The sequence below is a fragment of the Cetorhinus maximus genome, chromosome 28, assembly GCF_964194155.1.
Source record: "Cetorhinus maximus chromosome 28, sCetMax3.hap1.1, whole genome shotgun sequence".
Lineage (NCBI taxonomy): Eukaryota > Metazoa > Chordata > Chondrichthyes > Lamniformes > Cetorhinidae > Cetorhinus > Cetorhinus maximus.
This window is the reverse complement of record NC_135906.1, coordinates 19502009-19616979: the sequence shown is the minus strand read 5'-3', so window position 1 is coordinate 19616979 and position 114971 is coordinate 19502009. Positions and strand designations below refer to the sequence as shown.

General features: G+C 46.1%; 5 protein-coding genes across 10 annotated transcripts in view; 4 read left to right on the top strand and 1 right to left on the bottom strand.

Moving 5' to 3' along the window:
• Positions 1–358: 358 nt before the first annotated feature.
• On the top strand, positions 359–12510 carry clpp (caseinolytic mitochondrial matrix peptidase proteolytic subunit). Its single transcript, XM_078531350.1, is given in 8 exon segments — positions 359–416; positions 419–453; positions 6872–6973; positions 7718–7793; positions 7871–7963; positions 9068–9255; positions 10773–10878; positions 12240–12510. Coding segments are annotated over 8 exon segments (804 nt in total). The 5' UTR covers positions 359–373; the 3' UTR covers positions 12401–12510.
• Positions 12511–14524: 2014 nt separating this feature from the next.
• Positions 14525–32717, top strand: LOC144668768 (afadin- and alpha-actinin-binding protein-like). Its single transcript, XM_078531098.1, has 13 exons — positions 14525–14563; positions 16475–16516; positions 18664–18879; positions 19703–19813; positions 21544–21679; positions 23696–23771; positions 25559–25733; positions 27004–27118; positions 28707–28843; positions 29541–29702; positions 29829–29946; positions 31183–31366; positions 31970–32717. Exons 1-13 carry the CDS (start codon positions 14525–14527, stop codon positions 32145–32147), a joined length of 1689 nt encoding a protein of 562 aa, XP_078387224.1. The 3' UTR covers positions 32148–32717.
• Positions 32718–34139: 1422 nt separating this feature from the next.
• On the top strand, positions 34140–72690 carry man2b1 (mannosidase, alpha, class 2B, member 1). Of its 4 annotated transcripts, none has more exons than XM_078531339.1 (24): positions 34140–34278; positions 41543–41645; positions 42209–42382; positions 43474–43667; positions 44748–44880; positions 45840–45985; positions 47747–47851; positions 49743–49825; positions 50584–50704; positions 51369–51447; positions 54375–54484; positions 56905–57012; positions 57232–57348; positions 58072–58281; positions 61552–61649; positions 63100–63217; positions 64472–64590; positions 64892–64993; positions 65796–65883; positions 66337–66417; positions 67168–67404; positions 68077–68226; positions 68962–69064; positions 71568–72690. In XM_078531339.1, exons 1-24 carry the CDS (start codon positions 34171–34173, stop codon positions 71675–71677), a joined length of 2997 nt encoding a protein of 998 aa, XP_078387465.1. In that variant the 5' UTR covers positions 34140–34170; the 3' UTR covers positions 71678–72690. The 4 variants fall into 4 exon arrangements, with proteins under 4 accessions (XP_078387465.1, XP_078387464.1, XP_078387467.1 ...); XM_078531338.1 differs by having other exon boundaries at positions 47747–47863; XM_078531341.1 differs by lacking the exon at positions 47747–47851.
• A 321-nt stretch (positions 72691–73011) lies between these two features.
• Positions 73012–95743, bottom strand: trmt1 (tRNA methyltransferase 1). Of its 3 annotated transcripts, none has more exons than XM_078531343.1 (17): positions 95691–95743; positions 93720–94119; positions 91524–91579; positions 91301–91434; positions 89396–89583; positions 88335–88450; positions 87709–87821; positions 87474–87622; positions 86280–86363; positions 85113–85182; positions 81333–81467; positions 79864–79949; positions 78668–78776; positions 78412–78488; positions 75040–75159; positions 74183–74297; positions 73012–73475 (listed from the first exon to the last, which is right to left on the bottom strand). In XM_078531343.1, exons 2-17 carry the CDS (start codon positions 94085–94087, stop codon positions 73401–73403), a joined length of 1995 nt encoding a protein of 664 aa, XP_078387469.1. In that variant the 5' UTR covers positions 94088–94119; positions 95691–95743; the 3' UTR covers positions 73012–73400. The 3 variants fall into 3 exon arrangements, with proteins under 3 accessions (XP_078387469.1, XP_078387470.1, XP_078387471.1); XM_078531344.1 differs by lacking the exon at positions 95691–95743 and adding an exon at positions 94582–94696; XM_078531345.1 differs by lacking the exon at positions 86280–86363.
• A 9322-nt stretch (positions 95744–105065) lies between these two features.
• LOC144669002 (nucleus accumbens-associated protein 1-like) overlaps positions 105066–114971 on the top strand; it is an 11017-nt gene continuing 1111 nt past the window's right edge. The window contains exons 1-4 of the mRNA XM_078531548.1: positions 105066–105916; positions 111821–111997; positions 112149–112254; positions 113051–113148. Of these exons, the coding sequence (XP_078387674.1) occupies positions 105085–105916; positions 111821–111997; positions 112149–112254; positions 113051–113148 (1213 nt within the window). The 5' untranslated portion in view covers positions 105066–105084. The remainder of the gene's footprint in view (positions 105917–111820; positions 111998–112148; positions 112255–113050; positions 113149–114971) is intronic.

Genomic DNA, 114971 nt, shown 5'->3' with positions numbered 1-114971 from the left:
TAATGAGCCAGAATTTTTTCACACCTGCTAGTTCATGAAAGCCTGTTATTAGGTGATTGATAATTACACTTGGAAAATAAACAAATAAAAATAAAAACACACTCTGGACTTGAGGTTGTCTGAATTAGCTCAGTGTCTCCTGCACTCAATGGAAACTCTGCGCTAATTTATGGTTGGCCAAAATACCCACTTTACAGCCGTGGAGGAAAAAACATGACAGTTTGAGCTATTTAATCGTTACCAAGAGGACGGTGAAGGTTGCAGAATTCCCAAGGTGTTTTTGTCTCTCTCTCCCCCACAACAACCCCGCAGTCGCAATGCTCACCTTTGGGGAGGCTGATGTTGCCGCGGCTTCGCACTAGGCCACGTTGCCATGGTGAAGCCGCTTCCGGTTTATGGGGACATCCGGGTCGAAGGTCAGCAGGAGACAAGATGCTGCTCCAGAAGCTGAGGGTAAGTGAGAGTAAAGGGAGAGGGGGCAGGGGAGAGGGGGCAAGGGAGGGGGAACTGATTACACCAAATGCAAACCTTTCAAAAAAGCCCAAAGCTTAAAATAAACCTGCTTTATTAATAGGGGCATAGAGTACAAGAGCAAGGAGGTTACATTGAACTTGTATAAGACACTAGTTTGCCCTCAGTTGGTGTATTGAGTAGGAAGGATGTGAAGGTATTGGAGAGAGTGTGGAAAATATTCACGAGAATGGTTCCATGGATGAGGAATTTCAGCTGTGAGGATAGATTGGAGAAGTTGGGACTGTTTTCCTTAGAGAAAAGAAGGCTGAGAGGAAATTTGATAGAGGTATTCGAAATCACGAGGGGCCTGGACAGAGTAGATAAGGAGAAATTGTTGCCACTCGTGAAAGGATCGAGGACGAGAGGGCACAGATGTATAAGTAATTGGTATAAGAAGAAAAAGCGATATGAGGAATAAATCTTTCACACAGTGAGTGGTTAGGGTCTGGAATGCGCTGCCTCAGATTGTGGTGGAGGCAGGTTCAATTGAAGCATTCAAAAGGGAATTAGACTGTTATCTGAAAAGGAAGAATGTCCAGGGTTACGGGGAGAAGGTGGGAGAATGGTTCCAGGTGAGTTGTTCATTCAGAGAGCTGGTGCAGACACAATGGGCCAATTGGCGGCCACCTGCACTGTAACAATTCTGTGATTCTGTAAAACCAGGGTTGTTAAGCCTCTTGATACTTGCTTCTCTGGTCTGCTGCATCCCTGTGTTACCTGGGCTTGTCTCATTATGCCCAACGATCATTCCCAGCCCCCTCAACAATCAACAGAACATCCAGTGTAATATATTATAATATAAAATATATACAAAGGCTGCAAAGAGATAGGTGACGGGCAATAGGGTTCCAGATGGAGTATAATGTGGGGAAGTGTGAGGTTCTTCACTTTGGTCATGAGAATAGAAAAGCTGAATGTTTTTTGAAAGGCGAGAAACTTTACATGTTTATGTTCAGAGAGACTGGGCGCACTTGTACAAAGAACGCAGAATGTTAGCATGCAGGTACAGCAAGCAATTAGGAAGGCGAATGATATGTTGGACTTTATTGCAAGGGGATTGGTGTACAGGGCTAAAGAAGTCTTGCTACAGTTGTATGCAGTGGAGGATTTAGAGCTAGTGGGGCCCTGTGTGCAGCTTCATTTTCAGGGCCCCCTGTCCTTTCCCCTTTACCATCCTCTTATACCTTGACATTCCACACTTACAGGCATTGCTCCGTTTCATTTATTAAAAAGATCTTAGTTTCACCTTGCTGCTATAACAAAGGGAAATTATGGAATCCTCCTAGATCGGATTTTAACAAGTTCATGTGGCTTTTCCATTCTGGTTTAAGAGATGAGGTTAGGTGCTGATGTTTAATAATTTTATTACAGTTTAATTTAAACCACAATTCCCCCTGCCTCCTTTGTGCCTGCAATTTGCTAGAAATACATCCGTTTTTACCATAAGAAATGTTCTATTGAATCTGGTTTCCTCCATATTCAGATTTATGATGTCCGATGTTAATAACATTGCGATCATATGACAATATTGTATTATTACTGTTGAAGTGACAATATAAAACTATCAAGTGTTAACACTTACAAGTAGCTGTTATGATATGGTTCCTAATCGTTATCAGCACCCAGTTGAGGCTTATATTACACACATGCTGTTACCTTTTAAAATATACTTTTAATACAATACCTGAATTCCTATCCAAAATTTATTTCAATTTTTGAAACAATCTTAAGTATTCAGTGCGAGCTCCCGCCCCCACAATTCGTAACTGCACAAAAACACCACGTGGTAAAGAAGTACACAGTCGGGTACATAACATTGGCGAGTATTTAAGTAGTAAAGTTGTTAGACCGTACATCTTGCTCTGTAAATTATTAATTCTTTGAGTATGATCAGCAATGACATTATAATCTAACCACCTCTCCCACGATCTATTTGCACAATGTCCTGAGCCAGTTTAGTCTTACAAATAATTAACACGATTTATTTATTCAAGTGGCCTCCCAGTGTAAATTGGTCCTTGCGCCTTTCACTTTTCTAATTTATTGCAAATCAAACAACTAATGCCTGTGTAGGCTGTAGTGGTGAGGGGATTCGGACGAGTGGCTACCACGTTCAACAGTGTGTGCAGTCTTGTGGAAAGTTCAGCCGAGGTGATTTGGGATTACAGGCTTTTGATCACATTTGTGAGCGGCATGTGTCTTTCCAGTAGCATCCACAACCACCCTCTGGGGTAGATCATTCCAGAGATTCACAACCCTCTGAGTGAAGAAATTTCTCCTCATCTCAGTCCTCAACGAACAGCCCCTTATTCTGAGATTGTGCACCTGTGTTTTTGATTCCCCACCCAGGGGAGCATCTCTCTCTGCCTACCCTGTCAGAATTTTGTTTGTTTCAATGAGATCTCCTCTCATTCTTTTCAAGTGCAGAGGAAAAGGACCCAATTTACTCAGCATCTCATCATAGGACAACCGTATCAACCCAGGGATCAATCTAGTAAACTGCCTCCAAAGCAAATATGTAAATGCATATGTAAATATGGAGATTAAAACTGCACACGGTATTCTAGCTGAGCTGCAGTGTGACCAATATTGCCTCAGTTCAAACTGCACAAAACCAGCTTTAGTTTCCCTCTCTCTCATCCCCTCTCCAACACCCCACTCCTCTACTGCAGCAATCCTACATTTTACACATGATATTTACCACCTCCCCTCACCCCCCTCCCCCTCACAACCCTGAAAAACAGGTCATTTCTAATGCTGTAAAATCTTCTAAAATGGCAACTCCGTTTGATGGTGCTAATCAATAGTACTATCACGTTTACAGATACCCCAACATTCCTGTGTCATACCTGTATGGCATGGAGGGATGTCTGCATGTGTAATTTATTTGGTTTGTACGTATCTGGTAAATAATAGATGCACCTTTTATATGGAGAATTTGCAGACTTGCAAAGGTTCGAGATTTAGTTTAAGTGTGCATTTCACTTAAGAGAAAATACCTAGGAAAGATTTGGCAGTAAGAAATATGAATAAATGGCATGTGCTGGAATATGTGTTCCCACATACATGGGTCTGTCCATAGTGTGTTCCCACGTACATGGGTCTGTCCATAGTGTGTTCCCACGTACATGGATCTGTCCATAGTGCGTTCCCACGTACATGGGTCTGTCCATAGTGTATTCCCACGTACATGGGTCTGTCCATAGTGTGTTCCCACGTACATGGGTCTGTCCATAGTGTGTTCCCACGTACATGGGTCTGTCCATAGTGTGTTCCCACGTACATGGGTCTGTCCATAGTGTGTTCCCACGTACATGGGTCTGTCCATAGTGTGTTCCCACGTACATGGGTCTGTCCATAGTGTGTTCCCACGTACATGGGTCTGTCCATAGTGTGTTCCCACGTACATGGGTCTGTCCATAGTGTGTTCCCACGTACATGGGTCTGTCCATAGTGTGTTCCCACGTACATGGGTCTGTCCATAGTGTGTTCCCACGTACATGGGTCTGTCCATAGTGTGTTCCCACGTACATGGGTCTGTCCATAGTGTGTTCCCACGTACATGGGTCTGTCCATAGTGTGTTCCCACGTACATGGGTCTGTCCATAGTGTGTTCCCACATACATGGGTCTGTCCATAGTGTGTTCCCACATACATGGGTCTGTCCATAGTGTGTTCCCACATACATGGGTCTGTCCATAGTGTGTTCCCACATACATGGGTCTGTCCATAGTGTAGACATCTGTATCCCACTCTACGTTTAGATTGACTTAATAGGGATATTAATTTAATGTGTATTTGTACCTTCACCAACATCAGTCATGACAAGAGAAGAATTATTGTACTATCTTTAAACAAGTGTGAAAGTAAGGCACCAAATAATGCAGATACTGCCGTAGACACGGATACCTGTTCTTTCGTTTCTAAATTATATCATGCCTGACACTCATACAAGCAATATCGTTCCAGACGCGAATATTGCATTGGAATCCTTTAAATAATTGATTGTTAATCTCCAGTCCACAGACAGGGCTTAAGGAAGTGAAGTGGAAAGGGTTAGCCATTTCAGCGTCCAGCAGCATCTTTATTGATTACATATTTACAGACTCACAAAACAACATCAGGGTTGAGGGTTCAATTAAATAGCAGCATCAGTCCTGCGTGTGATATGTCCTGCTGGTGTTATCTGGACAAACTGTGAGGGCGCGTCAACATATCACTGAGTGGAACAAAAACAAAAGTAGCTGGGAAAACTCAGCAGGTCTGACAGCATCTGTGGAGAGGAACACAGAGTTAATGTTTCCAGTCTGATGGAGAATCATACAGACTCGAAACGTTAACTCTGTCTTCCTCTCCACAGATGCTGTCAGACCTGCTGAGTTTTTCCAGTTATTTTTGTTTTTATTTTTGTTTCAGATTTCCAGCATCTGCAGTATTTTGCTTTTATATCACTGAGTGGCTCATTTTCAGGGCCCCTGTCATTTGCCACTGCATGGTTTGTTTCACAGTAAATTCGCCACTAATTGTTTTGGGTTTTGCCAATTCCACAGCTGGAATACCGTGTGCAGTTTTAGTCTCCTTATTTACATACTGGCATTGGAGGCAGTACAGAGAAGGTTCACTAGATTGATCCCTGGGTTGATATGGTTGTCCTATGATGAGATGCTGAGTAAATTGGGTCTTTTTTCTCTGCACTTGGGAAGAATGAGAGGGGATCTCATTGAAACAAACAAAATTCTGACAGGGTAGGTACAGAGAGATGCTCCCCTGGGTGGGGAATCAGAAACACAGGTGCACAATCTCAGAATAAGGGGCTGTTCGTTGAGGACTGAGATGAGGAGAAATTTCTTCACTCAGAGGGTTGTGAATCTTTGGAATGATCGAACCCAGGGGGTTGTTGTGGATGCTCCATCGTTGAATATATTCAAGACTAAGATGGATAGATTTCTGGGGGATATGAAGAGTGGACAGGAAAGTGGAGTTGCAGTGGAAGATCAGCCATGATCGTGATGAATGGCGGAGCAGGTGTGAGGGACTGCATGGTCAACTCCTGCTCCTATCTCTTCATGCTTTTCTCAGCATGTTTACTAACTGTGCCACTGTTTCCTGTGGAGTGGCTGGCGGTAAGTTGGATCCTCTCTGTTACGTTGAGAATGCTGTCACTTGTGTGCAGAGGTTTGGACTGTCACTCGCTTTGTGCAGTGAATTTCCTCCACTATAGGACACATTTAAAACAATGTTAAATTTAAAACAGTTACATAGAAAGTGCTAATATTTCAGAAGGCCTGTTTCAGCATCAAGCACTCCCAGGTCAGATATAGCCAGGCAAAAAGAGGGCCAAGTTCCTTCCCCTCCGTATAGCTCACGACCACCACCTCCTGTTTCACCCATGGGATGTTTCCATTTACCTCTCCGTTCAATGGCCTTTCTCAGAAGGATTGCCAGTTTATGCCAAATTAGGCACAGCTCTGGATGACAGGCCTAAGCCCAGTGGGAACGGGATTGAAGCTGCTCAAATTCATGTCAGATCATTGGACCTTCATCTGCCAGTCTGGACTGGATTTGAAGCCAGTTCCCAAGTGTCAGAGGCAAAAGGCCAGTGTCTAGCCCACTGTGCTATTCAATTCTTCATTATAAAGCGAGAAATTGCATTTGTATAGCACCTTCCATGACCTCAGAACATCCCAAATTGTTTTACAACCAATGTAATACTTGTGAAGTGTTGTAATGTAGGAAACGTTAAACATTACTGTTAAATGTTAAACATTACTGTTAAATGTAACTGTTGTAATAGGTGTAGTTACTGTTGTAATGTAAGAAACATTAAATATTCCAACAGGATGGTATCAGTTAAGGATTTACAAATGAACTATATACATGTTTAGATACAAAGTTCATGAATTAGACACTGCCTGGTGTGGCACTAATCTATAGAGACCAGGAAGATCACAGTTTGAGTTTAACTAGGGCAGAGGGTGGGATGTTGAAATTGGAGCCCCTGGTTTGTGAGTGTAAGGCCAACATGACGGTGGGGCAGAGTGGGGAATGGGACTAGTTGGGTAACTCTATCAAAGAGCAGGTACAATTACAGGAGGCCGAATGGCCTCATTCTGTGCTGTAAGATTTGATGATTGCTCTTGGCTGTGATCTTTGCAGTGATATTGATCATTAGTGGTTCAGGCACAAAGCAAACTCCAGGTATGGTATGGTGACTGTGTCATAACTCAGGGTGAGAAGAAGGAATAAACATGTTGCGCAAAGTTCAGTGGTTCTGAATCAGTAAGTGCTCATGTTCAACACCTTTTTAATATGTATTTCAATATTTATCACCATTTCTTTCTATCTACTTATTATTTAGACAATAGCCCGTCATTCCGGACAGCTGATAACAGGATGCAGGAAGATTCATCAGACATCAAACTGTAGCCACCCGTTAATTCCCATAGTCATTGAACAGACAGTAAGTGCTTCAATGGGACAGTGGTTTCTTGTTATTCACATAAAACATAGTCTCCAGTGCTGGAATCAGTGGTAACACATCCTGGGCTTCCCTCCCACTTCCCTCTTTCCCTCCCTCCCTCCTTCCCTCCCTCTCTCATTCCCCCCACCTTCCCTCTCTGCCACCTTCCGTCTCTACCTCACCTCCCCTTCCCTCTCCCCGTCCTCCCCTCACCTTCCCCCCCTCTCCCCACCTTCCCCCCCTTTACCCCTCCCAACCTCCCCTCCCGCCTTCCCCCTCTCCCTCCCTCCCTCCCGCCTTCCCCCTCTCCCTCCCTCCCGCCTTCCCCCTCTCCCTCCCTCCCTCCCTCCCGCCTTCCCCCTCTCCCTCCCTCCCTCCCGCCTTCCCCCTCTCCCTCCCGCCTTCCCCCTCTCCCTCCCGCCTTCCCCCTCTCCCTCCCGCCTTCCCCCTCTCTCCCTCCCGCCTTCCCCCTCTCCCTCCCGCCTTCCCCCTCTCCCTCCCGCCTTCCCCCTCTCCCTCCCGCCTTCCCCCTCTCCCTCCCTCCCACCCGCCTTCCCCCTCTCCCACCCTCCATTTCTCCCGCCTTCCCCCTCTCCCACCCTCCATTTCTCCCGCCTTCCCCCTCTCCCACCCTCCATTTCTCCCACCCTCTCCCTCTCCCTCCTTCCCCCTCTCCCTCCCTCAAATCCAATAAAATGTCCAGCCTGTGAACATTCAGTTTTTATTGTTGTCTTTCCTGTTTAGGGTCGTGGAGAGAGAGCCTACGATATCTATTCCAGATTGTTAAGGGAAAGAATTATTTGTGTTATGGGACCTGTAAGTATATGTTTCTTTTCAAAATTTTTTTCCTCTGATGGTCTTGGTTGAGTTTAATAATTCTGTGTTTTTCTCAGATAGATGATACCGTCGCCAGTCTGGTGATTGCTCAGCTCTTGTTCCTTCAGTCAGAGAGCAACAAGAAGCCAATCCACATGTACATCAACAGCCCAGGTGAGCTGGCTTTTGTGTGCCCCTGTCTCTGTGTCAGGTTCTGGTGCTCCTGAAATATGACCGGGGTGGGGGTGCTTTCAAGACTCCTGGGGGCAGTTTTGCTGGGATCTCAGTCCTGTCACTGCCTGCCTTCTTTTACATTCCCAACTCGTGTCACCAGCCAGGGAGAAGTGGAGCCAGTGATTCTAACCGTATTTCACAGGTCTGTGATAGGTCCACTGCCGCTGAATGAGTTTGCAGCTTTATATTTCTCGACAGTTGCCGGAGCTGCTCCCTGAGCTTCGAAATAACGTGCGGGATAATCACTTGCGCTTGGAGCCAGGTTTGGCGTCAGCTGTGGCTGAGTGTCTAGCGCTCGCCTGTCTGAATCAGAAGGTTGAAGTTTCGCTCCAGAGACTTGAACACAATGTCCAGGCTGGGAGAATGCTGAATGGAGGAAGTGCCGTCTTTTGGATGAGACATTAAACCCCGTCTGCTTTCTCAGGTGGATGTAAAAGCTCCCACGGTGCAATTTCAAGGAAGAGCTGAGTTATCCCTGGTGTCCTGACCAATATTTATCCTTCAGCCAACGTCACCAAAATGGGTTATCTGCTCATTATCACACTGCCGTTTGTGGGGTCTCGCTGTGTGAAAATTTTCCTGCATTGCAATAGTGACTGCACTTCAAAAGGGTTTTGTTGGCTGTAAAGTGTTGGGACGTCCTGCAGTTGTGAAAGGTGCTATATAAATGCAAGTCTTTCTCCTTATCGTGAGGTGTTGTAGTCCCTGCTAATGCATTTGGCTTTATTGAGAAAGGAGTAGGTGAGGGGCCCAAGGGCAATAGGATTGCAAGCCAGGGAGTAATATCAGGAGGTTCTGGAGCAAATCAGGAAGGGAGGCTGAGAAAGGGAAAGAGTTCCCCAGTCTGGAGGAAAGCGGAAAGGAGCAAGCTTGATGTCAATGCATTGAAGATACAGGAAAAGTGGAGTGTGTTGAATAGTCGGAGTGGGTGGGACACAAGCCTGTACTTGTCCCCACTGTGTCACTGCCCCACCTCCTTCAGTTGTTGTCTGTGAACTGTTCAGTGATTGTGTTTCCTTTTTGCCCCCCCCCATCCCCATGTAGGTGGTGTGGTGACTGCTGGCCTGGCTATTTACGACACCATGCAGTACATCCTGAACCCCATCTCCACCTGGTGCGTAGGGCAGGCTGCCAGCATGGGTTCCTTACTTCTGGCTGCGGGCTGCCCGGGCATGAGGCACTCCCTGCCCAACGCACGCATCATGATTCACCAACCCTCGGGAGGGGCATCTGTAAGTACTGAGAGCCGCAGCCTATTCCCAGCTCTGTGTTGTGTGATCTTCAATTCATATTACACCCGTTTCTTTGGAAGTACCATTCTTAGATGAAAGAAATAAGTTGTTTTGGTTTTAATGCGTCTGAAAGATTCCAGCTCCATCTGTGTTTATGCCCAGGAGCGAGGTTTAAACCCACAGTGTTTGGATTCAGTGGTAAGTGATGCCAATAGAGGAACAGGAGGAGGCCTTTCAGCCCTTTGATCCTGTTCCACCATTCAATTAGATCATGGCTGACCTGCATCTTAACTCCATTTAGCTGCCTTGTTTCCATTTACCTTAACCAACAATTGACATTTTCAAGTGGCCCCAGCGTCAGTAGCGTTTTGGGAGAGACCGTTTAAGATTTCCCTTGAATCTTTTTACTCCAGACTAATCCAGGACAAATGGACATTTGGTGAAGTATCAAAGGCTGGAAATTGTGGCATGCTCCCCACTGCACCTTATCCCCCCACCCTGTCGTCAACCCCAGACTGGGTTTCACTCCCTGGAGTGTATCATCTTAGCCCAGCACTCAGTGGTGAGCAGGGCTGCCTGTGCCTATGCTGGTAGCTCCATCCTCTCAGCCCAAAAGGTTTGGGCTCCATTACTGGGCTCTGGATTTATAATCCAGGCTTACATTTCAGTGCAGTACTGAGGGAGTGCCACATTGCCTGAGAAGCAGTCGTTCGGATGGGATTTAAAAAATCCCATGGCACTCTTTTTAAAGGAGGACAGGGCATACTCCGGTGTTCTGGCCAACGTTCCTTCATTGTCGCTAAAAAAACAGATCAACTGTTTATTTCAAAGCAAAATACTGCAGACGCTGAGAATCTGAAATTAAAACAGCAAGTGCTGGAAAAGCGGCTGTGGAGAGAGAAAAACAGAGTTAACGTTTCAAGTCCTGAAAAAGTGTCATTTTGGACTTCAAATGTTAATTCTGTTTCTCTCCCTGCAGATGCTGCCAGACCAGCTGAGTTTTTCCAGCACTTTTCTGTTTTTATTTCAAATGTTTATCTATTGGATTGCAGTTTGTGGAATCTTGCTGTGTACAAAATGGCTGCCAGAGTTTGCCTTCACCTTTGTTGCATTTCGGAGGAATTCATTGTGTGATGTGTTGCCAAATCACCAGAGCCCCCTCCATTCTTGACTAAAGTCTTTTGTGCATCATTCCCCTCACCTCTGCCCAGTCTCTGGTGTCTGTCTCACGTTCTAGATTTTGCTCTACCCGTCCACCTTGCTCTTCAGAGATCAGACCCTCCTTAAAGACCATTTATTGGTAGCTTATCATCCCATCCTAATATGGCACTGTGTTCGTCTTTTAATTTAAGCTTCGATGAAGCACTTTGGGATGTTACGTGAATGGAAGTTGTTTTATTGTGGCAATATTCCAAACAATACAAGTGTTTTTCTTCTCTCTCCTCTCTCCCCTTTCCCTCCCCACACTCTCTCGCTCTTTCCCCCCCCCTTCTCTGGTTCTGATGCCTCCTTCACAGGGCCAAGCCACTGACATCGCTATACAGGCAGAGGAGATTCTCAAAATCAAAAGACAGATCAATAATATTTATGCCAAACACACTAAGCAGGTGCTGTCAGTGATCGGTAAGTGCTCGATGCAGGTGTAATTTCACCTATTGGTTGGCGTTGCGTGATCAGTAATTACTGAAATATGACAATTCTGTTGCCTCTCCCGCCACTCCAGCGATATAGTTCCAGGTCAGGATGCTGTGTGACTTGGAGGGCAACTTGCAGGTTGTGTACCTGTGCGTCTGCTGCCCTTATCGTTTGAGGTGATAGAGGTCGTGGGTTTGGAAAGTGCTTTCCATAGCGAGTTGCTGAAGTGCTTCTTGTTTATGGTCCACACAGCTGCCACTGTGCGCCATTGGTGGAGGGAATGCATATTTCAGCTGGGTGCTGGGGTGCCAATCAAGTGGGATTCTTAATGGCACCTTTATGGTGTTGAGCTGTTTGAATGTTGGGGTAACGCTGTAGGCCTGAGTACATTGTGTTAGAGAGATGGAAAAATCTGCCAGGGTTTCTACTGTTAGCCATGTCTGCTGGAAGTTACATGTGGGCATTGGGTGAGGGGAAGATTTGGCTCAGCTGTGATGCCCTCATTGTTTGGGTAGCCCATCCACATTCACCATCTATTTTTCAAGGATGGTCACTTGGACAAAGGGCTTGTAGTTACCATGGAAATGTACAGTGCAGCGATCCAACACCATCAGGCAAGGAAATAATAACCTCTTATTTGCCATATTTAAACGGATTGTGTTGAGAGATCGTTCTGAGTCTTCATGTTTTCCTGCTCTCTTCACTCCTCAAGGAGTGAGTAAGGTTCAAAGTACAGTTACCACTGCCGATAGTTGGTGCTTTTGGTATCCAGGCAATTTGCTTCTTGGGCCCACAGCAGTGACAGGAGGGTCTCGGTGTCGGAGTGGGGAGGGAAATGGAATGACTGCAGGAAGCAGGGCTCCAGCTGCCTCACACATCTGTAACAGCTGATTGTAGCTGTCCCAAGTTTCCATTAGCCATTTGTGCTGTTTTAATAACCAGTGGAGATTTGGGGCAGCTTCATTCAGTCTGCTGAGTGGTTTAATGTCAGATCAGGATCAAGTTGTGATACAGTGCCATTGATTTCAGTTGGTGTCTCTGTGGTTAGAACATTGACCTGTTTCTGTCACAAAGTGAGATGTAAATTAGACACTGCCATTAAAAAAAGCTGTCTTTTAAAAGGTTGGCAAGCGCCAAACTGCCCGAAATAGCCAACGCTATTAATACAGTTTAAATGGCACCTTTGTAATTGCTGGCATGATGGTGGTAAACATTGAGCACTATATATCTGACTGAGGAGACTGTCTGTGAACGGTGAGAACAGTGTGTGTGTTGGGAACTGCGCACCACCGAATTTCGGAAGTCTCAGGTTGCTTGTCAAATCCCATCACGGCTGTGGTGTTTTACAGAAGGAGCAATGGAGCGGGATCGGTACATGAGCCCAGTGGAAGCTCAGGAGTTCGGAATAATTGACAAGGTCCTCGTTCACCCTCCACAGGATGGGGAAGATGAGCCACAACTCGTTCATAAAGACAACACAACAAAGCCATCGGGCTCCCCTGAGCCCTGAACTGTATGGTCCGTCTGATTAATCATTAGTCCAATCTCTATACATTGTGTAGTTTTAGCCTCATCCATTTACGCAATAAAATATTTGTATTAAACATTTATAACTAACAACTTGTCTAGTCTCATGCTGCTTTACTTTCAGTTAAGATGTTAAACAGAGGCTCTGTCAGCCTTGTCAGGTGGCTGAGGAAGTTCACAGCTACTGTCTGAGAAGAGTTCCTCCAGTGTCCTGGCCAATATTTGTCCCTCAAACAAAATCACAAAAACAGATTATCTGGTCATTACCACATTACTGTTTGTGGGAGCTTGCTGTGTGCAAATTGGCTGCCGCATTTCCTACATTACAACAGTGACCACACTTTGAATAAGCACTTCATTGGTTGTAACATGCTTTGGTACATCATGAAAGGTGCTATAGAAATGCAAGGCTTTCTTTGGTTACATTTTTTTTACCTTTCAGAATATCCTGTCCCACTGTCTACTTAGCAGGAGGGCTACACTAAGTCTTGCAGGCCAGGGTTCATGTCTACTGTCAGAATTCTGTCATCACTGTAAGGAAACTATAATTGTGCTCAGTGCCCTTACACTAGGGAGTGTGGAATGAACAACAACCTGTATCTGTATAGGACCTTTTACACAGAAGCACCCATCAAATGAGATTTAACACCAAGTGCCATATAAGGAGATACAATTTGGGTCAGGTGGCCAAAAGATTACTTAGAGAAACAATAACAGAAAATGCTGGAAAACATTCACACTCTTTCTCTCTCCACAAATGCTGCCTGGCCTTCTGGGTGTTTCCAGAATTTTCTGTTTTTGTTTCAGATTTCAGCACCCACAATGATCTGCTTTTTGATTGCTCAGAGAAGTAGGTTTTCAAGAATGTCTCAAAGTGGGTAGAGTGGTGGAGGAGAGGTTTATTCCAGAGCTTAGGGCCGAGGCAGCTTAAGGCATAGCCACCAATGGTGGAGCGATTGAAATCGGGGATGTGCAAGATGTCAGGATTGGGGGTATGCAGAGATGTCAGCGATCTTATCCACTGATTCTCCCTCTCCACCCAGCCCCACCCTTCTGGATGTGAATGTACTAACCCTGAAGACAGGTATTGACCTGACTCTGTCAGCCTGGTTGCAAAGTCTGCTGAGATTCAGGGCCTGGGAGTACATGTAAGGGACAGCCTGAAGTACTGGAGCATGGTGTTCAGTTCTGGGCACTGCACCTCAGGAAGGATATATTGGCCCAGGGAGGGTGCAGCACAGAGTTATTGGAATTATGCCAGAGCTAAAAGGGTTAAGTTATGAGGCCAGGTTGCCAAACATCGAACTTTATTTTTAGGCTGCAGCAGCAGTTACATGCTTTCATCAAGCTCCGCAACGAGAAGAAGAACTCCCACTCTAAGTTTCCCCGCTCTTGGGGCTGATTCGTTCACACTGACACGTGCTACTATACAACACAATAAGTCTTAAAGCGACAGTCACTACATTCCATAAAGGTACAATTACCTTGTGTATAGAAGATTAATGGGTGATCTAATTGAGGTGTTTAAGATTCATGGAGTGGACAAGGGTGGGAAAGTTTGAAATGAAGGTGAATCAAAGTTAGATTGGGTACGGGAAGAGAAGGAAAGAAAAAATGCATTGAGAGGAAAACAGACGCAAGGGAAAAGGAATAATTTTAAAAAAACAATACCCCTTACTCAATGCTTCACTGGCTTATTCCTCCTAATTCGTATGTTCATATGGCTGCTAAATTGCTTTGAGATGCCTTGAAAGGTGCTACATAAATGGAATTTTTTTCTATTTCTTACTTAACAGTGTGTGAGGTAAAAACTTGCATGCAGTGAGGGACATAGGTCCAACCCCTGTCTGTGATTTTGGAGGGATTTTTGTATTGCATGCTATGGCTCCCTGTGGTCAGTGGACCTCCTGCCACAGGGGGCAGTGTGAGCGGCCGTCAGAGTAGGGGGGAGAAGAACGATAACTCCCAGAATGCCAATGGAAGTGTGCGCGTGCGCACCAGAGACTCTTCCCGATTGGTCGGATAGTCACCTGGAGCGGTTTGCTGATTGGAGGGATCGCAAAGAGCGTGGCCCAATGGTTGCCTGCGATGAGAGGGCGTGGTTGTTATGGAGGGAGATTTAAAGCCGAGGCTGGGCGGCCGCCCGGTGAGTAGCTGGGGAGGTGGTGACTCCGGGTGAGCTCCTGTAGCGTCTGCTCGGCCCGTCTCGGGACTGAGTGAATGTCGGGCCGGGTTCTGGGTAACTCAGGCTGAATGTCCCTGAGCCAACAGAGGTCCCGACCTCCCCTTCGCCCCCCCCGCGGGGCTGTCCGTCCTCCTCTTCACCCCAACCCCCCCCCCCCCCCGGCTGTCCCTCCCCCACCCCCCCCCCCCCCCCCGGCTGTCCCTCCTCCCCCCCCCCCCCCGACTGTCCCTCCCCCCCCCCCCCGACTGTCCCTTCATCCCCCTCCCTCAGCTGTCCCTTCACCCCCCGGGCTGTCCCGTCCTCCTCTCCCCACACTCCCTCCCTCCTTCTCCCAGGCTGGCCTCCCTACCCCTCTTATTAGTAATGTGTTAAAATGAGTGAACAGGACAATAGGACCATTTTGCTGCAATTGGTTCCTAGATTGGATAAGTGTAGAGGAATAGGGAGATCTTTTGCACATCTGCAGATCCCTGAAAGTAGCAGGACAGATAGATAAGGTTGTTAAGGAATTCCTTTATTGACTGAGGCATAAATTATAAAGAGCACGGGGGGTTATGTTAGAATCGTATACAATATTAACACAAAAGCAAAATACTGTGGATGCTGGAATTCTGATGAAAGGTCATCGACCTGGAACGTTAACTCTGTTTCTCTCTCCACAGTTGCTGTCTGACCTGCTGAGTGTTTCCAGCATTTTCAGTTTTTATATCGTATAAAATGCTATTTCAGCCACAGCTAGAGTACTGTGTGCGGTTTTGGCTACTGCATTACTGGAAGGATGTGGTCACATTAGAGTACAGAGGAGGTTCATAAGGATGTTGCCAGGACTGGAGAATTTGGAGGATGAGGAAAGATTGAATAGGCTGTTTAGTTTGGAACAAAGGAGGCTAAGAGGAGATTTAATTTGAGGGCCCTGGATAGGAAGGACCTTTTTTCTGTTGGAGATCACTAGGGGGCATGGACTTAAAGTAATTGGTGAAAGAATTCAAGGGGAGTTTAGGTGTGGTTTTTTTTACCCAGAGGGTGATGGGGGCCTGGAACACAATGCCTGAAAGGGTGGTAGAGGCAGAAACCTTCATCATATTTTAAAAAAATAATTGGATATATATTTGAGGTCCTGTAACTCACAGGACTACAGACCAAGAGCTGGAAGGTGGGATTAGAGTGGATAGTTCTTTTTCGACTGGCATGATGGGCTGAATGGCCTCCTGTGCTTTAACTGTGTCTATATTTCTATTACCATTGTTTTACCAATGAGAGGTAAAGCACTTGTTCAGTGCTGGCTCTTTTTTTTTTTGAATGGGGTAGAAGGTGGCAGAGTGAAAGAGCAGACATAGCAGTAATGAGATGGGAAGCTGTGGAAGGCTAAAGGTTTAGGTGCCAAAGGTGGTGTGATCATTATTTTGCTTCCCAGAGGTGTGGTGAGAAGTTTGGGACTTTATACCTCTCCTGATACCTGGGCAACCACTGCAGTTGCAGTCTGTTCCAGATGTGGCATTTGAATTTGAGACTGAGAAGAGGTGGGCAGATAATTTGAGGCTGGTATTTCCTCCTATGCTCACCTCATGCTAATGGCAAGTTTAAGTAAAGTGTATGTTGATAGCCTATACAGCACAGAGACCAGTTTAGCCAAATGATCTATTCATGCTTTCGTTTGTGCTCCACATTCCAGGGTCAATCACCTTGAGGGTGGTATATGTGAGAGGTGAAATACAATGCTTGATTTGTGAAGGATGTTTTTTTTTCCAATGTAAATGTCCTAGGCATTTTCTTGTCTCTTTGCTTTTATTATCTTCCTCCAGCCCACACATTTCCCCCACCTAGCCCTCACCATAATTATTATCTAATAACTTATTTTCTTCCTCTGGACAGTTGGATTCCCAATTGGAGAGATGGGTGACTGGAAGACCCCAGGTGAGCATTTGTACAATCCATAAAGCGTCTTTCATGACCTCAGGATGCCCCAAAGTGCTTTACAACCAATGAAGCACTTTTGAAGTGTAATCAGTGTTGTGATGTAGGAAATGTGGCATCCAGTTGGCACACAGCAAGCTCCCACAAATGATCATTGATCTTCAGTCATGAGTGAGCTTGCACTTTCATTCTTAAAGCAATGGTGGCCCCAGCATAGATACTAGCAACATTTCCCTGGTCGATAGAGGTGGAAGACTGGGTAAAGATCAGCCAGCTTGAGCACAGGACAGCAAGATTTGTCCCGAGCAAAGCCACCAGGGCTTCAGAATGAGGGATTGAATTTTGCATCCTGTCTCAGTTAATTACCTGTTGGTGAACTCTGCATCGCCAAATCTGCAGTCCTGCCTCCTTTTGTTTTACTTCAGTTTTATTGTAAGTTCAGTGAAGGGGCAGGGCTCTGTGGGCGGGATAGCTGAAGCTGCTTGGTCCTCCTGCTTGAAGACCCTTGCCCTAACTGACTGTTGGTATTGACCTCTTAAATCAATTTCTCCACAGATGCAAAGAGTTTCATTTTGAGGCGTATTTCTCAGTCTGCTTCACCATTCTCCCCCGCCAGCACCATAACTCTGCACTACTCCCCAACGCTACCACTTCCAAACCTTTTCAGCCAAAATGCTTTCTGCTGGAGTGACAATGTAGAGGAGTGTATCTTGCATTTAAACAAGGTAGGCTAAAGTGAAACACTGCTTTAGTTTCGATGACTGACTGTGTAAATACAAGTGATATGGTGTCTGGACCCATGATGCCACTGTTTACAGCCATAGCAAGAAGCCGCTGGTCTGATCCTGGATGCCACAGACTCGAAGCAAAACATGGACCCAGAAATTAAATGCATCCCTGTGTCTTTCAATCTTTTTCTCTTCCCTCTATTAATCCTGTCCCCCAGATCTGACATCATTGCCAGTTCTGTACAGAATGTCATGTGGATTCTCCTGGCCAAGAATCAGTTGGTGCCGATCAGATGGTGAAATATGATCAGTTAGCTGCAGCTCATGCTTTGTGTGAATGGAACTTATTGCATCAGTCCCACTTTGATAACCTTATTGGTCAGTGAGCCAATAAAATTGTACACTTCCTCAACAGGGAACTCGAAGGTTCCCAGATCAGTCCAACTGAAGGCATCTTATACTGGGAGTGACTGCACTCCCTTTATGTCACTAAAAGTTTGTGTGCGCTATATTGTGCTGTCCATTATGTATTAATGAAACATAGAAACTGTTTCTCAGCATGTTGCACCTACAGTGTGGGCAGTGCAATGCAGAGAACATAAGTTCAATAAAAACTGAAAAATTTACTCATTGTAAATGGTCTTTGGTTGGGAGCAGGGGAGGGGTAATATTGCTGAAGCTGGGACTTGTAGCTCTCTGTCACTCTTGGCTTCTCCCCTCACTCCCTCTCCCGTTTCAATGTCTTTCTATTCACACTGCTAATTCAGACCTGTGGTTACCATTGCTAAAGGGTGAGAGTCCGAGTTTTCAGTTTGCAGTTAATCCTCACAAGCAGCCATGATGTATGCACCATCTCCCTGCTCCACGTCCGAACATGTGGACTATTCTGACACCGCTTTCATATTTAATGTTATCAAAGGCTAAAGTACGCTCTCTACCATCACTAGTTTCCACTGAAAATGCTAATGATGAAAGTACCTCCACAGTAAATCAGCACTTACTGCTTCTACAGTGTGTATGTCATTTACCAGCATGAGCCTTGTACTAAGTGGCCTAGTTTAATTTATAATCTCATAATGTATAAGCACTTTATGGTGTGGACTGGAACACTGGTTGGGGTGAATGACCGGTTTCTGTGCTTGTATATTCTATGTAACTATAAGCTTGCCTATTGGGAGTATAAACAGTCCCAACATGGTTTAAGTCCAGGCTGACACTCAATATTTGTTAGCTTTGAGTGAGGCTGCCCGTTATGCTTATATTGGTAATTTTACACAGTCTCCTTTCTGCCAGCTGTCAATCTGTTCTGGATCTACATGTTGTTCAAGAAGTGCCCAAGTGTACAGGGTTTTAAACCATTCTCTAACATAAGAAGCTAATGCTAATCAAATAGGGTTGACTGTTTATCAAATATTCCAGGAGCTGAACACATTGGGGCTTCCTCCTTTGTTTGACGGTGATATTTCTGAGGAGAATCCAGCTTCAAGCTGTAACCTGGTAGCTCTAATAAACTGTGTACACAGCCTGCTGCAGCTATATGGGAAGAAGGTGGTTAAAGTGGATGGACTAGAAACAGAGCGCTTAAAATCCTTCAGTGAGCAGGATTGTTCGAAAAGTAGTCAGTTGAAACTGCAGGTGAGTTATACTGAAACAGGCTTGTATGAAGATAAATATTTTGGTAAATTTAATGCTGGGTGTTATTAAATGAGGATGTTGATGGGTAGTTGTAACCTGAATATGACCATTTCCACCCTCTCCTCAGAACAACAGGGGTTCATCAGCTCCTTGCTTCTACTGTGCTGATCTATCCAAGGGGAGATGGTTTTGTTCAGTTTGTGTTATGGGGATCTTGCTAAACTGTCTCTCCCACTATATTGAATGGATAATTTTCACAGACCGAGCAGAAGCCTCCATATTAAATCCTCTTTAGAATGAGAATCCAAACTGCTGGCCTGTTCATTTATCGTAGGGCGTGGCAGTTTGATGTAGTACATCAAGCTCATGCTGGGGTCAATCAGCTGGTGACAGTACACTCGGACGTGGACATATAGGAGGATATTCAACATATCCTACACAGACAAAAGTGCTAGAAATGGTTAGAGAAAAGAGGAACTTAGTACATGACATCAAAGAGAAAAGAATACAAAATTTTGGTCACGCCATTTTGAACAGATGGTAGACCGAGATTATTAATGACAGAAAACACAAAGAGGAAGAAGCAGAGTAGAAAATGGATGATTAATATGATAGACTGGATTGTGTCAGGGTGGGGTGGGAATGGGGTGCGATGGGCGAGACAGGTGGAGATCCATGCCAGTCAATCTTCTGGGAAGAGGATGATGCCAGTGAGTGAACAAGTCCTTTCTCACCCCCACCCCAATAATCTGGAAGCAGTTTGTTTGAAGGGAGGGAGGATTAAAGTAGACTTACGGTTCCATTGTTTCTGCTTTCCAAACAGGAACAGGTAGCGGCATTGGAACTAGAAGTTGCTGCTTCACAAGCAAAGGAGCAGCAAGGACAGAAGAGCATCCAGAATTTGAGTAATCAGCTAAAGAATCATAAAGAGGAGGTAAGATCCATTTTCAAGATGTTGATCTAGATCTGTGATCTAACCCACACTCTAATCCCTAATTCCTGTTGCTCACTGAGTTCAGTCTTTGTTCTCCTGATCAGAGGTGAGAATAAAGATGGAATTTTTGGTGTTTGACTTGTTGGCAGAGGTGCAGTGTGACAGCTGCATTTTCTAAGTGTGGCTGGGAGAGATAACCAGTGTGTAGTTGCTGTGCTGGAATGAGTGTCACCACGTTGTCTGCAGAAACCTCTTTCCTTCAGTATAACAGTCATAAGAACATAAGAAGTTGGAGCAGGAGTAGGCCATTCGGTCCCTCAAGCCTATCCCACCATTCAATAAGATCATGGCTGATCTGCCTCAGGCCTCGATTCCAATTTTGTGCCAGCTCCGCATTGCCCTCAACTCCCCGATATTTCAAAAATCTATCTACCTCCTCTTTAAATACTTTCAGTGATCTAGCCTCCACAACTCTCTCTTGGGTTGAGAATTCCAGACATTCGCTACCCTTTGAGTGAAGAAATTCCTTTGCATCTCAGTTTTAAATGAGTGTCCCCTTATTCTGTAACTATGTCCCCTAGTTCAAGATTCCCCCACTAGTGAAACATCATCTCAACATCTACCCTGTCAAGCCCCCTCAGAATCTTGCACTTTTCAAAAAGATCACCCCTCATTCTTCTAAACCTTAATGAATAAAGGCCTAACCTGTTAGTCATCCTTGATAAGTCAACCCCTTCATCCCAGGAATCAGCCTAGTGAATCTCTTTTGAACTGCCTCCAATGCCAGTATATCCTTTCTTAAATACGGTGACCAAAACCGTACACAGTACTCCAGTACACCAACACCGTGTACAGTTGTAACAAGACTTCCCTATTTTTAAACTCCAACCTCCTAGTAATACAGGCCAAAACTCCATTTGCTGCCTTAATTACTTGCTGCACCTGCATGCTAATTTTGTGTTTCATGCACAAGAACACCCAGATCCCTCTGTGCTGCACTTTTTTTGGAGTCTTTCTCCATTTAAATAGTAGCCTGCCTTTTGATTCTCCCAACCAAAGTGCATGACATCACACTTTCCTACATTAAATTCCAACTGCCAAGTTTTTGCCCACTCACTCAACATATCTATATTCTCTTGCAGATTCTTTATGTTCTCATCACAGCATGCCCTCCCACCTATGAGTAAATACACAGAGTAACAGCAGCAAGACCTTGGGTCTGTGCTGATAGCTGAGCTCACCTGTGGTGGGGAGAAGGAAGGAGAGAGAAGGCTGTATGGGTGCAACAGTGTCTCTGTGCCTGAAACATAGCAGTGATACACTCAGCTAGGGTGCCAGTCTTGGCCACTGTCCAGTGATCTGATGGGGCATTTGGATATTGGTGAGGACAGGAACAGGCTTATTCATTAGGCCTCTCTTTACTCCTGTTTCCTCCTCTTTCACCACCCTGCCCCCATCTCATGTTAAATGTTAATCAGGCACTTGGGCTGAGGCATGAGAAGTTGACCATCACCCTTAAACTTTCAGCTAATTGTATTGTGTTTACCTATAATGTAGTAAATCAAACAGCAAACTAAAAGCTCGGCCAAAGAGGCAAGTTTTAAGGAGCTTCTTAATAGGAAAGTGACGGAGGGGATTAGAGAGGGAATTCTGGAGGCCGGGGCCTTAGCACCGCCTGAAGTGACTAACGTGGTATTCTGGGTTAGTGACTGCTGCCATCTCTCATCCAGGTGGCAAAGTTACAGAGTATTGTTGCAAGTCGGGCAGCTCAATATCTCCATGACCTGAAGAGGAAGGAGCAGGAACTGAGCAAACTGAAGGAGAAGATGCATCACCACCTGACAGACAAAAAAGACAAAAGAATCAGTAACTATTTCACTTTTTGTGAGGGAGTGGGTGGAGAATTCCAATCAAGGATAGTCCACCTCTTGAACAGTTCCTTATCCTGAGCATCTGCCTGGATAACGTGCATCATAAGCTATCAGGAGGAAAACTCTCCACTGGTTAGAGTCATACCTAGCACAAAGGAAGATGGTTGTGGTTGTTGGAGGTCAGTCATCTCAGTTCCAGGGCATCACTGCAGGAGTTCCTTAGGGTAGTGTCCACAGCCCAACCATCTTCAGCTGCTTCATCAATGAATTTCCTTATATCACAAGTTCAGAAGTGGGGATGTTCGTTGATGATTGCACAATGTTCAGCACCATTTGTGACAACTCAGATACTGAAACAGTCCATGTACAGATGCAACAAGACCTGAACAATATCCAGGCTTGGGCTGACAAGTGGCAAGTAACATTCGTGCCAAACAAGTGCCAGGCAATGACCATCTCCAACAAGAGAGAATCTAACCATCGCCCCTTGACATTCAATGGCATAACCATCACTGAATCCCCCACTATCAACATCCTGGGGGTTACCATTGACCAGAAACTGAACTGGACTAGCCATATAAATACTGTGGCTACAAGAGCAGGTCAGAGGCTAGGAATCCTGTGGCGAGTAACTCACCTTGTGACTCCCCAAATCCTGTCCACCATCTACAAGGCACAAGTCAGGAGTGTGATGGAATACTACCCACTTGCCTGGATGAGTGCAGCTCCAACAACCAAGAAGCTTGACACCATCCAGGACAAAGCAGCCCCGCTTGATTGGCACCCCATCCACAAACATTCACTCCCACCACCGACATACAGTAGCAGCAGTGTGTACCATCTACAAGATGCACTATAGGAACTCACCAAGGCTCCTTCGACAGCGCCTTCCAAACCCATGACCACTACCATCTAGAAGGACAAGGGCAGCCTTCACTCACCATCCTGACTTGGAAATATATCGCCGTTCCTTCACTGTCGCTGAGTCAAAATCCTGGAACTCCCTCCCTAACAGCACTATGGGTGTAACCTACACCACATGGACTGCAGCGGTTCAAGAAGGCAGCTCACCATCACCTTCTCAAGGGCAACTAGAGATGGGCAATAAATGCTGGCCCAGCCAGCAAAGCCCACATCCCAAGAATGATTTTTTTATAAAAAGGCAGGACTTGGGGAAACCCACCAACTAGTCCAGGCAGTCCAATACCCTGCATGCTGGAAATCTGAGGTAAAATCAGAAAATGCCAGGAAAATTTAGCAGATCAGTAGAGAGCGTGGAGCAAGAAGGAATTCTGGTTGATTCAGGTTTTCTTTTAATGAGTATTAACCCTATACTTCAGCTATTTAAAAGGTGTTGCCGATTTCAGTTGAGTCTTTGCAGTTTCAATCAGCTGTTCATGCCTTGTTATTTTGTCATCACCTTTTAATAACTTAGAAATAATTACTAAATGAGATTTGCCTACTTTTTTAAAACACTAGCCAACATGTTTTGGATTTTTACTATCCACTGATTTTTATTATGGGGAAACCATGTTAACCCAATAAGGCTGCTATAGGCAGTGGAACTGTACTTGTTCCTCCCCAGACTGCAGGTTAGACCAGTGTGGACAGCAACACAAAACTACACATGGACAAGGATAGACCAGGAAGCCTGTCCAAAACAGTGGTGCCTTGTGTATCATAATGCCTGATGTGCACACAACCCCACCCCTCCCCCGCCATACAATCCCCTGGGAGGGGAGGGGGGGAAATTCTTCTGCCATCTGCCCCCACCCCCGCACACCTCCATTGGGTTTAATAGTGTTTCAAATACAGGCCCAGCAGGTTTCCGCAACCTCAAATCATCAGGAGGGCTGAGGGGAAGAGCTACTGGGGATGAAGGAGGGGGATTAAGCAATACTGGTTTCTAGGGGGCTTCACTTCCTGTTCAGGATTGAGAGAAGCTGCCAATTGGAAGCCCAGAAATAATAAATGTAATAAACTAAAATCCCCCTTACTCATTGCTTTTAAGCTATAGATATCCTGAATCACATTGGACGATCTGATGGAAAACGCCCCTTGTGGAGAACGGGCAAGACTGAATCGAGGTAGGATTTGCTGTCTCTATAGTCTGTACTTAAAACTGAATTAAATCCTGCATTCTTAACTGAACATCTTGAATAGCTGGCAGCAATTTCTATGCTGTATTGTGAGGCACTCTGCTTGAACAGAATCCCACTGTGTTTCTGCTGTGCTCATGTTAGCATTTGGGAATGGAGCTATGGGAAAGAAAAGGGAGTTTGTATTATCAAGGACTCCAGTTTCTGAAATCTAATTAAACAAAACGCTTAAAAGTTTAAGATTAACAAACACACTTACAGTGGGGATTGGCAGATTTGCATCCAGGACGAGTTAATTGTTTGACATGTTGATGATATGTATAGTGGACTGCTTGGGAGGTAGTGGACATGGCTTGAGTCATTCAGTTTCTGAGGGAGCTGGATACATTTGTTCAAAGCAGCCAGAATAACCTTGTTGCTGACTCTCTATCTCTGCCATGACCTACTTGTAAACCAGTCAGGTTTCAACTGTCCTGCTGCATGTAAAGTGATAAGTCAGATTCCTGGCACATAAGCATTGCATTTTATTCAAATGGTTACTTTTTCTTCCCTATCACACTTTGCTATATTCTACAAGGTTTGGCAGCTGTCCACTCCATACTTCTGCCAATGCCCTCCTCCCTCCCCCCTGGTCAGTTTCTGAGGCCGGACGTTCTGTTTTAGCTTGGTCATTTTTTCAATCCCCCATCATCTCCCAGGAGGCTTGGCATTATCCTTAAATAAAAACAAAATACTGCAGATGCTGGAAATCTGAAGCTAACACAGAAAATGATGGAAAAACTCAGCAGGTCTGACAGCATCTGTGGAGAGAGACACAGAGCTGACCTTTTGAGTCTGTATGATCCTTCTTCCTGCTCTGAAGAAAGGTCATACAGACTTGAAAGGTCAGCTCTGTTTCTCTCTCCACAGGTGCTGCTGTCAGACCTGCTGAGTTGTTCCATCATTTTCTGTGTTTGTTTGGCATTCTCCTTGTTTGGTGCAACCCCTGTCTGTACTTGAACTGAACAGTTTTCAAACCTTTGTCCTCTTGCTCTAAGTTACATTCCTCCAGGTACCATGTCCTATGAGGGTGTTGGCAACCATGGACTTCCATTGGATTGGTCCATGATTATGCTGGGTAAAGTACTGCAGTGGTTTGCCATTGCCTTCTGCTGTATGGTTGACCAGGAAACTCTCCCACTCTTTCCGCCTGCCATCAGGCTTATTGGAAGGATTCACAGGCTGATAAACAACCTGTTTAGCCACATTATGAACACACCTTCCTTGGCCATCAAGTCCTGAAGTGAGTCTTGAACCTGGAGCTTCTGGCCCAGAGGTAGGGGCACTATCACTGCACCACAAGACCACCCTAAACTATACTACCCCCGCCCTCCTACATTTGCTGCATTATGTAGTAGAATCATATTGGCCATTCTTTCATGAATGTAGAAAGCTGTGAATCACCCCCTGAAGCCTATGGAATTGGTGAGGTCTGAACTTTCCCTCCAATAATCACTAACTCTGACTAACTGCTGTTGCCAGTTTTGACCCTGAGTGAGCTTTGCTCTCATTATTTTGAGGAGCTGTATTTGTCTTCTGCGTGAGTTGAAGGTGTTTCCTGCTGCAGGGTTTATAACCCTGAACTCGGGCTACAAACATGCATTTGGACATGTTGATGCCAGCTCCTCTGTCTTGGTTGAAGATGGCATGGCTGAGGTGGAAGGGTAGGCAAGAAAAGTTGCTTGTCTGGATGTTTTATTTGCTTTTAAACACATGGTGCCTGCCCTATACTGCAGGAGGGAAGAGGAAATGTACAAAGTGCTCACAACTAACTATGAGGCTCAAATCAAGGAGTTGGTGTTGGAAAATGCAGAGCTAACGAGGGTTTTGAATCGAATGAAGAGTGAGATAAATGGGTTTCTCAGTCCACACAAGAAACTCTGCAGATCCAATTCTCTTCAGTCACTTTCTGTGAGTATGTGGCTTTGTGCTGAAAGTAACAGTGATGTTATAATGGATGAGTTTTACTAACTGATTCTAACAGATCCAGCTGAACAAAGTACAATCCCATCTGGAGCGTTTCAGAACAGGGTATATGAAGCATTGTGTAACAATTACACTGAAATCCTTAATCTGCAATAAATCATCATTTGATTTTAGTTTTTAGCTATCAAGAGAGAATCCAAAGTGGGTATCCACCATACTTGCACTCGTCACTTGTCCCTGTACTGTACAGCTGACCAGGGGATGTTTGCTGTCTAACTGGTTGGCATGTGCTGTTGAAGCCAACAATAAAAATGGCCTCCTGTCATACTGTAAATGGAAACCTGCGGAAAATCTAGGGCTGACACTCCAATACAGTACTGAGGGAGGGATGCACGTGTTTTAGATGCCATCTTGGAATATTAAACTGAGGCCCTGACTGGCTTGGGTGGATGTAATAGATTGTAGGGCACTATTTTTAAAAGTTGGGGAGTTCCTCTGGTTTCCTGGTCAATATCCCTCAACCAGCCACACCTAAATAGAACAACTGGTCAGTTATTGAGTTTACTGTTGATGGGATGTTGTTGTGGGGAACATGGCTGCTGTGGATCTATAGTGATTAGGCTTCAAAAGTAGTTTGTTGCCTGTGAAGTGCATTGGATGTCCTGAAGGTGGACACTATATGAATTCAAAAACAAAATACAATGGATGCTGGAAGTTTGAAATAAAAACAGTAAATGCTGGAAATACACAGCAGCTCAGGTGGCCTGGAGAGGGCAACGGAGTTAATGTATCAGGTTGTGATGTGTGTCTCTCCCTCCCCCATTGCTGCCAGATCATCTAGTTCTTAAAATCACGTAACTATTGTTAACATTTGAAACTGTTGAAGGCAGTTTGCAATGTTACTGGGATGTAGATTCTGTTTTGTCCACTTGCAGTGCACTGCTCACTCAGCACATGAACTAAATTATACAGGTCAGTCACCACACACTATTGGCCAGTTTTTTTTTTTTTGTTCCCAATGATTTGGTCCAGTTAGAAGCAGCTAGAGGGAGGCTGAATGAACCTAGAACAGGTCTGACCCAGATAGATTTGTGAGCTGTCCATCAGAGAGAAGAGTGGCTGGTAAAACTGTACAAATTCTTTACATTAGGTGGTTTTATAAGCTGAATGTCTAGGAGTCAATGCTGAAATCTGAAGTAATGTTGTTATAACTGGCTTAACAAACTTTCTGAAAGTGCTTGGATCCTTGAAATAGGAGGAAGAAATCAGCATTAATGAGTCCCAGGATACAGCCAGAGGGCATCTTACCGACATTGTTCAAAAGCAGTGGAACTCCTTAAAGGATCACATGGCAAAACTAGCAGTCATAGGTAAAGTGAATGGCACCTTATCTTATTACAGCAGCTGCACTAGAAATTATCTGATATGGGAATTTAAAAAAAAAAGTCTTTTAAGAATTCATATTGTGTAACAGGTCCCATTGCATACAAACAACATTAGCAAAGGAGTCCCTTACCTCATGAACCTAGGTACATCACGAAATGATTTTGCAGGTTAGTGCGAGCAGCTGTTTCCAGGTGCAGTGTGATGCCTCATTATAAACTTTAAAGTGGATTGTGTTTGTAATTATTTTGGATTTTACTCACTAATCAGTGAGCAGTGCTGTCAGTGCCATTCTAACTAGAAGCTATGGGGAAGGATATTGAATTCATCCTGGCTCACTCATCCAAGAAAGTTGCTAGTGTCTCTGCATCCTCCCGCATCACAGCAACCACTTAAATGGTTCCAGGATTTTGCCAAATTACCATACACAGAAACCATTTCCACATATATCAGTCAGCCTCCTAGAATCATTATAGCCATTCGGCCCATTGAGTCCATGCCAGCTCTCTGTAGAGCAATCCATTCAATCCGATTCCCCTGCTCTCATCTCCATAGCCCTGGAAACTTTTTATTTAAGCACCCATCCAAAGGTCTGTGAGAATAACCTCCTGGCATCAGTCTTCCTTGTGGCTAGATAATGTAAGCTGAACCAGAGCATCCTATAGCTGCCAAGTGAAAGCACAATCTTGGTGGGGTGACTGCCATTTATATTACCTGCACCCCTCCCCATAATATTGGGAGCTGTCTGTGGATGGACACATTGCAGCCATTCCCTTTGCACAACATGACTCTCACTGGCTGTTTTCTATCTGGTATCACATTGTAGTGGTTATGTTATTGACTAGTAATCCAGAGGCCTAGACTAAACGTGTAGTGTTCAAATCCCACAGATGTATATGAATTTGAATCCAGATTTTTTTTTTTTAAAAGCTGGTCTCCATTAAAGTGACTGTGAAATTGCAATTAAAAAAGGTTTTCCTGTGTCCTTTCAGTGAGGGAAACCTGCCATCCTTACATGGCCCCAGTGACTCCAGGCCCACACACCTGACATGGTTGACTCTAAACTTCCCTCTAGAAGGGCCACTCAATAGAATCAAACTTCTACAAATAGGCTCACTACCACCTTCTCCAGGGCAGTTTAGGATGGGTAATGAATGCTGGCCATAAGATCATAAGAATTCTGAGCAGGAGGAGGCTACTTAGCCTCTCGAGCCGCTTTGCCATTCAAGAAGGTCATGGCTGATCTGATTGTGGTCTTAACTCCCCTTTCCTGTATGTCCCCCATACCCCTTGACTCCTTTTTATAGATCAAAAATCTATTTAACTCAGCCTTGAATATATTCAGTGACCCAGCCTCCACTGCTCTCTGTATTCTGAAGACTAACAACCTTCAGGAGAAGTTGCTGCTTATCTCTGCCTTAAATGGGAGACCCCTTATTTTTAAACTGTGCCCTCTATGGCCCAAGAATGAATAAAACAAACGACTGATCTATCTTGTGCGTCTTATAGATAATTCTTGAGTATAACAAGCAGGCCAAATAAATCCACTGTCCCTATGCATTGATTTCCCCTCAGCTGTAAGGAAGTCTCCAATTGTTGGGAAGGACGAGCAAGTTGTCAGTATAACTGACCATGATAAGGAAATAGCCAAGCTGAAGCTGGAACTTGAACAGAGTAAGGAAATCATGAGTGCACAGCAGCAGCTCCTTGAGGTATGAGGTCCTGGGCAAAGCAATGATTGAATGAACATGATTAACTACTTCAGCAGAAACTTCTCCTTTTTTGTTTCTTTTGATTTGCACCATGTTCTCCCAGGAGTTATTTTGTCACACTTTCACTGATGCGCTGTAAACTGATGTGTATCTTTCTCCACCGTTCTCCTCCCTCTTCCTCTATTCTTTCTATGTACCAGCAGATATCCAGTGGTATTGCTCATAGTAGCCACCTCCTTCTACCCCAGTTTTCAACCTCCAGTGGTTGAGACAGACTTGAGCTCCAAGAGGTTCTATAGAATTATTTAGCTCCCAGGTTAGAGTTCAATGAGCAGCCTTGGTTGTCATTGAAACTTTTTTTTTTAAAGTACTGTGTGCAGGACCACTCCTGTCTTTGGGGAGTGGCGGGGAGGCGGTGGGCTTAATGCCTTGAGATATGTCTGTTAGCCTCTAACACTAAGAGCAAGACCGGCCTGCGTCAATGTTTGTCCTGCCCAAAATAAAGGGAGACTCTGGATTGAGGGGTGAGAAGTGGCAAATCTTCTGTGCGTTTACACGAATGGGGACAGACCTGACCTTGACCAGATCGCTGACATCCTGGAACAAATATTAAGAGATGGAACGCTTTCGTACATGTGTGAAATAGGGCAGTTTGTGTCATCTTTAAAAGCTGCCTTCTGCTGCTTTTATATTCCAGGACTATTTGGCCACTCCGAAAGATGATTTTGCCTGTGGTTCTGATTTGCTGGAGGAGGAAGAATGGTTTTATAAAGAGCGACAGCTGTTTGAGGAGCAGAAAAAGAACTTTGAGACAGAGAGGCAGAAGTTCACCGAGGCGGCAATTCGACTGGGTCAGGAGGTGAGAAGAGAAACTGCTGGTGGACTGGGTGTTTAAATTAGCATAAGGCTGTTTAAGATTATGGAGCCAAGAATCCCCTGAATACCACCTGTTGCAAATTACTTCTCTTATGTTTTGTTGGTTTAGCGGAGATTGTTTGAGGAGGAACGTGCACGACACCTGAAGGAGCAGTTCTTGAACCTGACTCCATTTCAGGGTCAGAGGACAAAACCCAAGTGGAAAGTGAGGACTCCCTTTGCTCCTAGTAAGTGTTGCCCCTTTTTTTCAAAATTTTGCTGAGTGAAGATTGCTGAGGGATCAGTGGTTTGCAATGAGTTCTGTTTTCATTTTGTGGGGTTTTTACTGTGTTTTGGAATGGCATTCTACAATTCCAAATGTGTTTATTAAAAGCAGTGACCTTGGGCAGAATGTTCCTGTTATTCAGTGTAACTGTACAGAGCAGCCTCCCAAAGAATTGGACAGAAAAGTGTATAAAGAACAAAGGATTTTAGAAATATAGTAACAGTAATAGACTATTCAGCCTCTTGGGTTCCACCATGCAATTAGACTATGGCTGCTTTTACCTTAGCTCCACCTGGCTGCTTTGGTTCCATAACCTTTAATACCCTTGCCTAACACAAACTTATTCATCTGTTTTGGAATTTTCAATTGTTGAGGCAGAGTGTCGGATTTTTAGGGAGAGACTTACAGATTTTCCTTTTTGAAGAAGTGTTTCCTCTGTTACGCAGTCCTCCCATCTCAGAAACAAACAATACAAGTTTCGGACACTTTTTAAAAAACCCATGCCTCCACCTTTTCAGCTGCTCTTGTCTTGAATCTTGCACTTTTGTGTTCTGGCTGGGGAAAGTCTCCCCCTGTCCCAGTTGCAATCACCTTCGTAAAGGTGAAGTTCCTTAAAGGGGCCATTCCCTTGTGTGAGGGCCACTATCAGCATCCCACCCTCAATCGCCCAGGTGCACCCCGCATGTTGGTTCTGTGTTGTTAGGACTCAGACGTTGGTGGCCAACTTCATCACCGTTGCTGAGCAGGACTGAGCATGCTTTCCTCCAAACAGTAACATTGGAGGGGCTGCTGTCTCGGGCCACCATGTTTAACAGTATTTGCATTGAGTATATCACCTGGGCCTGTTTCTTTTGCCATCAAGGCCTTGGCTATTGAACAGCACATGTGCTAGAGAGAGAGCTTTTGAGTGAAGGTAAAAATGTTGGGCATAAATTATTGTAAAAGACTTTAATGGTCTTGGCACTTCCCCAACATCTGAAAGCATTTCACCCTCACCTTTATTTAAAGAACAGTTGCACATATATCGCAGGAAAGTGAACATGCCACACTCTAATCCTAATTTCCAATAAATTAGGATTGGAGGAAGTTGTGCAGGAAACGTGGGTTAATGATCTCTTTGGGTGCTTTCTTATTCCGAGTGGTCCCTGGAGTTCCCCTGTAAGGGTTTAACTAATTAAACTTTGCTTTACTTTTCTAGGCCAAGATCAGGAGAACATGTCTCCGTGCCTAACCAATCGAAAAATGGGCATGTTGTCCGTGCGTTCTCGCCATGCTCTGATGCACACTCCAAATCCACCATCCAAATGCACAAACCTCCGAAGACACTCTTTGCCTGCAACCCATGAATTGTATGGGGTATTGGGGATGATTCCAGAAGAGAGGTGAATACCAGTGTTGTTAATTGTCTGAACCTGTCCAGAAGGGTCCCTTGTAAAGGAGACCTTTTTTTAACTGAAGGGTTTATCAAATGTCATCGGTGTGAGGTGGGAGAGAATGTGATGGGGTTCAGGGTGTGAAAATGCAGTACATACTCACTCTTGTCTCTCCGTTACGCCCCAACAATGAATTTGATTTGTTTCATAAAGATGTTTGCTCTCTCTGCATCAGTCATTTTTAATAACAAACCTCTCACCTATGGGAGTGGGCCACATTCATCTCCCCTCATATGTTTAGGTTGGTATGTTTGGGGGCAGCTCTTGTTGTGTTAATCAATTGAAAATTGGACTAGCTAAGATGGCTGATTTATTACTGCTGACTGTGCACACCAGGATTCTCTAGTCCAGAATGTGCACTTATCATCCCAGCCAACCCAAAATTCTAAATCTGAAATGTTGCCCTTTTTATCTGGGGTGGGGGGGAGGGGGGAAGAATTATTTCACCCAAAATTACGGATGATTTCTGTAGATGGGATGCGGCCAGGGTGACCGGTGTATTTTGTTTTTGCTACATCTGGTATAGAATTTTGAGTCTTCCGTTTCCTACAGTTTCAGGCCTGCCCCTACTGTGCGACTCAAAAGATCTTGCAGCACCAGAGAGAGCCCATCCAACCAGCGAGATTCAGCAACCCAAACCAGGAATGGCCTTGGATGGATCCACACTGCTCTGTTTGTGAACGACCCCGATGACTCTCTGTGCAGTGGACGCTTATGCACTCCAATCTAATGGCCGTGTCACTTCCACAGCATTCTGTGGAATGACCAGGCCTTTTTATAAAGTGAGTCGTTTGTTCTGCATTGACTCAGGAAATCATGTGTTTCTTACAGCTCTAGTTTAAGTTTAAGGAAAATTTAAAACTGGTTTGTTTCGTTTCCTAATCACTGTTCTTGCCTCTGTGCTGAAAGTGGGTGAGATTTCTATTTTAGTTATTGTAGCCAAATGCATATAATTTTCTTCAAATTTTATTACTTTGCCACGAATTACATATTGCTGCTACATTTTAGAGGGAAAAAATCCCCAGAGACTTGAATGTTGCCTACTTTGGTCCCAGAAGAGAGAAGGTGAAAGGCTGGGGGGAGGTTGGTGGTATTTTGTTCCAGTCCTTTTGATAAATTGCTCAGTGTAATGCCACAAATGGACTTTTTGAGATAATTCCTGGGTGTATGTAATTTTAATAGATATTCTGGAATGTGTATTGTTGGGGATTTGCATACAGTTGTAAGTCTTGATGCTTGACATTCTGTGGATGTTCACATGTATGTGTTTAATAAACTTTTTTTCTGGTGTTCACTCCTTCAGAATGGTCTTTTTATTATTTGCTTATCCAGGGTGTGCAGTTGTGGGGTGCAAAGTGGAAGTGCTGCCCATGCTAACATAACCAGATAGTAGGTGCTTTTGCTCTGTCCCCCTGGGAACTTGAAACCAGGGACCCCTGTTTCCTTTTAGGACACTAAATAACTTGGACTTGGCCCAGAGCCACTTCAGTGAAAGAACCTGACAGTTTGATGGGGAGGTGATTGGGGGTTGAGTTCTGCTGAATAGGTGTGTAGGTTCTAATCCTGGAAATTTACAGCTGCTGCCTACTCGGCACACCACAGCCCTTTTAACAGCAAACATGAACACCCAGCAGTTATTTCTTGATTACCTTCCCTTCAAGGTGACACACTGGAGTAAAGTTTAAAACTTCATCCGTAATGATGGTGAAGATGGTGTAAGTAATGGACGCTAGGGAAATCTCTCTCTCTCTATTGTACGTTGTATTTGGAGATGCTGAGTGTAAACTACACCAGATTTCGCCAATAAAATGCATGCTACCATTCTTTATTTCAAGTTAAATGTTATATCTCAATAGGTCAGCCATGGCTCAGTGGGTAGCACCCTCGCCTCTGAGGCAGGTTGTGGGTTCGAAACCCGAACACGTTTGCTGCATTGAGGGAATGTTACGCTGTTGGAGGTGCTGTCTTTCTCAGCTGAATTTAAATAATTCCGTGGCACTATTTGAAGGGGAGCAGGGCAATTCTCGTGGTCCTGGTGATCAACATTCACGAAAACAGATTATCTGTTTATTGCTATGTTGTGGTTTATGGGAGCTTGCTGAGGGCAAATTGGCTACGTGACTATACTTCATTTGGCTGTTGTAAAACGCACTATAGAAAGTGTATTTCTTTCAATTATGGATCAGGACAACAATGTATAATGCAGCAATCTGGATTGTCAAGTTCTATCAAAAAATAAGTATTTTCTATTTTTTTTTTTACCCTTGTAGGTTAAATTACTGGCTGCAATCACTGTCGTCCTGTGAGAAATGTCACTCAAAGGTTGTGGGTGAGACCTGGACTAGCCGTGTGTTCTCAATCCAAGGTTAGAATGTGGAACTCGTTACTACAGGGAGCAGTTGAGGCGAATAGCTTGATGCATTTAAGAGGAAGCTGGATGAACAAACGTTTGAGAAAGGAATAGAGGGACTGATGGGGTGAGAGATGGCGTGTATGAAGTAAGCCAGATAGAAACTGCAGTTTCTATATATATATATATATATATATATGTGGGATGAGCAGGAAAATTTAATGGTGACTTTAATGGAACTGCTTTGTGACCTTTTCGACTCATTGTGATGTAAGTCGGAGTTGCAAAAGTTACCAGTGTTTGGGGTCTGAGTTCCTCCCCACGTTTCCTGCAGATTTCAGTCACCTGACCCGCAGTGTATCTAACTGGGATCACGTGGCAGCTAGTCACATGATCCGAGGTGATGGCTGTGAGACTTGGTGTGGAGTGTTTAAAGCTGTTGCTCTCTCTTTGCCCCTTTATTCTCAGTCCCTGGGCAAATGGGGAGCCGGCAGGGAGGTGTGGATACCAGGTGAGTATCCCCTCTAACTGAGACCTGGTCAATATCGTGATTGCTCCAATGTGTTCACCGGTAGCGACATGCGAACGGATCGTAAAATGAGAGGGATCGGAGATAGCGGTAGTAAATGTAAATGTTGGGCGCAGGAGTCTAAAAATGGAGAGGAAGGAGAGTCATTTCTGAGGAAATCTCTTTCCCGAAACTGTTAAATGTTTTTTTTCACAAATAACAACAACTGATTCAGAGAAGAGAGCTTGTGAGGTGACCCACTGCATTTAAGTTCCTCTATCGAGGTCCTAGTCTCTGCCCTGCTAGAGTCTGAGCCAATATCTGTGTAAAAGCCACTGTAAAATGACCCCTTGCACATCCTACAGGATCTGCTGGGCATTTTTTTCCCATTTAAAACGTATACTGTTTCTAGTTTTCTATTAGTTTAATTGCAGTTCTTTTCCTACAGATATCCTAAAGCAGTTTATTCTTCCTTCCGACAGGCTGAGTGTATGCTTGTGCTTTCTAGTCATGGATTATTCCTAAAGCGATTTTTAAAGTCTCTTTGCGTTTAAAAAAAAATCAATGTTGCTGACGTTCAGAATGTTTTTGTAGTGAGATGAGCTGCAGCCCTCTTAAAATACAATTCCTGAAAGATGCATCAATGTAGCACCATAGAAAAATTACAGCACAGAGGCCATTCAGGCTATGTCCCATGCTGGCTGAAAAAGCAAGATCATATTACAAACAGAATAATTGAACCTTGAAGGCATTATATTAAAGTCATCCTTGTGTCTGAACACAAAGAAGCAACCACTTTTTTTTTTGGGATAATTTTTTTTGGTTGTTCTGAGTTTGGACACCAGGGCGCTCACACTCATTCAGATCCTACAGGTGCTGTGTAGAGGAGTTAGCGGTGATTTCTCAAATGATGCTGGGATTATTATTTCTGAAAGCCCTTAGAGAGGTGGCCCTAATTGGGACATCTGGAACATTTGTTCCATTTTAAACGGTGATGTGATTTTTGCCTCAGGCAAGTCTCAACACTGACCCACGTGTGTGGGGTGGGTTTCTGAGGGCACTGGAAGCGAGACCAGGAATCGTTTAAGAAACACCAGGATTCGCTGATCAGGGATTTGTTGAGGATCAGTAACCTGGGATTGGTGAAATGGTTTTACGAATTTCAAAACTGAGGTGTATTGTGAAGCACTAGTTGTTTTTTTGCCGAAAACACTGGAAACCCAACACTGCCTAACTAACTGCCTTCCCCTTCCCACCCTACCAACCAAGTTGAGCAAGCTTCTAACGTATGAAGCACAGCAGCCAATTTGTACACAGCAAGCTCCCGTAAACAGCAATATGATAATGACCAGATAATGTTTTTTTTTAGTAATATTGGTTGAGGCATAAATATTAGCCAGGATATCAACTTCTTACCTCTGTCCCCACTTCCTACACAAACCATCCTTAATGCTGCTTTGTACCTGATTATAGATTTTGTCCTCTGATTTGTGCCACTTGGTAGTTTTGCTTTCCTGAATTCATTTCACTTCGGTTTCCAGCTAGCAGAGGTGAGCTTATTCCTGTCTGCATAGGTCACTGAATCTCCTTTGGAGGTGGAATCTACTGCCTACCCAGCTCCTCACCAGCCACCTCATTCATAAATAGCTGCCGTAATGCTCGAGACTGACCAGCACAGCTCCCAACCCTGACCTGTAGTTTACATAAGAACTAGGAGCAGGCAATTCAGCCCCTCGAGCCTGCCCCGCCATTCAATACGATCATGGCTGATCTCATTTCAGCCTCAACTCCAATTTCCCGCCCTCTCCTTGTAACCTTTCAACCCATTACTAATTAAAAATCTGTCTATCTCCTCAAATTTATTCAGCGTCCTGGCATCCACTGCACTCTGAGGTAGTGAATTCCACAGATTCACAACCCTTTGAGAAAAGTAATTCCTCCTCATCTCTGATTTAAATCTACCACCCCTTAGCCTAAAACTATGGCCTCTCGTTCTAGAATGCCCCACAAGAGGAAACATCCGCTCCACGTCTACTTTGTCTATCCCCTTTAGCATCTTATATATTTCAATTAGATCTCCTCTCATCCTTCTAAACTCTAGCAAGCATGGGCCTAAACTGCTCAATCTCTCCTCATAAGACAAGCCCCACATCTCTGGAATCAATCTAGTGAACCTCCTCTGAACCGCCTCCAATGCAACTACATCCTTCCTCAAGGGGACCAAAACTGTGCACAGTGCTCCAGGTGCGGTCTCACCAATGCCTTGTACAGTTGCAACAACACGTCCCTATTTTTATACTCTCTTCCTTTAGCAATGAATGCCAAAATTCCATTTGCCTTCATTATTACCTGCTGTACCTGCATACTAGCTTTCAGCGATTCATGCATGAGGACACCCAGATCCCTTTGCATGGAAGCATTCTGAAGTTTCCCTCCATTTAAATAATAAGTCGCCTTTTTTTTCTTCCGACTAAAATGGATAACCTCACACTTAAACTCTCTGCCAAATTTTGGCCCATTCACCTAACCTGTCCATATCCATTTGTAAATTTCTTATTTCTTCATTGCAACTTACTTTCCCACCTATTCTGGTGTCATCTGCAAATTTAGCTATAGTACCTTCTATCCCTGAATCCAAGTCATTAATATAGATTGTAAATAGTTGGGGTCCAATGATCGAACCCTGTGGCACCCCACTAGTTACAGCTTGCCATCCAGAAAAAGACCCATTTATCCCGACTCTCTGCTTTCTGTTGGTTAGCCAATCCTCTATCCAAGCTAATATATTATCCGTGTGATCTTATCTTGTGTATTAATCTTTTGTGCGGCACCTTATCAAAGGCCTTCTGGAAGTCCAGATATACTACGTCTACAGGATCCCCATTATCCACTTTGCTTGTCACATCTTCAAAGGACTCTAGCAAATTAGTCAAACACGATTTACTCTTCATAAAACCATGCGGACTCTAATGGATTGCATTTTGACTTTCCAAATGCCCCATTCCTACTTCCTTAATAATGGATTCTAACAATTTCCCACTGACAGACGTTAAACTAACTGGTCTATAGTTTCCTACTTTCTGCCTGCACCACCGCCCCCCACCTTTTTTTGAATAAGGGTGTTATATTAGCATTTTTGCAATCCACTGGAACCTTTCCAGAATCCAGGGAATTTTGGAATATTTTAATCAATGCATCTGCTATTCCGCTGCCACTTCCTTTAAGACCCTGGGATGTAGGCCATTAGGCTCTGGGAACTTGTCACCCTTTAATCCCAATAGTTTGCTCAGTACTTTTTCTTTAGTGATGATGATTGTTCTAAGTTCCTTCATTTTCTACACCTTCTGCACTACCTGTCCCTATTGGGGTGGTACTAGTGTCCTCCACTGTGAAAACTGAGGCAAAATATTGATAAAGCGTCTCTGCTGTTTCTGTGTTCCCCACTATTAACTCCCCAGTCTCAACCTCCAAGGGACCAACATTCACTTTAGCTACTGTCTTTCCTTTTATATACTTGTAGAAGCTTTTGCTATCAGTTTTTACATTTTGTGCTAGTTTTCTTTTATAATTTACCTTTGCTCTTTTTATCTTTTTTTAGTAGCCCTTTGTTGATCTTTAAAAGTTTCCCAATCTTCCAGCCTGCCACTGACCTTTGCAATTTGGTTTGCCTTAGTTTTTGCCTTTATGTTATCTTTAACTTCCTTGCTTAGCCATGGATGCTTTTTCCCCCTCTTAGCATCTTTCTGCCTCTTTAGGATATATTTTACTTGGGAGGAATTGAATATCTCCTTAAATATCTGCCACTGTTCATCAACTGTCCTACCTTGTAGTCTTCCTGCCCAGTCCACTAGAGCCAAATCTGCCCTCATGCCTATGTAGTTACCTTTGTTTAACTCCAGAACACTAGTGTGGAATTCAAGTTTCTCGCTCTCAAACTGAACTTGAAATTCTAGCATGCTATGATCACTCTTCCCTAGAGGATCCTTTACCATGAGATCATTAATTAATCCCATCTCATTACACAAAACCAAATCCAGAATAGCCTGCTCCCTGGTTGGTTCCACAACATATTGCTCCAAGAAACAATCTCTAATACACTTTACGAACTCTTCCCTGATGCTACCCTTGCCAATTTGATTAGTCCAGTCTACATGCATATTAAAATCACCCATGATTATTGCCTTTCTTACATGCACCCAGTACTTCCTGGTTTATACTGTGCCCTACTGCTGAACTACTGTTTGGGGACCTATAGATTACTCCCACCAGGGACTTCTTTCCCTTGCTATTTCTTATTTCTACCCAGACTGACTCTACGTCTTGCTCTCCTGTGCCTATATCATTCTGGAGCACTGATCTCTTCCTTTACTAACAAAGCTACACCACCTCCTTTTCCTTTCTGCCTATCCTTCCGAAACACTGAGTACCCTTGGATATTCAACTCCCAAACCTGTTCTCCCTGTAACCATGTCTCAGTAATCACCACCAAATCATACGCGCATTCAGATACAAAGCCTTTAAGTTTGCCCTATTGTCAATTTTCCCTTCTCTTATATGATTCTTATATTCAATGATTCAATATGGTGTTCACCCACTCTGTCCCTTCCTTTCACTTTTTGGTAACAATCAGCCTCGTCACTAACCTGCACTCTTGCCCTCTCCTTAAACTTTGATTTTTTATATTTCCATGCAACTGAACACCGCCCCCCCACTATTACATTAAGCACAAAAAGATTTAAACATTCTGCATGCATGTAACTAGTAGGAGGTACTTTTTGCTGAATCATTTAGGATTGACAGGAGTTAGATACATAAGGTTTGAAAGTAGTCTTGTCTCTCTCTACAACATCTGTAAAACCATGTATGATTAGAACCGGAGAATCTAAGAATGTAGGTTGTTTAATCTTGGATTGTGAAACATACATAGAAACTAGAAGCAGGAGTAGGCCATTCGGCCCTTCGAGCCTGCTCCGCCATTCATTATGATCATGGCTGATCATCCAACTCAATAGCCAACTCCCACTTTCTCCCCATATCCTTTGATCCGTTTCGCCCCAAGAGCTATATCCAACTCCTCCTTGAAAACATACAACGTTTTGGCCTCAAACCTTGAGAAAACACTTATTTCATTCCCTATCTGCCTTCTCAATGTTATTTAAGGAAGAGCCGGGAGCTCTTGATATCCTGACTAATATTTATTCCTCAACCAACATGGCTAAAAAGTGGTCATCGGTCATTATCACATTGCTGTTTGTGGGAGCTTGCTGTGCATAAACTGACTATACTTGGGGTGGGAGGGGTGAAATTCATTAGCTCTCAAGAGCTCTGGAACACCCTGAAGTTGTGGAAGATGCTAAAGAAATATCAATCCTTTTCCGCAGGGAAGTGATCTAGATTAGCAGTGAAAACAGACAATTTTTTTTTTAAGTAGATTTGCTTTTAGTTCTTCTTTCCTGTGTCCTTGTTAGAGACAAGGCAGCTCAAGTCTGCTGATTGGGTAAGATCTCTCCAGTAATAGGAGCCATGATTCTGCTAGTCGTGTGGCCTTCAGAGTGTTGCGAGGGAATGGTAGCCTTGATACTTCCTCTTGCATGTCTGATGTGGCTCCTAGATACAAAGTGTTGCCTTGATGACTCAGTGAATAGATGTGACCGGCAGCAATACAGACCAGAGAGGCCCCAAGTATCTGCTGAGAGTGGTGCTAGTGCAGGCATTGTTTGGTGTTCCTAGTGAATGAGACCATTAGCTATCTATTGAACCCAAAATGCAGATATTGCAAATAACTGACTCCTTACATAATGCCTGATAGTGTCTGGATTCTCGTGCCAAATGCCACAAGGTTGCTACACTTCTGCATTTTACAGCAGTGACTATCATTCAAAAACAAGTTTCGTGAGCTGTAAAGCATTTTGTAACATCCTGAAGCTGCGAAAGGCATTTTAGAAATTCAAGCGTTCCCTTTTTTTCCTTCACATAAATTTTACGCCGATTTACACATTCGGACCGATGAAAGGAAAAATAAATTAAAATAAAACAGATAGGTGGTCAACAGCTATGCCTGCAGCACTTGAGAAGGGATCACAAACATGAATCTCTCTGTCAGGACCTGTTAACCGCTGATTCTAATCAACCACTTCTTCCAGCAATTGGCTGCTCTCTGCACCTCCTGCTTTATTTGTCCTGTGTGTTCAGCCCAGACAGCGTTTGCCACCTGTTTTCCCCCTTTTGTCAGCTCCCGTTTAAGATTCAAGGATCTTTGAACTTGCTGCTGACAAAACGCAAGATTTTAAACCATGAAATAAATGGAAACACCTTGATTTTTTAAATTTGTTTTCAGTTTGTGTTGCATCGATAGATATGAACAATGGGGGTAATATTGAACAGTATAAGGGGAGTTTTCGAGTTTAACCGGAGCGGTGCCCGTTGGAAGGGTGTAGTAGTTTTACTCTGATTTTACCCCGGTTCGATTATTGTCCTCACACCATCCACACATGCACTTCGCAATAGGAGAGCGTAAGATAGTGATCAGGAATGTGATCACTGGCTGGTTTTATTTCCCCCCCCCTCCACTCCCTGTTCTGGGAAATAAAGGAAGAAAGAAAGGCTTCAATTTCTAAAGTGCCTAACCTCGCAAAGCAGTTCACAGAAGCATTTGACACTAAGCCACAAAAGGAGATATTAGAACACAAGACCAAAGCCATGGGCTATGAGGAGTGTCTTAAAGGAGAGGAGAGGCGGAGGGAGGGAGGGAATTCCAGAGCTTAGGGCCCCAGGCAGCTGAAGGAACATCCACCAGTGGTGGAGAGAGGAATGTACAAGAGGCCCGAATTGGAGGAGCAGCTAGGTGGTGGAGGATTGTAAAGCTGGAGGAGTTTACAGAGATAGGGAGGGGAAAGCCAAGGAGGAACTTGGGAATTTTAAAATGGAGGCGTTGCTGGAGTGTGAGCTAGTGTGCATCACCAAGCAACGGGGTGATCGGGGAATGGGACTTGATGCGAGCTGAGATACGGACAGTAGAGTTTTGGATAAGCTCAAGTGTTTTCCACAGTTTTTGAACCCAGACTCGAAAGACTGGTGAGGCTGTGTGAAAAGTGCTAACCTTTGGCTCGTGTCTTCTCATTGAAGCAAGGCGAGATTTCCCAGTGAGCATTCCAGCCTTTAGGGTCCAGCGCACAGGCAGACAAGAAAACTTGGCCGTGACTCTCGATCTGTAGAATTTTATTTTTGTTTAGAATATTAATGTGATTTTACTTCCTTTCTCCACAAGACCTGTCCTGCTGTCAACCCCAGGATGCTGAATGTTCACCTGGTGCCACACACTCACGATGATGTGGGCTGGCTTAAGACAGTGGATCAGTATTATTATGGAGGTGAATATATGCAAGTTTTTTTTTTTGACGACCAGGTAGCAGCTATAACTATGTACTAAGACACTCAGTACAGTACTGAGGGAGTTCTGCTTTGTCAGAGGTGGTGGCTTTCAGATCAGGTATAACGTTTCATGCTAGTATTGGAAGGAAGAGAATCCTCTCAGTGCCTTGGCCAACATTCCTCCCTGTGTGTGAGTGTTAAAATTTGAGCTAGGCAGTTGTGAAGTGAAATGAGGGAGCAGTCCTTACACACAGAGCAAAGTGAATATCTGGAACCCATTCTCCAAAAACGCTGGGACCATGGGAGCTTTCGAGACTGAGATTATTGTGGAGTAAGGGTGTTAAAGGATGTGGGAGCAAGAGTGGGTTAATGGGGTAGAGGTGCAGATAAGGCGTGGTTTAATCGAATGGCAGAACAGACTCAAAGGGCTGAATGGCCTCCGGCTCAAACATAATCTGTCCGCCTGTGTGTTCCTTTCTTGAGTCACTCAAGACAGGTGTGATGTTTTCAAAGATTTTTTAATGCTCCAGTTCAGTAAATAGTCTTTGCTTTCCCCACTCAGCCAATACTGGTATTCAACGTGCCGGGGTCCAGTACATCCTAGACTCTGTGATCCCGCAACTGCAAGCAGACCCGACCAAGAGATTTATCTATGTGGAGGTTGCCTTCTTCTATCGCTGGTGGAAGCAGCAGACTGACAGTATGAAGAAGCTGGTGAAACAGCTGGTCAGTGAAGGTACGTTGAAGTACAGACTCTGTGAGACCACAAGAGGCAGTGGGATCCTTCTCAAGGGCAATTAGGGATGGGCAATAAATGCTGTCCTTGCCAGTGATGCCCACATCCCATGAATGAATTAAAAAAGTGAATGTTTCAGACTCAAACACTTACCATGGACTGTATGTTGATGATTTTCTTTGGCGCTCTGTATGAGCCCAGCCACATTTTTTGTGCTATTTCTAGCGATATTGCCGATACATTGCATTGGATAGAACACTTGATTTCACTGCAGTACCAATCAACATTCCCAAGTTCCCAATGTCATAACTAAAGAAAAATCCCGTAGTGTATTTCCCCTATTCCGTGAAATTAAAAGTATGTAGCATCAGAGCAGGGGTCGGTTAGTGCGGTACATTGGGACACGGGTCGGCTAGTGCGGTACATCAGGACACGGGTCTGTTAGTGCGGTACATCGGGACACGGGTCGGTTAGTGCGGTACATCGGGACACGGGTCGGTTAGTGCGGTACATCGGGACACGGGTCGGTTAGTGCGGGACATTGGGACACGGGTCGGTTAGTGCGGTACATCAGGACACGGGTCGGCTAGTGCGGTACATCAGGACACGGGTCGGTTAGTGCGGTACATCGGGACAGGGGTCGGTTAGTGCGGTACATCAGGACACGGGTCGGTTAGTGCGGTACATCAGGACACGGGTCGGTTAGTGCGGTACATCGGGACACGGGTCGGTTAGTGCGGTACATCGGGACACGGGTCGGTTAGTCCGGTACATCGGGACACGGGTCAGGTCGTTCTGTGCATTAGTTCAGTATAACAACCTGGATTGTGAGCTCACCTGTAGAGCTTGAACCCACAACTTTCAGAGTCAAGTAGGAATCCCACTGAGCAACAGCAGCACTCAGTTTATCTTAGCTGGGTGGTAACTATCTAATCGCATGCTGGGCATTGAACCTGGGGCCTGCTAGTTTGAATGATTCACTCAGATGTCTCTTCCAACAACTGAAGCAGAGGAGGGGGTGAGTGTCAGACCAGTACTGAAGTTCGATCAGATTTTCTCAATTCTAAGCCAAGACTGTTTTGCTTCTGCAGGCAGGCTGGAGTTTGTTAACGGAGGCTGGTGCATGAATGATGAAGCAACCACCCACTACAATTCCATCATTGATCAAATGACCCTGGGCTTCCAATTTCTGAATGACACATTTGGAGAGTGTGGTCGACCCCGTGTGGCCTGGCACATTGACCCTTTTGGACACTCCAGGGAGCAGGCCTCCCTCTTTGCTCAGGTAGGAATGTTGGTCATTTTATTAATCAGTTATCTGTATAATTAAAGATACTATTCATGTCCACAAACCTCATTGTCACCATTTTTGATTTAGCAATTTAAAATGATAAAAGCCATGTCAACATTTCACATTCACGGTTGTATTTTGGTGGTCACGATGTTGTTGCAGCTTCTGGTCACTAGGTGGTATTTCCAGAGTGAGAGTGGGTGAAGTGGACGTACTGCACCCACAGAGGTAGTTAGTGGACAGGATGTGGGTTGTTGTCAGCTCATGTAGTAAGTTCCTAATTTTAACACTGCTGCTGGGATTGGAAATTTACACAATGGTGAGCTGAAGAAGCCAGGCACTTGTCAAAATGGAGAGAAGAAAAATGATAGCCCTTAGCGTAGCTGTTAGTGAATGGCTAGTTAACAGGCTAACTCTTGGTGTACTTGTTAGTGAATGGCTGGTTAACAGCGCTAACTCTTGGTGTACCTGTTAGTGTATGGCTGGTTAACAGTGCTAACTCTTGGTGTAACTTAGTGAATGGCTAGTTAACAGCGCTAACTCTTGGTGTAACTGTTAGTGAATGGCTAGCTAACAGCGCTAACTCTTGGTGTACATGCTAGTAAATATCTAGACAACCATTTTTGCAGAGATAATTTTTAAAAATTCATTCAAGGGATGTGGGCTTCGTTGGCTGGGCCAGCATTTATTGCCCATTGCTAATTGCCCTTGAGAAGGTGATGGTGAGCTGCCTTCTTGAACCGCTGCAGTCCATGTGGTGTAGGTACACCCACAGTGCTGTTAGGGAGGGAGTTCCAGGATTTTGACCCAGTGACAGTGAAGGAAAGGTGATATATTTCCAAGTCAGGTCAGGTTGTGAGTGGCTTGGAGGGGAACTTCCAGATGGTGGTGTTCCCATCTATCTGCTGCCCTTGTCCTTCTAGATGGTAGTGGCCGTGGGTTTGGAAGGTGCTGTCTGAGCAGCCTTGGTGAATTCCTGCAGTGCATCTTGTGGTTGGTGCACACTCTTGCTACTGTGCGTCGGCGGTGATAATCTTACACAGTGCAAGTTGTACTCTATTGTCCTCTCTGCAGATGGGGTTCGATGGCTTTTTCTTTGGCCGCCTTGACTATCAGGACAAGCAAAACCGAGAAGATCTGAAGGAAATGGAACAAATGTGGCGAGCCAGTGCAAATCTGCCAAAACCCAATGCTGACCTGTTCACAGGTTGTTCAAAATGTTTACTGTCTAATTCTTTTTCATCTTCAGCTACTGACACCACCATTTTGTACAAAATTGCCGAATTGAAAATGGTCTTTTGCAGTCATTTCTGCGGTAGTGGGAAATTATGATTAACTAGGGCAAGATCAATAGTAAGTACTGTAAATGCAGCTCAATGCTAGTGTGAGAGTAATGAGCAAGAAGGAAGGTTATCAGGAGTGAAGATAAAAACGATGGGTGTTGGTTGGATTTGGAGATAGAAAGTAGGGGAATTAGATCATTGGATACGGTAGCATAGTGGTTATATAATCGGACTAGCAATTCAGAGGCCTGGACGATTGATCCAGAGACACGAGTTCAAATCCCACAATGGAGAGTTTAAATTCAATTGATCAAATAAATCTGGAATAAAAAGTTAGTATCGGTAATGGCGAGCACAAAACTATCAAATTGTCATTAAAAACCCATTGGGTCACTAAAGGGAAGGAAATCTGCTGACCTTAGCTGATATGGCTTATATGAGGTATGAGACTCCAGACCCACCACAATGTGGTTGACTCTTAGTAGCCCTTGAAGTGGCCTAGCACAGCGTCCAGTTATATTCAAGAAGACGGCTGACCAGCGCCTTCTTCAGGGCAGTTCGGGAAGGGCAATAATTGCTGAGCCTTGCCAGTGACGCTCACGTCTCTGAATTCATTTTTTAAAATGACAGTTGGGTTTGGAGATGGAAGCAGAGTAAGTTAAAATGATAGTTGGGGGGTGGGTGGGGGCAAAGGAATGATAGGAAAAACTCGATAAAGCTTTTCTATTTGGGTTACACAATAAGAAATGAACTGTGGTGAAAAGGATTGAACTGAAAGTTACTCTGAATATCATCGGGCTCTTCACCATAATTATCTTTTAGTTTATTTGGTCAGAAGAATCATCCTGTATTTTATGTTAATGCTTCTTGCATCTTTTTCTAGGTGTTCTTCCCAATGGCTATAACCCTCCCAGTAAGCTCTGCTGGGATGTGCTTTGTTCAGATGAGCCCATCAAAGACAATAAAGATATGGATGAGTATAATGTGGACCAAATCGTTTCCTATTTCATACAAACTGCACGCAAGCAGGTGAGTTCTGGTTCTTTACACACTGATTCATGTCAGACATGAGATTCCCTGACTGTTCGGTGGGTATTTGGAGTCACCGATAAATCGTCCAGAAATACACTGACCCTTCATAACGGAGACCGTGAAACATCAACCAGAGTTCCTGCTCCTCCCTCCTTGCCGGAGTGTCATGTTGAGGGTGCAGGAGAGGGTGGGCTTAGCTGTGATGCCTGCCAGAGTCAAACAGGTGGGCACAAACCTGCTCCTAGTCTTCACCAGAGATTGCCCAGGAGAACACTTCCCACTGACTTTCTGTTTAACACCCCTCCTCGTTGGGAGGTGCGACAGCCTTCACTCCTTGCCCATCCACTCAATACACCTCCCATTAGGAGCAAAGTGCAGCCAGTCTTGGCTTTATAAATGTCCAGCTCTCCTTACAAAATCACTTTTCTCTTTGTCGGGCAAGATCTTCTCCCCTCTTTCCCGTGAGGGGTTTGGGGGGCAGTGTGACCTATCTCCTAACAGTACTACTCTGTATAGAGCTGCTGAGGGAAGGGGCATATAAGACATTGTGAAAATTCTGGTTTCCACCCAGTATCTCTCCCCGTGGGGGTCAATCAGATCGGGGACTGTTTCACGTCAAAATGTGTTCAGGATTTTTTTTAAAACCGCAGCTTAGCTCACCGACAACACGACCCAACACCATCTCAAAAGAGGACATGAATGCTCCCAATTGTAAGTGGCCAGCTCCCCCGTTTCTGTGAGCCCACTATTGTGAACAATGCAGAATGATGCATTGTTCTGCTATACTCAGGTTCAGCACCTCAATAAATAATCCAGTAAAATGACTAACCCAATAACAGGCCTGACTGTACTCGTGGATCATTGCTGGTACAGAATGTCGCATCTCCCTTTAGAATCAGACATCGCATTTCAAAAGTCGCTTGCACATCAATTGTAAAACGATAAAGAGAGGAGGCCATTCAGTCCATTGTGCCTGTGCTGGTTCTTTGGTAGATCTTCTGATTGGTTCCACTCCCCTTCTCTTTCCTCAAAGCCCTGCAGCTTTTAAAAAAAAATTTTCCAGTATTTATTCAATTCCCTTTTGAACCTTTCAATTGAATTTTCTTCCACTGCCCTTCCTGGCAATGCATTCCAGATCACAACAACTCACTGTGTTTAAAGTCTCCTCGAGCCACCTTCTGTTCTTTTGTCAATCACCTTCAACTAACCCTTAAACATTTCAGGATTTTGAACGATTACTGAAGTTAACCCTCCCTGCTGTAGGAAGCACAATCCCACCTTCTCCAATATCTCCGTGTAACTGAAGCCCCTCATCCCAGTTACTATTCCAGTAAACCTCCTCTGAACCTCCTTAAGGAAACCTCCTTACTTTTCCCACAATTGGACAGAATACTCCAGCAGGGGCCTAACCAGTGATATATAAAGATTTATGGCAGCAGATCTAAAATTCTCAAGTGTTTTGGGGTGTTGTAACATGAAAATAACTGTGTCAATGTCAAAAATGCTGGAAAAACTCAGCAGGGTCTGGCAGCATCTGTGGAGAGAGGAACAGAGTTAAGGTTTCGAGTCCGTATGACTCTTCTTCAGATTCGAAACATTAACTCTGTTTCACTCTCTGCAGATGCTGCCAGACCTGCTGAGTTTTTCCAGTGTTTTCTGTTTTTATTTCAGGTTTCCGGCATCCACTGTATTTTGCTTGATATGACTATGTAAATGCTATTGTGAGTGAATGTTTAATAGAGTGTTCCCTACCTTAAGGCGAAGCATTACAGAACCAAGCACATCATCATGACTATGGGATCAGATTTCCACTTTCAAGACGCGAACATGTGGTACATGAATCTAGACAAGCTCATCAAATATGTGAATGCTGCGGTAAGGTCACTGCAAAACTCTCGTCTGTTCACTTTTTAATCGACTGTTTGCGCACCATCCTCGCTTACAGTCTCCCTGTGCTCTACGTCTTCCTCTAGTTTACAGTCTCCCTGGGCCTGCACCATCCTCGCTTACAGTCTCCCTGGGCCCTGCACCATTCCCCAGTTTACAGTCTCCCTGGGCCCCACATCATCATCATTTACACTCTCCCTGGGCCCTACACCATCCTCGCTTACAGTCTCTCTGGGCCCTGCACCATTCCCCAGGTACAGTCTCCCTGGGCCCTACACCATCCTCGTTTACAGTCTCTCTGGGCCCTGCAGCATTCCCCAGTTTACAGTCTCTCTGGACCTGCACCATTCCGCAGTTTACAGTCTCTCTGGGCCTGCACCATTCCCCAGTTTACAGTCTATCCGGGCCTGCACCATTCCCCAGTTTACAGTCTTTCTGGGCCTGCACCATTCCCCAGTTTACAGTCTCTCTGGGCCTGCACCATTCCCCAGTTTACAGTCTCTCTGGGCCTGCACCATTCCCCAGTTTACAGTCTCTCTGGGCCTGCACCATTCCCCAGTTTACAGTCTATCCGGGCCTGCACCATTCCCCAGTTTACAGTCTCTCTGGGCCTGCACCATTCCCCAGTTTACAGTCTCTCTGGGCCTGCACCATTCCCCAGTTTACAGTCTCTCTGGGCCCTACACCCATCCCCAGTTTACAGTCTCTCTGGGCCCTACACCCATCCCCAGTTCATACCCCAAAGTCCCCTTTTACGATGCTGTCAAAGCTATTTTTGAGGAGGTTTCGGGTTCAGAGTTGGATCATTCAGTGTAAAGTCCTGGAACAGGGAACCATTTAACATTCCCTTGTTCATTTGTAGGAGCCAAGTGTAACTGAATAAACTTTGGTCCACCTATCTCTCCAGGTTTGTGTTTTCTCCACAGTTAATTTGGAGGGGTGGGGTGGTGATCAGCTACCTCCCCACCCAATGGTCCTCCATGGGTCCAGGCAGCAGGTGTACCCTTAGGCTGCTTGACCTTACAGAGAATCAAACAGCAAAGTCTTGCATTTGCATATGGATGTACACTTTACAGATATTGATCAGGACTGGGATCAGGCTGTCTTCCCCCTCACTCCTCCCTTCCCCAGCTGGAGTGAGAACTCCAATTATAATGCACCAACCCTGACTGAAGCGAGCTAACACAGCGCAGACTAGGAGGTAAGGCCACCTGCTTCTGGGCAACGTGTTTTAGCTCACACCTTTATCCATGAAGCTCAGAGCCCTTGGGTGTGATGTGGTATGTACTAAATCTGCCACAGTGACGGCATATCAGGAGCACAGCAACCATTGCCTCTCATCATTCACACGGAATTGGATGGGTATATGGGTGGTCTATTGGATGCTGACTCTGTATCTCCTGTCTTTATTTATTCATTTGTTTGTCTCATTTATTCCTCAACCAACACCTGAAGACAAGTCATCCAGTCATTGCCATGTTGGTGTTTGTGGCCGCTTGCTGTGTACAAATTGGCTGCTGCATTTCCTACATTACTTCATTGGTTGTGAAAGCACTTTGGGATAGCCTGACGATGCGGAAGGACACTGTAGATATGCAAGTTATTTTGTCACCTGACTACTGGGCGTGTTCCCAAGCGGGTATTGTCAGATTGAGATTGTGACTCAGATACTGTCCACGCACCTTCCTTCCATTACTGAAGGTTTTTTTTTGCAGTTTCTAAACACACTTGTCAGATCGGGGAGTCCTTACCCAGTCCTGTTCCTCTGTAGACATCAGGGGCATGTAATGGGCTCAGCTTGTGCAAAGTCTCATTGCTCTTGGAGGATGAAAATATTAACGGAAACCTCTTGTTTGTTTGTAACCAGCAAAACACTGGGAGTGATGTCAATGTGCTCTACTCCACCCCATCCTGCTATCTGTATGAACTAAACAAGGCAAACCTGACCTGGTAAGTCTCAATCTGGGTTTCTGCTCTCTTCCCCTTACTCCCTGAATGTTGACTCTCACTGCTGCACAGTCTCACAGGCAGTAGCAGCCCTGGTCGAGTTGCTAGGAATACAGGATTTGCTAAAGAAGACCAGGGGCTATCTCATACCCCTTCTACCATCCTGATTGTCAGATGATGCAATGATAGAATTGTTGCCTAACCACAGTGACCAATCTCTCTCAATGAGTCTATAACAGACCCAGACATGAAGTGAGGAAAACCCCCAGTGCTGGAGAGACCCGGGAACCAGAGCTCCGGAGTTACCTGTTCCTCCCGGACATACTCCACTCACCACACGTCAGGCCTCAAACTTATCTGAAACTAAATCCCAATATTTTTAATGGAGAGGTCAGCCCAGCCACTCAGCATCTTGTAAACCAAGCGTGATATCGCGCTGAGCACAGCACAGTGTATTCCCAAATGACAGCTCTTCCGTAATGGCACACCCTCGCTGTCAATATCACACTTAACTTCCTGTCACACTACACTCACACTCCTATTGTTATCAAACAGCGTATTCCACAATTGCTGTAAGCAACACCCTTGGGAGGTCTGCTAATTTTACATTAATTAATTTTAAAACATTCAATAAAAATAATATTAAAAGTATGTCACCCACTTAAGACAACCATTTTCTGGCTGTCAGGGAAAGTGTTGGATATGAGCAGTATAACTGCAGCCTTCAAACCCTCTGGTTTTTAAAAAATTATCCCTTGTAGGTCAGTGAAGTCCGATGATTTCTTCCCGTATGCGGATGGTCCCCATCAGTTCTGGACGGGTTACTTCACCAGTCGCCCGGCTTTGAAACGATACGAGAGACTGAGTAACAATTTCCTCCAGGTGAGCAGGATTTCGACACACGGATTATTATCCTTGTCTCTGGTTTGTAGATCCCTCAATTTCTTTCACTCAGTGTGTGGGTTTGTGGTTCGATTTCGATCTGCAGACGTTCAGTAGAAGCTCCACAAAAAATACTTTCCATTTCAAGAGGAAATGAATTGGGATTAAGGAATGGAGGCGGCAGTGAGCTGCGCGGGAGCCTCCCGGGCGACAGTGAGCTGCGCGGGAGCCTCCCGGGCGGCAGTGAGCTGCGCGGGAGCCTCCCGGGCGGCAGTGAGCTGTGCAGGAGCCTCCCAGGCGACGGTGAGCTGCGCGGGAGCCTCCCGGGCGGCAGTGAGCTGCGCGGGGGCCTCCCGGGCGACAGTGGGCTGCGCGGGAGCCTCCCGGGAGACAGTGAGCTGCACGGGGGCCCAGGCGACACCCCACAAGTTCAACAAAGGGTTTGAGCCCATGATCCTCCCATTAAAGAGGTTTGAGCCATAACTCAGCATCTGAACATTCCACAATATAGAGTCACTAACATGTGACAAACACCCCAGATTCTGCAGTAAATGGAATTAAGGAAGGAGACCTTGATGGAACATTAGGATGGTGATTGGGAAGTTGTGAGGGGTTCTTTCATTAGTCAGTAAGTTACTGTCTCTAACATATCTTTCCTTTCTAGGTCTGCAATCAGTTGGAAGTTTTGGGGGCCTCGGGTTCTCGCAGTGGCTCTTACGGCGTGGGAGACAGCTCTGTACTGAGTGAGTCCGAGTCCCTGGTCTATATGTCCCCACCTGTATCTCAGGAAAGCTACGACTTTACAATGGGTGGCAGCAATGTGCAAGGCTCCAACCACTGGTTTCCTGGTCTGAGACTCTCTGTGTGGAGAGGGGCAGTACCTGGTCTGAGGCTCTCAGTGTGGAGAGATAGTTCCTGGTCTGAGGCTCTCTGTGTGGGGAGGGACATTTCCTGGTCTGAGGCACGTTGTGTGGGGAGGGACAGTTCCTGGTCTGAGGCACGTTGTGTGGGGAGGGACAGTTCCTGGTCTGAGGCACGTTGTGTGAGGAGGGACAGCTCCTGGTCTGAGGCTCTCTGTGTGGAGAGGGACAGTTCCTGGTCTGAGGCACTCTGTGTGGTGAGGGACAGTTCCTGGTCTGAGGCTCTCTGTGTGGAGAGGGACAGTTCCTGGTCTGAGGCACTCTGGAGAGGGACAGTTCCTGGTCTGAGGCTCTCTGTGTGGAGAGGGACAGTTCCTGGTCTGAGGCTCTCTGTGTGGAGAGGGACAGTTCCTGGTCTGAGGCTCTCTGTGTGGAGAGGGACAGTTCCTGGTCTGAGGCTCTCTGTGTGGAGAGGGACAGTTCCTGGTCTGAGGCTCTCTGTGTGGGGAGAGACAGTTCCTGGTCTGAGGCTCTCTGTGTGGAGAGGGACAGTTCCTGGTCTGAGGCTCTCTGTGTGGAGAGGGACAGTTCCTGGTCTGAGACTCTCTGTGTGGAGAGTGACAGTTCCTGGTCTGAGGCACTCTGGAGAGGGACAGTTCCTGGTCTGAGGCTCTCTGTGTGGAGAGGGACAGTTCCTGGTCTGAGGCTCTCTGTGTGGAGAGAGACAGTTCCTGGTCTGAGGCACTCTGTGTGGAGAGGGACAGTTCCTGGTCTGAGGCACACTGTGTGGAGAGAGACAGTTCCTGGTCTGAGGCACTCTGTGTGGAGAGGGACAGTTCCTGGTCTGAGGCTCTCTGGAGAGAGACAGTTCCTGGTCTGAGGCTCTCTGTGTGGAGAGGGACAGTTCCTGGTCTGAGGCTCTCTGAAGAGAGACAGTTCCTGGTCTGAGGCTCTCTGTGTGGTGAGAGACAGTTCCTGGTCTGAGGCACTCTGGAGAGGGACAGTTCCTGGTCTGAGGCACTCTGTGTGGTGAGAGACAGTTCCTGGTCTGAGGCACTCTGGAGAGGGACAGTTCCTGGTCTGAGGCACTCTGGAGAGGGACAGTTCCTGGTCTGAGGCACTGTGTGTGGAGAGGGACAGTTCCTGGTCTGAGGCACTCTGGAGAGGGACAGTTCCTGGTCTGAGGCACTCTGTGTGGGGAGGGACAGTTCCTGGTCTGAGGCTCTCTGTGTGGAGAGGGACAGTTCCTGGTCTGAGGCTCTCTGTGTGGGGAGGGACAGTTCCTGGTCTGAGGCTCTCTGTGTGGAGAGGGACAGTTCCTGGTCTGAGGCACTCTGGAGAGGGACAGAGTACTGGGTCGGGAGATGCTCCCACCTGAAACCCTCAATTATTGATGCAAACTGATGTACCCGTTATTCACACTCCTATCATTCACCTCAATTTCCATATCGCACAGCCCCAAACATGTGGCTCATTTACACCACTGCCTATTGCACTGATTAAAACAACAGGAGGTTCCTCCTTTAATTGTCATACGGACTCGAAACGTTAACTGTGTTCCTCTCCGCAGGTGCTGTCAGACCTGCTGAGTTTTTCCAGCTATTTTTGTTTTTGTTTCAGATTTTCCAGCATCTGCTTTTATCCTTTAATTGTATTGTAGTCTTCATTCGTGCACCTAGGAATGCAATAGGTAACCCTCTAGCCTCTGAGTCAGAAGTTTGTGAGTTCAAGCCTCAATTCAGTGCAATTCACTCAATTCGACTAGCCTGGCACTCTCAGTGCACTACTGAGGGAGGGCTGTATTGTTGGAAGGTGTTTTTTGGAGGGCGATTGACATTCCTGGGACCACATCCCCCATAATCAGCAGGGAGCGGGAGAACAGAGACTATAAGGAAAATCCCCAATTAGGATTCTACGTAATGTTGTGCTGCAACTCTGCAGAGCTCTTCCAAACTAAGGACCTGGGGTTAGAGTTTCTGCTTTGGGTGTGATCGGTGATCCGGGTGCAAATTGAACAGGTTTGCAAATGGCCGGTGTAAAATCTACCATGGATCAGTGCAATTGGGCAGCGGTTTAGAACAAAATTCTTTATTTGCTTCAAAAAAAATTTAAACAAAACTCACTTAAATCAATGTCGAATTCACCTGCGAGTAACCCAATTTTAAGTGACTGAAAATGAATTTTTTTTTGAACTATACAGAATATTTACTGGTTACACTGGTGTCCGGTAGTCAGTTTCTTAGTAAGTTTAAAATGATATATTCAAGAGCTTCCGAAAGGTGCCGATCAATATCATTGCATATTAAAAGCAGATTAATTTGAAGAGCCTCCTTGAAGAGGTGTGAATGGGTACAATTAGAGGAAACTCGTTATGGTGATTAATTCAGTTTGGGGTTAGCTTCCGGTGCGCTGGTGTTTAAATTAGCACAAACGATCACGCATAGATCCTTGATTTTGTTTTTTGCACTGGATGTTCATTGCAGTTGAAACTCCAATATTTTTCCGCAGTGTTTTTGGTGATTTCAGGCAAAGTGCACTGAAAAAAAAAATCAACATAATCGAGAATAAATTCCCGATTTTAGCCATGTCCTGGTTTTTCTCTTCGAGAAGGAGAGGGAAAAGTGCTGAATCTCTCCCAGCACTTTGGGGTCAATGATATGCTGGGCTGGAACTCGGCACAGCGTAGAGTTGCTCTATCTTTAGCTGCCCTCTTTATGGCTTTTATTCTCACCAGTGTGGCTGAAGATAGGTGGATGACTCTTTTTGTGACTACGTGGATCTAACGATGTGTGTGGCGTTTTTTGATTTAGGGAAGGCGATGGGAGTGGCCCAGCATCACGATGCTGTCTCCGGGACAGAGAAGCAGCACGTTGCAGATGATTACGCCAAGAAGTTAGCCAAGGGCTGGGATCGGTGTGAGGTACGAGCAAAATCTGCCTCTGGACCAGATGAGCTATCTGAGGGAGGAAGAGGGAGAATGGAGAGTTACAGACCTGTTAGTTTGATGTCAGTAGTAGGGAAAATGCTAGAATCTATTACAAAGGACGTGATAACTGGATGTTTAGAAAAGAGTGGTAAAATTGGGCAGAGTCAACATGGATTTATAAAAGGGAAATCATGTTTGACAGACTTGTTGGAGTTTTTTGAGGATATTACTTGTAGTATTGATAAAGGAGAGCCAGTGGATGTGGTGTATTTGGATTTTCAGAAGGCTTCCAACCAGGAGGCTAGTAAACAAAATTAGGGTGCATGGGATTGGGGGAAATATACTATTATGGATTGAGAATTGGTTAACAGACAGAAAAAAACAGAAAGGCAGAATATTTCTTAAATGGTGAGAGGTTGGGAAGTGTGGGTGTCCAAAGGGACCTGGGTGTCCTTGTTCATGAGTCACTAAAAGTTATCAGGCAGGTGCAGCAAGCAATTAGGAAGGCAAATGGTATGTTGGCCTTCATCACAAGGGGATTTGAGTACAGGAGTAAAGATGTCTCGCTGCAATTGTATAGAGCCTTGGCAGAACAGGCTCGATGGGCTGAGTGGCCTACTCCTGTTCCTATGTTCCTCCCATACAGATTTTATAGAGAAGTCAAGGCCCATAGAGTGAGGGCGGGAGAGAAGGTAAATTGGTGAATTAGGGTCAGTTGACGCCAAAGTTGGGTTTTAAAAGCCTACAGCTGTAAGAAGCACATACGAAATAGGAGCAGCAGTAGGCTGCACTTGAATAGGATCATCGCTGTTTTCTACCTCAACTCCATTTACCCCCCAACTCCTCAAACCGCTTGATTCCCCCAGTGCCCCAAAATCTATCAATCTCCGTCTTGAATATACTCAATAACTGAGCATCCACAGCCCTCTGGGGTAAAGAATTCCAAAGATTCAGAACCCTCCGAGTGAAGACATTCCTCCTTATCTCAGTCCTATATGGCTGACTCCTTATTCTGAGACATTTAGGAAGGAAAGGCTGAGGAAAGGCAACTCCGAGAATGAATGAGTTGGGAGGAGGGGAAGGCGTAAAGACTGTTAAATCCAACACAACAAAGATGTAGGGAGACAGAAGAATGTCTACAGTGGTATACACGTAGCTTTTGGGGAACAAACTGAGGAAGTTCATAGGAGCACTGACCATAATAGTATTGAATAAATAGACAACAAAGGTTGAGATGTTGACCATCACATGGAGGAAGCTCTGAGAGAAGCCAAGGCTCAGAATGTATCTCACTAGTCCTACCATTCACCAAGCTGACCCAGCAGTGTTGGATTTAGCTGCCAGACTGGAAGTCTGCATCGGGTAGTAAAGACATCAGTGTATGGAAGTAGCCTTCTCAGTCACATCCTCATCACCCTACCGAAATCTGTCCTCCATAGCTGTGGTAGAAGAGACCTACCACAGTCCTTGTGAAGACAAGGTCTCATCTTCTTTGTGAGGATATCCTCCATCATGTAGAACATTATTTAGGGTGGACTAAAGACAGATCTAGCAACCTAAAACTAGGCATCTTTATTTGCTGTGGACCATCAGCGATGTGTTCACCTTCAGGGATTTGAGGCACATTCCTCACTCTTCAATTGGGATCAAGCCAGAAGACCAACGCTGGTTCGATCCAGATTGTAGAAGAGATGCTGTGAGCAGCACCAGATTTTCCCTAGATTGAGTGAAGCTGGCACTCAGGGCAAGTGAAGTTGAAGCCCAAGATCAGCCATGATCACATTGAATGGCGGAGCAGGCTCGACAGGCCATATGGTCTACTCCTCCTCCTATTCCTTCTGTATACTCCTCCTCCTGTTCCTTGTGTACCTTCAGCCTGAACAACAAAATTAGCAGTTCCACAACCAACAGATCTGGGCAAAGCTCTGTTGATCAACCAATGTCTAGTAGAGAATAGTGTGAACAGTCAGATATCGAATGGAAGGATGCAGCAGGTCCATGATGCAGTCACCCATCGCAACCCCAGACATCAGTGCAGAAGTTAGAGTAACTATCATCACTACCATAACCTTCCCTCCAACTTAAGGTCAGGAGCAGGACGGTTTACAGATGATTCCACAATGTTCAGCTCCATTTACAACCCCCTGATAATGAAGCAGCCCATTTCACCCTACAGCAGGACTTTGCTAATGTCCAGCCTTGAGCTGACAGGTAACATTAACATCATCTAAATGCCAAGGAATGACCACTCCCTCTCTATATGGCACATTCTATACACCGGGTGATGCTGAGGCACTAGGAACGCCTGTGATAAAGAATATAAAACTCAGTATTGCATTCAAAATACTTACAGTATTAATGAATTGGGAATTTGCTGTTGAAGTTGGTGCTGTGTTGCTTGCTTTATGTCATAGGTACTCATTAGCAACGCTCTGTCAAGTCTCAGTGGAATGAAACAGAATTTCATCTTCTGCAACAAACTCAACATCAGTGTCTGTCCTCGCATCGAAGAACTTGGCAAAGTAAGTTTGCAGCTGCTCAGTCAGCCTCTCCCTCACCTTCCACCCCACTGTCTGCTCCCTCTTTCTCCCCCTTGCCCTCCCTCGGTGTTTAACTTTTGATGTCAGATCACAGTGGATGTCATTTGAGTTCCTTTTTTTGCTTTTTATTTCCTGGGTGTTGTCACTGTTTTGGCAGGATTTAAAGTTTTCTGTTAACCCTGTGTCTGTCTGTATCTCCAGTTTACAGTTACTCTCTACAATCCCTTGGCTAGAGCAGTGAGTGTATATGTGAGAATCCCTGTTAACGGCACAGATTACACAGTTTCTGACCCCACAGGCAGCTCGGTACTAAACCAGGTAATGTAAACCTTCAAACAATATTTTTTAAGAACTACTTGGACATATCTGAAGGGTTTTAATTGTAATGCATCAAATCTGCTATTTTAGTGCTATTGTTATTTAACAGCTTATCTCAGTGATTCACCCTGAAGCCACTACTCAGAGTTGCAATATATAAAGATAATAAATATATAATAGTGTGTAACTTTTTGATAACTTCTCTTCCTTTCTGTCTCTCCCCCTCTGTGTTCTTTGTGTTTCTCTTTCTGTCTGTCTCTTCTTGTCACTGTCTCACTCTCTCGCTTTCCCTTTCTCTCTCACTCTCTGCCTTTGTCTGACCCTGACACACACTCTCTCTCCCCTCCCTCTGTTTTTTGTCTCTCTTTCTGTCCATCTCTGTCTCTCATTCTTTCTCTCTGTCTGTCACTGTCTTACTTTCTCTCTCTCTGTCCCTTTCTCTCTCTCTCTCTCTGCCTCTGTCTGACCCTGATACACACACTCTCTCTCTCTATCTGTCCCTCTCTCTATCTCTCTCTCTCTCCCTCTCTCTGTTCTTTGTGTGTCTCTTTCTGTCTGTCCCTGTCTCTCATTCTTTCTCTCTGTCCATCACTGTCTCTCTCACACTCACCTCTCTCTCTCTCTGTCCCGTTCTCACTCTCTCTCTGCCTCCTTCTGACCCTGACACACACACGCGCACTCTCTCTCTCTCTGTCCTTCACTCACTCACACTCTCTCTCTCAGGTTGTTGCCGTGTCAAATTTTACAAAGAAACTGCGGAAAGGCCGTGGCTATGCAGTGAACGAGCTGGTGTTCCCGGCCAGGGTTGCAGCATTGGGTTTTAGCACTTACAGTGTATCCAGGAAGTCAGACAGCTCTGTGTTTAGCAGACTGCTCAAGTCAGTGAGGAAACACCAGCACCAGAGAAAGGAAGGCCTCACAATTGAAAATAAGGTAAGCAGTCTATTCCATGGTGGAGTATTACAGAGCTGTCGATCCCTTGTGCTGTTTGATGCAGGGGTGCAGTTCCGTTGGGTCGGGGGTCATGATGTGGGTGTGAGTGTCCGTCCCTACACCAGGCTTCATGCACGAGCTTCAACAGTGAGAGTCTGCAGGCAATTTCACCGATGTAGAATCATAGACTCATACATCACAGGAGATGCCATTCAGCCCCATTGTGAATGTGCTGGCTCTTTGAAAGAGCTTCTCATTAGTTTCAATTTTCTGCGTTTTCCCTTTGCAAGTGTTTATGCAATGTCCTTTGTAAAGTTATTGTTCAATCTTTTAAGCAGTGCGCTTCAGATTATCACAGCTCACTTCTTTAAAAAAAATCCACATGTCTCCCCTGGTTCTATTGCCAAATCCCATGAACTGAGGTCTTGCAGCTAACACTTTCTACTTCATTGGACATCTATACATTGGCATTTGACAGCACTTGTGTAAACTTGACCCCTTGGCTAAGGGCTACCCCACCCCCTCCACTTCCCATATGGCAAACCCAAAATCAGCACCTCTCAGTCACCGAGCACAGTATCTTTGGTCCATGGCTCAGTATCACACCACTGGTGCATTGACATCAAGGTGACTGGGGAATACTGAACATACAGCTCTTCTCCATCCCCCAATTATATCCTGCTGGAGAGGCTGTGCGTACGTGTATCCCTGTGTGTGTGTGTGTGTGTTTGTCATGATGCTATTAATGTATATAATATTATTGGAAAATATTTTTCTTTTAAAATAGAGGTTTAGTCTGTGGGTGTGTCTTAATTGGATTAGAGGCAGCTAGTCTGAGTGCTTTGATATGTACTAGTTTTGATATGTAAGAGAGGTGGAGTATATTTGCATTTTTTGAATAGACCATTCAAGAAGTGGGGTGAAATCTGGCACCTAGCTGGCAGAGACCAAGCAATATGTTTATATTACTAATAAAATTAGTACTATGAAAGGGGTTTTATTGTTAGAAGAGGTGGAGTTCAAAGAAGCTAGTGATACAGTGAGAATTTACATTCAATGAGATGTGCTGAATATAACCAAGAGCAGTTTTGTGTGTGCAGGGCAGAGGCAATGTAACATCAAAGCCCGTAAGCCTACCACTGTATCTGCAAGGAACCAAAGTGAAAGGAACCTCACTTAGAATTTGTACGGTGAAAATGTTTTGCCTGCTGTCTGCTTAAAAGCCTATGGGTTGCTGTTGCCTTAATGGAAATTAGTTCAGGAATTTGTTATAAGTTATGATAATAGTAATTTGTAGCCATGTCTATGTGTTTAATGTGTTGTACCTTAATAAAATGTTTCATTTAGTTTAATATAAAGCCTCTTGAGAACTGGCGGTCTGATTCCTGAATTTAGAGTCGCATCTCAAACATACCACTTAAAAATATAGGTTATGACAGTTGTTTAAAGTTTCCCCCTGGGATTTTTAAATAACAGCTTTACCAAACTGCTGGGTCATAACAATGCCTGTGCCTGTGTGCGCGCGCGCCTGTGTGTGCGTGCCTGTGTGCATGCCTGTGTGTGCGTGCCTGCCTGTGCCTGTGTGTGTGCCTGTGTGTGTGTGCCTGTGTGTGTGTGCCTGTGTGTGTGTGCCTGTGTGTGTGTGCCTGTGCGTGCGTGCCTGTGTGCGTGCCTGTGTGTGCGTGCCTGTGTGCGCGCCTGTGTGTGCGTGCCTGTGCGTGCGTGCCTGCCTGTGCCTGTGTGTGTGTGCGTGCCTGTGCGTGTGTGCGTGCCTGTGCGTGTGTGCGTGCCTGTGTGCGCGCGCGCCTGTGTGTGCGTGCCTGTGTGCGTGCCTGTGTGCGCGCGCGCCTGTGTGTGCGTGCCTGTGTGCGTGCGTGCCTGCCTGTGCGTGTGTGCGTGCCTGTGCGTGTGTGCGTGCCTGTGTGTGCGCGTGCCTGTGTGTGCGCGTGCCTGTGCATGTGCGTGTGTGCCTGTGTGCGTGCCTGTGCGTGTGTGCCTGTGTGCGTGTGCCTGTGTGTGCGTGCCTGTGTGTGCGTGCCTGTGTGCGTGCCTGTGCGTCTGTGCCTGTGTGCGTGCCTGTGCGTGTGTGCCTGTGCGTGCGTGCCTGTGTGCGTGCCTGTGCGTGTGTGCATGCCTGTGCGTGCGTGCCTGTGTGCGTGCCTGTGCGTCTGTGCCTGTGTGCGTGCCTGTGCGTGTGTGCCTGTGCGTGCGTGCCTGCGTGCGTGCCTGTGTGCGTGCCTGTGCGTGCGTGCCTGTGTGTGCGTGTGTGCCTGTGCGTGCGTGCCTGTGCGTGCGTGCCTGTGTGTGCGTGCCTGTGCCTGTGTGCGTGCGCGCCTGTGTGCGTGCGTGCCTGTGTGCGTGCCTGCGCCGGTGCCTGTGTGCGCGCGGGCCTGTGCCTGTGTGCGCGCGGGCCTGTGCGTGTGTGCGCGTGCCTGTGCATGTGCGTGCCTGTGCGTGTGTGCCTGTGTGCGTGCCTGTGTGTGCGTGCCTGTGTGTGTGTGCCTGTGCGTGTGTGCCTGTGCGTGTGCCTGTGTGTGCGTGCCTGTGCGTCTGTGCCTGTGTGCGTGCCTGTGCGTGTGTGCCTGTGCGTGCGTGCCTGTGTGCGTGCCTGTGCGTGTGTGCCTGTGCGTGTGTGCCTGTGCGTGTGTGCCTGTGCGTGTGTGCCTGTGTGTGCGTGCCTGTGTGCGTGTGCCTGTGCCTGTGTGCGCGCGCGCCTGTGTGCGTGCCTGTGCCTATGTGCGTGCGCGCCTGTGTGCGTGCCTGTGCCTGTGTGCGTGTGTGCCTGTGTGCGTGCCTGCGCCGGTGCCTGTGTGCGCGCGGGCCTGTGCCTGTGTGCGTGCCTGTGCCTGTGTGCACGCGATGGTGCAGACAGTCGGGATGGTGTGGCTTGCCTGTGACTCCAGACCCACAGCAATGTGTTGACTTTTAACTGAAATGGCCTAGCAAGACACTCAGTTCAAGGACAATTATGATGGGCAACAAATACCGGTCTTGCCAGTGACACCCACATCCCATGAAAGAATAAATAAAGTCGAATAGCCTGTGACTCTCACTACCCAAGAGAATGGGAGCAGGTAACTCCTGCCGTGACCTCTATCTCCTCTGCTACTCCTGCCAGCCTGGTTGTCTCCTGCTTTAGGGACGCTGCCCTTCACATAGTTTTCAATAGTAACCAACTGATAATTCCTGTCCCTAGCACTGGAGAGGTTTCACACTGTAACATAGCTGTAAATGTTGCTTTTCTCATTCCCTCTTGTCTTTTGTGTGTAGTATATCCGAGTATTATTTGACACGCACACTGGCCTGATCAGTCGGATTGAGAACCTGCACAAGAATCTTTCTCTACCTGTTACTCAGAGCTTCCACTGGTAAGTAACCCTCTTGTACAGAGAACAATCTCCAGCTCTCTCTCTCTCCGACCCTCTCTCTCTCCGACTCTCTCTCTCTCCGGCTCTCTCTCTCTCCGGCTCTCTCTCTCTCCGGCTCTCTCTCTCTCCGGCTCTCTCTCTCTCCGACCCTCTCTCTCTCCGACCCTCTCTCTCTCCGACCCTCTCTCTCTCCGACTCTCTCTCTCTCTGGCTCTCACTCTCTCCGGCTCTCTCTCTCTCTCCGACTCTCTCTCCGGCTCTTTCTCTCCGACTCTCACTCTCTCCGGCTCTCTCTCTCTCCGGCTCTCTCTCTCTCCGGCTCTCTCTCTCTCCGACTCTCTCTCCGACTCTCACTCTCTCCGGCTCTCTCTCTCTCCGGCTCTCTCTCTCTCCGGCTCTCTCTCTCTCCGGCTCTCTCTCTCTCCGACTCTCTCTCCGACTCTCTCTCTCTCCGGCTCTCTCTCTCCGACTCTCACTCTCTCCGGCTCTCTCTCTCTCCGGCTCTCTCTCTCTCCGGCTCTCTCTCTCTCGGCTCTCTCTCTCTCCGGCTCTCTCTCTCTCCGGCTCTCTCTCTCTCCGGCTCTCTCTCTCTCCGGCTCTCTCTCTCTCCGGCTCTCTCTCTCTCCGGCTCTCACTCTCTCCGGCTCTCTCTCTCCGGCTCTCACTCCCTCCGGCTCCCCTCACACTCTGCCTCTGTCTCTCGCCCTCACTCTCTCTGTCTCTCTCCCTCTCTCTCTTTGTCTCTCTCTCTCACTCGCTCTGTCTCTCTCTCTCACTCGCTCTGTCTCTCTCTCTCACTCGCTCTGTCTCTCTCTCTCATTCGCTGTCTCTCTCTCTCACTCGCTCTGTCTCTCTCTCTCACTCGCTCTGTCTCTCTCTCTCACTCGCTCTGTCTCTCTCTCTCATTCGCTCTGTCTCTCTCTCTCACTCACTCTGTCTCTCTCTCTCTCACTCGCTCTGTCTCTCTCTCTCTCACTTAGCTCCGGTTCTCACTCGCTCCGGCACACTCACTCTCTCTCTCTCTCTCTCTCTCTCACACTCTCTCTCTCATACTCACTCTCTCTCTCCCTCTCTCACACTCACTCTCTCTCTCTCTCTCATACTCACTCGCTCTCTCTCTCTCACACTCACTCTCTCTCTCTCTCTCTCACACTCACTCTCTCTCTCTCTCTGTCTCTCAATGTCTCTTCCAGTCTCTCTCTCTGTCTCTCTCTCTCACTCACTCTCTCTCTGTCTCTCTCACACACTGTCTCTCTCTGTTCGACTCTCTCTACCCCTCCGTCCGTCCGTCCATTTGTCTCTCTCTCTCTCTCTCTCTGGCAGGTCCCAGTAGAATCACAGCAAGGGCTATCACCGTCAGGAGAGAGCCTTGTGGTTATTGTTTGATGAAGCCCCCTGGCTATCGGGCTGGGGTTATCACTGATTCTGTGCTGTTAATGTGTTTGAATAGGTACAGTGCCAGTACAGGAAACCACAAGAGCAGCCAAAGTTCCGGAGCTTATATCTTTCGGCCAAAACAAGGGTCCCCTATCCCAATGTTCAAAAAGATGAAGACATACACGGTCCAGGTAAGGAGAAGTGAGAGACCATTAACCTGGTTTTTATTATAATTGAGTTCCATCTGAAAGACAACCCCTCCAAAAACCTTCTCAGTACTGTCTCTCTGACAGTGCAGCACTCCCCCAGCATTGCTCCTTCGACACTGACCCTCCAACAGTGCAGTGCTCCCTTGACACTGACCCTCCAACTGTGCAGTGCTCCCTTGACACTGACCCTCTAACAGCGCAGCACTCCCCTGACACTGACCCTCCAACAGTGCAGTGCTCCCTTGACACTGACCCTCCAACAGCGCAGCACTCCCCCAGCACTGACCCTCCAACAGTGCAGTGCTCCCTTGACACTGACCCTCCAACAGCGCAGCACTCCCCCAGCACTGACCCTCCAACAGTGCAGTACTCCCTTGACACTGACCCTCCAACAGCGCAGCACTCCCCCAGCACTGACCCTCCAACAGTGCAGTGCTCCCCTGGCACTGACCCTTCAACAGTGCAGTGCTCCCTTGGCACTGACCTTCCAATAGCACAGCACTCCTTCGACACTGACCCTCCAGCAGCATGGCACTCTCTCAGCACTGACCCTCCAAAAGCACAGTGCTCCCTTGGCATTGACCCTCAGACTGCGTGGCACTCCCTCGGCACTGACCCTCAAACTGTGCGGCGCTCCCTCGGCACTGACCCTCCGACTGCGTGGCATTCCCTCGGCACTGACTCTCCAACAGCACAACACTCCCTTGGCACTGACCCTGTGACTGTGTGGCACACCCTTGGCACTGACCCTCCAGCAGCATAGATCTCCCTTGGCACTGACCCTCTGACTGTGTGGCACTCCCTTGGCGCTGACCCTGCAGCAGCACAGAGCTCCCTTGGCACTGACCCTCCAGCAGCACAGCGCTCCCTCAGCTCTGACCCTTTGACAATGTGACACTCCCTCAGCCCTGACCCCCTCATGGCACAGCACTTCCTTGGTATTGACCCTCCGACAGCAAGGCTCTCCCTTGGTCTTGACCCTGGCCCTCCAGCTGCACATTCACACCCTGAAGGCTGGGCTGGCACACTGGGGACTTATTTCCATTTCCCACACTCGCCTTCCTAACTGAAATTTGGTGACAAATGTTGGTTAGTGCAGCTGGTGATACAGTGACATTGTGCAAGGCCTGTGTGAAAGTCCTGCCTGCCTGATACGGTGAAATGGGGGATTGGGAGATCAATCAGAGCACCAAATACCTGACAGAAATAAAGTGTTCCTTTCCATCCATTCTGCAGACGGATTTATTTCAGGAAGTTTATCAGAACATTTCATCATGGTGCTCACAAGTCGTCCGACTCTACAAAGACCAAAAGTTTGTCGAACTAGAGTGGACCGTTGGGCCAATTCCAGTCGGGTAAGTATCCGGGATTTGGGATAGGGAGGCACGGATATACTGCTAGTCCAACGAGAGGGAGTAACCTGGGAACACAGGGTCAGGGAGCTGCACTAGAGACCTTCCTGCCTGGCTTGTCTCAGTGATCATACAGCAAGTGTGCAAATCAGCATTCACAACAACGTCCATGTTTAAAACACAAGAGCCCCCGTGTGAAGTGCAGCCGGGCTTCATCCGACATTTACAGCTCTTCTTTACCCTGTGGCCTCCAGTGGATGCAGTGCAGGTTTAACGCCGTGTTTCCCTTTCTCATAAACTTTAGTGACAACGTTGGCAAGGAAGTCATCAGCCGCTTCGACACACCATTAAAAACGGATGGAATTTTCTACACGGATTCCAATGGGAGAGAGATCCTCACTCGGAGGTAAGAACACAGACTGGAAATCCTGTATGTAAACAGTTGCCTGTAACAATGTAATCGCAGACTCTGGCCACTAGTTGGCGCTGTGTACAAAACCTTTGAAGTTTTACTCAACTGCATTATCTTGTTAGATAGAAAACCCAGCAGCGGACGGGAAAAATCATCGCCAATTCACTACAAATAGTTGCATTTATACAGCGCCATTCCTGGCCTCAGGATGTCCCAAAGTGCTTTACAGCAAATCAAAGTACTTCTGAACTGTAGTCTTTATTGTATTATAGGAAACACGACAGCCAAGTTACACATAGAAAGCGCCATAAACAGCAATGAGAAAATGGCCAGATAATCTGTTTTAATGGTGTTGGTAAACATTGGCCAGGACACCAGGGAGAACTTCCCTGCTTTTCTTCAAAATAATGCCACAGGATCTCTTACAGCAGAAGGGGGCCTCAGTTTAACGTCTCACCTGAATGATGTCACTGACAGCTCTGTACTCTGGAGTGTCAGCCTGCATTTTGTGTTCAGAGGACAGAGTGCGACCACCGATTCAGAGTTGGCTACGTGTGCGAGGTGAAAGCTCAGGCACAGTGAAATCCCAGCGCGGGGAGTAGTCAGCTATCGGTGGCACATCCTACAGGAGATCTGCTGTGAAGTTGCCCGGGAGTGGAGATTTTCCCAATTCAAAACGGCAGCCAAAGAATAGGAATTTAACGAAGTGTTGGGGAAAGTAACTGTAGGTCCCCTTTGGAGAAGTGTATTTCTAATCATCATGCACTCTACATACTGCATTTCCCTTTTCTTCAAGGAGAGATTATCGACCTACATGGAAACTCAACCAAACGGAGCCTGTCGCTGGGAACTACTACCCTGTGAACAGTCGTATTTACATGAAGGTGAAACCTCACTTTATTTCAGCCTTAATTCTGCACCCTCCCACGGATTAAACCCTCCATCATGTATAGTAAAGCAGAGTTCTCCCTCCGATCTCAGTCCCATGGTGGGGGGCATAGTCCATCCTACAGCACCTCTTCTCAGTGTGCCCCTGAAAAATGATTGACTATCCCACCAATAGGTGCATCATATCCAGCTCTCGTTCTGCCTTCACCCAGCCTGTGCACACATTGCTGCTGTAGGGCTCACTGGACAGCGTCCAGGGTGGGGAGGCATAGCCAGAACTAACAGTCTCACTGCAGCTAGCTCAGTGGCTGAGATGCTGGGATGTGAGGAGTGTGGAGCTAAAGCATTGCTGATGTAGATGGCCGACTGTCACTCTCTCTGCACCAGGAGCACGGTTCACCCAGTAAGCTACTCTGAGGTTTGGATTAATGGTACTATTCTTGTTTCAGGATGGGAAGATTCAGCTGACTGTGCTGACTGACCGCTCTCAGGGAGGAAGCAGCATCCAAGATGGTTCACTAGAGCTCATGGTAAGTGCCTTCAGTTATTCCCTGTTTGGTTTGGGGTGGGATAAGGGGGTGGAATTGGTAATGAAAAAACTAACAGTCCAAAGTCGAATTGAGAGCAATGGATTTGGTTGTAAGTGCCCCCACTCTGTGTGGAGTTTGGTAACATTATTGATCACCTGTAAGGAGGTCTTTGTGGCGCAGCCGGGTAGCATATCCCTGGTTCGGAGCCAGAAGCTCTGGGTTCAAGTCCCCCCACCAGGGCTTGATGGCCAAGGAAGGTGTGTTCATAATGTGGTCAAACAGGTTGAGTATCAGCCTGCAAAATTCTTCCAATACACGCCAAGGGCAGGCAGTAAGAGAGGGAGAGATTCCTGGTCAGCCATGTGATGGGAAGAATGTTGGAGCTCTCCCATCACTGTCCATAGCTCCAGACTACAACATGCGTGTAAAAGTGTACATTGCCATAGCAACTTGGACTCCTTGGGGTAGGGGGCAGGGGTGTGGTTGTTGGTTGTACGGCCGGTGTGGATCAGATTTGTTGGCATGTCACACGGTTCGATCCCTGTTCCGACTTGGCTGGTGCATTTGGAACCTGCCTCTTTCCCTTACCCGTGGTGGGGGTCACAGACCTGCCTTTGAGTAGAGTACCGAAGAAAATTGATCACCTGTTAGTCTGCCCCCCATGGGGTGAAAGATGAACAGTGATCGAGTGACCAGTCTCTGACTGCCAGTTATTGCCATGTTACTGAAATACTGCACTAATCACAACAGGTTCATCGAAGACTGCTGTATGATGATAACAGAGGTGTCGGGGAGGCCTTGTCAGAGCCGGGTTATGATGGCAAGGGGCTGATAGTGCGAGGGAAGCACCTGGTCTTCCTCGACACAGTCGATGCCTCTGCTGAGCTCCACAGACTGCAGGCACAGGCAGAGTACATGGCTCCATGGACCATCATGGCCGAAGGCACAGGAACACCCTACAGTACCCATCTGAATCACATTTCTGAGGTAATCCAGTTTGAGGTTGGGTTTGAGGGCATGGTAGGGGGAAAGCAGCAAGTTCCAGCAGTGTTCTTTCAACACCACAGTCTGGCTGTAGGCTACACATGAGCAACGCGTGGGAGAAATGCTGATTAATCACTATAACTAGTTTCTCCACCACATAGGTCATATGTTATCGTTAATACTCTGGCGTGTCTCAGCTATAACTCTTTAAGTTCTGTATCAATATCTATCAGGAAAGACTAAATAAGCCAGGAGTTTTTTTCTCTAGAAAAGAGAAGGCTGAGAGGGTGACCTGATGGAGATTTTTTAAAGATTGTTGAACGTGTTTTATTGGGTTAATGTTGAGAATGTCGTGAGGGAAACCAAAACTAGGAGTCATAAGTATAAGATGGTCGCTAATAAATCCAATAAGGAATTCAGGAGAAACTTCTTCACCCAGAGTTGGGAAAATGTGGAATTCATTACTACAGGGAATGGTTGAGGGAAATTGTATATAAGTATTTGAGGGGAAGCTAGATAAGTACATGAGGGAGGAATAAATATGAGAGGATGATAAGGCGAGATTGAAGTAGGGTGGGAGAGGCATCGTGTCTGAGCTGTACATTCTGGATAATACAATTGAATTACTTGTTCCGTTATTCACCCGGCCTCTGTTTGTTTTCCTAATGTTTCCAGATCTCGGCCTTGAAGGAGGAGCTGCCCCACAACCTCCATCTCCTGACCCTGGCTCAGTGGGATTCCCATTCCGTCCTGTTACGGCTGGAACACCAGTTTGAAATGGGAGAGAGCAGTGTCTACTCGAAACCTGTCGCCGTGGATCTGGCCGTAGGTTCCCCCTTTTTTCTGGTTTTGGTAGTGACTTTGAGGCAAAATTGAGGATGGAGGGCCAACTCTGTCAAACAGCTTGAGGCTTTAATTCCACTAAACTATGAGGCCCTAAAGTTTCTTTTAGCTGGGAGTGAGAATGAGAGCATGTCGGGATAATTCGGTGAGCTGTCCACTCCATCTATCCTGTACCTGACCCTAAGCTGATGGCGTGAACACGGAGGAAGGGATGAGGACCCGAGTCTACATTGTATTGGGGAAACGGGATATCAAGCTGTGGTGTACAGAGTGGGAAAGGGAGAGTATGTGTCACAGCTGTGTGGAGTCTAGCACATCTATGACAGGCCCATTGTTTAACGTAAACCTCCACCCAGTATGGTACAGAGCCTGCCACACAGCTGCAGGGGCCCAGATTTGACCCCCACTCTGAGTTCACTCTCAGCCAGCCAGTGGTGTAGGCAATTAGCAGCCAGAGTCTCTGATCTTGGTCGCTCTGTAACAACGTAGAACAACTTTTCAGCAAAAACATAATTCTACTTGGCTCTGATGCCACACATGGTCAGATATCTCTATATACTCGCTAACCACACAGACTAATTCCTTGAGGAGTAGGCCATAGGGAAGCCAGGGCCAGGACTGTATGCCAGGAAGAGAGCAGGCTAAATCAACTGGTGATTGTCCTGTTTTGTGTAAGAATGGCCTTTTACCTTTGACTTATCGGTTTATGTTTTTCAGAATTTATTTTCTGCTTTTGAGATCACTTCTGTTGAGGAAATGTCTCTGGGTTTCAACCAGCGGAAGAAAGACGTGTCCAGACTGACCTGGAAAACTGTACAAGGTTGTCCTGCAGCTTACGGTTAAAACTACAACTCCTGTCCTCCACTTCCAAATCCAGCCCTGAGTGAACAGCAGCTTCACCCCAGCTGCTGCTCGGAAAACACCCCCATGGACACGTGCAAAACAAGTTCAGTGTCTTCATGGTGATATCAATCCCTCCCCCCCAAAAAGCTGCGCTCTTCCATTCCAACACCGGGCACACTAAGCGAACATTCTTCACGTGGTCCTATGCAATAGGCATCAACAGCGGCAGGAATCCTGATTGATTCTTCATCCCTTGCCCAGCAACACAAGTCCTCCCCATTGGTGGTGGTTAGAAGTGCCCTTTGCTTCTATATTTAAACCTAGACAGATGGACAGAGGACTCAACTATAGGAGTGTTAAGAGAAACACACTTTCTTTTAGAGCAAATGTGTGTTATGATAGGGTCAGGAATGCTCCAGAATTGTCCTGGAATGAAAGATTAATTTCCTGGACACTGCTGCAAGGAATGCCTAGGAGATAAATCATACAGGCATTTTTAAAAAGTGTTTATTATTTTCGTTTATAACGAAAACAAAAAGGTTTCAAAGATTGAAGGGAGTGGGAGATTATTTGACCAGTTGGAGGTAGAGAATACATCCAGCCAGAGTGAGTTAGTCTTTGCTAACAGCACATACCTACTGCGATTAGTCAGAATGGATGGCATGGGGGAAAGGTCACTGTGGTGTTGAGGTGTTTCTGAAGTCAGGCTGAGGAGAGGAGCTTTATCAAATCACAGAGCTTTTCCTGCTCCTGCTTTTCAGCATGGACACCCCCAACCCATTGAAGAACAGAAAAATACTTTGTAATTAGCACCAGACCCAAACATTGCATGATAGTTTTCTTCAGAAAAGACTTGAGATAACCTGATAGAGATCTTTCACATTATGAATGGATTGGATTTTTGGGATCTATAACTAGGGACCATAGTTATCAATAAATCCAATAGAGAAATGAGGAGAAAACCTTTTTACCGAGTGGCTAGCACGTGGAACTCACTACCAGAGGAAGTAGTTGAGGCAAATAGCATCAAAAGGAAATTAGATGAGTACATGAGAGAAGAGTGGATAGAAAGATTTTCTGAAAGGCTGAGATGAGACAGAAGGAATGGAAGAATATACTTCCTTTAAAACCTGAAATGGAACTAAGTGAGAGCATTACAGATGGTCTAATCATAATCTTCCAAAAGTTCCCTTGATTCAGGATCGGTTCCTCAAGTATTAGTGACATTCGCAATTTTCCAGTCTCATGAAGAGCAGGAACAGTAAACCAGGGAATTAGAGCCCAGTTATCCTAACTGGATCAGGAAATTACTGGAGTCCACAATTGAGGAGAAGGTGACTTAACATCTTGAAAATGTTCAGCTGGTAGAGAAAGCCAGCATGGATTTGAGAGGGTAGATGATGCCTGATGAACCGAAATACATTCCTTGAAAGAAGTGGCTAGTGGATAGAGAAATGTCTATATAGATTTGTAAAAGCCATTTCCATTTGCTAATGTTCCTCATAAGAGAATGTTGTTTAGCTAAAGTTAAAACTCATGGACTTGAAGGCAAATTATTGGCTTAATTAAAATGTTGGCTGAGGGGCAGGAGACAGCAGGGAAAACAGGCAGATGGTTTAGAATGTGACTAGTGATGTCCCACAAGGATCCGCGTTGGGGCGTCAGGTATTCACTGACTTCATGATGACAAAGTTAGGCAGCATTGTAAGTAGTGTGGATGGAAGTATAAAATCGCAAAGCCAATAATAGATTAAATGAATGGGCAAAACGATTTTCCTTCAGTAAAATGTAAGATCATCTGAAAAGGATCAAACAGAATAATTTCTAAATGGTGAAAGTCCAAAGAGACTTGTGGGTCCATTTACAGAGACCATTAATCAAAAAAGGCTAATGGAATGCTGGCCTTCCTATATAGAGGACTGGAATACAAGGATGGAGGAGTTTCACTTCAGCTGTACAAAGCCCTGGTTAGAGCACACCTTAGGAAGGATATATTAGCCTTGGAGGGATACAGCACCGGTTTACCAGAATGTTACCTGGACTCCAAGGAGAGACTAGACAAACTAAGGTTATATTCCCTGGAATTTAGAAGGATAAGTGGTGATTTGATCTAAGATGAAGGTAAATAAGGCAGAGAAAGAGAAATTTGTTCTGCTGATTGGAGTCTAAAAATTAGAAACACTTCTACACAGAGTGGTGCAAGTTTGGAACTCTCTTCCGGAGATGCTAGATCAATTAACAACTTTAAATCTGTGATTCATAGATTTTTGTTAACCAAAGGTATTGAAAGGATATGGGGCAAAGGCAGGAGTTAGCTCGCAGGTCAACCATGATCTCATTGAACAGGTTCAAGGGCTAAATGTTCCCTGTTCTTATGAGTCATGTGAAATACAAACACCATCAGAGTAGCTGAGCTGAATGGCCTGTCTGTGCTGTATATTCTATGTAGTATTTCTGACGCTATCTTCTGCCCCTTTCAGAAGCACACTATGTCAAGTCAGCCTCCAGCCGTAACGATATCTCCAAGCACACAGTGGTCCTCAATCCAATGGAGATCCGCACTTTCCGTATTCACATTCAGCACCGGTAACCACCCATGCTGGGAATAACTGGGATCACAGGAATACTGAGAGAATGAGCCAAACAATTAACACATGGAATTTTCAAACCCGTCCAATCTGTTGTTCTACACAGGGACAGTGTCATTGAATGACAGGTTTGACTCTGCTATTTTTTTACCGGATGTTGCCTTAACGTGACAGTTACCACTTATTCTGTCTTCACAAGTGCCTGGCCTTTTGGAGATTCCTTCACTGTTTAATCCAAGTTTTGTGGATCAGGCTCCTATTGTCAGCAGATCGTCAGTCAGTCAGTCAGTCACCGTTCCAGTAACAAAACGGGTAAGGCAACTGCCTGGATTTTAGAATGGAATTCTCTTCCCCCTACCACCTCCATTGCCCACCTCCTTTTGATTACAATGGGCAAATAAAGAGCGAGGAAAAGCATCGATCAGACAAAATGCTGCTTCTGTTCTCACCCGCACACCACACTGAAAGCCAGGAGGTTGTGCACCATCCAGAAGGATTAGTTGTTGCGTGTTAGGGTAACAGTTAAGAGTATTTCTCTACCCAGGCCATTGTACAGCAACGGCCAGGAATAGTCCTGTGAGAAAATCTTCACAATTAGAAGCATCTATTTTAAGGGACAATTCAATCCCACTCCCTAGAATGGATCCTTTCCCTAATACACTTGATACAACCAACAGAGGTCCAGCAACTCTTTGGGCTCAGGTTCTGAAAGACAGTAGAGATCCTAATGATTCAGATTCATAACAAGGGGCTAGGGAAGATGTGCAATGAGTTTCCAAGTTAATACTACTTTAATACATGCAAAAAATTTATTAATAATGTCAAAGATTGTTAAAACTGGAATTGTTAAAGTGACCTATTATCAATGCAATCAGTATTTGTAAAACTTTGCCTGTCTGTCTACACTCACGTGATGTAAAACACCTCAATCTGTGCCACTTTTTATAAGAAATCAGCCAAAATGCTTCAAAATAATCAAAAATAAAATAAAATTTATATCTAAGTTAATGCAAAATGTCTGTGTGATGCATAAACACAGGCATCACACCCAGCGCAGGTCAGTAATGGAGGAGTAACACCAGCCTTTGTTTAGGCAAGGGAATAAACTGCTTCAATTTCTTTCTCCTAAAGAAGACCACAGCCTTCCACACGACAGAGGACTTGTTGTGCAGACATCTTTCAACTGCATAGGATTTGTGGCTAGAAGAGGTAAAGAGGAACTGCTCTTTCAACTCCATGTGTTAGAATTACTTTATACAGATCACCAGAGTCCAATCTCCATCCCTGTTGAGCACAACTGAAATGCTAAAATTGGCCTTGGGATATTTTCACCCCCCACCACCCACATAGTTGTGTGCTAAGTGTTTATATCCCGGCCACTGTTTAATGACTTACATCCAAATGAACCTCGGGTGAGTTCAGGATAGTGCTTATCAATGGTGGCCTCTACTGTTAATGTAAGAACTTGAGCGAACTGCCTGAAACTATACCCCAACACGAGGCAGTGTGATCAGGGATGGGAAATTAGAATTGTACTTTAAGACAAGAACTTTTTAAAAATGCAGTTTAATTATAAATAACAAAACACTGCATGTTGAATCTTACACTTTCCATATATAAATTCTGCAACCACTTACAATAAGGGTGGTTGCTTTTTGAGAGTTCAGTGTTTGCAATGTAACCGGTGGCAAAACCTCATCGCAGGCTTCAGAAAAAAGCAATTTTCTATTCTCTGTTGTGTGTGGTCTCGATCTCTTCTTGGTGAGAGTAACGACACTCCTCTCCGTACGTGCAGTTTCCCTGCGATGGGAAGGACAGATCAGCCAAGTAAACAAATCCAAAGTACACCGCAGTAACTCTGCAAATTTTTGGATCAACCCACCAGTAGCTCTGTAAGCCGCAGTGCAGTGCTGAAAACCCTTATTACCCTAATGCTTGAATAAAAATAAAACTAAGATTAAATCTGGCAGAGGTGGTTAAAGCAATTCATCCCACCTCTGTTCTGAGGAGTGATAGCTTATGGGTCTTTGTTGGGAGTTGGGGTGTGTCCCTTTGTCGAATGATTCCCAAACCTTCACCAGCTCCTGCTTTGTATCTCCACAGGGGGCTGCTTCCAACGCCATCATGGAGCAGCAGGATTTCAGTGGATGGCAGACTCTCTGCTCTTATCCATTTGGGTGGTCCTTTTAAACGGACTTTCAAGTTTCCAATAGTTCATTTATGTAGCACCCTGGTCGTAATGTGTCCCTCCCAGAACACAAGACAGATAAAACATCCAGCAATAACAAGGTTAGAAAGCCAAATGTTACTTACAGGTTCTGTGGAAATGCCTGTGCCTGACCTCCGTAGTAGGGGTCTGTCCAATACCTAGTACATGTCTGCTGTAACCCCCTTCACGGACACCCTGCCCTTTTGTATATTAGCATTAATCACCTGCCAGAGCTGTGAACACAGTTTAATCAAGTCTCATCCAAACAAATGCACATTACCAAAAACCTTTCACTCACCTCTCTGAACTTTTTACAGGGGATAGTTTTCCCATAATGTGGCGCGTTAGACTTCTGCTTCCGTTTATTCTGCAGCCGTTTGCTTTTATCTTCCAAAGGTTGATGAATTCCTCCACTAGGAGATACAAAACAGCAACTCTATAACATACCTGGTTAACTCCTTCATTTGAAAACCACAAGTTACATCCATACACCTGGAATCCCATCCTATGAGTTGTAAGAGCCCAGAAAACCCCTTCCCCTGTACACTACAAACCCCCCCACCATCCACATTGGCTGGTAAAGAGATGGCTATAGAAGCAGCATTTATGTCACAGTTTGTCACAGTCAGCCTCTGAATCCTTCCACTACTTCATACTCTGACAACAGTTCCTGCTCCTCACCATTTTAGGGGACACATTCTCACAATACGAAGTAATTGATATTTCTTGCAGTCTGGAGGGTTATGGAGTGAGTACATGGAGAGACAGAGCAAGGCTGGTGAGTGCCAAGGAAAGCGAACTATGCTAACAGGACATGCAGGGAGAGAACTGCAGGCTGTGCTGGTGAATCACGGCTTGTCCCTGTGTGTTTGTTGGGTTGCGAGTAAGGAATTCGAAGGCTGCCATCTCTTCCCAATCACCCAAAGCTGTTGTAATATGAAAAACAATCTCATGCTCGTGGCGTCAGGCTAACAGTACAGGCGCAAATATGACAAAGCAATTCTCGAATTTTAATCTGCTAGAAGCAAAAATATCAAGTCCCCACTGCTCTAAGGAAAAAAAAAGACCAGAAATCCCACTCTTATCCACCCCGCCAAACCCAGCACAGCCCCTGTTCACCCCCAACGTGATGCTCGTCCCCAGCTAGAATCTTACCCGACTTTGGCCCTCGCCTTAGGTCCCCAGTTGGCTTCCGGGTTTTCTTGGAAGCGTTTTAGCCCTTGCTTCCTGGATTTGGGATTTGCATCTTCCCGGATGTCGAAGCAAGCCTGCAGACTGAGATACGCAAGGGTGGGTGTAAAGATGAGTTGTTGGAAAGGGAGAGGTTTACGCTGCTAGGAATACAACCGACTTATTCTCGAAGAAATTGGATGCAAGGAAAGAGGGGCCACAATTGGCAAGTCTGTAAGTGCAAAATTTCCATCGTTCATTTGGTAAAAGTGAGCAAGAAATAGCCGCACACAATTCTACCTCAGTCGGGGTAGCAGTAGAGTTATTACAGCAATCCTGGGCTAAAGGACACAAGTGATCATCAACTTAGGACAGTGTTTCCCAAACTTTTTCCCAGTATTGAATGCCCCAGACTTTGCGTGATCCCAGAAGAGAATTTTTGGCGTTCGGGAGCTGTTGAGCAGGGAGGTGGCCAGGGGGGGGGCCTTCAGTTACTGAGCAAGGGGGATGGGAGTGGGGTGGAGATTGAGGTTGAGTGTGGTGGGAAGTGTTTAAATTGCAGGGTTTCTTTTTTTTTAAAAAAACCTACCCTTTTGCAGCAGGAATTGGTCCATTAGGCCACACCCACCACTATTAAAAGTGAGCATTTAAAGGGACCTTGCAGCTGTTAACAATCAGTCCGAGCTCCAGGGCAGCCACTGCTGTCTCAGCGCTCAGCCTCAAAATCTCATCTCACAACCCAGTTTGGGAAGCCCTGACTTAGGTACAGCAAGACCAAGGTTCACCTCCTAACATCCTGATATTTTTTTCATTTATTCATCGAATGTGGGCGTCACTGGCTGGGCCAGCATTTATTGCCCATTCCTAACTGTCCTTGAGAAGGTGGTGGTGAGCTGCCTTCTTGAACCGCTGCAGTCCATGTGGTGTAGGTACACCCACAGTGCTGTTAGAGAGGGGGTTCCAGGATTTTGACCCAGTGACAGAGAAGAAACAGCGATGTATTTCCAAGTCAGGATGGTGTGTGACTTGGAGGGGAACTTCCAGGTGGTGGTGTTCCCATGTGTCTGCTGCCCTTGTCCTTCTAGGTGGTAGTGGTCATGGGTTTGGAAGGTGCTGTCTAAGCAGCCTTGGTGAGTTCCTGCTGTGCATCTTGTAGATGGTACACACTGCTGCCACTGTGTGTCGGTAGTGAAGGGAGTGAATATTTGTGGATGGGGTGCCAATCAATGGTGCCCTGGACGGTGTCAAGCTAATTAAGTGTTGTGGGAGCTGCACTCATCCAGGCAAGTGAAGAGTATTCCATCACACTCCTGACTTGTGCCTTGTAGATGGTGGACCGGCTTTGGGGAGTCAGGAGGTGATTCACTCACCACAGGATTCCTAGCCTCTGACCTGCTCTTGTAGCCACATTATTTATATGGCTAGTCCAGTTCAGTTTCTGGTAAGAGTATCCCCATGGATGTTGATAGTGAGGAATTCAGCAATGGTAATGCCATTGAATGTCAAAGGGTGATGGTTAGATTCTCTCTTGTTGGAGATGGTCATTGCCTGGCACTTGTGTGGTGCAAATGTTACTCACCACTTGTCAGCCCAAGCCTGGATATTGTCCAGGTCTTGCTGCATTTGGACATGGACTGTTTCAGTATCTGAGGAGTCACGAATGGTGCTGAACATTGTGCAGTCATTAGCAAACATCCCCACTTTTGACTTTATGCTGGAAAGAAAGTCACTGATGAAGCAGCTGAAGATGGTTGGGCCTAGGACACTACCCTGAGGGACTGAGATGATTGACCTCCAAAAACCACAATCATCTTCCTTTGTGATAGGTATGACTCCAACTGATGGTCACATGACAATGGTGTTATTGACTGATCAGCAACTGACCTTGATCAATGAGTCTACGGACATGAGGTGAGGGAAAACCCCAGTGGTGGAAAACTTGGGTAACTTTGGATCTATGGTTCCCAATTCCTCATGTTCCAGATTAGTGAGCTTTTGTTTCATAAAATATTATTTTCTGGATGGAAATCTATCTTGTATTTGAATCAATACCAACTGCTTCCACCAACTCTGTCAGAAATCTATTCCACAGACTCTTCACTTGTACAAAGTATTGGTCTTGCTTCAGCTGTGGGACTGCGTACACTAATACAAAAGTGGGATAAAGAACGGTTTTTAAACTGATCTTTCAAGCCAGACACGCGAGATATGATTAGAGACAATGGAAGCCGGGAAGATAGAACCCAGAAAAACAGTGACTCTCATTTTCAAAAAGGGATACAAATAAACTGAACTCTGTCACAAGGAATTTCGTATACACAACTTTAATTAAATCTACTAGGAGGCAGACTGTGTTGGCAACTTCAAGAAGGGATAGGATGTTTGATCATGAATAAGGAGCCTAAGATAAGTCTGCAGTGATTTTCAAACTGCCCTCAGTCTGCAGTGGTTTCTTGCAGGCCTGTTGGAATCAGCATGATAGGCACAGAAGGTGGCCTTTCAGCCCATCATGCCTATGTTGCCCCTTTGAGCTATCCAATTTTCCCCACACCCTCACTCTTTCCCACAGCTCTGCAAATTTTTCCTTTTCAAGATTTTAACCTTCTAGTCTTTTGAAATTATTAATGAATCTGCTTCCACCACCCTTTTAGGCAGTGCATTTCTGATCACAATGTGCTGAATAAAAAGTTCCCTGCAAGACCACAAGGTAAACCAGCTCAAAACCCCAATCCCCATCATTATCATCTTGTGGACTTCTAGTGATGACGGGGACAGACTCAGCCAAGTGCAATAGTCTGCAATGTTCAAACAAGATTACTGGCAACTGCTGAGATGTGCCTCTGGATCCTGTTCAGAGGGGGAGAAAAGCAAAGCCACATGTCAATCACTAGGTGAACATGGTCATTAGGTGACACCACACTGTGTCACGGAACAGAGGCTTAGCTTCATCCATATCAGAAAACAATCTCAGCTATGGCATCCTTAGGATATGCCAATGGGCACTGGCTACACTCAGGGCCTCCTCCATGTAATGACCCTTCACGTCAGAGCTGGACATTGGACACTAGCAGCACCTGCAGCCACGTCCAAGTCTGATCCTATCTGCATCCAATCTTCAGATCCCAACAGGATCCACAGGATAAACAGCAAGGACCCCGATGGATTGGTTTTATTGTTATGCCTCATCCCAGGCCAAGCCAGGGGGGCACTGAGGTCATTTGTAACAGCCCTAACCTCACCCAAACAGTGACTAACTCACTCAGCATGGTCCAGGAATAGACTCTGATCTGTAAAAGCCCCAGCCCACACAGGCCGGTGCATGTACCAATCCCGACAGCAGATTTAAAAACAACTTACACAGGCTCTTTGCTGAGAATTCGAAAGGCGGGACTACTCTCAGACAGCTTCTCCCGCTTCACTGGGTGCATCTTCACCTGCACCAGAAATAGAATCCAGATTAACCCTCTAATCACTCGGAAAACACACAGTCACCTCAAAATCCAGTGTACACAGTTCCTTGCTCATGCATGTGTTTAATTCTTATTTCACTGCATCTCACATCTAACCATTAACAAAATATGCCACTCAGAACATCTACAGATTCGCCACTTACCCAGCACCTCATGATATCCCAGATCACTGAAGATGGTGCATCAGTTTTAACGGCTTTTTTAGAAGCATGCGAGAGGGATACTCGATAGCCAGCGTGAAGTAGGGCAGACCTAATAGGTGGTGGGGGAAGAATGGAGGGAGATTGAAATTATTTCTCAATACATAATTCCATTCAACTCATATCCATCTTCACTTACCTTTAACTGTTAAAGGGGAGGAACCTTTGGAGGTCATCACTTTGCACTCGAGGCTGGGAAATGAACAATTGATCCGATCTTTCACAATAACTGATGTCCCTGTCCCAGGGATTTCAAAGAGTGACTGAGTAAAGCTCCCACAACTAGATCAGCCATGAGCTTGTTGAATGGCAGAGTGGTTTGAAGGGCCGAATGGCGTACTCCTGCTCCCAAGTCCTACGCTTCACGTTTTGATACACTGTCCCCATCAACCATGTCCAGGGCAGGTACAGCATAGGTTAAATAGAGTAAATCACCCTACATGCATTGTCCCATTTAGCCCTAATCTCAAGAAGCACCCCCTTACAAACTAACCTTCCTGCCGTCCTTTCCAAAACACTAATTGTGCTTATTTGTGCTGAATTACAAACTTGCTAATGTACAATTCTGTGCCACTCTGCACCTGGCAAAGGAAAAAAAAACATCCTTTATCACACTTGTCTGTGTTGGATTTGAACTCAGTACTTAGAGCTGAAAGCACAATATACTAATTTTGTAAATCCCTTTCAACCACCACCCACTCCCCGCACCCACCAGTTACATGCATCTGCATAAAATCTCCATCACCTACATCGATTGTTGATGCTATAAATTTTAATTCATCCTCATTGTTCATGTCCACATGCTGCTCCTTTCTGCCTAGCGAATATCTTACCCCACGATCATAACCCAACAATACTCCATATCTCAGAGTTACAGCCATCTCATCATTTCTTCATCCATGTCTATGTAAAAATAAACTTTCAATCACTTAAAAAAATATACAAAAAAAGTCTCAAATACTTTCAGGAACTTCACAGACAGTCCACCCCTTTGGGACTGAGAGGCCGTGTGTGTACCTCCCCACTGCCCAGAGCTGACTGTCCACAGCTGGATTACAATTGCTACAACTTTTGCACAGGAACTGCCAGGAATCACCAAAGCCAACTTCCTTAGTTTATTCTGTCATCTTAATCCCTACCTCATCTGCAGGAGAGATGGAGTATTACAGTGGATAACACTGCTCAGGTGGTCCATGGTGTGGTATAAAGGGCAGTCCGGCAACTCCTAATAAAGAGAAACCAATTTCAAGTGAAACTTAAAACGATGGAATGCTTGGCAGCATAACGAGGTGATCTGCCAATTTACCCACCACACGACAGGCGCAAGTAAATAGGGCAGCACTTAAATCAATACAGCAACTTGCATCTTCAGCAGAGAAACTCCAATCAGAAAATAGATGCCGCATCAACGAAGGAGCTGAGTGACAGGGGTGTGACCAAAGGCTTTGCCGCAAGACTGGGCCTTAAAAGGAGGAGATGGAGATAGGAAGGAGCTTAGGAAAGGAATTCCAAAGCACAGAATATAAGTGACTGAAGGCACAGTTGCTAGTGATGGGGCAAAGGGAAGCGGGATGGAAATGTTCAAGAGGTCAGAGAATCAGATGGAGAGTTTCAGGTGGGGGGTGGGAGGTTTGCACAGAGATAGGCGGGGGCGAGGCCTTGTAGGAATTTAAACATGAGAACAAGAATTTGACATGGAGGTATGGGGTGGAGATAGGCAACATTAAAGAGGCTGAAGTAGGTGGTCTTTATGATGGAGAAGATATGGTTCAGAAGCTTTGATCAGGGATGAATAAAAATGCTGAGCTACAGGCAAATGCAGCAGCCATTTTATGAAGCAGTTCGCCTCTGAACTGTCCTGTTTCTAGTGTAAATATTTCTAGTATCTTTAATCTTTCCACATGACCAATTTCATTCAGCAACTCTGAACAAACTCTCCACTCAATTTAGACAACTCTGGTGCCCTGGAAATTGGAAGCAGAGGGTGAGAGGAATACAGACACATATTGAAAACCAGGGAGAGGATACAATTAGTCTCCTGAGGGAGGGGAATGGAAGCAGTCGGGAGGATATCGAGTTTGTTGAAACGATGCCTTCAGTTTCGCCAGCATCATACGAGTGCCTGACTGGTCTTCTCAGCCTTTTTCTCTCCCTGGTTTTCAAAATGTGTCTGTATTCCTCTCACCCTCTGCTTCCAATTTCCAGAGCACCAGAGTTGTCTAAATTGAGTGGAGTGTTTGTTCAGAATTGCTGAATGCAATTGGTCATGTGGAAAGATTAAAGATACTAGAAATATTTACACTCAAAACAGGACAATTCAGAGGTGAACTGCTTCATAAAATGGCTGCTGCATTTGCCTATCATTCAGCACAGACACTATGTGCCGAATGGTCTCCTGCTTTGCTGCATCATTCTATATAACAGTCACTGGCCTTCAATAATAACCGATGTTCGAGGATGTGAAGAGCTGCTATATAAATGCAAAGTGTTCAATCTTCAAGCATGTTATCATCTACCCAAGGAATACAATTTGCTCAGTCTTCCCTCCGCTATTCAGCCCAACACAACTTGGTCCATGACCCAAAAAGGAACTATTCCACAAACTCACCTCTTTGACCATGCTGAGCATGCCCAGTATTCTATCTGAAGTCTTGAACCGCTGTGGGTTGCGTTCCACTGATTCGAGAACTCTCTTGACAAAGTCCTGGTCATGGATCGGCTCAGCCCAGATTGGACCACCAAGCTGAAACCAGGAGAGAAACACCTTCGTTTACAAAAATAGAAAGCACAAGGGCATATCCTTCCCTGGTGAACACCCACCTTTACACAGGCTGCCCTCTCTTCCAGTCTCACCTCCATCACACCACCCACCCCCCTGGCAGCTCAGTTGGAGGTTTGTTTCCCCTGGTGCCAGCCACCAGCCAGTGCCATGCCTCATATGTACCTAGGTAGTGAGAGTCAGAGGACCACTTGACCACAATGTGAACTCAATTACTAGCAAGCATCACTAGATTGTGCGTAGAGTTTACAGCACTGAAATAGGCCTCTTTACCCTACTGCTTTATGCTCCATAAAAAGCCACCTCCCACCATATCCTACCAGGCAAGGATTGACAGGCTGGGTCTATTTATTAAAAAGACTGAGGGGTGGCCTAGAGGTCTTTAAAATGATGAAAGGTTTCGACAGAGTGAATACAGAGAGAATGTTTCTCTTGTGGGGGACGAGCATAATTGGAGCCGTCAACATACGATAAGTCACCAAGCAATCCAGCAGGAAATTCAAAAGAAACTTTTGAATTAATAATGGAAAATAAGGAAGTGGCGAATGAATTGAAAATAAGGAAATGGCGGATGAATTGAATAGATATTTTACATCTGTCTTCACTGTAGAGGATGCAAATAACACCCCAGAAATAATTGTGAATCAGAAGGTGAAAAGGAGGGAGGAACTTAAATAAAACATTTACAATAACCAGCGAAAGAGAACTGAGAAAATTATTAGAACTAAAAGCTGACAAATCCCCAGGTCCTGATGGACTTCATCCTGGGGTCTTAAAAGAGGCGGCTGCAGAGAGAGTTGGTTTTAATTTTCCAAAATTCCATAGATTCTGGAATGGTCCTATCAGATTGGAAAATAGCGAATGCAACTCCTCTATTCAAGAAAGGAGGGAGACAGAAAGCAGGAAACTACAGACCAGTCAGCTTAACATCTGTCATAGGGAAAATATTGGAATCTATTATTAAGGAGGTTATAGTGGGGCGCTTAGAAAATCTCAATGCAATCAGGCAGAGTCAACATGGTTGTGTGAAAGGGAAATCATGTTTGACTAATTAATTGAAGTTCTTTGAGGAAGTAACAAGCAACGTGGATAAAGGGATGTGCTAGACTTAGATTTCCTGAAAGCGTGTGATAAGGTGCCACATCAAAGGTTACTACGTAAAATAAGAGCTCATGGTGTAAGGGGTGACATATTAGCATGGACAGAAGATTGGTTAGTTAACAGGAAGCAGAGAGGAGTGATAAATGGGTCATTTCCAGGTTGGTTCAACTATTTATAATTTATACCAATGACTTGGATACATGGTAGCTAAATTTGCTGATGACACAAAGATAGGTAGGAAAGTAAGTTGTGAAGAGGGCATGAGGAGTCTGCAAAGGGACATAGATAGGTTAAGCAAGTGGGCAAAAATTTGGCAGCTAGAGTATAAGGTGGGAAAATGTGAACTTGTCCACTTTGACAGAAAGAATAGAAAAGCAGCGTATTGCTTAAATGGGGAGAGAATGCAGAACTCTGAGGTACAGAGGGATCTGGGTGTCCTGGTACACGAATCACAAAAAGTTTGTATGCAGGTAAAGCAAGTGATTAGAAAGGCAAAACGGAATGTCGGTGTTTATTGCAAGGGGAATGGAATATCAATGTGGGGAAGTTTTACTGCAGCTGTACAGGGCATTGGTGAGACCACATCTGGACCACGGTGATAAAAACAGAAAATACCTCAGAGTTCTGCATTCTCTCCCCATTTAAACAATATGCTGCTTTTCTATTCTTCCTGTCAAAGTGGACAAGTTCACATTTTCCCACCTTATACTCTATCTACCAAATTTTTGCCTACTTGCTTAACCTATCTATGTCCCTAAAAACAGAAAATGCCGGAAAAACTCAGCAGGTTTGGCAGCAACCGTGGAGAAAGAAACAGAGTTAATGTTTCAAGTCCAATATGACTTCTTCAGAATTTTTTATTCTGGAGTACTGTGTACAGTTTTGATCTTATTTAAGAAAGGATATAAATGCGTTAGCAGTTCAGAGAAGGCTCACTCAACTGATACCTGGGATGGTCAGGGTGTAGCAGAGTGTTCTGTTATGAGGAAAGGTTAGGCAGGCTAGACCTGTATCCATTGGAGTTTAGAAGAATGAGAGTTTATCTTATTGGTATGCAAGATCCTGAGGGGACTTGACAGGGTTGATGCTGAGAGGATGTTTCCATTGTGGGAGAGACTAGAACTCGGGGACACAGTTTAAAAATAAGGGGCCTCCCATTTAAGACGGAGACGAGAAGGATTTTTTGTCCGAAGGTTGTGAGTCTTTGGAACTTTCTTCCTGAGGGAGCGGTGGGTCATTGAATATTTTTAAGGCAGAGGTAGATGGATTCTTGACAAACAAGGAAGTTGAAGGTTATCGGGGGTAGGCGGGAATGTGGAGTTGGGGCCATGATCAGATCAGCCTTGATCTTATTAAATGGCGGGGCAGGCTCGAGGGGCCAAATGGCCTACTTCTGCTCCTAATTCGAATGTTTGTATGTTCCCCAGAGAGTGGCAAAAATGTCGATAATGTGAAACTGGCTACCACAGGGAACGGTTGAAGTGAACAGTATCGATACATTTAAGGGGAAGCTAGACAAGCATATATGAGGGAAAAGGGAATAGAGGGTTAGGGTGATAGATTTAGGTGAGGAAAGATGGGAGGAGGATCGAGTGGATCATAAACACTGGCATGGACTGTTTAGGCCAAGTGATGGGAGTGAATGCATAAGTTGTTCAAATCTAAGTAGTGTCAGATATTCTGATATCATTATACAAAAGGCACTGTAAAACTTGCATTGATACAAACTAGGAAAGTGACAAAGTGCTGAACCTAACTTGCGTTTATGCAAAGTTATGGGAGAATATCAGAAATACCAATTGAGTTGGTTGGTACTGGGTTAGTCTCAGGTAGTTATACATGTGAAATTTGGGTCTATAGTTTTCATTGTTTTTGAGGTCAATTATAGTCTTATAACATTTGTAAGTTTATTGTTACTGCAGTGTTCACAGTATAATTACACAATATACAGTATAGAAACAGGCTATTCAGCCCAACTCATCCATACTGGTGTTTACGCCCACACTTACCTCTCTTTTATTTCCCTGCTGGATTTAACAGTAACTATTTTTTCTCCCTTTTCAAGCGAAATGAGAGTCCAGAGAGGAATAACAGCCATGGTGTTAGAATTAGAGAGAGATGTCACTCCTAAGCTGGAGTAACTAACAAACACTTTAACTCAGTCCACCAGGGTCTGCCCTGTAGACTGGAATACAGCAGGTAACTCTGGTCAAACCTGGTAGGGACGGAAACTGAGCTTTAAAGCTCGTTCCTTGTGACTTTCTGATGCGTGCAATGTTTTATTATGTTAACGGGGCGATATAAATGCATGTCATTATCCAAGTTGGCCAGTTTTTGCATATCACAGAACATCAGGGAACCTCTAGGATCTGCTGAGGTTATTATCTTTACCCTATTTCACAACGACTTTTAAAAAAGATTTATGAAGCCGGGTGCAGGACGGCCAAACTACACTTCAAACAACCAGACAAATAGAAAGAAAACGTGGAATTTAAGGGGCTCCCTTACCAGGTGCCTCTGGCAGCAATGCTCGCAATCTGCTCCCACTGGTGGCCCCAAGCTCGCTGTGTATTTGTAGCTGGATAAGAACAAGATTACCCCAGGTTACTACTCGAAAAGAAAGATCTTTAATTCAACGGCAGCTTTCACAACCTCAGGATGTCCCAAAAGCATTTCACAGCCGGTGAAGTACTTTTGAAGTGTAGTCACTGCGGTAAAATGTCGGAAATACCGCAGCCAATTTGCTCGCAGCAAACTCCCACAAACCACAATCTGATCACCAACAGATAATCTGTTTCAGTCTTGTTGGTTGAGGAATAAATATCGTCCAAGACACGTTGGCGAGCTCCCCTGCTCTTCTTTTAAATAATACCACAGGACTTTTTAAACAGGAGAGAGCCTTGGTTTAACATTTCCTTTGACAATGCAGCACTCCCTCAGTTCTGCACTGGGTGGCGGGGGGGTCATGTCTTTGGAGGCGGACATGAACTCACAACAATCTGTCTCGGAAGTGAGAGCACTGCTCACTGAGCCAGAGATGACGTGAGCGTATCTTTGAAAGTGAGCATCAGCACACCAGCAAAGCACAGTTGGTTTTCATTTTGATGGGGAACTTTTCGGTCAGTAAGGAACAGTTGTTTTATGAAAACGTTACCAAGGACAGACTCATCTAGGTGATCAGCACCCCCTGTCACAGGCCTCAGCATCCAAAGCTGAACCAACGTCGGGCTCACCCAGTACAAGAAAGAATGAACACACTTGAATTTCTATGGCGCCTTCACAACCCCGGTGTCCAAAACTGCTTTACAGACAATGAAATGTAGTCATTGGTGTAAAGTAGGAAACGTAACAGCCAATCGGAGCACAGCAAGCTCCCACGAAAAGCCATACAAGCGGATCACACTTATGTTGATATTGTTGGCTGAGGGTTAAACATTGGTCAGGACACCAGGGAGAACGCTCCTGCTCTAGTCCCTTGGGATCTTTAACATCCACCTAAGAGGGCAGCTAGAGCCTTGGCCGAGCTAAGTGAGGTACCACCATCAGTAGGAAGTCTGCAGCCCAGAGCATCCTCCTGTCACTGGGATCCAGCCATCACCTAGAGGAGAGCAGCAGGAGAGGAACAAAGTGGGCAATGTTACATGATTACTTTGCAGAAGAGAAACAGTCACCTACTTGTTACCGTGCCTGATCATTTTTCCCATCCTCTGAATATGGAAGGTGCCACAGCCCACACAGTTATATATCAGAGCTTGTTTACTGTAACAGAGAATCACAACTCTCAGACACTCAGCGGCTTACAGACCCCTCCATAACATCCTGGAAACTTAGTGACATAAATACATTTCCCCTCTGGACATGCCGGGTGGAGAACTATGGGGAGATGGTAGCGGATGGTAATGTGACTGGGCTAGTAACCTAGGGGACAAGGTTAATGCTTTGGAGTCATGGGGTTCAAATCCCACCAGGGCAACTGGTGAAATTTAAATTCAATTAATTAATAAAAATCTGAAATTAAAAAGCTAGTCCCAGTAATGGTGAAAACCCATCCGGTTCACTAATGTCCTTTAGGGAAGGAAATCTGCCGTCCTTTCCCAGTCTGCTCTACACGTGACTCCAGGCCCACAGCAATGTGGTTGACTCTTAACTGCCCCTCTGAAATGGCCGAGCAAGACACTCAGTTCAAGGGCAGTCAGGGATGGACAACAAATGCTGGCCTTGCCAGCGACGCCCACATCCCATGAAATAATAAAGAAAAAAATCTGGTTTAGGAGATACAGAGTCAGACCCTGATTTATCAATTTTAAAAATGGACTGCAATTATACAGCTTACCGGGAAAAAAGACAATCACCTAACGCTCTCAATCCAACCTTTCTTGTGGCAGCTTCCTTGAGTGAAGTTGTCAACTAAAGCCAAGCAGTTTGTTTGGTGGATCCATTCCCACTTGGTTTAATGACCCAGGAGGGAGGAGGAAATGGGCATAAACCAGATAAACCAAATTTAATTGGGCCTGGTACTGATCCGTTGGCATGAACAGGGGCCATGGACAAGGTCACGGTCAGCTCAACTTCCTTCTCCACCCTCACATCGCAGAGCCCAAAAATACCCAGCACTGACTGGCAAAGCCAGAATGGCCATTTGGGTATCGTACACAGGGGAGCCCATAACAGTGAGACCGAACCCGGGGGGAGTCACCACCTTCATGTGGAGGGGAGGGGATTTAAATGCAAACAGTTTAAACGGGTCAGATGCACAGTAATGGTTGGAAACTGAATAGCAGTTGACTAGTCTTTTTTTCAAATTAGATTTAAATAGATTTAAGCCTCATACATCAAACCGATTGATTAGGCCTCAACCAGTTACTGTACCTGGCAGACGCTTTAACCTTAGCCTGTCCCGTGAACACCTGGACGAACACTCGGATATAGAAGTCAACACTGACCGAGAGGACAGGAACGATGTATCGCTGGTAGCAGTTCGCACGGAGATCCAAGTTGTGTAAGATGATGCGTAGAGCCTGTGGGGGTGGAACGAGATCAGGAGTGAGAGGGGCCGACACATGACATGTCACTTGGCAGGGATCCAGAATCAGCTGACACTCACCATTTCGTGACAAAACTTGGATTTCAGCGACATGGCTCCATATTTGCTGTAACAGGTCTCCCCACTATTCCCAGCCATCACTGCCATGTCTGTACATGTGACACAAAGAAGCCCTTAAAGACACAAGAGAATTTGTTACGATCTACCCGAATCCTCCAAGATATTCAACTGAAGCAGCGCCCTCCTTCAGAGCTCAACTAAGAAATGCAAACATCTACACTTCTGTCCTTACACAGCGAGTTAGCGGAACATGGAATACTCTCCCACTGCCGGAGAGGGTGAGGGATTAGTTCTAAAGCAGAAAAATGCTGCTCACGAAAAAAATCTCCAAAATGTTAAATTCTCCGCCCAGCAACAGTTTCCAGTGAGAAGTAGTCCAGCTTCAGTTCAACACAATCCAGGCTGTAACAGGCACCCCCTCCTGCCCCAAGGAGGAGGTTACCCAGGCGAGACCCCTCCCCAAGGCTGTTACCTACAAGCTGCAGGAGCCCAGGACAGTTTGTAAGACACATCAACCCCCCCCCACTGCTCCACATCCACATGGTCCTGTAATGCGAGGGACCCAACGTTCCAATGACCAGTTCTGAATGGCCGCTCAATGGCCTCGAGACCCGGCGCACTCTCACCTCCTTCACCAACAGCTTGGACAGCCGCATCTATGAACTGCGACGGACTTCCGTAGGGGTCCAGGTCAATCACATCAAAGCGGTCCCGTCTCCTCCTGGACTCGTACAGGAGCATGCTGCAGAGAGACAACCCCACCCGTCCCCGGTTAGCAACCTCTACAGTCTGACACATTGCACCCTAGAATCAGGCAGGTATTATTTGTAGGCTTAAACTGAACAAAGCAATAGATGGACAAAGCACAACTTTGCGGTCAGTCGGGCTACAAGAATCAACTGCTGCAGGATCTGAACAAACACTGGAAAAGGTAAAGCATTGATCCTCGGCACTGTTTACAAATAAGTTTGTGGGAGGACAGCACCAAATTTGACATCCTCATTTTTTAATCATTTTTAAAGGTTCCTCTCCCCTTCCCCTCGAGATGCTGAAACACACCACCCATGGCTCACTAGGTAGCATCTCACCTCTTAGTCAGGTCATCGGTCTCATGTTGCACTCTAGAGACTTGAGCACAAACCCCAGGCTGATACACCAGTGCCAGTACTCTTATCAAGCGGTGGTGCAGGCTCGAGGTGCCGTGTGGCCTACTCTTAATCCACACGTTCGTACTGAGGGTGTGCTGCACTGTCAGAGGTGCCGTCTTGAAATGAGATGTTAACCCGAGGCTCTCTCGGCCCTCTCGGGCAGGGGTAAAAGATCCCATGGCATTATTGCGAAGAGGAGCAGGGGAGTTCTCCCCAGTGTTCTGGGTCAATATCTATCCTTCAACCAATATGAAAGCATCTTCACGTCATCAAACCACTGTTTGTGGGAGCTTGCTGTGCACAAATGGGCTGCTGCATTTCCTCCATTGCAACAGTGACTATACTTTGAAAATATTTGTTTGGGTGTAAAGTGCTTTGGAATGTCCGTAGTGCAAGACGCTGTAGAAATGCAAGTTCTTTCCTCTATTAATCTGCATCTAACTGACTCCAGGAACACTTGATACAAACACTGGGTGAAAGAAGATCTTTCATTTCTCCCCTTAACAAGTCCCCTTAAAAAAAAAACACCTACACAGTACCTTGCATCGGCCAAGCTGGCTGTTACCAAGTGTTGCACTCCATTGAGCTCAATGTTTCTCTTCATCAGTTCCACTGCTCTTGAGGAAAAGTCATTTGCCACAATACTGTGAATTCCAGGAACCTCCTTTGCAAATCGGATCGAGCGAAGCCCAGATGCTGCCAGCCCCTCTAGTACACGAATCCCTCCCTGCACAAACAATCAGATTCGAGTGAACTGAGGCTACACCACACTGTGCAAGGGTTAGACATTCATAGACAGAAGCTGACTCAGAGACAGGGGCACAAACAATGACATTGCAGTGGGATTCGCAAAGCCACCAGCTCTCAATGCATTTTAAAATATCAGACCTGTCTTAAACAATATCAAAAATATTTAAACAGACCTCCTTCCTCATGACCATAACACCTCAGTGACTGGCTGCACACTATAAATTCTATACATTCATAGAAACACTCTTCCTTTCTCCCATTTACACTCCCTCTTATTCAAAATCCCTCTATCATTCAAAGAGGAGTTTGTGCCTCTCCTCCAGTGCCCAGGATCAGTGTTCGTCCCTGATCAGATCCTCACTGCCACTTCACTCCCAGCTCATGCTATCCCTTTGCTCTGCAAACAAACGAACCGTGGGGTTCAGCACAGCACTGTCAACCCTACCGTACTTGATCCAAGAGCAGGAAGGGACAGTGCCCGCTGCCAAGCTATTCGATTTGTGAGCCATCACCACAAAGGCAAATCCTGTCCTCGCCCCTGCTCAGCATGAGGGCACTTATAAAAGGAACAAAAGCTTTATATCCCTCTATCCATAACAGAGGGGCAATCAGAGCCCCTACCAATCCCCGTGAACAAGTTGGGCTAATGCAGCAGAGACTAAAGATTGATCCACAGATCTCCTGCTCTGGACCAGGTCGTGTTTTTAAACCCACGGTATTCATCAGCGAAGCTGTAATCTTAATGTTAAATTAGCTGGTACTTCAGTTACTCAGTGGTAATCAGCTCCAATATGTCTGGCACCATTGAACTAATGATTTAGTTTCACATTCAAATGCATCATCCCTACAACCTTCCCCAGCAAGGCAACTGAAAATACCAGAATCCTGCAGCATTTAATGCTGCTTCGCACATCAGTCTGTTTTCCTGCAAACGTGTGACTGAAACCTGCAACTCCACACCAGGAAAACAGGTCCAAGATTCAGAACCTTTTTGGAAACACTGTGGCTAATTAACATAGTGGTTATGTTACTGGGCTAGTAATCCAGAGGCCTGGGCTAGTAACCAGAGACATGAGTTCAAATCCCATCACAGCAGCTGGGAATTTAAACTCAATTTAATAAATCTGGAACTAAAGAGCCGGTGCCTGTAATGGTGACTGTAAACCTACCAGATTGTCGTAAAAACCTATCGGATTTACTAGTGTCCTTTAGGGAAGGAAATCTGTCGTCCTTGCTCGGTCTGGTCCATGTTAACAGGATCCAAGCCAGTTGGTGAAGCCAAAAACCAAGACCCAGAGAGCTTTTCTTTATTGTGAGAGTTTATTGACTTTTCAGTCCCATAGCTCTCCTCCCACTCAACCCAGTGTCCCAGCTATCCCCTAGTTATATGTGCTCAAAGACCATTAATACCCATCACCTGTTCCTCTTAACCTCAACAATGTAACCGACATTAACAAACTTTAATGTAATTTGACAAGAAATTAGCAGCCTACCTGTGACTCCAGACCTACAGTAATGCGGTTGACTCTGAACTGCCCTCTGAAATGACCTAGCAAGCCACTCAGCTGTATTCAAGGCGGCGGCTCACCACCACCTTGTGGAAGGGGATTAGGGATGAGTAAAAAATGCTGGCCTTGCCAGTGGCGCCCACGGCCGAAAATGAAAACATCCAGGCCAAGCGAGGATTACTTCACCTCACATTTCTCTCCCACGTTGGCAGTTTTCTTTATGACTGGCGCATCTCCCGATCCTGCTGCTGTCCCGGTGGTTTCACTCTCTGCCAAATTTACAACTATCTTCTGCCTTTCCTCTTCTCCGGGGCCCAGCACTGTACAAAACATTTCAAGGCTGGTTAGCACCATAGCCTGCTTATACCATCTCCCCCACTGTTAAAACAACAAGGTGTATTCCATTTACCCTGAATCCCCTTGGGCCTCAGTTGCTTTCGAGCAAACTCTGTGATGACAGCACACCTGAGAGAGAGAAAGAGAACATAAAACAGCGATTACTGCAACCACACCCCCACCTTCAAACCACTACATCATTTCTCTCCCTCGTCACGGCTGCAATTCCTGATGGGATGCAACTCCACTGATGCCAGAACCTCCCAATGCCTCAAAGAAGCAGCAATTCTCTTTTTGAATGAGCCTCATTCAGAAATGCTGTAGGATCTTTGACCAAGGTATGAGATTTGACAGCAAACTCCACCCTTGTCCCATACACACACACACATAGTTACCAATCAGAGATACCAGGCAGCATTCGGAGCAGGAATAAAAACAAAATGCTGGAAAAAACTCAGCAGATCTGGCAGCATTTGCAGTGAAAGAAACAGAGTTAACGTTTTGAGTCCATATGACTCTTCTTCAGAGCTCGGACTCAAAACATTAACTCTGTTTCTCTCTCCACAGATGCAGCCAGACCGGAATTTTTCCAGCATTTTCTGTTTTTATTTCAGATTCCCAGCAGTATTTTGCCTTTATTCAGCACAGGAATCCTGGTCACATCACCATCTCACCCTAGCATGTTGGAGGTTTATTGTAGCGTAATACCCAGAGATTAGATAACAACTGAAACTGGGGACCCCCCCTGAAACATCAGGGAGCCCACGATTGATTTGTCTGTTGAGTGACAATGCTGTACAAAAAAGCCCTTCCCTCTCTTGCAGTTATTTTCTCCTCTGCCCAGATTTTCAGTCTCCCTGGAGAATCCATCAACAGTCACCTCAAAGGCTCCCTGGCAGCACACATCCTCACAGGGACCCCTGGAAGCAGAAACAGGAGGAGGTGGTCATTTTTGGCCCCTCAAGCCTGTTCCGCCATTCAATAAGATCAGGGCTCATCTACTACCTTAGCTCCCCCCATCCTTCATTGTCACCATATCACTGGACTTGCTTACCATTGAAAAAATCTATCCATCTCAGTCTCGACTATATTCAATAACTGATCATCCACAAGCCTCTGGAATAGAGAATACACTCAACTCTCCGAGTGAAAAAAATTTCTCCCTCATCTCCATTCGAAATGGCTGACCCCTTATCCTGAGACTGTGACCCTGTGTTCTACATTCTCCAGGCCTGCAGGGGTTGGGGGGTGGTGGGGAGAGACACACCACAGCCTCTCAGCATCTAAAATATCTGCAATGACCATTGGATAACCTTCAGCTACTTTAAAATTTTAATTAATGATCAGTTATTTCCATAGTCTTGTCCAAACCCACCCCCTCCAAAGGCCTGGAGAATTCTGCATAACTACGAGACCCCAGTTTGCCCCTCCAATCATCATCCCAGCCTTCAGCCACCATGGCCCCTGCGCTCTGGGATTCCCTCGCTCAGCCTGTCTCACTGCTCCTCACAACTTCTCTCACCTGACTTCAAGGAGCACCTCCTTGATGACCACTGCTTCCAGCTCAGGGGGCACTGCTCCCCAGGAGGCACGTTGGGCTTCCACTATTACATGATAGGCCCCTATATAAATCAAACTTGTTCTAGTGCCCCCCCATGATGAGATTTAAATTAGTTCCAACTTCTGTCTAAAAAGAAGGTAGAATGTCAGTCTGCAGCCAGCTCACACCATGCCCAACCTGAGCCAAGGCAAGGCCCCATTCTTGAACTAGTTTAGCAACTTTATCTGCTGGGTTTACACTGCTCTCCTCTTGACCCACAGCTCCACACTCCCAGAATTAAGGGCACCAAACCTCAAATCAACCCCGAGTATCTGATCCAAATTACAGGTGGTGTCGACTCAGAAGTTTCATATCTGAATCTGGAAACACCATGAATCAGAAACCCTTTGAAATACCTTTGGCTAAGCAGCAAGTCTGTGGATCTGGTGAAGGAACAATGTCCTTGGACAAGTTACAACCGAGATCAGAACTTATAACAGCAGAAATCCACCCCCTGGAAAACTGGAAAGAATTTGACACCAACTACGTGCCTTAATTCAGCTTTTGAAACTAGCACTCAGTAGTTCTGCCAAATTTGCACCTACAATGTTCACTATTTAAAGAAATAACTGCAAAAGATAAACTAGGGCAAATTAGTATTTAACAGTTTAATTAGAGCTCTGATGGTGAGACTTGCTCAGTATTAACACAGGTCCACCAGGTACTTACGTTAGATCACGGTTGAACTCCTGCACAGGATTGTAAAATACTTCATTGGCACTGGGGAAGATAATCTCTGCCTTCCCTTCGGTTATAACAGTCTCCTCATTCTTAATCCCTGGCAAAGTTTCACTATTTGGCAATGGGTCCACAGCAGCCTCCAAAAGACTGACTTTTTGGCACTGATCATTGCCATTGCTTCTACACGTCCGGTCTGGCTCTGCCTGGGATTCCTCTCCCATTTCCATCGCGGAATTTTTCCCTGTGGTATGGCGAAGGAGAGACTGTGTCCTGACCGCTCTTCTCACCACAATCGACGCGGAACTCAAAGTGCGGTGAACAAAGTACCTGAGCTGGGACACACTGTTTACCAGCATAAAGCAACAAACCAAGTTGTGGTTGTTTGACTCTGGGAGAAAAAAAAACAAAGAATAATCCATTAGGGAATGAAACACTGGAGAGGAAAAGATCTTAAATGGATCATCAGCAACGTGCATTTGCTTAGTCAAAAGAATGGAAAGGTTTGCATTTATACACTGCCTTTCACAACTACAGGACATCCCAAAGCACTTTCAGCCTATTTACAAAAGTGACTAAACTTCAAAAAATAGTTATGTAGGACACGGGTCAGCCAATTGCACACAGCAAGCTCCCACAAACAGCAATGTAATATTGACTAGATAATCAGTTTTAGTGATGTTGATTGAGGGATAAATATTGGGCAGGACACCAGAGAACTCCCCCGTTTCCAATAGCGGCCATCGGACTTTTTACGCCTCCCCAAGAAGATACTCGGGGCCTCGTTTAGCATCTGATCCAAAAGCCGAAGTATAATGTTTCACAGAGACACAAGAGAAGAATCAACACTAACCCAAATGGCACTTTATTCCTTCTTGCAGTTATATATTGGAGTGCCACAGTGATTTTTTTTTCCCAATGACTCAATGTTGCAGTTTTCCTATATTATGAGCATCAACTAACATCACCTGGATACAGAGGAAGATGGTAGGGAAGAGATTGCAGATAAGTAGGACGTTGGCTGCCTGTCATACATGTGACAATATTGTAAAGTGGTAACAGCATGACAGCATTGTAGGAGGTTGCTACAAAGAACAGGATAGATGTAGGGGATGGGATGGCGGTGTCTGAGGAGACACAAATGTACTGAGAAGGTGCACTAATTGGGCAGAAGTGGAGATTTAAGCACAGAACCCAAGGAAATGTGGGAACAGGGGAGGAAAGAAAGATTTTTTTCACTCCTTTCGCAAGTTTAAAGAAAATAACTACAGAATGCAGAATGCAGGAAACACAGTGTTTTCCTTTTCACAGAATCTTAACGGTACAGAAGGAGGCCGTTCGGCCCATCATTTTTAAAAGGACTTAACCAAATTAAAGTGATTCGCAGTTACAACTGGGCACAACAGGTTTTCTTTACGAGGGGTTTGAATTTTCTAAAAAGAGGGTCCTCCCCAGAACTGGGAAGCCTATTATTTCTTAGCAGCAATGGGGGGGGCAAGAAAAAGGCCTAGCGGGTCTGAGGTGCTGAGCACAGCCTCACCACCCCCTGGACTGGGAGCTATGAGGGTTCAAAAAAGGGTTAAGGATACACAGAATTTATACAGCACAGGAGATCATTCGGCCCATTATACCTGTCAGGGCTATCCAATCAGTCCTATTCCCACTGTTACCCCGCTTTGCCCAGAGCCATCAGAAAGAGTTTCTCCTTTGTTAAGTATGTACATGTTCTGAATGCAAGAACCCAGGTGTGACTAAAAGAAAACAGCATGACAGGAAAAGTATGCAAATCAAAGAGGAAAGGCTGCAATGCACAGAATTTAAACAGGCAATGAACATGTAAACATAAATAGTTGAAAGGATTTTATATATATATATATATATATATATATATGTGTGTGTATTTATATATATATATGTGTGTATATATATACATGTATATAAAACAATTGACTTCACACTTACACAGCCCAGGCAGCAGGATTAGAGTCTGATGGGGGCGGCCATTTTGATGAGGGCAGCCGAGCAAGGCCTGACGGGAAGTGGACTCACCCCTCCTCCCCCACCCCCCCGACCCGGTGCGGTCACGGAAGGGGGCGGAGGGATCCCCCCCCCCCCCCCCCCCGGCCGATGGATCGAAGCGCTCGGAGCTCGCCTGATGGGGCTGGAGCCGAGGGGCGGGGACTCCGATCGGCGCGCTCGGCGCTCGGTTGCTAGGCGCTGGCTGTCCTGACAATGAATGGCTGCTGCTAGGCTCTGGCTGCAAGCATTGAGAGAGAGAGAGAGACACTGGGGTGAGTAGTGAACACCCAGCGCAGGCTTCGGCCTCCAAGCTGCCTCAGTCATTCCCCCCCCCACCCCAGAGCCTCCCTTTTACCAGGTGACAGATCCTGGGGGCTTTTAATCCATCCCCCCCCTCCCAGATTTAATACCCTCCTTTGTGTGTACATGTTTTGGGGGGAGGAGGAGAAGGAGGAGGAGGGGTAGGAGGAGGAGAGGGAGGGAGGGTGGGTGGTGTGTGCAGACTGTGGGGGGTGGGGAAAAGCAACAAAACTTTATACAGGGAAAAAAAGCTGCAGCAAACTATCCAAGAAGCTGCACTTCCCAAATACTTCCCAGAACTTATATCCTCCCCTCTGCTGCTCTGTGAGCCTGGTCCCCATCAGATTGTTTTTTCCAAAGAGGAAAATGATACTAGGCAAACTTATTATTTTTTTTTTAAAAAATGATCAGGGATTGTCCCTCTTCAATGAAAAAAAAATAGGTGACTTATGGAGCGATTGGTAGGAATCAAAAACACAAATGGACCCTGTTTTGGGGGGGGGGGGGGGGCATCCATTGTGTGTCCTTTTTTTAAGCCTAGCTGAAATAAGACGCTAACAAGTTGTTTCTAATATGTTTGCATGCTATAGCTCTACTTGCTGAGAGTTCATTTGTATGCCGTGTTCCGCAGTATCGTCCTGGGGATTTGAAGACATCCAGATAAAGTTTTTTAATTGTGAGCCAGTCAAGATCAGGTCGGTTATTTCCAAATTTAGTGGGTCAATAGCGGAAGGATTTTGGAAATTAAATTTTTGTTTCAAGATGTGACCCTGTCTTTCCACCCCGTGGGTACCTCTAGGATTGCTGTAACTGCTAATATAGAAAGGAAAATAGCTTTGCATGCTAAAGTGGGATAGACCTGGTCGTTCATCTATGAAAATCCCTGTTCAAACCCAGCCCAGTACAACAGGATCAAAGTCCACGTTGCAATCTATAATAAGTTTGGGAAGTTTTCATTCAGTTATTTGTGGCAATGGGCAACTCCAGAAGCTTGCTACTAAATTAACAGCATGGCTGGAAGAGGTCAAAGGCTAGATACTGCGGGACATACCTCATGCTGTTGGGACAGAGTACAACCAGCTAACAGACCTGCACCAACCTGGGAGGGCTTAGAGCTGATGCTGGTTCTGTTTCCCAGCAATAAAACTACTCGCCACAATATGCATCAAATTTATAAAAATAGAAAACTTCAGCATTCAGCTTGTGAGTGACATGACAGTTATTTCACCTGGCGAGCATTGCACTTAGTAATTATATTCCTCTTTGCAATGCTGCATCCAATTTCCTTTTCCATCCAGGATCCAGTCTCTATGGTGGAGCAGTCATACTGTTTTAATGCATCTATGTTCAATTTTCTTGTCAACTGAAAATTGTTTTTAAAGTGCAGAATGGCTGTAATCTTGAGCTTGTGTTTACCCCTTTTTTTGTTCCTTCTGACTTTCTCCCCCTCCCACCTTCAAGGATCATGACTCATGCTGGGGTACAGCCCACTGGCACTGGCCATCTCCTTGCACTTTCTGTGTGTGTGAAGGCAGTGAATATCAGCAGGTTATTCAGGGATCGGTGGAAACCAGGCCAAGTCTGATTGTGTTGTACCCAAGTTCCACTCGTGGGTACTCTTTAGGTCAGGAGTCACTGGATAGTGAACAAGAGCCTCAGACTGAGACCAGTCTCAGCTCCCTAGTGCCGCCCTTGCTAAAATTAGCTAACAACACTGACTGGCAATGGAAACAGGCATCTGGGGTCCTACAGTTCAGTTCCAAGGTGGGCTGTGTTTCATCCAACTGAAGCACTGGGGAGTCTCGTCCTGTCTGGCATTGATGTTCAGAAGCCAGCCAAAGTGCTAGTGTGCCCTGCAGTTCCAGATGGATCGAATTCACGGGTACCTGCTTCCCTATGTAGATTGTACAAAATCTGCAGCTTGTGTCAGCTGATGTTCCTCTCTAGTATTACCTCCTGGTTCTGATACCCCTCCCAAGTTAGTTTAAACACTCCTTAGTTGCACTAGAAAATCATCCCACAAGGATGGATGAGTTGGTGCTGTATACAAGACATTGTCTTTACCTCCAAGATAATCAGGAAAAGCATTAAAGATTTCTTTGAATTGTATCAAGCATTTCTTTATGTCATGAATTGCAGTACTGGGGAGCTGTCCCTCTTAAAAGCTTTTCCAGCTGTTAGAGATGTTGAAAATGATGAGGGGGCTGGACAGAGTAGATAGGGAGAAGCTGTTCCTGCTCGTAAAAGGATCAAGAATGAGAGGGCACAGATTTAAAACAATTTACAAAAGAAGCAAATGGGAGGTGAGAAAAAACTTTCTCACACAGCGAGTGGTTCGGGTCTGGAACGCACTGCCTGGAAGTGCGGTGCAGGCAGGTTCAATCGAGGCATTCAAGAGATTATTTGTATAGAAACAACGTGCAAGGGTGCAGGGAAAAGGCAGGGCAATGGCACTAGGTCATAATGCTCATTTGGAGAGCCGGTGCAGACACCATGCGCCGAATAGCCTCTTCCTGTGCCGTCAAGAAAAATCCTGTGAACAATCACAGTGCTCTGTAATTCAGTATCAACCGAGGTTCATACTTAGGATTAGATTCTGAAACACATTTGTGATTGTTTTGTAATTGCAAATTTTTGGTGCAACTTTGATCAGGAATTTAGTTTAAGATTTCTAATCTAATACGCTTAAACTTTACTCACCTCTAGCCTCTGAACCCTCACACTCTCTGCATTGTAACTTTCTGGTGTTTATTGAAAGTGCAAAAGTCATTCATTTGAACAAGAGAACTTCTTTCTCTTTATCCCCTTTCATTCTCCCTACACCCTCAGTGTGCTGTAATCATGACACAGCTTTCTATTTCAACTCTGTCGTTCTCTGGGCTCCAAAGCTGAGCAGCCCCCCTCCATCACAGCCCTCAATTTTTTCTTGAAAACCCAAGCTTCCTTGAATCTCAGGACCAGCTGATTTATCTCTTCTGTTCTTTTGAGACAATTTTTAAAAATCCATTCATGGGATGTGGGCATCGCTGGCTGGGCCAGCATTTATTGCCCATTCCAAACTGTCCTTGAGAAGATGGTGGTGAGCTGCCTTCTTGAACCGCTGCAGTCAATGTGGTGTAGGTACACCCACAGTGCTGTTAGGGAGGGAGTTCCAGGATTTTGACCCAGTGACAGTGAAGGAACGGCGATATATTTCCAAGTCAGGATGGTGAGTGGCTGGGAGGGGAACTTCCAGATGGTGATGTTTCCATCTGTCTGCTGTCCTTGTCCTTCTAGATGATAGTGGTCTTGGGTTTGGAAGGTCTAAGGAGCCTTGGTGAGTTCCTGCAGTGCATCTTGTAGATGGTACACACTGCTGCTACTGTGTGTCAGTGGTGGAGGGAGTGAATGTTTGTGGATGTGGTGCCAACCAAGCGGGGTGCTTTGTCCTGGAGTGTATCAAGCTTTGTGAGTGTTGTGGGAGGTGCATTCATCCAGGCAAGTGGGGAGTATTCCATCACACTCCTGACTTGTGCCTTGTAGATGGTGGACAGGTTTTGGGGGGGCCAAGAGGTGAGTTACGCATCGCACGATTCCTAACCTCTGACCTGCTCTTGCAGTCACAGTATTTATATGGCTAGTCTAGTTCAGGTCCTGGTCAATGGTAACCCCCCAGGATGTTGATAGTGGGGGATTCAGCGATGGTTATGCCACTGGATGTGAAGGGGCGATGATTAGATTCTCTCTTGTTGGAGATGGTCATTGCCTGGCACTTGTGTGGTGCTTATGTTACTTGCCACTTGTCAGCCCAAGCCTGGATATTGTCCAGGTCTTGCTGCATTTGGACATGGACTGCTTCAGTATCTGAGGAGTCGCGAATGGTGCTGAACATTGTGCAATCATCAGCGAACATCCCCACTTCTGACCTTATGATGGAAGGAAGGTCATTGATGAAACAGCTGAAGATGTTTGGGCCGAGGACACCACCATCTTCAGCTGCTTCATCAATGACCTTCCTTCCATCATAAGGTCAGAAAGACTTGCATTTCTGTACCACCTTTCACAACCTTAGGACATCCCAAAGGGCTTTACAGTTTGTTATTCTTTGGTGGGATGTGGGCATCGCTGGCTAGGGCAGCATCTATTGTCCACCCCTAATTGCCTTTGGGAAGGTGGTGGGTGAGCTGCCTTCTTGAGCCGCTGCAGTCCATGTGGTGTAGGTACATCCACAGTGCTGTTAGGGAGGGAGTTCCAGGATGTCCATTAAATCCTTTGTATGAAGTGCAGTCACTGTTGTAATGTTAGAAACACAACATCTAATTTGCACACAGCAAGCTCGCACAAACACAATGTGATAATGACCAGATAATCTGTTTTTGTGATGTTGATTGAGGGATGAATATTGGCCAGCACACCAAGGAGAACTCCCCTGCCCTTCTTCAAATTGTGCCATGTGATCTTTTCCATCCAGAGAGGGAAGATGGGGTTTAACATCTCACCTGAAACAGCACCCCTGACACTGCAGCACTTCCTCAGTACTGCACTGGAGTGTTAGTCTGCATCATTTGCTCAAGTCTCTGGAGCAGGATTCACATGGGTCTTTGCCCTCCACTAGGTTTCTGAATGGGAACAAGTTCTGAATTCAGAAATTTGCTGTCTGAGGTGAGGTACTGTTGGGTAGAGAGTTTTAATTAAGCTGCTGATGGCACAGTGTTTGGGATCACCTGCCATTCCTCTCTATATTGGTTGCTCTAACTCTCAGGCATTGTTTGGGGTGGGAAGTGCTGAGTAAGGCCCTGTATTCCTCAATGGGGGAAGGGTGGGTAAATCAAAGAGAGAGATATAGCCCGGGCTTTGGAATTTGTGCAGGTTCACAAGAGGTGAAAGAGAGGATCCTCAGCACCCTGTCCTTCCCCAGCTCATGAAGAAAGACTTGGATTGCTGATCAGCGAAAGGAGAGGCGAGATGAGAGATGCAGCCACAAAGAAACTTCAGAAAGGCTCACTAACCAAACCTTTGGTCACACGTCCCAACCTTTCCTTTGGCACCAGATCCATTCTCCTTAACACATAGGGGAGCCCCTGGGGTTGATTTCCCTACATTAAAGGTTCTGCATAAATGCAAGTTGCTGTCCATATGGATGTTACTTTACTGATGTTCCTGGATCTACTGAGGTCAAGAGGACTAGGTATTATTTGCAAGTTTTGGTGTACAACTCCAATGTGATCAATTTTCATAATATTTCCACTTGAACTGTGAAAAAAATACTGCCATATAGTTATAGAGTTTGTACATCCAAACATAGGAGAGAACGGTTTATGTTGTATAATAGGGTGAAGGATGCAGATCTGTTGTTAGTGTCAAGAACAATTTGAGATGATCAGTTATTGTGCCTACTAGCACTCCGTTAAACGCTATAAGGTTAATTCCGATTTCTATTCCAGTGTATCTCATGCTGGTGACAAAAGCTGCATTGAATGTGAATAATTAAAGAGCCTCATTGTGATTAACTATCTCAGATTAATTCCCTCATGAGTTTTATTTAAAGATAAACTTGAACCTTTGAGTGGCCCTTTAATGTCAGAATTCAAAAGCTGTTTAAAAAGATTCAATCCTCACAGTGGAAACGCTTCTGAAAGGATTTTGTACTTCCTATGAGCTGTCACACTGCCTTGGGGGGGACTGTTGCTCAGTTCTATGTTGCAATCACAAGGTCACACTTCAGGCTAAAATAAAGAGAGCCTCATCAATGTCGACATCGGAGAAGAGCCGTTTAAAACTTTCTTTTCCATAAGGAGATCTTTTCTCTCCCTAGGATTTTTCTCTCTGTGGAACTTTTACCGCCTGTCTGACCTGACCCTCGATAGTCAAGGGGGTGGGTGCAGAGACTAGATTCGTGATAACCCCCGTACCCAGAGGCGAGATTTTTAAATATATTACTGAGTTAGTAACCCTGGAGCCTGGACTAATCACCTGAGACTGAGAGCTGAAATCCCACCACGGCAGTTCGAGAATTTGAATTCATTTTATTAAATCTGGAATATAAAAGTGCCTGCGAAGGTATCAGATTGTCGTAAAAACCCAATTGGTTCACTAATGTCCTATAGAGAAGGAATCCCTTTTACCCAGACTGGCCTGTATGTGACTCCAGTCCCGAAACAATGTCCCTCATTAACCGGCATCCGGAGGGTCTGGAAACTCAGGAAAACTGGAACCGGTGAATACATACGAGTCTTACCAGTGCTGCCCGAGAGTGAATTTAGAAACCTATTCTGTCCAAAACCAGAGTATCTTTTTTGTTACCCAGTTTACAGGAGAATTAAGCAGAAGGTTTCATCTGTGCTTAAACCCACCCTGAACTCATGGTGCATGATGAAGATGGAACTGCAGCCACACATGCTCTTGGATTGTCCCATAATGTTAACCAGCAGTGCCACCTGACTGCTACCTGTTCACTGACTGGAGCTGTCGGTGCAGGGCTGGTGGTGAAGGATGCAGGGCTCCACACTAAACCTGTGAAGCCTCATGAGATGGCCACCACCATCTCAAACAGTGTCTGTCTGTAAGTGCAAAAACCGTCATTTGGAGACTGTGTAAGGTGGTGCTGAGCTGGGATATATGAGGGGCAGGGTGGCTTGTGAATAAGGCTTGAAGCCTGAAATTGGCTTTTTGGAAAGTACCTTTTTTTTCCCTGCACCAAGCTGGATTTGAACCCTGAGAAAGAAACCAAGCACAGAGCAATGGTTCCTGTGCCACAACACTGGCTAGTTCCATAAAATGCTCACGTGTGAGGGAACCTTAGCTGAGGATGAGATCAGGTTTGCCTCTGAAGGCACCAGTAAAGAATATACAAATTTGCACACAGAAACATAAGAATTAGGAGCAGGGGGAGGCCATTTGGTCCCTCAAACCTCTTCCACCATTCAATAAGATCATGGCTGATGTGATTGTAACATCAACTCCACTCTCCTGTCTGCCCCCCATAACTCCCGACTCCCTTGTCGACCAAAAATCTGTCTAATTCAGCCTTGAATATATTCAATGACCCGGCCTCCATTGCTCTCCGGGGAAGAGAATTCCACAGACTAACGACCCTCTGAGAGAAAAAAATCCTCCTCATCTTAGTCTTAAATGGGAGACCCTTAATTTTTAAATGTGAATCCTAGTTCTAGACTTCTCCTCTCAGCATTGACCCTGTCAAGCCCCCTCAGGATCTTTATCTGGTTTCAGTAAGATCACCTCTCAAATTAAATTTCAGTGGGTATAGGCCCAACCTGCTCAACCTTTCTTCAGAAGATAACCCATTCATCCTAGGAATCAGCCTAGTGAGCCTTCTCTGAACCACTTCTCATGCAAATATTAAGTAAGGAGACCAAAACTGTACACTGTACTTCAGATGTTCCTTGCATTTATATAGAGCCTTATTCTCAAGCCATCCTAGTGTTTGTTTACAACCAGTGAGGCAACTTTTTTTGAAATGGGGCTATTGCTACTTAGGAAAGTGAGGTGACCAGTTTGCACAGAACAAGATTCCACAAATCGCAGTCAGTAAACCAGCCAGTTAATCTGTTTCTGGTGTTGATTTGCAAGAAGAACATTGGCTGGGATGGCCAGGAAAACTCATGTTCGAAAAAATATCAGGGACCACACATCCGGAATGAAGAACAAGGATTTTGTTAATTCTTTCCCGGGATGTGGAAATTGCTGGCAAGGCCATCGTTTAAAACCCCATTGTGAGTTTCTGCTCAGCAAGATCACCCAAACAATAATATTAGGATAAAAACAGAATTACCTGGAAAAACTCAGCAGGTCTGGCAGCATCGGCGGAGAAGAAATCAGTTAACGTTTCGAGCCTTCATGGCCCTTCGGCAGAACTGAAGCATAGTTAGAAGAAGGGAGAAATATAAATTGGTTTAAGGTGGGTGGTGGGGGGGAGAGACATTGAGGGTGTGGTGATTGTGGAGATGAGCAGATAATCAAAAGATGTCACAGACAAAAGGGTCAAATAGGTGTTTTGTCTGAGAAAAGTGCTAATTAAGAATGGAAGACAGGATATTCAAAGTACAGCTCTAGTGGGGGTGGGGTGGAAAGGCTAACAAGGTTTTAGTTTTAGATTTAAAAGTAATGGAAATAGGTGGGGAAAGAAGAATCTAAAAAATATTGAAAAAAAAGCGGGGGGCGGGGGGAGGGGGAGTTTAAGATCTAAAGTTGTTGAATTCAATATTCAGCCCGGAAGGCTGTAAAGTGCCTAGTCGGAAGATGATGTGCTGTTCCTCCAGTTTGCGTTGGGCTTCACTGGAACAATGCAGCAAGCCAAGGACAGACATGTGGGCAAGAGAACAGGGTGGAGTGTTAAAATGGCAAGCGACAGGGAGGTTTGGGTCTTTCTTGCGGACAGACCGTAGGTGTTCCGCAAAACGGTCGCCCAGTTTGCGTTTGGTCTCTCCAATGTAGAGGAGACCGCATTGGGAGCAACGTTGCTCATCTCCACAATCACCACACCCTCAATGTCTCTTCCCCCCCCCCACCCACCTTAAACCAATTTATATTTCTCCCTTCTTCTAACTATACTTCAGTTCTGCCGAAGGGCCATGAAGGCTCGAAACGTTAACTGATTTCTTCTCCGCCGATGCTGCCAGACCTGCTGAGTTTTTCCAGGTAATTCTGTTTTTGTTTTGGATTTCCAGCATCCGCAGTAGCTTTTAGCTTTTTGTTTTTATAATAATATTAGGATGGTCAGCTAACCTGCTTTTAAGTGATATTGATTGAGGGCAGGCGGGGCCTCAGGTTAACATCCCATTCAACATGACACCTCTGACAGTGCTGCACTCCCTCAGTACTGCACTAGGAGTATCAGCCTGGATTTGGTGCCCAAGTCCCCGCAGTAGAACTTGAACCCACAGTCGTTCTGGCTTGGAGGTTGGAGAGCAGCCCATTGAGCCACAGCACCAAAGGATGAGCCTCTGCAGGGAAAATGCTGCATGTAAAATGTGTTAACGCTAATGCTGCTGTCTCCTCTTCTATCCTGGCAGGTACTGCAGTGTGCTGAGTGGACGCCATGGCTCAGACCCTGCAAATGGAGATTCCGAACTTTGGGAATAATATCCTGGAATCTCTGAATGACCAGCGGCTCCAGGGCCTGTACTGCGATGTCTCCATCGTTGTGAAGGGACAGGCTTTTAAGGCGCATCGCGCTGTCCTGGCCGCCAGCAGTTCCTATTTCCGTGACCTGTTCAGCTCCAACAACTGCACAAGCTTTGAACTCCCTACCGCAGTCCAGCCACAGTCCTTCCAGCAGATCCTCGCTTTCTGTTACACTGGCAGGCTTAGCATGAACATGGGTGATCAGTTCCTCTTGATGTACACAGCCGGCTTTCTCCAGATCCAGCAGATAATGGACAAGGAGACCGAGTTCTGCCTGAAGGTCAGCTCACCGCGGTGCGATTCCCAGGGCCTTCACGTGGAGGAGACGCCCTCCGAGCCCCCGAGCCCTGCCCAGGCCTCGCGATCGCTGGCGGCCACCCCGCTCTCGCTGGTGTCGCGCGTCAAGACAGAGCAAGCTGAGTCGGACACTGTGCAGTTCACCCCCGCCAGCAAGCGCCTGTGGGACAATGGCCAGCGGGAGGGGAACGGGAGCGCGGCTTCCAAACTAGCCCGGGTTTCTCACGGAGCCCCCGCTGTCCGGCAGCAGGGATGTGGAGCGGGAGGACAGGGGAGCTCGGACCGCACCAGTCCCGGCACCTCCAGTGCCTACACCAGTGACAGTCCCAACTCCTACCAGAATGAAGACGATGAGGAGGAGGAAGGTGGCGAGGACATGACAGAGGAGCACTACAGGCAGATCTGTAACATGTACACTATGTACAGCATGATGAATGTGGGCCCACCAGGTAAGACTGCTACTAAATTAGATAACTAATTTAAACTGGCAACCGCTATCGGGATCATTGTTTCCATGTGATTTCCCAGTATTTGAGTCCCTTGCATTACCTAGAACTGAGAGGTGGTTAGGATGGGACAGGACAGACGTAAAATGGAGAGGCTGAAATTTCCTATATCATGCAGGGGGATTTTTGCCCATATTGGACAGGCCAGGGGCATATTACTGTCTGATAAGAGCTGTTTGGTTCACACACAGCGGGGAGTATTTGACACTCACGTAATGGGAAGTATTTGACACACACGTGTTGAGGAATGTTCAATGTACAGATGAGTGACTGATGTACACATGTTTTGGAGTGTTGACATTCACGCATGTGGAGTGTGTGACACACGTGATGGATAGGGTTCGTACAGATGATGGGGAGTGTTTGTCGCACACGTGGTGGGGAGTGTTTGACATGCCCGTGATGGGGAGTGTTTGATGCGCAGGTGATGGGGAGTGTTTGATGCGCAGGTGATGGGGAGTGTTTGACGCGCAGGTGATGGGGAGTGTTTGACGCGCACGTGATGGGGAGTGTTTGACGCGCACGTGATGGGGAGTGTTTGACGCGCACGTGATGGGGAGTGTTTGACGCGCACGTGATGGGGAGTGTTTGACGCGCACGTGATGGGGAGTGTTTGACGCGCACGTGATGGGGAGTGTTTGACGCGCACGTGATGGGGAGTGTTTGACGCGCACGTGATGGGGAGTGTTTGACGCGCACGTGATGGGGAGTGTTTGACGCGCACGTGATGGGGAGTGTTTGACGCGCACGTGATGGGGAGTGTTTGACGCGCACGTGATGGGGAGTGTTTGACGCGCACGTGATGGGGAGTGTTTGACGCACACGTGATGGGGAGTGTTTGACGCGCATGTGATGGGGAATATTTGTCGCACAGGTGATGGGGAGTGTTTGACGCGCACGTGATGGGGAGTGTTTGTCACGCACGTGATGGGGAATGTCACGCACGTGTTGGGGAGTGTTTGACGCGCACGTGATGGGGAGTGTTTGTCGCGCACGTGATGGGGAGTGTTTGTCGCGCACGTGATGGGGAGTGTTTGTCGCGCACGTGATGGGGAGTGTTTGTCGCGCACGTGATGGGGAGTGTTTGTCACGCACGTGATGGGGAGTGTTTGACGCGCACGTGATGGGGCAGATGATGTGTACCAGGCGGACCAAGTCCACAAGGGAAACTTGGTCGTGCTAATACAATAGTTTTGCAATTTGCATTTATTACTAGAAGATGTGTGCACTGAATTCATAAATAATAAGTCCACCAAGACCTTTAGAGACTTTAAAAATTAAATTAAAATATTCATTGACAAAATAAAAGATTTCAAGCACATGTATAAGACTACCATTACTTACTACTATAACAAATCCTAAAATTCCTAATAGACCTGACTTCCAGTTACACACTCCTTTCAAGACAATAGTCCAAAATAGATTTTAGATTTAAAACAAACCCAGCAAATTAACACAGTACCCACTTGACAGTGAAGTTCCAAATGGCTTTTCTCCGACTTCAGTTTCATTACATAGCAAATTTATGCACAAATGGCTGGAGGCTTCATTAAGGCTATTTCACACACTTCTGTTAATCTTACATAGCCTTTCATTCTCCTTTATATACGTTTCTCTTTTTAATATGTAAATTCTATTGTTCCATATGTCTTTGAAACTGTATCTTCCTCATAATATAAAAACTTCCATGTTGCCAATATTGTCAATAACCTTTGGGAAAAATAAACACACTCCTTGGCCTTGCTTATCTGGCTAGTCGTAAACAGACTAAGATCCCTTTGAAATCCAAATCCCTTCCTTTATCTAAAAATACAAATTCCCTTCACACCTTACATGCTAAGCCAGCATCCATGTTTACTCATTAGCATGTCAAGCACCGAGCTTCTTTCAATGATTTCAAGCTTGCAGTCTACTTGACTCCAAATTTAATTAAATCACATAGACAGACCCAACGATACTTACCCTCATAAACTAACATCATAACAAACCAGAAAAATATTATGAAAATTATTATACTTTTGTCACAGGAGTGTTTGACACACAGTGACAGGCAGTGTTTGCACACGTGAGGGGGAGTGTTTGACACACAAGTGATGGGGAGTGTTTGACGCACGCGTGGTGGGGAGTGTTTGACGCACACGTGTGGTGGGGAGTGTTTGACGCACGCGTGTGGTGGGGAGTGTTTGACGCACGCGTGTGGTGGGGAGTGTTTGACGCACGCGTGTGGTGGGGAATGTTTGACGCACGCGTGTGGTGGGGAATGTTTGACGCACGCGTGTGGTGGGGAATGTTTGACGCACGCGTGTGGTGGGGAATGTTTGACGCACGCGTGTGGTGGGGAGTGTTTGACGCACGCGTGTGGTGGGGAGTGTTTGACGCACGCGTGTGGTGGGGAGTGTTTGACGCACGCGTGTGGTGGGGAGTGTTTGACGCACGCGTGTGGTGGGGAGTGTTTGACGCACGCGTGTGGTGGGGAGTGTTTGACGCACGCGTGTGGTGGGGAGTGTTTGACGCACGCGTGTGGTGGGGAGTGTTTGACGCACGCGTGTGGTGGGGAGTGTTTGACGCACGCGTGTGGTGGGGAGTGTTTGACGCACGCGTGTGGTGGGGAGTGTTTGACGCACGCGTGTGGTGGGGAGTGTTTGACGCACGCGTGTGGTGGGGAGTGTTTGACGCACGCGTGTGGTGGGGAGTGTTTGACGCACGCGTGTGGTGGGGAGTGTTTGACGCACGCGTGTGGTGGGGAGTGTTTGACGCACGCGTGTGGTGGGGAGTGTTTGACGCACGCGTGTGGTGGGGAGTGTTTGACGCACGCGTGTGGTGGGGAGTGTTTGACGCACGCGTGTGGTGGGGAGTGTTTGACGCACGCGTGTGGTGGGGAGTGTTTGACGCACGCGTGTGGTGGGGAGTGTTTGACGCACGCGTGTGGTGGGGAGTGTTTGACGCACGCGTGTGGTGGGGAGTGTTTGACGCACGCGTGTGGTGGGGAGTGTTTGACGCACGCGTGTGGTGGGGAGTGTTTGACGCACGCGTGTGGTGGGGAGTGTTTGACGCACGCGTGTGGTGGGGAGTGTTTGACGCACGCGTGTGGTGGGGAGTGTTTGACGCACGCGTGTGGTGGGGAGTGTTTGACGCACGCGTGTGGTGGGGAATGTTTGACACACGCGTGGGGAGTGTTTGGTACGCGTGTGGTGGGGAATTTTTGACACATGCGTGATGGGGAGTGTTTGATACACACATGATGGGGAGGGTTTGACACACACATGATGGGGAGGGTTTGACACACACATGATGGGGAGGGTTTGACACACACATGATGGGGAGGGTTTGACACACACATGATGGGGAGGGTTTGACACACACATGATGGGGAGGGTTTGACACACACATGATGGGGAGGGTTTGACACACACATGATGGGGAGGGTTTGACACACACATGATGGGGAGGGTTTGACACACACATGATGGGGAGGGTTTGACACACACATGATGGGGAGGGTTTGACACACACATGATGGGGAGGGTTTGACACACACATGATGGGGAGGGTTTGACACACACATGATGGGGAGGGTTTGACCCACATGATTAGCAAAGTTTCAAGATGCGTGATGGGGAGTGTTTGAGGCATCCACAATGGGGAATGTTTGACATGCACACGATGAGGAGTGTTTGACGTGCATGTGTTGAGTAGTGTTTGATGCATGTGTGACGGGGTGTGTTTGACATACAGCTGATGCGTTTTACACAAACGTGACAGCATTTCTACGCATGATGCGGATTGCTTGACATGCATGATGGGGAGTATCTGAGAGACGCGTGACGGGGAGTGTCTGAGAGGCGGGTGACGGGGAGTGTCTGAGAGGCGGGTGACGGGGAGTGTCTGAGAGACGCGTGACGGGGAGTGTCTGAGAGGCGGGTGACGGGGAGTGTCTGAGAGGCGGGTGACGGGGAGTGTCTGAGAGGCGGGTGACGGGGAGTGTCTGAGAGGCGGGTGACGGGGAGTGTCTGAGAGGCGGGTGACGGGGAGTGTCTGAGAGGCGGGTGACGGGGAGTGCCTGAGAGGCGGGTGACGGGGAGTGTCTGAGAGGCGGGTGACGGGGAGTGCCTGACGGGCGGGTGACGGGGAGTGCCTGGCGGGCGGGTGACGGGGAGTGCCTGGCGGGCGGGTGACGGGGAGTGCCTGGCGGGCGGGTGACGGGGAGTGCCTGGCGGGCGGGTGACGGGGAGTGCCTGGCGGGCGGGTGACGGGGAGTGCCTGGCGGGCGGGTGACGGGGAGTGCCTGGCGGGCGGGTGACGGGGAGTGCCTGGCGGGCGGGTGACGGGGAGTGCCTGGCGGGCGGGTGACGGGGAGTGCCTGGCGGGCGGGTGACGGGGAGTGCCTGGCGGGCGGGTGACGGGGAGTGCCTGGCGGGCGGGTGACGGGGAGTGCCTGGCGGGCGGGTGACGGGGAGTGCCTGGCGGGCGGGTGACGGGGAGTGCCTGGCGGGCGGGTGACGGGGAGTGCCTGGCGGGCGGGTGACGGGGAGTGCCTGGCGGGCGGGTGACGGGGAGTGCCTGGCGGGCGGGTGACGGGGAGTGCCTGGCGGGCGGGTGACGGGGAGTGCCTGGCGGGCGGGTGACGGGGAGTGCCTGGCGGGCGGGTGACGGGGAGTGCCTGGCGGGCGGGTGACGGGGGAATTAAAATACCACCTGAGCAGGCAGACGGGTCTTGGTTGAATGTCTTCTCTGTAAGATGGCACCTCTGACAGTGCACTTCACTGGGAGTGTCAGCCTAGATTTTGTGCTCAGGTTTCTGAATCTACAACCTTCTGACTCCAAAGCACGAATGCTACCCGCTGAGCTAGGGCTGATCCAATCCTAGTACCCATCGTCTAGCTTCCTAGCAATGTAGTGGACAAATTTCTCAAGTTTGAAGATCCCAGCCACTGATACCCTGCCTAGTCCTGACTACCCATGAAGCAACTTGAAATACTTACCTCATCTGCTGCTCCAGCACCAGTTGGCGCCAGCCTGAGAGAGAGAGATTGTTCAGCTCCACGTTGTGTCTGAGCCCTTTGGACTGAATAGAATTTTGTCCCACATTCTCCTCAGCTACTTCAGTGGCCATCATCAGAGTAAAGGGTTTGTTAAAGTAGAGTAAATAAATAAAACCTTGATAAATTGTCAGCACCTTTGGAAGAAAAGCTCAGTTAATGTCTCAGGTGTAGACTCTGCTTCAGAAGCAGAAACTGTTAAAGTCTGTATAGAACTCTGGTTAGACCACATTTGGAGCACTGGGCATAGTTCTGTTCTCAATATTGTAAAAGAGATATGGAGACACTGGAGAAGGCGCAAAAAGAATTTGCTAGAATGGTATCAGAACTGAGAGGTTATAACCATCAGTAAAGATTGAACAGGTTGGAACTCTTCTCACTGAAAAGAGAAGGAAGAAAACTTGATAGAGGTCTTTAAAATTGTGAAAAGATTTGATAGGATGAATTACAAAACATATTTCCACTTGCGGGAGAGACCAGAACTAGGGGCCATCAATATAAGACAGTCACTAATAAATCAGTGGAGAATTCAGGAGAGATTCCTTTACCCAGAGAGTGGTGAGAATGTGGAACTCAGTACCACAGAGGCTAAAAGTATAGATGCGTTTAAGGGGAAACTAGATAAACACATGAAGGAGAAAGGAGCAGAAGGATATGTTGATAGGGTGAGATGAAGTAGGCAGTGGGAGGAGGTCTGCGTGGACAAAAAATACTGTCATGGGTCACTTTAGCTGAATGGTCTGTTTCTGTGCTGTAAATTCTATATAATGTATCTCATCGCCAGATTCATTTTGGTTTATTTTGACAGCGGCCGAGCGGGTTGAAGCCCTGCCCGATCACTTAACCACAGATGCCCGCTCGAGGGTCCGGATGAGGAGAGACCTGGCAGCATTGCCAGCTGAACTGATCACCCAGATTGGTAACCGATGCCACCCCAAGCTTTACGCAGAGGGGGATCCCACTGAAAAGCTGGAACTCGTTACAGGTATGGCCCAGGCTTCAAACGCCCTTCATCGTCAGCGAGGCCTTGCCACTCCCCGGCTGCTCCACTAGGTTGGCCTTCACACGGGTGGCCATCCTGCTTGCGCTTGTTTGTGAAGAACGATCTCTTGAGTTTCTTTTTATTTTTCTGACAGGAACCAGTGTCTTCATCACTCGAGCCCAATTAATGAACTGCCACGTCTGCGCGGGCACACGCCACAAAGTCCTCCTCCGAAGGCTGCTCGCATCCTTCTTCGACCGGTAAGAAACATGTTGGAAAGGCTCAGCAGGTCAGGCAGCCTCAGTGGAGAGAGAAATAGAGTTAGCTTTTAAACAAAGTGGAGCTGAGACCACAAGTAGCTCAGCCATGATATTATTGAATGGTGGAGCAGGCTCGAAAGGCTGAATGGCCTCCTCCTGCTCCTATATTCCTATTCCTGTGTTCAGATTGACAACCCCTCATCACAACTGGGAAGATGTTAAAGATGAACAGATTTTAACAGGGAAAATGGGAATCAGGGAATGAGCAAGAGGCTGAATTCTATGGACAGCTAGAGGGCAGGAATGATTGAATGGGTAAAGGAGTGACAAAATACATACAGAAATTTTCCAACAGAGAGAGAGAGAGGCCAAAGGTTAAGCAAAGAATTCCCAATCAGACTGGAAGTGCCATTTTGGACAGTGTTATTGTGGTTACCTTTTTCCCTTAAACTCTGATGCTTTGCCTTAATGATCAGGTACTGGGAAAAGATGTCCTCATGGTTGAGCATCTATTGATATTCGGTCTTTGTGCAGGAAGAGCAGCTGGTGCCTGTGAAACTAGAACGCAATACCAGCCAACACTTTCCCGGAAGGGACAGAGAGGAGGGGATGGGAAATAAATTTATAATTTCAGCCCAGTCCCTAGAACTTTTTGTAAAATGAGGAATCGGAGAGAAGCCTGTTCTAAAGATTCAGCTGTCTTTGGAAGAATTTGAGTAGGAGACCTGTTGTTCACACTATGATATTCTGTAGGATTGTTTATGCACAGCCTTCATGATGTGCTCTCCTGCAACAGGAACACACTGGCAAATAGCTGTGGCACCGGAATCCGCTCCTCTACAAACGACCCGAGCAGGAAACCTCTGGATAGCCGAGTCCTTAATGCCGTGAAAAGTGAGTATGGTGGGACTGGACTCTGTGCTCACAGGTCAGCCTGTGACTCTTCTTGGCGCCATGTATAAATGGCACTAACTCTGCCTCCCTCCCTGACCATTGTCCGAGGCTAAATCAGACCATTTGCAGCTTTGGGGTTGTATTTGAATCCCCCAAAATGAGCTTCCAACCACATATTCACTTCGTCACCAGGATGGCAGACTTCCACCTCTGTAACACCGCCCATCTCTACCCCTGCATCAGCTGATCAACTGCTGAATCCTTCATTCATGTCTTCAACTGTTCCTGGTCCAGCAGTACCTCGATTTTAAAATTCCCATCCCTACATTCAACTCCCTCCATGGCCTCACCCTTCCCTAGCTCTGCAACCTCCTCCAGTCCTACAGCCCTCCAAGAATCCTGCTTTCTTCCAATTCCCGCCTCTCGTACATCCTGTACTTCCTTCACCAGCCTACCTCTATCTCCTTGGCATCTGTGCCTTTGATATCTAGTGAAGCTATACAATTCCAATCCTAAACTTCTCATTTAAAATACTCCTTTAACTAACTCTTTAACCAAGATTTTGGCCATCTGTACTGAAGTCTCCAGCTGTGGCTTACTGTCAGCTTTTGTGGGCTTACCTGAACAGTGTTGAGATGTTTTATTATATAAAGGATGCTACGTAAATGCAAGTTCCTGTTCTTGTAATTGGCCCGTGGAGACATACATTGCTCCCTCCCAGTGCTCTGGTAGCTGAGTATCCCATAACCAGTTGCTAACAGATTGTTTAATTCTGGAATATCTCCCTCTCCACAAGACAAGTGCATGACCTCAGTTTGCTGCTTCCTTTGACAGCTTGGCTGAAATGGGGATCTCGCGCTGTAGTGGGGTAACACGACAATCTCTGTAGCATATCGTACTATTGGTCAGATCATCGCCCATTCCTTCAAAGGCCATTTGTAAAGGGTTACAAGCCCATCACATCTTCACACGGTTTATAAACTGCAACTCTCTGCTGAGGGAGCCTATTACAGCTGGATTGGGGAGGGGGCTGGTAGGATTGGGCATTGCAGTGATGCTGCTGTTGTCAAATAGGCTGCCAGCACTCTGCTTAGCCTCATACAGAAGGAATGACCACTGGAGTAAAGTACCAGAGGTCAAAACGTGGCCACAGAGCCTGTTCCCCAGCAACGTGTCAGCACCGCGTAGAGAGAAACGAAAGAGAAAATGTGTTGAATTTTAAAAATAACTCTCATTAATTCTAAATTGCCACTCAAATTTGCATCAATGAGGTATAATAATTAGCATGACTTTCTGTCTTCAGAGCTGCCATTCATTTGCATAGACACGACCAGGACTAATTAGTTTAGTGTGTATTTTTTTTTAGAAATTGCTCCATTATGCCCAATTTGTCATATAGTCCCCACCTCATCTGTTACTGCAGCAGGTTAAGTGGAACTACCTAGCCGAATGTCAAACCAGCTGTCCTCTTTCATTTTACTTGCTGGTTGAGTGTATCCTGGAAAAACTGCTGCATCAACCATGAAATTAACTGAGCAATAAGGCATTTATTGAAACTGATTCTTCCTCATGAGTTTTGCACTGTCTTGTTCTATTAGCAGTGCTTAGCGTTCCAGTATAATGAAATATAAACATGCAAAATTCTAATCAAGCATGTTCTCTTTTAGTTGTATAAACGAAAATAGATTCTGGATGAGTTTTCATTCAAACTTTACAATGTGGTGAATACCTGCCAAAAACGACAACTTGCATTTATATAGCACCTTTAACATAAAATGTCCCAAGAAGCTTCACAGAAACATCATCAGACAAAACTGGATATT

Coding starts and splice junctions, on each gene's coding strand:
- LOC144668768 (XM_078531098.1), top strand. CDS start 14,525: ATGGAGGGAGATTTAAAGCCGAGGCTGGGCGGCCGCCCG. Junction 16,517..18,663: donor GGGTGACTGGAAGACCCCAG/GTGAGCATTTGT, acceptor CAAATATTCCAG/GAGCTGAACACATTGGGGCT. Junction 18,880..19,702: donor GTAGTCAGTTGAAACTGCAG/GTGAGTTATACT, acceptor CTTTCCAAACAG/GAACAGGTAGCGGCATTGGA.
- trmt1 (XM_078531343.1), bottom strand. CDS start 94,087: ATGCTGGTAAACAGTGTGTCCCAGCTCAGGTACTTTGTTCACCGCACT. Junction 87,623..87,708: donor CCAAGTTTTGTCACGAAATG/GTGAGTGTCAGC, acceptor CCACCCCCACAG/GCTCTACGCATCATCTTACA. Junction 86,364..87,473: donor AAGGTTAAAGCGTCTGCCAG/GTACAGTAACTG, acceptor TCTCTGTTACAG/TAAACAAGCTCTGATATATA.
- man2b1 (XM_078531338.1), top strand. CDS start 34,171: ATGGCTGTGAGACTTGGTGTGGAGTGTTTAAAGCTGTTGCTCTCTCTT. Junction 41,646..42,208: donor GGATCAGTATTATTATGGAG/GTGAATATATGC, acceptor TTCCCCACTCAG/CCAATACTGGTATTCAACGT. Junction 68,227..68,961: donor CTGTCGCCGTGGATCTGGCC/GTAGGTTCCCCC, acceptor TATGTTTTTCAG/AATTTATTTTCTGCTTTTGA.